Source organism: Mytilus trossulus, chromosome 8 (assembly GCF_036588685.1).
Source record: "Mytilus trossulus isolate FHL-02 chromosome 8, PNRI_Mtr1.1.1.hap1, whole genome shotgun sequence".
Lineage (NCBI taxonomy): Eukaryota > Metazoa > Mollusca > Bivalvia > Mytilida > Mytilidae > Mytilus > Mytilus trossulus.
In genome coordinates this window covers 40109439-40253617 of record NC_086380.1, presented here as the reverse complement: position 1 = coordinate 40253617, position 144179 = coordinate 40109439, and the positions used below count along the sequence as shown (strand labels likewise).

At 32.6% G+C, this 144179-nt stretch overlaps 5 protein-coding genes across 8 annotated transcripts; 3 read left to right on the top strand and 2 right to left on the bottom strand.

The window, feature by feature from the left end:
* The first annotated feature begins 39214 nt into the window (after window positions 1-39214).
* Window positions 39215-44246, top strand: LOC134680944 (uncharacterized). Its single transcript, XM_063540261.1, has 2 exons — window positions 39215-39943; window positions 43801-44246. Exon 1 carries the CDS (start codon window positions 39396-39398, stop codon window positions 39870-39872), a length of 477 nt encoding a protein of 158 aa, XP_063396331.1. The 5' UTR covers window positions 39215-39395; the 3' UTR covers window positions 39873-39943; window positions 43801-44246.
* A 5031-nt stretch (window positions 44247-49277) lies between these two features.
* On the bottom strand, window positions 49278-101236 carry LOC134680943 (myb-binding protein 1A-like). 3 transcript variants are annotated; one of them, XM_063540260.1, is made up of 36 exons: window positions 101019-101236; window positions 100347-100451; window positions 99395-99484; window positions 98703-98774; window positions 98006-98116; window positions 97250-97372; window positions 95120-95212; window positions 94347-94452; window positions 93456-93547; window positions 92641-92742; window positions 91867-92007; window positions 90173-90237; window positions 89709-89886; window positions 88662-88758; window positions 87757-87824; window positions 86470-86526; window positions 85359-85412; window positions 84900-84995; window positions 84055-84124; window positions 83412-83554; window positions 81383-81443; window positions 79134-79327; window positions 78084-78217; window positions 76047-76104; window positions 75670-75771; window positions 75071-75146; window positions 72466-72515; window positions 70513-70575; window positions 66845-66915; window positions 65902-65953; window positions 65234-65305; window positions 60899-60943; window positions 56227-56292; window positions 52492-52587; window positions 51421-51530; window positions 49278-49448 (listed from the first exon to the last, which is right to left on the bottom strand). In XM_063540260.1, the coding sequence occupies exons 1-36, from the start codon at window positions 101169-101171 to the stop codon at window positions 49355-49357; spliced, it is 3360 nt and encodes a 1119-aa protein (XP_063396330.1). In that variant the 5' UTR covers window positions 101172-101236; the 3' UTR covers window positions 49278-49354. The 3 variants fall into 3 exon arrangements, with proteins under 3 accessions (XP_063396330.1, XP_063396329.1, XP_063396327.1); XM_063540259.1 differs by having other exon boundaries at window positions 49279-49448; window positions 78084-78214; window positions 79134-79330; XM_063540257.1 differs by having other exon boundaries at window positions 49280-49448; window positions 79134-79330.
* Window positions 101237-104964: 3728 nt separating this feature from the next.
* Window positions 104965-109488, top strand: LOC134727661 (uncharacterized). The gene is made up of 7 exons (XM_063592042.1): window positions 104965-104970; window positions 105477-105642; window positions 106285-106425; window positions 106724-106930; window positions 107578-107642; window positions 108715-108859; window positions 109372-109488. The coding sequence occupies exons 1-7, from the start codon at window positions 104965-104967 to the stop codon at window positions 109452-109454; spliced, it is 813 nt and encodes a 270-aa protein (XP_063448112.1). The 3' UTR covers window positions 109455-109488.
* Window positions 109489-114681: 5193 nt separating this feature from the next.
* Window positions 114682-122851, top strand: LOC134680942 (centromere protein M-like). Its single transcript, XM_063540256.1, has 6 exons — window positions 114682-114845; window positions 116024-116103; window positions 116949-117047; window positions 118492-118571; window positions 119563-119654; window positions 121642-122851. The coding sequence occupies exons 1-6, from the start codon at window positions 114783-114785 to the stop codon at window positions 121771-121773; spliced, it is 546 nt and encodes a 181-aa protein (XP_063396326.1). The 5' UTR covers window positions 114682-114782; the 3' UTR covers window positions 121774-122851.
* Window positions 122543-137805, bottom strand: LOC134680941 (cytochrome P450 4F4-like). Of its 2 annotated transcripts, none has more exons than XM_063540255.1 (13): window positions 137735-137805; window positions 136042-136217; window positions 134246-134447; window positions 132574-132701; window positions 128728-128852; window positions 127448-127510; window positions 126798-126924; window positions 125791-125920; window positions 125195-125318; window positions 124087-124282; window positions 123594-123676; window positions 123206-123271; window positions 122543-122727 (listed from the first exon to the last, which is right to left on the bottom strand). In XM_063540255.1, exons 2-13 carry the CDS (start codon window positions 136210-136212, stop codon window positions 122613-122615), a joined length of 1530 nt encoding a protein of 509 aa, XP_063396325.1. In that variant the 5' UTR covers window positions 136213-136217; window positions 137735-137805; the 3' UTR covers window positions 122543-122612. The 2 variants fall into 2 exon arrangements, with proteins under 2 accessions (XP_063396325.1, XP_063396324.1); XM_063540254.1 differs by having other exon boundaries at window positions 137718-137787.
* Window positions 137806-144179: the final 6374 nt, after the last annotated feature.

The following is a 144179-nucleotide window of genomic DNA, read 5'->3' as shown; positions in this document are numbered from 1 at the left end:
GGTCAGTTGACCCCTTTAGGAGTTATTGCCCTTTATAGTCAATTTTTAACCATTTTTCATAAATCTAAGTAATCTTTTACAAAAATCTTCTCCTCTGAAACTACTGAGCCAAATTAATCCAAACTTGGCCACAATCATCTTTGGGGTATCTAGTTTAAAAAATGTGTGGCGTGACCCGGTCAACCAACCAAGATGGCCGCCACGGCTAAAAATAGAACATAGGGGTAAAATGCAGTTTTTGGCTTATAACTCAAAAACCAAAGCATTTTGAGGAAATTTGACATGGGATAAAAATGTTTATCAGGTCAATATCTATCTGCCCTGAAATTTTCAGATGAATTGGACAATCGGTTGTTGGCTTGCTGCCCTCCAATTGTTAATTTTTAAAGAAATTTTGCCGTTTTTGGCTATTATCTTGAATACTATTATAGATAGAGATAAACTGTAAACAGCAATAATGTTCAGCAAAGTAAGATCTACAAATTAGTCAATATGACCTAAATGGTCAATTGACCCCTTAAGGAGTTATTGCCCTTTATAGTCAATTTTTAACAATTTTCATTAATTCGGTAAATTTATGTAAATTTTTACCAAATATTTTTCTCTGTTACTAATGGGCAAGGTTCATTATAGATATAATTGTAAGAAGCAAGAACGTTCAGTAAAGTAAGAACTTCAAACACATCACCATCACCAAAATACAATTTTGTCATGAATCCATTTGTGTCCTTTGTTTAATATGCACATAGACCAAGGTGAGCGACACAGGCTCTTTAGAGCCTCTAGTTTATTGATATTGTAGTCCTGTAATATTATGTTGTCATTTCAATGTTAGATTTAACTTGGCCATTAAAGTACGAGGTTTGGCATGCCACAAAACCAGGTTCAACCCACCATTTATATTCCCCTTTAAAATGTACTGTACCAAGTCAGGAAGATGGCCATTCTTCTATTATTGTTCGTTTCTCTGTGTGTTGCATTTTAATGTTGTGTCGTTTGTTTTCTCTTATTTTTGAGATATTAAGATAAGACGTGGCACGGTACTTGTTTATCCAAAATTCATGTATTTGGTTTAGATGTTATATGTGTTATTCTCTTGGGATTTTGTCTGATGCTTGATCCGTTTCTGTGAGTGTTCCGTTTCGGTGTTGTGTCATTGTTCTCTTATATTTAATGCGTTTCCCTCGGATTTAGTTTGTTACCCCGTTTTAGTTTTTGGTTCATGGATTTATAAGTTTTGGACAGCGGTATACTACTGTTGCCTATATTTGTACAGGAACTTTTTAGGAAGAAAGATAAAAAGTTAGCATTATCCTATAACTTTACTTTTCGCTATAAAGATGATGTTCTTTCTCTAAATAGTTAAACATTTGGTGACTATGTCGAACGCATCTATCCCATTGAACTAGAGATAAAGGATACAACATATGCATTTAAGTCTGCCTCATATGTTGACTAACATCTAGAAATTGATAATGAGGGTCGATTGAAAACATAACTTCACGACAAAAGAGATGATTTCAGCTTTCCAATTGTGAACTTTCCATTTCAAGTAGCAACATTCCAGCAGCACCTGCAAACTGTGTATATATCTCCCAATTGATACGATATTCCCGTGCTTTGATTTCCTATCATGATTTTCTTGATAGAGGGTTGTTGCTCACAAGAAAGCTTTTTAACCAAGAGTTGCAAATAGTTAAAATTGAAATCATCTCTCCGTAAATTTTAGGGACGCCATCGCGAGTTGGTCGACCGTTAGGGAATAACCGTTTCCCAAATGATATCAGATATGTTTCTTACGTCGTAACTACAATCCCCTCCCCTTTCATAAATGTGACCTACCGAATTATACTATTTACCTGATTTGTTATCTCTTAAATAACACGACGGGTGCCACATGTGGAGCAGGATCTGTGATTATCCCTAGTTTTTGGTGGGGTTCGTGTTGTTTATTCTTTAGTTGTCTATGTTGTGTCATGTGTTCTTTTGTTTGTCCTTTTCATTTTTAACCATGGCGTTGTCAGTTTATTTATGAGTTTTACACCTCCCTCTTTTATTTTGCATCCCTCTTTGACAAACAGTTATACTCAAATACGACCTTAAAAATTACGGTATCTCAATTCCGTCGAAATATTGAGAATGCAACATATTTTTTTATAATTAATGGAAAATTATAACTCAAAGTTATTTTGTTAATCATTTCACAAACAAATCCCCCAACATTCCAGGTATGTTTTTGGAATTGTAATTAGTTGATTACTGCCCATTTAGATAATTGACGAACACTGGTGCACTTTTAAAGAAAAGATGTCAACTGTCATTTTCCCCGACTTAGTACAGACATATTTTAAATGTAGAAAATGATAAATTGAACCTAGTTTTGTAGCGCTAAACCTCTCACTTGTATAACAGTCGCATAAAATTCCATCATAACTACAACGATGCGTGAACAAGCCAGACATATTAGGTAAAATTGTCAAAACAGGGGTACAGCAGTCATCACTTTGTCGTAATCTCAAGTAAACAAAAACAGACAAATATTTAACAAAGAAATACATAAAGCATCTATCAAATTTAACAACCATATCTTTTTCTAAGAGTGGCGTTTTTGGCGTCAGAATGTAAAAAGTAAAATCACTAAAATACTGAACTTAGAGGGAAAAATGGTTGATTAAACCAGGTTCTATAGCGCTAACCCCCTCACTTTAATGACAGTCTCATCAAATTCCATTACATTTACATTGATTCGTTAAATAAAGACACAATAAATAAAATAGTCAAAATATGGGTGCATCAGTCATCATCGTATAACAATTTTAAAAGGAACAATTTAACAGAACACAAAAACATCTACTATCTACGAAATTGATTCATTTGAGTGTCTGACGTCAGAAAAAGTTGTATACGTCACATAAATTTGTCGTTCAATGTGCATTCAAACAATTTAAAAATTTACATAGGCACTGTTAGCATACAGGGTTAAAAAATCAAAAGTATGTAAGAATAAATTTCAGAAATAGACCCGAGATTTAAACTAGTCCAAAAACTAGTTAAATAATATAGAATTTATAAAAATCTAAAAATAGTTTATTCCACTACGGGATTGAATGATTTTGAAGTTTCTGATTCAACATATATAGTAATTCATAATTGAAATATATCATAATGACATATAATAGAACAATATCATAGTGACGAGATCTTTTAAGGTACAGAGTCATACGAGAAATACAAAAAATCGCATATACAAAACAAACCACTAAAAAATGAAAGCCAATACAAACACATTGACGAGATGTATAAGTACCGAGCCACGTCAAACGGATATCACATAAAACCATTCAACAGTAAAATTAATAATAGAACCAAGACAAATGAATGAATAATTAAACACGTTGTTAAGATGGTAAGCAACATCAGTACGCAGAATCTATAAATCAAGATTATCGTGTATTTGAGTAGTTGTAACGAATATTTATCAACAAGGTCTTGGTACCAGGAGTATATTTTGTATATACGCCAGACTCGCGTTTCGTCTACAAAAAAAATCTCATCAGTGACGCTCGAATCCAAAAAGTAAGAAAAGCCAAATAAAGTACCAAGTTGAAGAGCATTGAGGACCAAATTGAAAATTCTTAAAAGTTTTGCTAAATCCAGCTAAGGTAATCTAGGGGACGACCATTTGATATTCGGGGGGGGGGGGGGGGGGGGGGGGCAGGAGGATTTTGAAAATAAATAACTCGGCCTTGATAATCACAAAAATAAATGGTTTGTTCTGTGGTAGTTTGAAAATAAATAACCTGACTTGCAATGTATTGAAAATAAATAACTCAGGTCTATAGCTTCTTGTGCCTTCAGCCAAATACTTTTCAAAGAGGCTAGGTCAAAGTAGTTCAACTATAATACTATGTATGTATGCAAAACATGTATATGCTTGGGAACATAAATGATTCATTATTTGGCGAAGAAAATTATAAAATACCTAATCTAATTATAAAATTGTCTTTTATAATATTATTATTACTATGTATTTGTGTTTCGTTCGTCCTGTATCGCTATGTATTTGTGTTTCGTTCATCCTGTATCGCTATGTATTGTCTTAAAATGTTTGTATATTATGTTGTCGAATGTCCTCCTGTACACATGCAAGTATGTGTCTGAGGATATCATGGTTATGAATGAAATCTTGAATCTTAAAATTTCTGCAGGGGATAATGATCTTTTCTGATTAAATGGTACATTATGCCATATGACTTGATTATACATGTATTATTCATAACTAACAAATATCTAAAAAAAAAATGAATGTTTTCGAATATCATAAATATTGTTGTGAAAATGAATAATCAGTCCCTTGCTTTAATGAAAAATCTGGCTTCAATAGTGCTTCAATAGTGCAGTCTCTCAGGTTACAAAAATAAATAACCGATCAAAAACAAATCCTCCTGCCCCACCCCCCACCCCGAATATCAAATAGTCGTCCCCCTATTAGAAAAATTCAAAATTTAGTAAACAGTTTATTTATAAATATAACCATATCAATGATAGTTCATGTCAGCACAAACAAAAATTGCTGACTACTGGGCTAAGGTAATCTATGCCTGAGGTAGAAAAGCCTTAGTATTTAAAAAAATCAAAGTGTAGGTAAATGAGCAAACAACCCAACGACATAGAAAACCAAACTACATCTAGGAGCGTTATTCAGTCTACAAACAATATACAAAATAAAGCCAAATGTATTGAAAGTATTGTAATGCGGACTTAATAATGTATTATTTTTGGTTTATTTATATAAATAAGACCGTTAATTTCTGATTAAATGTGTACATTATTCATATCGCGGCCTTTTTATAACCTTAGAGGTATGGGTTTTTATTATTTTGGAAACCGTATGGTTACTTTCTTTACTCATATTTACTTTATTTAAACTCCGGTTGATAGTTCCATTGGAAATCATACCACAGCTCCTTTTTTTTTTGTAATCTCTTTAAAACAATATATATATATATATATGTTGTAGGGTTGTCACTGACTCAGACGTACTTATCAATATAATTATTTTCTGTGACTGTATCTTACATTAGTTTGTAGGATCCTTTACTATAGATAATTTAGCTGATCTGTAACAATAACATCTTCATGCCTTATATATCATGTATTGTAGTACGCCGCTAGATTAAAACTGACGTGGAAAGGTAACACACGCCCACCGAAAGCTATTTTTTTGAGAGCCCAGGTGGTCGTGTGGTTTAGCGGGACGGCTGCAGTGCAGGCGATTTGGTGTCACGATATCACAGTAGCATGGGTTCGAATCCCGGCGAGGGAAGAACCAAAAATTTGCGAAAGCAAATTATCAGATCTAACATTGTTGGGTTGATGTTTAGACGAGTTGTATATGCTCACCAGTATTTTGACTTTGAGTTTTATGCTTAAAAATATATAAAATAAGTCACGAATTTTATTCCTCAGATTTAGGTGATGAGGAGATGAACACTATTAAGAAACAATTTGGGGCTATACTGCAGGCTGAAAATGTCGATACTGTACAGTTGTCTGGGGAGTGGTCTTTGTTGAAGGTCATGATCTATGAAAGGCGAGTTTATCAATTTTATATTATGAAATAACTTCAACTGTTTTAAACAACATTAATCAGACTTTGACATGACATATTGTCATTGTTTTCCATGTGAAATAAGTAGTTTTGTTCTGTTTCTGATTATAAAAAAAATCATGGGGATTACATGTGTTTGAGGCGATGCATACTGTAATTGATCTGCCATTAAATATACCTCATATCATTCTTTATGATCTGAGGTGTATTGAATGAAAGCAGTTCATTTGTCATACCTGCCTTAGATATATTTCTCCAATGTTAATATGATAATTTTATAGGTTTGGATCACACATGAATGATGTGGATTTACACACAGCTTTCAAAAACAATGATGTTTACAATGTGCTGTGTGTCTTTGACTTGTTAAGAAGCCTGCCTTCTTCTTCAGTGAAGAATGAGACTTGCTTTTCCTCCATGAAGTTGACAAAAAAACAAAAGAGGCAGACTCACTAACAACACTTTGGACACATTAATGTCTGTTTAACTGCAGTCACCATCTATTGAGGAATTTAATCCAGATCCTGCCATCAAAGACTGGCTGGATTAGATTCTTAAGTTTTTTACACTTTTTAAGTTGCAGATATCAGTCTTAATTAAAGAAATAGATAAAAAGAAATTTGTTTGGCTTTTAGACTTCAAGCTTTAATATATTTTGTAACTTTTAAAATTGTTTGTGAGCGTCACTGATGAGTCTTATGTAGACGAAACGCGCGTATGGCGTACTAAATTATAATCCTGGTACCTTTGATAACTATTGTTACAAATAATGTTTAAACTATCATTGATTTTCTTACAGATAACCCCTTCTGGTAGAAAAAGAAAGATTTGTTACTCATCTTAAACCAAAGTTCCTGTGACGGAAGACCAGCCTGGTAATAGTCATGATGGAACAACCTGTTCCACAAGTGTTGGGTACACTAGAGCCTGATGAACCAGCTGAAAACCAGTCTACACAAGTGGTAGCTGAGCATGATTTCATCAAACCCAATTCAGAAAATTATGTTCAGGTGAGCCTCTTGTTAAATTATCAATAATGATTTTGTAAGCTAAAAGGATGTTTTCAAAATGATTAAAAATAGTAGTAGTACCCCACAATTATGACCATGCATCCAATTCATACAAAAACAAACACTGATTATGTAGTGCTAACCAGACTAAACTTGGTTACAACAATAAATTAAATCCATGACAGCCTTTTTGACTGTGTCATCATTTTTATGTTTAATATAAATTGATAGTTGAACGGCATTCATAAGATCATAACAAAAATGTGTGCATTTTTACATTAAGCTTCCAGGAAATGAAAAAAATCATTGAGACAGTGATCGATTCACACATTTTCAATTTCTCTTTCAACTCATCTTTTGATTGTTGCTATTGTGAGGTCATGATTCTATATCAAATACAAAGTTTTATTTAAAACAAATAAAATATTAACATGTCAAGTTTGACAAAACTTATTTTTGTTTTTAAGAACTAAGATTTACTGTATTTTATGTATTTTATACTTCAGGCAGCAACTGCAGCTTTGAAAGCAGTGAGGACAGCCAAACAAGCCCTTATTGACAGCTTGCAATCTGGTGGTGATGATGATGATGACTATACTAGTAACAATGATGAATCAGATTGTGACAGTGGAATTCCAGAAAATATTGTGGACAACATGATATTTTCATTAAGCAGAGATTGAAAATTGAAATGAATTAAATAATTTGAAAAACACTGATTTTATTTTCTGACATCCACTAATAAAAAATCCAATTTCTAGTTTAGCAGAAGTAGCTAAGTGCTAAAAAAAATATCCTTTGGCAAAAGAACTGTTCGCCCAATCTCATATAAGTCGTACAATGGGATATATTAAATGCATAAGAAATAAAATCTCAAATGTTTTGAAATATATGGAATTTAGAAATTGTAAAATATCTTGATCAAATCTCAACTATTTTTAAAGATACAAATATCCAAAGACAAGCGCTTTCTGCTAAATTTTTATCATCAGATTCCTCCATAACAACGAAATGACCCTTAAGGATGCATTTTTTTTTTTACGATCATAAAATGCCAAACCAATTTCTGATTTTTAAACTTGTATATGTATAGAACTGGTCTAAATTGATGAAAACGGTTCGCTATGATGTTTATATAAGTGAAATTTATGAGTTTAATGGGTAAATATTTGATTGAATTTGTATTTTAAGATTATGAAGCTGACCTTTTATGTCATTATCTGTACACAATAGGTTCTACAGCACAATATAAGATTATTAACATGTTTAAGTTGGGTTATAAACCTCTATCTGATATAGATATAATTTAATGTTTGCTATGTGTGATAAATATGTTCGTTTTTTGGGGAAACCTGTCATCTGAACGAAACGGGTTACTGGGTGGATTTATAATAGAAAATAAACTCATCATAGATACCAGGACTGAAATTTGTTTTTAAGGCAGAGGCGCGTTTTGTCTACAAAAGACTCATCAGTGACGCTTGAATCCAAAAAAGTTAAAAAGGCCAAAAAAGTACAAGGTTACAGAGCTTCGAGAACCAAAGTTCCTAATATATTTAATGACATGTTGTTTGCAGTATGTCTATGCTTATTTTATACCATATCAATCATTAGGAAATGGTCGTTGTTGTTTGTAATATCGTATTTGGTTTAGAACAGCAGATATTGAGGTTTTGGTTTCACATGTTTTGTAAAAGAAGTCAAGTACTCGCTTCTAATACTTCTTGTCCTTGATGTAGTTAGTAAGCAACCCGATAGCTTTATGTTTATCGGTAAGAAAGTCCGGTTTCGAGCCATATACTATTCAAACCAAGAATCTGACGAACTATATGGCTTTATGAATAAAATTTATTATTAGTTTGATTCAAGTCTAGAAAGATACAATAACATAAATAGTAATGGTCACGTGATTATTAGAGTAAGGAGCATATTGTTGGAACCAATCGTAAGGCCTAAATTCTACTATACTGCTGAAGCTGACATGTTAAAGCTCAGAAGCGGCAAAGTTCGAATTTGGTTAAGCTAGTAATAAAAAGAAGCTGATATACCTGTGCTGTAATTAACAGTATCAACAGAAAAAGGTATGTTTGACTGTGGTCAATAGCTAAGTTAATTTATGAACATGAGAAAAAGGAGGAAAAAGAATGTTTATTTTGTTGTGAGCTTGGGGCTTTTCTCTAGAAGTTGCAGAATATTGGGCCATGTATGTTAATAAAGTTGCAGAGATCTTGCAAATGATATGAAGGTTTAGGGGTATAAACCTTAAATTTTTATCCGTAATTTTTAGCGTGTAACTTGGGGACTTGAAGAATCTTCTTTTTTGTCAGGTTCAGTGTAAATATCTTTAGTTATTGTTGACATTTGTAATATATAACATAAATAATTACTGCTAATGGCTCTGTAGATTGTAGAAATATCTCTAAAAATAATTCAAGAGGAGCGCTCTTGCTATATAAAGTATATGCTATAATAAATGTCGTTCTTCGGAATGACTATGGCTAACTACACGTATGTGTACTATGATAATGAAATAATGCTATACTAGTATATAGACAGTCGAGTCTAGTGGAGGTTTCTCCCATATCACTTAATATGCAGTAGCCATTTTAATATACATGTATAGTAAGAAGTATAACTCAAATAGTCTCTCCTATATCTCATGATTATAACATGTATTCTTGAAGCATCAATAAAATATGAAAACTTCCTTTATAGGTCTTGCTCATCTTCTTTGGTTACATAGTTTCAAATTAGTTACTTTATTTCCAAGTCAAACGAACGTTACAGTAAATACAGACTAAGAATGTAGTAAAGAAATAACCACTAAGCCAGACCGTCACAATTGGTGTCAGAAGAACCCTACAAAAAATGGACAAATTTATACTGAAAGAAACTACTTGAAGAAGGCGTCAATACCGTACTTATTTGAAGATGGACGTGATATCGTGAAGCAGTCACACTCATAATTACAAAAGCATTAGTCTTCTAGGTCAGGCATCCGTACTAAGTCGTTCCCTAAGCCTATAAAGCCAACCGCATCTATCTACACAGCTACTCCTATTCCGATACCCTTAGGTCCGTTGGAGACATCCACAATTATTTCTTCAGCACCATCTATAGACAGTTACAGTAGATTGTTACAATCAAATATGCCTTGACTTAGTATGCCAACTTTCTCTAATTATTCTGTGGCACAGACAGCTTCACCTTATTGTACGCCTGTTGTTTCATCTAGGGAGTCAACGACTGTCACCAAGTTTGTAATTGAGAGTCCTGTTGCGTCGTGTATTTTAAATATGGAAACACCTACAGACCTGGATCAGTTTTAATTTGATCTAGAGGATAATTTAGAATGTGGAAGCTGGAAGTCTCCTGTCTCGATATGATCTCAATTTATTGGAGATGAAGTTGAATGCCCAGATGACATAGGTACAAAAATGACAACAACAGTGATCAAAATAACAATCATATTGATTTAACTACATCTTCTTCATTCCCAGAGGCACAGGTGTTTGTTGTGCAGACTGTTGATCCTGGTTTACAACAGAATTCAGAAGTTAACCTATTATACGGACAGAATTTCGTAGGTGATCTGGAAATGCACAGTTTTCATCAGCTCGTCTGTTAGAATCTATTAATGGGTTAACAAATGCCATGACTGTTCAAACGTCAGCAATTAATGCCATGGAGCGGAGTTTAACTCCAGTCAGCAGAGACCGCTACCGTCCATATGAGGAAACCACTATAATCCTAAAAAGAATAATAAAAACAAAAGATTTAGGGACTAGTTTAAACTGTTTGTGTTATTTGGTGTAGTTTGATAATAATAGTTGGGTTGAGAGGGTGGATCTTTAAATATATTGTGTGGTGTTATATAATTCATTAATAATTATGGTAGGGGGGTGGATTTTATATATGTATATATTATTGTTGAGATAATTTCTTTGATGAGTTATCTTTAGGTTAATATTAAGTGGCATGGGTGGACATTACAAATTTGAATTCATTATGTGGGTCAACTTTATGATAATTAAAAGTTGAATTTCTTGTTTACATCTTTAGCAGTACAGGGTAATGAATAATAAAGAACATTGGACAACAGTTGTTTAATTATGTTATGTATAATTGTTATTAATAGAATGTGTTCATTTATTGATGTTATATATAAAAAAAAATGATATATATTGGATAAATTCAGTATGCAAATTTATTTGTGTTGTTGACTTTGCCTTGGCTGAGATAGATGTACTCGTGTGGACACATCGCTTAAATGGCGGGGTATTGTAATGTTCTCTATGAGTGATAAATATGTTCGTTGATTGTGGAAATCTGTCATCTGAACGAAACGGGTTACTGGGTGGATTTAGAATAGAATATATAATGACATGTTGTTTGGAGAATTAATATGCTTACTTTATACCGTATCAATCATTGGAAAATGGTCGTTGTTGTTTGTAATATCGTATTTGGTTTAGAACAGCAGATATTGAGGTCTTCATGATCAATTTTGGTTTCACATGTTTTGTAAAAGAAGTCAAGTACTCGCTTCTAATACTACTTCTGCTTGATGTAGTTACTAGGCAACCCGATAGCTTTAGGCTTATCGGTAAGAAAGTTCGGTTTCGAGCCATATACACTTCAAACCAAGAATCTGACAAACTATATGGCTTTCTAAATAAAATTTATTATTAGTTTGATTCAATGTTACATAAATAAAAGTCTAGAAAGATACAAAAGCATAAACAGTAATGGTCACGTGATTATTAGAGTAAGGAGAATATTGTTGGAACCAATCGTAAAGCCTAAATTCTCCTATACTGCTGGCGCTGACATATAAAATCTCAGAAGCGTCAAATTTCGTATTTGGTTAAGCTTGAAATAAAAAAGAAACTGCTTCCCCTCAGTTATACCTGTGCTGTAACTACCAGTATTAATAGAAAAAGGTATGTTTGACTGTAATCAATAGCTGAGTAAATTTATGAACATGAGAAAAAGGAGAAAACTTAATGTGTATTTTGTTGTGAGCTTAGGGCTTTTCTCTGGAAGTTACAGAATATTGGGCCATGTATGTTAATAAAGTTGCAGAGATCTTGCAAATGATATGAATATTTAGGGGAATAAACCTTAAATTTTTATCCGTTATTTTTAGCGTGTAACTTGGGGATATGGAATTATCCTAGTGCTACTTTTACAAAAGTGAATTTTAGCTGGGAGAGTAAGTCGCCTGTGCTACGTTTAAGCTCTTTACTAGAATAATATTTTTATTTACATAAAAAGGCGGGTCAGACTTTGAAGAATCTACTTTGTGTCATGTTCAGTGTAAAAAGTTGTAAATATCTCTAGTAATTGGTGAAATTTGTAATATATAACATATAAATAATTACTGCTAATGGCTCTGTAGATTGGAGAAATATCTCTTAAAACAATTCAACAGGAGCGCTCTTGCTATATAAAATATATGCTATAATATAAGTCGTTCTTCGGAATGACTATGGCTGACTACACGTATGTGTACTATGATAAAGAAACTGTCAGAAATAATAGTATACTAGTATATAGACAATACGAAAGCCAGTCGAGCCTAGTGGAGGTTTCTCCCACATCTCTCTATATGCAGTTGCCATTATAATATACATGTATAGTAAGAAGTATAACTCAAATAGTCTCTCCTTTGTCTCATTGTTATAACATATATTCTTGAAGCATCAATAAAATATGAAAACTTCCTTTAGTCTTGCTCTGCTTCTTTGGTTATCTAGTTTCAAATTAGTAACTTTATTTCCAAGTCAAACGAACGTTACTGTAAATACAGACTAATAATGTAGTAAAGAAATAACCACTAAGCCATACCGTCACAATAATATATGCATATTTTAAACATATTTTATTTAAATGATAATCAAGAAGTAATCAATGGTATTGTTACGGAGGGATTCAGTTTAATCAACATTTTTGGGAGTGAAATAATATGACGTCCTTGTTGTTATTATATATGACTTCGTATAAACTTGATGAAGTTCATAAATCTATTTTATGTTTAATGTTTGATAGTATCTACTCATTTATTCATATATCAATTTCTGTTACGGAGGAATCATTTTTAGAACAAATAATTCATGTTAGTCATATATAGTTGCAAGTATAGAAAAGCCACGTTATAAGTTTCATACCAATAAACATGGACAAAAAAATAAATGTGATAATTGAAAAGCAATTTAAATCCACTGATCTGTTACGGAGGAATTTTCATGAAAAGTCTTTCAACTTGGATAACTGTGTCTGGAAAGCACGTCCACTTTTACCTTTAGGTAATGGTTCGTCTACTGTACACAGAATCTGACTTAAAAAAACTCACATAATGCCTGACTTTGTTGTATGCTTGAAACTATATGCTCCCCAAAGTTGTTTTTTTCATGAATGATATGTTGTATATTCTTAATTCTTCATCAATGTCAATATCAATGACTTGCCCAATAGACCAGTCTTTTTGATATACAGCTGAAATCCAATCACCATGTTGGTATTGTACATTTGTTGGTTCTGTTTCGACATTTTGTTCACTGCCACTGGTGCGGACACATACTTGCTTTCATGTTGTTGCCAGCCCCCGCAGACGCTATTTGGGCACAACTTGCCATCTACAAAGCATTCCTCGCAAAAGCAGGACTTTTCCCGTGTAATTATAGTAGATTCGTTATGTCCAAAAACTGCATGCAACAACATTGTTCCTTTTATAGGTTTTAGTTCAGTAGCTTTAATGTCTATATCAGCTTGAGCGGTTGAATCCTTTCCAAACCTACGAGTAATCTCTGATACATTCATTGTGTCTTTATGTGTCGGGATGTTTAAGTACCCGGCCACGTCCACTTGTATGTTTGTCCATCTGATGAGATAAGCCTTTTTCAACTGATTTTTATAGTTCGTTCTTTTGTTGTACTGATATACCACTGTCCCAGGTTAGGGGAGGGTTGGGATCCAGCTAAAATGTTTAACCTTGTCACATTACTTATGTATGTGTCAGGAGCCTGTAAATTCAGTGGTTGCCGTTTGTTTATGTGTTACATATTTGTTTTTCGTTCATTTTTTTCCATAAATAAGCCCGTTAGTTTTATCGTTTAAATTGTTTTACATTGTCTTATTTGGGGCCTTTTTTTTGCTGACTATGCGGTGTGGGCTTTGTTGAAGGCCATACGGTGACCTATAGTTGTTAATGTCTGTGTCATTTTGGTCTTTTGTGGATAGTTGTCTCATTGGCAATCATACCACATCTTCTTTTTTTATATCATGTAATTGTATTTCCTCCGTAACATTGCGCTCTTTTATTTGTATGTTTTCTTCTGCACCCAAAAGTTGTTTATGTACGTTTTGGTAGTTGTTTATACAGTATTGTTATTATGTTTTAGGGTAAAGAATCTTTAAAAATACAAATATACTCTCTTAAAAATTTATTCTCTATGAAATGGCATATTTACCCTTACAGAATTTCCAAAACATTTCCTTTTTCTTCAAAATATATCGTTTTAGGTGGTCAAGAACTTCTTTCATTCAAACTTGTAAAACTTTAAAAACCATGTGATACATGATTAAACGGTGCATGGATAAAAATGTGCTCTGTATAAAATTGTCCCGTTACGGAAGAATCGTTTCGGAAGAATCCAATCAGTTTCTAGCTTCTTTTTTTTTTCAAGAATGCTGCTTAATCAAATTACATCAAAGCTTGTTTCATGGTCGAGATAGTACTATGATTGGTTGAAAGAAAAAGAGAAATTCTTTGTTTCTATACTGTACCAATGGTTTAGCCTACGGTTGCGGAGGAATCATTTGATGAGCATAATTTGTTAAATAAAAAATTGAAGAGAAATTTTCAGAGATAGCTTGTTTTAATGGACAGATTGAGATAAGAATTCAAAATTCAACTCTATTCAACCAATAAACGAACATAATTTAAAAGCACTGAACCTGTAAGTTGCTCATTTTGAAATATACACCGTTATGGAAGAATCATGAAACTAAGGACACGTCTAAATTGTTGATTAACATTTTTTTGTGGTGTTTTGATATTATTTTTACTTTCATATTCAAAATTTCATACAAGGAGCATTTGGATTTAATCAAGAAAGAGCACGAAATTGGTGCACAGGACAGTTTTTTACGGCTGCATATTCCTTGTTCGAAATTGACGACATGGCTTTTTTTACAATTTTATAGAATTTAAGTTCGATATTTTTACATTAATTGAAGTTTATTATAGTTGATATGTTTTTAAAAGTGAATATCATGATATTTATTATCGACCCAGAGGCTCATCAAAAAGTATTATCTTTTCAACAGTGGACCCATTCAAACTCATGAACCATGTTTGCACGACTTATATGAGATTGGGCGTGTTAAAACTGTTTAGTGGAGGAAATGATAATTTTTCATTTGACATGGTGAAAAAACAACATTTTGGGATAAGTTATATTCACTACAAGATACAAAAATGTAACTTCAGAATGCAGAATTTTTCATCTAATTTTCCAAACTTTTCCGGGGGGAGGCCCAAAAAAAAACCTAGAAGATTCGTGTCTGCGCGACCCTCACCGGTGATAATCGGGCCTGTAAAATTTAAGGTGGGCCTGTAAAATTTCAAAACCAAAGTCCCGCCTGACCTATGCCTTCACAATTAGAGTGAAGACTGTCAGACAATCAATTATGAAAGTGAAATAGTAAAATAATAATTCGCTTTTAGCAGCCAAAGTTGTTCAATTTTGTCAAATTAAGCGAAGAAACATTGATATAAATTCAAATTCAAATATTTATTGCCATATAAACTAAAACATTAAGTTTGTGACATATAAAATAATAAACAATATAACTATATTTCACATATATATATATACACAATCATCCATTTACAGTAACTATTCCAGTGTCCCCTGTCCTCAGTTCTAATGACCTTTTGATGTAGGACCCCAATTTATTTACTTGTGATGGTGTTGATGGATTGAGTATAGAAATCAACTTTTCTTCATCAGATAAATCTTTAACAGAAAAATTAAAATCCAAGTTGTTAAAAAATTTATTTCTTAGTTCCATATTTAATTTACAATCTAATATAAAATGTTTTTCGTTTTCTAATGTTTTACATTTAAGGCATAATCTCTGCTCTCTAGGAATATTTGTATGTCTGCCTTTTTTCTATATTTAAATTATGGTCACTTATTCTTAGTTTTGTTATTAATTTTCTATAAGTAAAGTTTGATGTTCTTAAATAGTCTTCAAAACATAAATTTTGTTTAAGATTCTTATATAAATAAAGTTTACTTTTTTCATCTATGTTTTGCATCTTATCATGTATCAAATTTTCAAAGAAGTTTTTAGAGCTTGTTTTTATATAAACTTTAAATGAATTATTTATTTTTTTGTCTGAACTAGTACTTTGTTGAATTTGTGCTATATCTATATTAAGTTCACTTAAAATATTGTTAACATAGGTAAACCAGGAGTATACTCCTTCCGAGTCTTAAGTTTTTACTAAGCATGTAAGCTTCTTTCAAAAAAGGATTTAATTTACAGCATTCAAATCTCTTTAAATATAATAATGTTTGTGTTTTAATATTAAATTCTATAGGAAGTCTCCCCAATTCAGCTCTAGTTGCAAGACTAGATGCATTCTTTCTAGTTCTAGGAAAAATTTACAAAATTGCAAGTGTAATTTTTCAATTGGACTTTTTTTCTGCAAAATTTAAAATATCTACTTCCTTTCCAGAATTTAAAGCTCTGTTTTTTGCTCTAAAAAGAGATATATATGTGTCTAAATATGTAACTTCACAGTTGTATATCATTATTGGTTTAATGAGGGAATCAAAGAGGTGGCATGCAACTTTGACTGGTAAATTTTTCAAAGACTTTGTGTAAGCTTTTAACCCAAATAATGCTTTTTTGGCTTTTTTAACAAGTTCTTTAGTGCTATGAGACATGTTTCCATTGCATTTAATTAATAAGCCTAAAAATGAGTATTCTGATACATTATCAATGTTACTGTTTTTAAAATTCAAAAATGTTTTTTCTAGTTTAGAGCATGTCCTATTAAATATCATAGATTTTGTCTTTTTAATATTCAATTCTATCTGCCATTTATCACAGTATAAAGCTAAATTATTTAGACTATTCTGTAGCCCTGTTTTAGTTTCTGAAAAATTAAGTCATCTGCAAAAAGCAGGCAACTAAGTTTTGAGTCTATAATTTTTAGAGGATAACACAAGTCATTATCAAAGACCTCTGTGATGTCATTAAAGAATATATTAAATAAAGTAGGACTCAGTGAAACACCTTGTTTTACCCCTCTTGTTATATTAAACATATCAGTTACCATGTTTTTGTATTTAATTGAAGACCCAGTGTCATCATATTGATGTTTTATAATGTTAAAAAAATTCTTCCCTACCCCCATATTATAAAGTTTGTACAAAAGAGCATCTCTCCATACAGAGTCAAATGCCTTTCTTAAATCTACAAAACAAGCATAAAATTTCTTTTTGTTTTTATGTAAATACTTATTTATTAGAGATTTTAATATAAAAATGCTATCTGCAGTTCTATGGTTCTCTCTAAAACCAAATTGGCTGTTACTTAATTGTTCATCTAGAATTTTAGTGAGCCTATTGTTTAGAGTTGCATTAAATATTTTTGCAAGACAATTAATCATAGAGACTCCTCTGTAGTTATTGGGATCATTTTTATCTCCAGATTTATGTAAGGGGACTAAAAATGAGTTTCTCCATGTTTGAGGGTATTTCCCTGTTAACAGAATAAGATTAAATATTTTCACATAATTTTTAATCATAAATGGGTTAGAGTATTTTATAACTTCATTTATAATTCTATCAGGGCCAGCAACTTTCCCTAATTTTAGTCCATTTATAACTTTTTTTATTTCTGAGAAACTGAAAGGTTTATCTGTTTCTAAATTTTCTATAATATTATTTTCTATTTCCCTTTGGAAGGTGGTATTAATTTTAGTTTTCCTTGATCTATAAAGTGCTTGATCAGTTTGTCTTCTTCTTTTAATATTTCAGGGATATCATCCGTTTCATCTGTTCTCTTTTTTATAAATGATTTTAGAATATTCCAATATTCTTTTGGACTTTTACCACAATTATCCGAGAGTGAAGCAAATATTTTTTCTTTATATTCTATTTTCTTTAGCTTTACCATCTTTTTAAGATTTTTGCAAAGAAGAAAATATTTTTGTTTTAAATGATTATTAATAGTGTTATTTTTTTATTTTATTACCAATGGAATTAATTTCTCTTTTTGTTTCATAAATTACATTATCTGACCAAGGTTGTCTTTTCTTCTTTTTCTTTTTCCTTCCAAAAAATTTCTTACATGCTATCTCAGAAATATTTTGCAAAATATGAGTAAGCTTTTCAACTGCTGCATCAACACCATCTTGAGTTTTATTAATATCAAGTATTTCCAGACTAATAATTTCTTCTCTGATATAATCAGTGGATAGAGCATTAATCACCAAGTTCTTTGATTGTTCTGTCCATTTATAAGTATTAATACTCTTCCATTTATTATTATCTAATTTAAACTCAGTGTTCTCATTAATAGAACATTTTAAAAATAAATCAATTTTGGCATGATCTGAAAGATATGTAAAGTCATTTGTCTTAAAATATTGAACTGAGGACAGAGAGACTCTCACTCATTAAAGCATAATCAACAGTGCTAAAACCATTTTTAGACATATAAGTATAATAACCTACTCATTCACTTGCAAGTGAATTTGTCGACCTCATTAAATCCGTATTCATTTGAACTTTAATTGAACCCCTAACTAGAGATTGACAACGCATTCATTATACGTGTACATGTTATTTTATTTAAAGAAAAAGAATGTCAACAATGATTTTGAAACTACGGTAAATCATTTGATTACTGATTCGATCTATATGAAATCATTCTTATACGATTAAAACAAAGATAAACATACATTTTAAATCCGTAAGATAAAATCAAACAGACCTATAAAAATCCAATAGACCACTTTCGAGTTCATCCGTCACCGGAAAAAACTCGTCAATTATACGCGCCTTTATCATCGTCATTTGTGCGTTTAGGAGCGTCGTCACTTCCTTCCAATGTTGAGCGAGTGGTTGGAAAACTATAATTCTATATTGTACGAATTATTCGGCAAATTGAATTCTCAAAATTGACAATCAACACTGCTATCATTAGGGAAATGTCAGTAAGTACCTACAGAGCAACCATTATTTCTAGTTTATCCTGCACAAAGACGATCACTAAGACGCTTGATGAACGTAAATAGTGCAGGGATACAGGCGAGCCCCTCTATCTGGTAAATGACGTCATAAAGGCGTGTATAATTGACGAGTTTTTGCCGGTGACGGATGAACTCGAAAGTGGTTTATTGCACGTGTGCAAAAGTATAAATTATTCTAAATTATAAAGATTTTCTGGTAACTAACATAAAACCCTTGCCGTTTTTGGCACAACTTTTTTGAACTATTAGTTCTCTATGCTGTTCAACTTTGTACTTGTTTCGGCTATCAAACTTTTGTATCTGGGCGTCACTAGTAGGTTTTGTGTGGAAAAAATGCACTTCTTGCGTATTAAAATTTTGAACTTGTTGCCTTTTATTGGCTGTTGTTCGTGTGATTCGTTGTTAATTGTGTTCTCCAATTTATGTATATTGTAGTCCTGTGGTGTTGTATTGTCATGTTGATGTGATATTTCACATGGCCATTAAAGTGCGAGGTTCAACCCACCATTTTTCCTTTAAAAATGCCCTGCACCAAGTCAGGAATATGGCCATTGTTATATTATAGTTCGTTTCTGTGTGTATTACATTTTAACTTTGTGTTGTTTGTTTTCTCTTATTTTTAAGTGTAAATTCACATTGCGATAAGACGTGTCACGGTACTTGTCTATCCCAAATTCATGTATTTGGTTTTGATGTTATATTTGTTATTCTCGTGGGATTTTGTCAGATGCTCGGTCCGTTTCTGTGTGTGTTACATTTTAGTGTTATGTCGTTGTTTTCCTCTTATAGTTAAGGCGTTTCCCTCGGTTTTAGTTTGTTTCCCCGTTTTTATTTTTTGTTCATGGATTTATGACATTTGAACAGCGGTATACTACTGTTGCCTTATTTATAAATCAAATATGAGAAATTGAGTCAAATCGGTGACCATGAATTTGACAGCTATTGCCCCTTTTAGTTCTAAGTTTTGGCTGAGATTTTTATCATTTGACATTTGTAAAATAAAACATCTTGCTTAATTTTTCGTTGTTTTTTCTAATACCCGTAACGTCATTGTGTACGTGACGTCATAAAAAGTACTTTTAAAATAAAATTGTATCTGTAAAATTCAACTATGGTAGGACATTCAGTATAATAAATTAAATAACACATAGCTGAGAGTGTAAGAGCAAATTGATACCCCTCGAAAAAACATTGCCAACCTTGGCTTCGCCGCCGCTGACAATGTTTTCTCGGGGTAACAATCTGCTCAATCATCCTCTCAACTAGGTTTATGTGTTATTCATAAAGTGACGTCAGATTTGGACGTCGATTTGAGTCTTACATATGTACCAAAGAAAAACGTAGTCACAGGTACAAAACATACAAACAAAAATGATAGATAATACAAACAACGTTAATACTTTGATGGGATGTATAAATACCGAGCCACGTCAAATGGATATCACTAAAAACAATCCAAACAGTAAAAGTAATATTTATAGTAGAACAAAGACAAATAAAAGAACAATGCAATACGTTATTAAGGCGATAAAGAAAGTCAGTACACTGAATCTATACATCAAGACCAACATGTATTATTTGTGAAGTTAAACAAAATTGTGTTATAATCTTTATCACTGTAAGATAAGCAAATATGTAACATAGAAACACGAAAAAAGGCATGTAGAAAAAGAACATTCAGTGAAAACAAAACGCTAAAAATCTACTATAACTCGTTATGTACTAGTACAGGTCCACGTCAAATGGGTATCATAAAATAAGAAAAAAAACAGACTAAACAGTAAAAGTAGTATTCCTAAAGACAAAACAAAGAATACCGAATGTGCATGGACATATGCAGTTCGGTGGTTGTAGATTCATATTTCATAATTTTCTTGTGCTAATTATTATGTTATGAATTATTAGAATTAGTTACTCAGAATTTAACATTGTAGGTTGTGTTTTGTGTACCATTGTACAAAAAATATTCTTCGAAAAGATAAAACAAAAAAAAACAGTTCCCTCTAACGAATGTGACCTTCCAAATTAGACTTATTACTAGGTTTGTACTAACATGTCGTGTTAGACTTATTACTAGGTTTGTAGTAACATGTCGTGTTTGACTTATTACTAGGTTTGTAGTAATATGTCGTGTTTGACTTATTACTAGGTTTGTAGTAACTTGTGTGTTTGACTTATTACTAGGTTTGTAGTAACATGTCGTGTTTGACTTATTAATAGGTTTGTTGTAACATGTCGTGTTTGACTTATTACTAGGTTTGTAGTAACATGTCGTGTTTGACTTATTACTAGGTTTGTAGTAATATGTCGTGTTTGACTTATTACTAGGTTTGTAGTAACATGTCGTGTTTGACTTATTACTAGGTTTGTAGTAACATGTCGTGTTTGACTTATTACTAGGTTTGTAGTAACATGAGTAACACGACAACTGCCTAATGTGGAGTATGATCTGCTGACACTTTTGGAACACCTGAATTTTTAATAAGGTTCATGTTGCTTAGTTTTTATTTGCTTTATTGTCTTTTGGGGTACTATCATTTGTCTTTTAAGTATTTATCCATGACATTGTCAGTTTATTTTAGATTTATGAGTTTGAACATCCCTCTGGTATCGTTCGCGCCCCTCTTTTGACTACTGGTATTTTCCTCTTTTTTAAAAGCGTTGTCAGTTTATGTTCTAATAATGATTTTGAATGTCTCTCTGGTATCTTTCGTTTTTATCTATTTTAAAAGATAAAATCGCTTTTGTTTTTCCTGAATTTATTATAAGTTATTGAACTTTATTCAATTAAAAAGAGACAAATGTGTCATGCGCGTATGGTGCAACTGTTTATTCATTAAGGCCATTTATAGCGTATTGTTACGGTTCGGGTTTGTAGACCTCAAACTGTTTTATGTAGTTTTAAGTCAACCTTGGTAGTAGGTTACTTTACTGGTATTCAACCATTGGTAGCATGGCTTATAAAGGCACTGGTTTGTAAGTATATAATAAAACACTTTTAAATAATAACAGAGTCAAAATCAAGTCCTACTCAATTTAATACACATATAAAAGAAATATTTCATACTAATATAATAATACCCAGAGAATAAAAACGATGCAGAGACCCCCCGTGGAACATCGAGCGTCAAGCATAATGTTTCGGTTGTAAATTCCGTAGTAGTAGTAAATATCTAGGTCAGAGGCCAGTCTATTGTTAAACGGGGAAACCTACTCAATATTATCTGGTAATGATGTTTATCAGTTGCTGGTGGTAATTTCGTAGGTATAATTTATGGTGTTTAACAATCAAAGGTCCCTGGTATCGTGTTACAACGTTCTAACCAGAGCCCACAGAAGATGCCCTTTTTATACTTAGCGCCCACATCCCCATGGTAGCCGTGGGCAATTCTACGGAACTTCATTGGTTGGTTGCCCACGGGGTTATAGGTCGTGTGTTGTCTTCTTTTCCCACGGCAAGCACATGCGCAATCACGGTAAATAAATGGCGGCCTCCAGTAAACGTAGGAGAAATATAGAACAATATAAGAAAAGGGGACGATGGAAGCTTAGCATTAACAAATGATATGCCCAGTTACAATATATAACCCTTCTAGAAATACACGATAAAGGTGTGAAAGCGTGACAATGACAACCCGGGGAGAAATAAGGCTGGGAACATGTCGGGACCCCCATTTGGACAAACAGTGAGACGAACTCTATATCCTATCATTCCCAATAAATATAACAATAAATACATACAATAATAATATAATTCGGACACGATCCCTGACATAGAATAGTGTTCGTACATATAATCTCAGTCACACAATTATCCAGACTTAAACGGCAGCGACCGCGAACGAAGTAAAACAGAGAAAGTGCAGTCTGGATAATAAGAAAAGAATTATAATAGCTTTACATAAAGCTTTACATAGAGCTTTACATAAATATACTTGTCACCCTTAACCAATACCCCTATTTTGTAACATTACCCCCACCCACGGGAAGAGGAGGAAATACTACTTACAAAATCCTACCTACAAATTATATACCTTTTCCTCAGTGTGATTTGCAGTCCAAGTATCTCTAAGTTCTATAACTGTACCGTCTGGCTGGTAGCATCTCTCCTCTGTCACTATCCGGCTGGTACCAATTCGTATTAGCCTTCTCTGTTACCGAGAGGCACGGGTTTTTCTACATAGGTTTATTTGCTCTTGCAGTGTTTTAGCTAGGGGGTGTTTCATATATGAAGATGGGGCTCCGGCGAAAAACAGTCTTGGGTCGAGTGATACATCATTATAATCTGGAAGATCCACTTTAATTTCTGTAGGTTTCTTCCACTGTACGGTACGGTAAGGTACAATCTATTTCTGCTGGTAGGATGTTTTTGTCTGATTTTTTTGAAAGGTCCAAAGGTGTTTCATCTGACTGTGCAGGTAATGATGAGAATACTGGTACTGGTGATGGTGATGGTACATGTGATGATGATGGTACAGGTGATGGCAATGGTTGTGGAAGTGGTACAGGTGAGGTGGTTGGTAAAAATATTTTACTACTCATCGATAAATCCATTGGTTCCTCATTAGTCGGGTCTACAATAACTGGTGTAACTGATTTGGTTAAATCTATTGGTGTGTTGATAGGTGATGAGGGTATAGGTGTTTCTGATCTGGAAATAAAAGGCTGGTCCGATGGAGAATATGTCATACCTGGAGTATCTTTAAATGGTTCTGGTGATATGGGTTCAAGATATTTTCTGAATAGAATGTCTGATGGTACAAAAAGTGTAAGTGATAGAGTGGGTGTAGTTTCATCATTTCTCAGCCTCTTCATTGGTGAAGGTGTCCTAGGCTCATTCAGAAGCTCGGCAAAATCCGGCATCTGCTCATCCAGCAGTTCAATCTGCTCATCCAGCAGTTCAGTAATTTGCCGAATGGTAGCTTCTGAATGTCTAAGGTAATTATTTTTCATATTATCCAATGAGTTAACACGAGTTAAATACCCGGCAGCTACAAGGTGTCGTATTAGTTTATAAAAGGTAAATATATACATACAGGTGTATACATCATAACACTTGCAATGGTCCAACTCTTATTAGAGTTGATAAATACACGAACTACATGAACTCTTACTGGTAATGTAAAAATATAACACAAATACATTGTAATATACAACAACAGATCATAGAAGATTTTATACACTCCCCTTAATTTAGTTTTGTAACTAACATTTTAACTCTGGTATTCGAAATTAATATTTTGCGACTACTTTAGGCATTGGTATGGTACTCACAAATAATATCACTGGTTATGTGATATAAAATAATATACATATACACTTTATCATGTTTATATATATCTCGATCATATATTCATGTATTAGCACCTGATAACAAATTCACAAATGCAATATGTTTTGAATAACTAAATCAAATCATTGTCTCGCCCTGCTTATACTAAGCAAGCAGAAGACAACACTTACACACTGTTACAGTTGAATTGCAAACAAAATTATATATACACAATAAAATCTTTTTCAATATTTTGTTTCTGTTCATAAAAGACATTATTTCAGATTCAAAATGCCATATGTGTTTATGAGGTCACATTTGAAATATAAAAACACAACATCATATTGATGCTAAACATGGTAATAACACTATAGTAAAAATAATTATTCGTCATGGTCTGTCCGTTATTTATCAGTCCTGTCCTTCATTTGGCCCCTGGTATTTAGGGCAGGTTCTCCCGGGGGTTGGTACCACCTTTTTAATAACCTTTATATGGTTTAAGACGGTTGACATAAATAATTTTTGTCTTAGACTTTGGTCACCCTTGAGTTTGGTATAAAATGTCTGAATTTTTTTTTATTACAGTAAAGGGTCCCTCCCATTTGAACTGAAATTTAGGACTTTGCCCTTTATATTTCTTTGAGTCCCTTAACATTACTCCGTCTCCCACTTTATATTGAGAGTTTTAACTGGTGAGGTCAAATTTGCGTTTCTGCACCAATCTATCTCCTGACTACAGTATGCACTTTGTCCATACGACTGGTCAATTGGTCTATATATTCTGGTCTCGATAATTTACCATCAGGGGATTGAACACCATAAATTAAATCAATGGGCATGTGAACTTCACGACCAAACATCATGTTATTTGGGGATTCTCCTAAGGTTTCATGGGGGGCTGATCTGTAAGCCAGCATTAATAATGGAACATATGTATCCCAGTCTCTTTGGTTTTTGGAGACTACTTTGCTCAGCATGTCTTCAATTGTACCATTTAACCTTTCAACCAACCCAGAACTTTGTGGGTGAAAGGGGCTATTCCTAGTTTTGTCTATATGTAAAAGTTTTCACAATTGTAAAAATAGATCTGAAGTGAACTGGGAACCTTGATCCGTATGGATTTGGATGGGTACTCCGTAACGGCATATAAATTCGGTCACCATTTTATCAGCCACAGTAGAAGCAAATATATTTGGTATTGTATATGCCTCGGCATAACGAGTAAAATAGTCTGTAATGACCATCAAATATCTATTGCCATTGTAAGTTTGTGGTATAGGTCCCAATAAATCAATTGCAACTCTGTCCATGGTCTCTCCCACAACGTAGGTTTTCATTGACGCCCTGGTACCCTTTGATGGTCCCTTACGTTTTTGGCATTCAATGCACCTTTGACAATACTTGTCTACAAAAGTTTGGTAGCCTACCCAATAAAATCTATGGCGCACACGAGCACTAGTTCGTTTAATGTTCATGTGTCCAGCTAAAGGGTCATCATGTAGCAGTTTTAACACTTCACGTCTAAAGGTATTGGGTAGAATATATTGGAGACTTTGTGTATTGGTAATGGTATTGATCCATTTACGATATAAAATTCCATCTACAACTACAAGCCTGTCCCATTGAGCCCAGTATGCCTTATGCATTTTACTAAGGTGAGATAGTTCTTGCCATTGCGGTTTATTATCACTATCGACTTTTCATTGCCTAACAATTTTTATGATATGGTCTTGTATTTGAGACTCCATCAGCTCATTTTGTGATATTTCTTGCATCCAATTGGTAGCAATAGGGTTTGACTCTACTTTGTCTTGGTTTTCAGCACTCATAGCTCTTATTTCCATGAGTTCAAGACTATCATAATTCTCATCAGCCTGTTTTTGGTTTTCCTGTTTTTCACAATGGGTACATGATCTACTGCATGGTCTCCTGGATAACCCGTCAGCATTACCATGTTTAAGTCCTGCTCTTTATTTTATGGTATAATTATAGGTGCCCAAAATTTTCAACCACCTGGATAATTGACCTTTTGGATTCTTAAAATTTGTAATCCATGTCAATGCGCCATGGTCAGTTCTAACACAGAAATGCACACCGTACAAATAATGGTGAAAATGCTTTATTGCATTTATAATTGCCAGTAGTTCCCGTCTATTCACACAATAATTCTTTTCAGGTTTACTAAAAGATTTACTATAATAGGCTACCACATGTTCTTTGCCATCATCACCAATTTGAGAAAGAACTGCTCCACTTCCTGTGCCGCTGGCATCGGTATCCAGAATAAATTCCTTATCTAAAGTAGGATATATCAGTATGGACATAGGAAGATGTGGTGTGAGTGCCAATGATACAACTCTCCATTCAAATAACAATTTAAACAGTAAACCATTATAGGTTAAAGTACGGCCTTCAACACGGAGCCTTGGCTCACACCGAACAACAAGCTATAAAGGGCCCCAAAATTACTAGTGTAAAACCATTCAAACGGGAAAACCAAATGGGGCTAGTAATCAAAACATTTTTCTTAAATTAGAAATGCTTCGGCACATTCAGAAGTCCATTTAAAAAGAACATTTTTCTGGGTCAATCTATGTAATAGACTAGCAATTTTTGAAAAATCTCTTATACATTTCCTATAGTAGGAGCAGGTACCTAAGAAACTTCGGACTTCTTTTATATTAGTAGGCGTTGGCCATTCCTTTACAGCAGCAACCTTTGACGGGTCAGGGGAAATACCTTCACTACTAACAACATGGCCTAAAAAGGTAACTTGTTTCTGAAAAAGATAACACTTTTTGGGAGCTATTTTTAGGCCAGCAGTATAAAGTCTATCAAAAACAGTCTGGAGTCTCGTAACATGCTCGTCAAAAGATTTTGAAAACACAATGATATCGTCAAGGTAAACGATACAGATCTCCCATTGTTATCCTGCCAACACATATTCCATAAGTCTCTCAAAAGTTGCCCCTGCATTACACAGGCCAAAAGGCATCCTTTTGAACTCAAAAAGCCCCTGTGATGTAACAAAAGCAGTTTTCGGAGCATCTTGAGGGTCCATGGCAACTTGGTAATATCCGCTGACCAAATCCAGCGTACTAAACCAAGAGTTACCTCTTAAAGCGTCCAGGGAATTGTCAATTCTCGGCAGAGGGTACGAATCTTTTACACTATTTAAATTTACGCTGCGAAAATCGCAACAGACTCGAATAGAGGAGTCTGCTTTCCTTACTATTACTAGCGGACTGCTGTAAGGTGACTGACTTTGTCGTATTATATCATTATCCAACATTTTTTTAATTTCGACTTCGACTTCCTTCCTTTGGGCGATAGGTAAACGCCTTTGAGCATGCTTTACAGGACAGGCCCCATTGGAATCTATCTTATGCTGAACAATATCAGTAAGATTTTTATCATATTTGGACATGGAAAAAGCTTTTTGGTTTTTGTGAAGAAGATTTTTCAAAGTACTGGTTTGTTCAGGGGTTAAAACATTTTCACACCTATCATAAATCTCCTTAAATTGCGGTATGCCCTCAGATTCAACATGAGTGGTTTCATTCATGATATTCTGTTCTGGTAACAGCTCAGCATTGGCTGCCCAACTGTTTTTGGTTAAGGTTTGTGGACTATCAGACAGATTCATTACCCTTAAGGTAGCTCACTTTGTTCCCCCTTGTACAAAGCTTTGGCAACAAGAATTCCCCTGTCTTGTAATAACTCAGCTGTTGAATCAATCACTAGGTTTGCCTTACCAGTTACACTCTCATTAATGTTGGCTTTAACCATCATTTCATATGGTGACCTTCTGACCTATTGTAATTCTGAATAAACTTGGTATTTGACTTTCTAATTCACAAGCAATGGTCTGATTATTTAATTTTAATGTACAATTGGCAATGTCAATTACACATTTATTTTTCACCATAAAATCATAGCCCAGAACAGCTGGTATTTCTATATCTGCAATAATCATCTCTTGCTGAATAACCTGATCCCCTTATTTGATTGGTAGGGACAGGACACCTAGTGGTACCACATGACTGCAATTTGCCATTCGTAATTTACATCTATATGGCATTTAATGTACTTTTACCTTTTGTGAAAACTTATTATATATAGAAGTGTTTAAAACACTCATTGAGGAGCCAGTATCCATTAAACAATTAACATTATGGTTATGAATAGACAAACTCATAAATAATCCTTCATTTATATCTTGTTTAAGTTGAAATAATACGGGTCTATGGATATTTTCGTCCCCTACGGCTGAAAGTTGACCCTTACTTTCAGCTCCAATTAGTTTTCCGGGTCCTCAAGTGATTGCCTGTGTGAATAGTTTAGGTTTTGAACGTCATTTAAAACATTTTTCTGGTCAAAAAGCCTCTTTCCGCACTTTTTAGCAATATGACCAGGTTTATGGCAGTAATAACAAAGGTTAGATTGGTCATCCTGTTCCTTGGTATAAGAAGTTTTGGACCTTTTGGTATTTGATTTATTGGTCTGATATCTTAGAGAATGCCTCTTTCGGATTAAATGATAGGCTTCATATTTGAGGGTAAGGTGTAGGGCCTCATCAATGGTATCAGTACTAGTTTGAACAATAGCCCATTCAAGCTGTTGGTCATTAAGTGCATTTCGGAATGCTCTGTATGCTAGGTTATCTTGCGGCTGTTGGATTAGCCAGGCGCACAAGTCTCTTTATGTCTTGTGCTAATTCTGGTAAAGACTCTCCTCTTCTCCTAATTCTAGCATCAATTTGGGTCATATACATTTCAGACTGGTTAGGAGGAGAGAACCTTTTATTTAGAGTTTGCATAAGATCATTGTAACTTGGTGGGTTATTAGTATCTATATGTCCTACTGTGGCTAAAGCAGCCCCTTGCATGCAAGAAATACGTTTTAATACTTTTATTTCATCAGGCCAATTGTTAAGTTTTGAAACTGTGTCGAAATGGACCCTATAATCAACCCAATCTGACTTGCCGTCATATGTGAATGGTTTGGTGTAGCCAATATTAACATTTGAGCTATGCTGATGTGGTTTGTTTGAGGCAGCTGGTTTGCTGACAGTGTGTGGTACTTGTTGTGGTATAGTATAAATAGGTACAAAGGCACTATTGTTAACTACACTAGTAGGGTTGTACTGCTGGACTATTTTCAGGGTCACATAAGGTATTAGTTCTTGGTAAATTTTGTTGTGAGATCACAGTGTTGTAATCACCACCGTCTGGTATTATTGTTAAAGAGGTTTGTCTGTTTGTTTCAATTAGACTATTTGTATTTGTCCTAACGGGTGATTTGGGAGCGCTTTCTTGCTCATTTTCTGTGTTAAACGTTTTAGTTAGCATATTTTCAATATTATTAAGTAGGTTATTATTGCTTTCTTAAATGTCTCTTCATTGCTTCTTCATGATTATCAAGCTGTCTTTTCATATTCTGTTCATTACTATGAAGTCTGTTATCAATATGTGTCATCTGGTATTCCAACTTATTGTCAAGACTTCCAATATCTGTTTTCGTTTCGTCCCCGAGGGTATCACCAGCCCAGTAGTCAGCACTTCGGTGTTGACATGAATATCAATTATATGGTCATTTTTATAAATTTACTGTTTATAAAACTTTGAATTTTTCGAAAAACTAAGGATTTTCTTACCCCAGGAGTAGATTACCTTAGCCGTATTTGGCACAACTTTTTGGAATTTTGGGTCCTCAATGCTCTTCAACCTTGTATTTATTTGGCTTTTTTATTTATTTTGATCTGAGCGTCACTGATGAGTCTTATGTAGACGAAACGCGCGTCTGGCGTATAAAATTATAATCCTGGTACTTTTGATAACTATTCAGCATTAGTATGTTTTGGTATTAACATTTACTTGACTGGTTATTTTGTCAACTTGTATTTTAATTTCATTAAACTGAGCTGTCTGGTAAAAGCTATCCCCTTGAAATCTGACTTGTGATGGAGAAAGCATCTCAGGTGTGGTAGCTCTTGAACTTCCACATAAATATACTTGTCACCCTTAACCCTTACCCCTATTTTGTAACAGTATTATGCTGTATGGGCTTTGATGATTTTTGAAAGCCATACGATGACCTTGAATGGTAAATTTCTGTGTCTTTTAGTCTTTTGTGGAGAGTTGTCTCATTGGCAATCATAACACATTTTTTTTTAGTATTTTGCCTATATTCCAGTTATGATCATTTTTCCGATAAAGTCACATAGATTGAACACGTCTCTGCAAATTTTTAAAACAAAAAATGTCGCTTAAAATCAATTGAAAACCCCGATTCCAACACCTATTCTCTTTTTAAATTTCCCTCGGAGTTCAGAATTTTTTAGCTTTTACTTTTTGCAAACAAACTAATCAAAAGATTCCGTTACATCAATGAATGTTCTTGTGACATTCATTAGTTGTGAATTTTACAGAGAACAGTGTCGTTAAAGTTAGTTTGGTTTTTTTTGCAATGTTTAATATATTGCAATCTCTATTAGTTTTATAGCTGATATAACGGTATTGGTTTGGCTCACCTTTGAAGGGTGTAGTACAGTGACTTATATTTTCTTAACCATGTTAAATCCACTTCATTTGGACTTTTAGATAGTAGTCCCGTTGATAGTAATACCCCAACTTTTTTTAAACTGGTAAAGCAGGATAAGTCATGTTAGTCAAAGGTTCTAGTTAAAAATCGGTCATCTGTGTCAATATCGCGATATTAAAAATATTGAACGGATATTCACCTAAAATCCAAGTGTCATTTCTTGCATAAATAACCATGATATTACAAATTGAATTTTAAAGCAATGATATATAACACTTTGGAGTATAAATGTATCAAAAGGGTAGACACCATTGATCTCTACATGATGGTATGGAAATAAACATCAAATGAAACTCGTAATTTATATAATATGAATTAAATAAAGTATGGTTAGTATATTTTGAATATCATAAACAAAAATCTATTTTGTATAAAATCAAGCTTTTTATATCTCTATAAAATAAACTATGCAAACATTCAATTCGGTTAATATCAGACGAATATAGATATTAAAAGTATATCAGATGCACTAGACTGTTAAATGTTCTTTGCAACATAAAAAAATCATGAATTTTAAAGTACGCAGACTATTTTTTTATTTTGCGCAAAGGAGCAATAAAGAATATTGTATTCCTATTCCGGATCATTGAAGTAGGTTGAGGCTTTTGTAACGGAATATTGAAGTTTATGTAAGACCGACAGATTTTGTATAAATACAAACTTTTTAGGTGAGCACTTTTCAGAGATTATTCAAACAAAACTGTGATTGCGTTGGGGCGGGGCATCTTTGAAGAGTTTATTTACCACCACTTGATTGATGTCACTGCTGTGAATTATTACATGAATTAGCATTAATATTGTCATAATTAATTATTAACAAACCAAAAATCTGTAGTACCATATTTCAGTGCTGCTACATGTATATATGGTGAATTTTTTTTTATTAGGTACATTTAACAAGCAAGGAAAATAGCAATATGAAAGATTTTATGAAATTTTGCAGACAAATCAATCCATTATATAGGACGACAATTTAGGTAAAATAAAGTCAGGATAAACTTTTTAAAAAAAGGCAGGACCGAACAGAGTGAAAAATAAAAAGGCAGGAAACAGATTACAGCTAAAAAAAATGACAGGACAAAATTTAAACCTGGTTCTATAGCGCTTACCCTCTCACTTTAATAACAGTATCATTAAATTCCGTTATATTTACATGATGCGTTAAATAAACAGTCACAATTAATAAAGTAGTCAAAATATGGGTAAATCAGTCATCATCGTATAACAATTTTAAAAGGGACAATTTAACAGAACACAAACACATCTATCTACGAACGCATTGATTGATTTGAGTGTCTGACGTCAGAAAATTTGTATACGTCACATAAATTTGTCGTTCAATGTGCATACAAACAGTTTTAAATTTTACATAGGCAATGTAAGCATACAGGGTTAAAAAATCAAAAGTATGTAAGAATAAATTACAGAAATAGACCGAGATTCAAACTAGTCCAAAAGTTATAAAGTTTTATAAGTTTTCTATGTTGTGTCATGTGTACTATTGTTTTTCTGTTTGTCTTTTTCATTTTGAGCCATGGCGTTGTCAGTTTGTTTTAGATTTACGAGTTTGACTGTCCCTTTGGTATCTTTCGTCCCTCTTTTATATGTAGAATTTATGAGAATCCAAAAATAGTTAATTCCACTACGAGATTGAATGATTTTGACGTTTGTGGTTCAACGTATAGAGTAATTCATAATAGAAATATATCATAATGACATATAATAAACCAATATAATACTGACGGGATCTTTTTAAGTACAGAGTCACGTAATAAGAACAAAAGAAATGAAAAGAGTCGCATATACAAAACAAACCACCAAAAAATGAAAGCCAATACAAACACATTGACGAGATGTATAAGTACCGAGAACATCTACACAACATCAGATGTGTCAAATATAACGCCATGAGTATGTTCCATTCATCACATTCTGTTACATTTTGTTTGTTTTGGCCGGATTAAATAATGAACGACATGAATTATGCGGGTAATGGAAACTGAAGACCGCTGCTCCTCCCAGATTTTGATTTGGCTCGTGTTGCTCGGTGAGGTAATTTGCTTTGAATTAGTGTTTCTTTGTTCGTGTTTCTTTCCTCACTTCAATTATCGTTGTAGATTATCACTTAAGTATGTTCTCCTTTTTCCCAAAGAACAAAAGAAACGTGATTTTACTTTTTACTTTAACAATTGGAAGTTATTGCATAAAAAATAACAATATTTGATAAATTTGGACATACATCGCTGAGATCTGAAGTCAGCCAAATGTTTTAAGAATTAATTTCTTCTCGCTTTTAATATAACATTGCAAATACGAAACAAAACAGGCAAAGGCAAAGCACATAACTATCGGCCATGACCTTAATTGTACATATTTGCACATAAAAAATATAGATCGAAAAGATTTTTTATGTCAGTAAGACACTCAGATTATCAGGCTAGAAGTATCATTTGGAACTATCAATAGCCCATAAACAAGGGCTTTGATCCAATGATAGATCAATTGTTATATAACCGAGCGAAAAATTTAAAAATAGATGCATTTATTCTGCAGTCTTTTACCTGCAGATTTTATTGAAAATAATAATTGAATATTTACTTTAATTTCCATCATTTTGCCCTTTAATTACATTTAATTTTAAGTGCCATCTGTGTACAAATATACATCTGAAAAAAGTTTCTATTAACTAAGTCTTCTCATAAAAATAAGGTTATAACGATCATTCTTATCGAAAAATGTCACAATGAAATAAGATGATAATCAATAGTTCCATTTAATTGGACATTACCTTGAAAAATTATCATCGCACTGGATGAAAGACTTTCAAATTACAATGCCAAAATATTTTCAACGTATAAGTGCATACAAGAATTTGTAACCTGCTGTAACGATGCGTAATTTAAACAATAACTATAGATACTGACTAGAATGAATTGTATACAAAATGTTAACATTTACACAGCGCTTACTTTTTTTTAAATTTACTAGTAAATCACGTGAATAAATGCAACAGTAGTATACCGCTGTTCCAAACTCATAAATCGATAGAATAAAGAAATCCGGGTTACAAACTAAAACTGAGGGAAACGCATTGAATATTAAAGAACAACGACACAACATTGAAATGGAACACACACAGAAACGAACTAAGTAGTTATCAAATGTACCAGGATTATAATTTAGTACGCCAGACGTGCGTATCGTCTACATAAGACTCATCAGTGACGTTCATATCAAAATATTTATAAAGCCAAACCAGTGCAAAGTTGAAGAGCATTGAGGATCCAAATTTCCAAAAAGTCGTGCCAAATAGGGCTAAGGTAATTTATGCCTTGGATTACAAACGACACAACATTAAAATGTAACACACACACAGAAACAAACAATAATATAACACATTTAAACTAAATAGCTTACATAAATTCTCCACAACCCATGTTCCGTTAGATCCCCCAACCGGCCATAAGTCCGACACCTTGTACATCTATAGGTACATTTATGTCGGTCCAATTCATGACAATTCCCTTAGTTTCTGACCACAGAGTTATTGTACTTGACACTCCCCAATGAAGTTCAAACAGCCTGTGCTCTTCACAGCTTAATTAATCATAACCATTAAACGCATATTGGTCAGGATAAGTTACATTCTGTCCAAGTTTACGTAGGTATACTGCTGTGTTTTCTGATCCACCGATGCATACCTCAAAAAAGTGGGGAGATTGCAAATCGATTGCAACAGAGAGTAAAACAAAAGCGGCATCACATGTTTTAATTCGAAACCTAAGTGCTTTTCTTTGTTCGGGAAATATCTGAAATGTTGATAAACTGGTGTAATAGTTGAAAACATTTGGAGTCTTAAAATCAACCTCTCCACTGTCTGCTGTCACAATCGACACTTCTTCCAAGATATTCCCTGCAATTACAATATGTTTTTGAATATATTACTTTTGACATTTGACAATTTATGGAGTGCACATACTAGCTAGGTATTCACAATGATAGACGAGACATACCAAAACAAGAATATGTCCAAAGTACACAGATGCCCCTCTCACACTATCATTTTCCATGTTCAGTGGACCGTGAAATTGGGGTCAAAAATCTAATATGGCATTGAAAATGAAAAAGATAATATCATCTACAAAAGACTCATCAGTGACGCTCGAATCAAAACATGTTTAAAAGGCCAAATGAATTACGCAGTTGAAGAGCATTGAGGAGTGAGCGAGTAGAAAATTGACAAATTAAAAAAGTATGTCGGAATTAGGGTTGCAACTCCATCAACAAAGTTGGTAATACCAGAACATGAAGAATTTCGATTTGTTTAGGTTCTGTTTGAAGAGAGGTACAGTATTCGACAATCGATTGAAAAGACAACTTATGGGAAAGGTTATCTATTCTATAGTCTACCCTATGCAATTGTGTAACCTTGTAAGAACAAACATTTTTTTTATTGGGTATTAATTTGCCACCATTTGAATTCATTATATTTATATATTTAATCGATTCTTTATAAATAGTAAAATTGTATTATGATTCAATTATGTAGCCAAAATTTACAAGGAGCACGAGTGTGCCACAGCTGATCGAATGATTAAGATTGTTTTTCATCATGTTCATATAACAAGTATATTTAATGGCAATACTATCATTCTGAATGCACCATATGCACATACACAAAAATACTGAAAACTGATAAAAAAAAATTCATAATGTATCAGAACTACACAGAGAGGAAATACAGTATTAAGCATATTTCTTAGATATCATTATAACATATTGGTATGTGTATTGTAATGTCGGGTCTACTGTACAACAGTACATTGCTGCTAAAACCTTGGGACTACCAGCAAGTCTGTCGACGCTTATGCATAGACACAAATAATGTTATTGTAGTGATGCCGGAGAATGTTAAAAGCCTAATAGAATCGTTTAAGAACTGAAAAATCGAAAGCAATCAATTCCAGAATTTAAATCATTCGTTTGGTTCCCTGAGCATATCTAAAAGCTACTGGTCGATTCGTTTTTATATTCAAATATACCAGATTTCATACTTTAAATGAGAAAGGAAAGAGGGCAATGAAACAAAATCATGGCTAACAGGAAAACGATTAAGATAAACAGCAATCACATTATTAATATACATAAAAAAATGACTGAGGACCACGAAATCTGCCAAAATAACTTATACACAGGTTCTCAGAAAAAACCCACTCCACTTCTAACATTAATAAGTCAAATGATTTCCAAATTTTAAAAGTTATGATACATATTGTAGTACACACATTTCAATGAGGGCTATATCGTCAGTGATCTTGAAAGTCTACTCCTTATTTAGTTTATTCATGGACACAGGCCAACATAAAAGTTTACGACAAACGTGATTAGTTCAACTTTTCCCTCGTCAATTTCTTTGTACTACCATATATTCTAAAGAATCATATAGCAATCATATCCTGATGGAGACATTTTGCCTTTGACTATTCGGTTCAAAGTATTTCATTAACAGGAACATGCTATTGATAAAACAACCTTTTAACAGGATTTAAGGGAAAGAAAACGGGTTAACGGATATAATATTTACAGTCAACGATATTTATTTTAATTTCAAATGGAGTTACAGTTTTAAACATAGAAAGACTACCGTTGTGTATTAGTACACCCAAATTCGTGTTCTGTTTGACAGACTTTTTTATATGTAATTCAACGAACACAACATTATTATTTCAAGTTTTTTCGTAAAAAAAAATAAACAGTAGAATGGCTTGCTCGAGTAATTTCCCGGCAAAGTTTAATGAGCGAAGACAACAAATGCAATGTGCAAATGTATTTGATATGATTTAGTATCAGCGCTTTTATTCGTAAACAGTGACAAGTGGGTTTTAGGGAATGGGATTAGCAAAAGTAGCAAAACAGAAAGAATACCCAAGAAGAAATAACCCAATTAAATTATCGATACAGAAAATTCAAATTTATATACTTACTCCAACACTGACATGATTTATCACAAACTTGTCTAAAAGTGCCCTTTTATTTGATAAATTTGTGATCATTTATAAGTTCGCTTTAAATGGATTTGGCTATTATTTTACATCCTTTTGATTTTACAGTTCCGCAACTGTTTTAGTTCTTAAACATCGTTTGCTTTCAGATATTCATGATGAAGGCAATTCCAAAGGAGCGCTAGAAAATTATAAGGTTAAGCTTTCATATTTTTACATATGAAACCTAAATTAATGGAATTATGCCAGAGAAGTGACATTAGACAATAAAACTGTTTATTCCCAGTTTGAGAAGTTAACCGTATTTGTCCATTACAGTTGTGCAAAATTAAAAATAATATCCATATTAAAACATAAAAGTCATAAAAATTATAAGCAATGCTACTTTACCGAACCCAACTGTTGCCAATACAGCGAACTTGACCAACTCGACTGTAATCATCTTTCCTTAGCTAGTCAAGTTTCTCAAATACGAAGACAGCACATACGAATTTATTTGTTCATGTTATCCTTTTAAATAAACTAATGCGTCAATCAACTAGATTATACAATTAAAATTACAGTGCGAAGCAAATCATCTTAATTATTCATGCAATATACTCAATAACAAGAATCCAAAAATAATTTGATTGATTTCTTTTAGGTTAAACTATGAAAATCTGGAATTTAAAAAGTCAGAAGAGCATGAGAACAATAAACAGCTGTGCCATGAGCGCATGATACGCTTATCATGTTTTCTAAGAATAAAGGTAAATAACTTTTCAATCACATTTCATATTCGGTAAATAATGAAATAAATATAAACAAGGCACCAAAGTTTCATGAGAACTGTTGAAAGAATTGTTGAGTTATTGCCCGAAAACAGGAAAATCCACCTTCTAAATGAAGAAAACCCCGTAACTCTGAAACGTAGAATCTCAAATTTCTAAAAATCAAAAGGAAGCTTATCTGAATAGAAATAAATAATTCAACAAATTTCATGAAACTAATAAAAGCATTTTTGAGTTAATGTCAGAAACTGAAAATTTCAAAATCCCCCTTTTTAATGAGTAAAACCCCATAACTCGGAAACGTAAAATCTGAAATTCATATAAACCAAAAGGGAGACCATGTTGATAGATAAAAACTATTGATTAAAGTTTCTTGCAAATCCAAGAAAGCATTTTTAGTGATTGTCCGACATGTTTACGACGGATGGACGGACAACGGTGAACCATAATACATTCAAAAACGAGCGTATAAAAATTAGACAAAAAAAAAGGTAATCGATCTCCCTTTTGATATCTTTTTTTTTAAATGGCGGGAAGAGGCTGACTCGGACGTTTACTTTGTTATATTTACATTGGTAATGTTGGGGTCTCAATTCGAAAAGAAAGAAAACACAAATTTGCTTAAATTTTGGTAAATAAACTTTTATGGCTTTAAGTCCTGTTTAAAAAGGAAAGTGTAAAGGGGCAAAATATGTTATATCTATATCGTAGGAAAAAACCCAAGCAGTCCAAATATCTGAAAAATTTCAAGAAGTAAAATCACAAAAATACTGAACTCCTAGGAAAATTCAAAACGAAAAGTCTTTAGTGTTATTCGGTATTCTCATCGGATTTTGTCTCATGCTTAGTCCGTTTCTGTGTGTGTTACATTTTAATGTTGTGTCGTTGTTTTCCTGTTATATTAAATGCGTTTCCCTCAGTTTTAGTTTGTTACCCCGATTTTGTTTTTTTCCCAATCGATTTACGAGTTTCGCACAGTGGTATACTGTTGTTGCCTTTATATAATCAAATGGCAAAATCAAACGATAAAGCACATCGAACTGTCATATTCCTGACTTGGTACAGGCATTTTAAAATGTAGAAAAGTGGATTGAACCTGGTTTTATAGCGCTAAACATCTCACTCGTATGACAGTCGAGAGAGGGGATCCCAAGAGGACTATTATAAATCAGTTGTTAAAGAACAAATATGGCAAAAATGTAAACCAACAAAAAGCCCAATTAGAATATGAATGTTTTTTGCTAAACTGCAAATCCAAAGATTAAGTAATACGAACGCAACAAAATACTGGGATTAAATGAAGTGATTCGGAAGGGCAAGCAGATTTGCTCCAATAATGAAATATGTTACACATTGTAATGTTAAATACTGTGGTAAGTCTTGTGTCCTTTATCAAAAACATCTTTTTTAGCTTTTAATAATATTTGTTGGGATACTGACATTTTTCACAATACATTGCAAAATGCATTTTATCTTTTTTTTTTTAAGTAAAAGGGAATAACAATGCAACATCTACAAATAGGAATGTTGTCATTTTTGTTCATGTTATCATATAGTACGACTACCTTTATACAAAGAAGTTAAGAACTTACGGTCAATGATATGCCATGACTATCTATGCCAAAAAGAAGATTTCAATTTTGTAAATATAAATGTAAGTGTGTAATTTTTGATTTTATAAAAATGGATAATTACCACGTGAATCACTGTTTACATTTACTCGGAAGAAATTGTTCCGAGTATTCTTTATTTTGATTGGTTAATTTGTTACCTGGATACAGGACGCTCATATATATTTCTTTGTTTCGGGATTCGCGGTACATTTGAAAATTTTCATTGAAATTATTTACATGAGCAACATTAACCAGGAAATTCGGGCAGTTTTACCCAGGCGTGTGAAGAAGAGTTTTGATTACAGAGTTTTCGATCAACTTGGTATGCAGTCCGAGGCAGTAACCACAGAATCAGAGGTTGGTGACGAGCTTGTGCACGGTGCGACTGGTGGATCTGACAGTATGTCAAAGGTGGATTATGAAGACCTGAAAGAACGTCTTTCTATTTATTTGGATTCGGAGGAGTCGGACACCGATGAGGAAACTAAAGAATTGGTCAGGAAACTCAAGGAAGTTAAACAGAAGGAGAAAGCAATGAAGAACAAGAAGAGAAAGGTGGAATTACGACAGGAAATAGAGAAGAGAATGAAGGAATTGGAGGAGTTGGAGGAGCTCGAGTTAAAAGGGGCCTCTAAGCCGAAGAAGGAGAAATCCGGCAAGAAGGTGGAACAGTCCAAGAAGATCAAAGGTAAAAACAAACAAAGAAACAGATAAAGAGAAAGGTAAAGAAACAGATAAAGGTAAAGATAAAGGCAAAGGCAAAGGGGCAGTGAAAGATAGTAAAGGTGATGAACTTTCTAGTTTAGGTATTAAACATTTGAGAAAAGATGCAAAGACTAAGAAAATTGTAGGGAAACACATGAAGCAAATGATAGCCACAGAGTCTGACTCAGAGTCTGATTCTTCTTTAAGTAGTAGTTTAAGTTCTGATAGTAGCATGAGTAGTACGGGTAATGAGTCGGAGCCAAATTTTGTATCTAGTTCGGACTCTGATAGTCAAACTACACATAAAAAGAAAAATAAGCATAGAAAAAAGAAGGTCAGATCTGGTATTAAGGATAGACCTCATGATAAGGTTAAAATTAAAATGAACTGGCCGCAATCTGAACTCAAATATGAGTTTACAAACAGAAAGGCTGTGGAATTTAGACAGCTAACCATGCGTCAGTTTTGTGCTGGTGAATTAGAAATTATAAGACATTGCAAAATTGGTAAAAAAGAAAGAGAGGGTAGATTATCTTTACTGAACAAAATTTGTTATTATGCTAGTGAATTTGAATGGTCTGTGCTGTTAAATTTTTATGCAGCATGGGTAAAATTACTTGAAAAAGGTGAGAATGTCTGGTCTGATGATACTTCTCTGTTGGAGGTTAGAATGTTAATAGGAAAGAAAGTGTTGAATAAAACTGTTAGTAAATATTCAGATAAATCTTCTGAAAAGAATTTTGATAAAAAAATTTGGTATTGTCCTTTGTATCAGAGAAATAAATGTAACGTTTCGAAGGATGGTCATAATTTGGATATTGCAGGCAAAATTAGATTTGTACAACATGTTTGTGCCACATGTTTACGGGAGGATAAGGCTAAAATGAAACATCCAGAGAGTTCATCAGCTTGTCCTCATATGTCGTGACTAGAATTAGAAAAAGCTGTTAATAGCATTGGGAATTTTAATTCAAAAGTGATAGATACTTTTTATCCTGAATGGTTACTTGTAGATTCAAATAAGGACAAAATGCTGATTGATAAAGGGGAAATCTCTCAGTCAATTGAGGTTTTTAAAAGTGATACTTGTACAGTTAATAATGACAATTATAGAATTTCAAGTAAAAGGGAAGTAAATAAATCTTTACCAATTCAGTCATCTTTGAATTTAAAAATTGATGAATTTTGTCATAAACACAAAAAGTGTTTAATTTGTGATTTGAATGTTAATTCCTTAGATTTACAGTATTTTGTGGATATTCAGAGAGAAATTAAATTATCAGGTTTACCGAATTATTTAGGTTGTAAAATACCAGTTTTTTCAAAGTTAAAAATAGAATTTTTTAGATCTATGTTAGTTGACTATAGTGATCACATTTTGTGTGACTTATTAGAATTTGGTTTTCCCATTGGTTATACAGCAGGTGATATAGTAGATATCAAAAAGCCTCGTAATCATAGCGGTGCTAGAGATTTTCCAGATTTCATTTTGAAGTATTTGAAAAAGGAGTTAGAATATAAAGCTGTTATTGGGCCTTTAAAAGTGAACCCTTTTATATATTCTTCGTTAGTGTTATCTCCTTTAAATTCAGTTCCAAAGAGTACACCAGGTGAAAGAAGGGTAATACTAGATTTTTTGAAAATTGCATTAATGCAGGTATTGATAAAGATATTTATTTGGGTGAATCAGTTAATTTGACTTATCCATCAGTAGATGATTTTGTTAATCTTATTAAGTTAAAAGGCAGAAATTGTGGTATTTTTAAGAGGGACTTGAAACGGGCTTATCGCCAAATTCCAATTGATCCTGGAGATATCAATTTTGTAGGATTTCATTGGAAAAATTACATTTTTGTAGACAGAGTTTTAAGTATGGGACTTAGGTCATCAGCTCATATTTGTCAGAGAGTGACTTCATCGGTAGTTTACATGATGAAGCAGTCTGGACATTTATTATTAAACTATTTAGATGATTTTGCTGGAGCTGAAAAATCAGAAGATGCAAATGTTGTATTTGATTTATTAGGTAGACTTTTAAACAGTTGTGGTATTGAAGAATCAGTGGAGAAGGCTAGCTCTCCAAGTACAGTTATGACATTTTTAGGAGTGAAGTTTGACACTTCGGAACTTACAATTTCAGTAACAACTGAGAGAGTGGAAGAGATTTTATTGTTGGTAAAGACTTGGTTAAATTTACTGGTTGCTACAGTTAGACAGTTACAGTCACTGTTAGGTAAATTACATTTTGTATCGAATTGTGTAAGACCAGGAAGGCTATTTGTATCTAGATTGCTTACTTGGCTTCGTAGTTTACCAGATGACAAATGTGACCATGTTATTCCTTTGTATATAAGGAAAGATTTATTATGGTGGTATCATTTTTTAAAGTCTTATAATGGTGTTTCTATGATGGCTTTAGAAGATTGGTCTCAGCCAGATGAAATATTGGAGACAGATGCAACTTTGAGTGGATGTGGAGGTTGGTTTTTTGAAAAAAGAGAGAGTTTTTTCATGTTGAATTTCCTTCCTTTTTAATGGATTTGAATTTGCATATAAATTAATTTGAATTGGTTGCTTTGATGATTAGTGTTAAAGTATGGAGTGTACATTTTGTAAATAGAAAGATTTTAGTGAGATGTGATAATCAATCTACTGTGATGGTTTTGAATTCTGGTTGTACTAGAGATGCTTATATGCAATGTTGTTTAAGAGAAATTTTATTTTATGCTGCAAAGTATAATTTTGAAATTAAGGCTGTTCATTTTCCTGGAGTTGAAAACAGAACAGCAGATATTTTGTCAAGATGGCATTCTGATTCAAGATTTGAAGACTTATTTTATGAATTGCCTGTGGTAAGACTAGGTAAATGTTTTGAGAAATTTGTCTATTCAGGTCTTTTTCAGTTTACGCATGATTGGTAATTTATTGCAGATTTACAGCTGAATTTGTTGAAAGTGGATCAACAGACATCGTGCAAGTCAGCCTTTGCTCGTGGCACTTTTGAGAACATTAAAGTTCAGTGGAGGACTTTTTTAACATTTTGTATTTATTTCGGTTTTAAATTTTTACCAACATCTTTGAATACTGTGTGTTTGTATGCTCAATTTTTGAGCAGGTCTTTTAAATCAGTGCATTCTATTAAAAATTATATTAATGGAGTAAGATTATTGCATTTATACAATGATTTGGAGTTTCCTTATCTACAAAGTTTTTCATTAAAACTTACTTTGAAAGGTTTACAGAGATTAAATCCTCATTTACCAAGGAAAGCGCTTCCTATAACTCCTTTGATTTTAAAACAGATTTATGAGTTTATGGATTTGAATGATCCCAAAGATAAGACTTTCTGGAGTTTGTTTTTGTTAGCCTTTTTTATGATGAGTAGAAAATCTAATCTTGTTCCTAATTCAGAAAAGGAATTTGATGAAAATAAGCAATTATGTAGAGGGGACATTATTATTGAAAATTATGTTTTAATTATTATTTTGAAATGGTCTAAAACAATTCAGTTTGGACAAAGAAAGTTGAGAATTCCAATTTCTAGTATTCATGGGAGTATTTTATGTCCAGTTAATGCATACAAGAATATGATCGAAGCTATTCCAGCTGTTAAAAAGGATCCTGCCTTTTGTAAAGTTAAAAAGGGACGCATCCTACCCATTATTTATAAAGAGTATCAAAATAAGCTTAGATATTTAATACAAAAAACAGGTCGTAACTCTTTGTTTTACTCTACTCATAGTTTTAGAAGAGGGGGTGCATCTTTAGCTTTTGATGCTGATGTTTCTACTGAACTAATTCAACTTCATGGAGATTGGCATAGTGATGCTTATAAAAATTATTCAGAATTTACTTTGGAACAAAAACTACAAGTTTCACAAATGATGTCAAAGAGTGTTTCCTTGTTAGGTTACTAATTTAAACTGTTTCTTTGCAGAACCAGGAACTTTTCTAATAGTGTCAGACTCAATTGCAAAATATGTGAAGCTTGAGAATGCTGATGTGTTTGCGTTTCGGGGGGCTTCCATAGGAGAAATAACCTATCAGCTTAACAAGAACAAGGGGAGTATTTATGAAGGTTATAAATGTTTAATAATTCATTGTGGTACCAATGATATTCATATTTTATCTATTGATCAGTTTAAGTCTGCTTATTGTAATTTGATTTCAACTGCTAAGTTGTTGTTTCCTTCTATGGTTATTGCTATGTCTGGTATTCTTCCTCGTCCTGTAGATTTTGAGGAAACAGGTCAAAAAATTAAGGCAGTTAATATGGCTTTGTTAAATTTATGTTTGAGTTATAATGTAGAGTTCATTCATTCGTATAGATATTTTTTGAAATGTGGAAAGCCAAAGGTGGAGTTATTTGCATATAAAGATGGTGGTTTGCACCTAAATTGTGAAGGTACAAGGCAGTTAGGGGTATATTTTAAAAGACGGGTTGCTCATTTGATTTAGATATGTTAACTTGTCATTTGAGATGATTTTCTCAGATGGAGTTAAAGGATTAGTAGTGGTTGAATTTTATGTTTCTGCCATACTTCCTTTTGTTTCTTTTAGTTTATGGTTGATATTATTTCTTCCATACTAAAATTTTGATATTTTGTATTTTATTTTCCTTAATATGTAGGGGTTGTATTTGTTTGTTGGGTTATGATGTAGTAATGTTTATTTATATATTATGTACTAATATTTTTTATTTTATATTGCAGGTAAGGGACTCTTTTCAGTGAGTATTGTTCACACTGTGGGGTGATGTTTCTTTTCATATGAGATATGGGTTCTTGTATGGAGAAAAGTTTATGTTCAGGGTTGATATTGTTTCTTCCTTGCTTGCTTTATTTATTTAGTTTGTGCTGGATATTATTTCTTGCATGCTAGATTAACAAGCTTAAATTGTGTATTGTTTATATGTTAGTTTAAATTAATTTGCTTAATTCTTTGTGCAACACAGTTGTTTGTTTATTTTTTGGCGGCCGTTGGCTTGGCGGCTAGCTCATGTGTTTATTCGACTGTTTGGACTAATATATTGAACATTTCTAATGGCTAGACGTTATATTTAACATTAACTTTACTTGTTATATGTGACTGTCAGTGGTATAATCGAGTGTTTGTCCTGTGCTGTGAAATATATTTATTTGTCTTGTGTATATATATAATGTGCCGTAATAAAATTGAGTAACTTTGAGTTCTTTTGTGAGAAGCCTGGTAATTGACCTAAGCATCAATAAAACAACTTGACCTACGTATGAAGTATACACGCCTGGATCATCCTCAAATCTCGACAAAACTACCTCAACAAAGTGGTTAACTGACAAAAGTTTACTTGCACATCATTAAGGTAATTGGCGCAATCAGGGTTTTGTCAAAGATCAGCTCGTTCTTTTTCTCAAATTTTTTATTGGAAAGTATCAAGTTGTTAATATTCACCAACTCATCTCTACATAAATTTTACAGACGCCATCTCAAGTTGGTTGCCTGTATGGAATATCCTTTACACAGATGATAGCAGATATGTTCCTACTGTCACAACTGTCCTCGTGTCCTTTTCACGAAATGTGACCTACCAAATTATATTGTAACCAGGTGTACGAACTTGAGCAACACAACGGGTCCCACATGTGAAGCAGGATCTGCGTACCATCCATGCACCTGAGATCACCCTCATTCTTTTTAGAAGGGATATGTCTTGTTTTGTCTTTCGTTTCCTATGTTGTGTTTTGTATACTGCTCTTTGTCTTTTTGTTTTTTTTTAAGACATGGCGTTTTCAGATTATTTTAAATCTATGAGTTTGAATGTCTATCTGGTATCTCTTGCCCCTCTTTTTCTCAGGAAAAATGGAAATCCGTGTCATTTAACTTGTCTCCCCTTGAGCGGGATTTCTGCTCTTGGCATAAGAAATGACAGGCTAGTTCTTACTTCAAGTAAACAAACTCAAGATCCTTCAGCTACTTCTTCTGTATAATGGAACATAGAATTAATGGTAAATGTAAATGCCTGATACATTTCCTTTTTAAGGAGCTCCATTTGAAAATCTTTCTCAAAAGACTAAAGGATTTAGTGGGGCAAGCACATTGGATTCCCATATATAGGCATGTCAATATTCTAACAAGAGTGCATACACTGAAATGTCTCACCTTCTTTACTAATCATTGATATTATATTTATAGTCTTAAGTATAAAGCTTTATTACAACTGTCACATAAATGTTACATTAACCAAGATAACTAAACAAAGACCAATGAACCATGAAAATGGGGTCAAGGTCAGATGAACCATGCCAGGCTGACATGTACAGCTAACAATGCTTCCATAAAACAAATATAGTTGTCCTAATACTCATAATTTAATAAAAATAGACCAAAACCCAAAAATTTGACAGAGCAATGAACTGTGAAAATGAGGTCAAGGTCAAATAAAACCTGCACGACTAATATACAGATCATAAAATATTTCTATACACTTAATATAGTTGACCTATGGCGTATGGTATTTGATAAAAAGACCAAAACTGAAAAAAATAACTTTGACCACTGAACCATGAAAAGGAGGTCAAGGTCAGATTACATCTGTCTGCTAGACATGTTCACCTTACAATAATTCCATACAACAAATATAGTAGACCTATTGCTTAAAGTATGAGAAAAACAGACCAAAACACAAAAACTTAACTATAACCACTGAACCATGAAAATGAGGTCACGGTCAAATGACACCTGCCAGTTGGACATGTACACCATCCAGTGCTTCCATGCACCAATCTATAATAGCCCTATTGCTTATAGTATCTTAGATATGGACTTGACTACCAAAACTTAACCTTGTTCACTGAGCCATGAAATGAGGTCGAGGTCAAGTGAAAACTGTCTGACAGACATGAGGACCTTGCAAGGTATACACATACCAAATAGAGTTATCCTATTACTTATAAGAGAGATTTCAACATTACAAAAAATCTTAACTTTTTTTCAAGTGGTCACTGAACCATGAAAATGAGGTCAAGGACATTGGACATGTGACTGACGGAAACTTCGTAACATGAGGTATCTATATACAAAGTATGAAACATCCAGGTCTTACACCTTCTAAAATATAAAGCTTTTAAGAAGTGATCTAACACTGCCGCCGCCGCCGGATCACTATCCCTATGTCGAGCTTTCTGCAACAAAAGTTGCAGGCTCGACAAAAATCAAGTCCTGCATGTTCATTTTTGAATTTTAGTTTTTAAACCAAACCAGACAGATGGGTAATGGTAGATTCCAGAAAGATCCAAATCTTTGTGTCCAGCTGGAATCTCAAAGACGAACAAGAGTGCACATTTATGATTTGTTTTTTAGTTTATAGTTTTAATATCTTTTTTTTATAAGTATTCACTGAACCTTGAAATGAGGTCAGGAACAACACATATGCCAGACAGAAACTTCAAACAATATGTATAAAAAGTATAAAGGCATAAAATCTAGTACCTTCTGAAATATAAAGCTTAATACAAAAAGTTCAAAACCACTCTCTGCTGCCTCCCGAGTTATCCTTAAAAGTCTCACATTTGTGACTTTCATTCCAGGCAAGACAATAAAACTATATATACCTGTTATGCCATTGACAACCATGAAAAATAATGTTTGGTCCTTTATCAGTACAGGGATACAAGGTTTATTATGGAAGAAAGATAAGAACTTCAGATCATTGTAGGTAGATGTAGTACGAGTCTTCATAAAACATTTGCCATCATATTATTAACATTAGACACGGATTAAGATGGACAGCAATTGGCCCATTTTCAATAAAATTGAATTCTTAAACAAGTCTTCAGTTGTTAATTTCTATGTTATTTTTGTCTCTTTTGGAGAATTGTCTCAATGGCAATGATACCACATCTTCTTTTTTTAATATATTCAAGTTCATTTTTAAGGGTCACTGATATCAAAAAGACACTGATCATAATGTATAGGTCAATGTTGCTTCATTCATCTTAGGTCTGTGTGTCCGTTCGTCCATCCTTCAGTCCGTCTGTCCTGCTTCGGGTTAAAGTTTTTGGTTAAGGTAGTTTTTGATGAAGTTGAAGTCTAATCGACTTTAAACTTGGTACACCTGTTCCCTAAGATATGATCTTTATAATTTCAATGCCAAATTAGAGTTTTTACCCCAATGTCACGGTCCACTGAACATGGAAAATGATAGTGCGAGTGGGGCATTCGTGTACTGGGGACACATTCGTGTTTAGTTGTAGTTCTATAAAAGATCATTTTTCTTCGAGTATCAAATATAATAATATCATCAAAAATCAAGGAAAATGAGGTCAATGACCGATAAACTAAGACAAGATGAATTAAGGCATCAACCATTTGATTTTCTGGGGGGGCTTTGGATTTTTTTTCTGAACAAACTTTTTTTTTTCAATTTTAGCGTTACATATAGTGGCAGCTGAGAGTGAAACAAACAAAAATTTTCTCAGGGTCCACCCCCCCCCCCCCCCCCCCCCCCCCCGGAAAATCAAATGGTTGCTGCCTAAGACAGGCTGATATGTACACTTTGCAATCATTACACACAGAAAATATAGTTTACCTACGGTTTATTGTATAGGAGAAACAGACCCCACCTGGAAATTCTCTTTGACCAAAGAGGTCAGACTAGTGATAACTGCCAGACAAAATTTAACACTTACAATCATTCCATACACCAAACATAGTTGTCTCTTGCTTTTGTATAAGTAAAACCAACAATGACATAAACACAAAATCTAAATATAACTCTCCTATGACTCATAATAAGTGAAAAATTCACATAACAAAACAATCTTATCCTTTTTTTATCAGCATTCACTGAACCTTGAAAAAAGGTCACAAACAACACACATATGCCAGACAGAAACTTACTAAAATATGTATAAAAAGTATGAAGGCATCAAATCTAGTACCCTCTGAAATATAAAGCTTAATGTACCTGTAATGTCATTGACAACCATGAAAAATAATGTTTGGTCCTTTATCAGTACAGGGACAAGAGGTTTATTATGGAGGAAGGATAAGAACTTGGCAACGTTCAGATCATTGTAGGTAGATGTAGTACGAGTCTCCATAACACATTTGCTATCATATAATTAACATTAGATACAGATTTAAGACGGACAGCAACTGGCCCATTTTCAATAAACTGAATTCTTAAACAAGTCTTCAAGGCCGTATGATGACCTATAGTTGTTAATGTCTATGTTATTTTTGTCTCTTTTGGAGAATTGTCTCATTGGCAATGATACCACATCTTCTTTTTTTTATATTCAAGTTCATTTGTAAGGGTCACTGATATCAAAAAGACACTGATCATAATGTATAGGTCAATGTTGCTTCATTCATCTTAGATCTGGAAAAAGATGATAAACATCCATCCCTATAGATTTATGTCCTGTATAAATAGCTTATACCTGATTTTTCACACAGAAAAAAGAAAAGGATATATGAAATGCAAAATACTATTGTCACATTATATATATTTATTGTTCTTCTATTTTTGTCTTTTTGTCTGTTGATGTCTGTTCTGTGTTTATATCTGTATCTGATTTTCTTTTCTTTTGTTGTGACTGGGCACTGAAAAAACAAATGTATAAGTTATTGCAAGTTATTGTTCAATTATTCATATATTTAAATATGATTTTTATTGCAAGTTATTGTTCAATTATTCATATATTTAAATATGATTTTTATTGCAAGTTATTGTTCAATTATTCATATATTTAAATATGATTTTTATTGCAAGTTATTGTTCAATTATTCATATATTTAAATATGATTTTTATTGCAAGTTATTGTTCAATTATTCATATATTTAAATATGATTTTTATTGCAAGTTATTGTTCAATTATTCATATATTTAAATATGATTTTTATTGCAAGTTATTGTTCAATTATTCATATATTTAAATATGATTTTTATACAAACTGTAAGAAGTTTTATACTTCCCTAAACTACAAACAATGAGAAATACTACACACAGTGAGAAATATTACACACAATGAGAAATACTACACACAATAAGAAATACTACACACAATGAGAAATACTACCTGTACTCAAAATGTATTTTAAAGAAAATGTCATCAATGATCCATGGTTATAATTTGATACATGACAAGGTTATAATTTGATACTAAAGTATTTATCACACATTGTATATATACAACAAATAACCTCAATTGAAACGAGATACAACAATGCTCATACAATTGCATACCAAATATCATTGAAAGACCAACAGATTTTCTCTGAAGTCAACTTAATCCCAAATTTTTACAGTTAAAATAATAAAGTATGCAAGTCAAGAGTTTGATACGAAGATTCTATAGGTCAATGAGTATCAAAATTGAATCCAATATAATATCCATTGTCCAACTCTTTATATATAGTAAACAGACTGTTACTCTGTCTTTCCATTGAATGTAGGTGTCAATCTTAATTACAATGTCTGAGCAAACAACCAAACAAAGCAAGGAAGGCATTTAAACTCTTGGTTTGCAGGCTTTATTATTTTAACTGTAATATTTAAAAGATGCAAAAGTAAATGGACCATGACTGAGTGGACAACCATGTCAATGAGATTTGTCAATATTAATAAAAATGCACACTAAATGTCACTGATTTATCATAATGGTTCCCTAAACTAGTTTAGTCACAAACTTTTTATTGCTATCTAGGCAAAATGTAGCATGTGTAGTAAATTACTGAATCTAAACTGAGGAGGTAGAACCATAAAATATCTATGGAAAACATTTTACAGATGTTAATACAACCGAATATCAATACATTTACTTACAATAAGAGGTTCCCTTAAACTGACCTTACCAAAAATTGTGTGTTTTTAAACTATGCAAAAGTTTCAAAGTTTATGAACCATAACTGAGGGGTGGGGACTGATGAATCTCAATGGCAATGAACTTTTTAGGCTATCTATTATAAATAAAACCTGTTGACAGAAGTGCGCATTGTGAAAGTTAAAACAACAATCAGTTATAATGCACACATAACACCTATATGTGTAAAAAAAAATATATTTCACCCAGTCACTGAACAAATTAATTAAACCCAACTTTCTCCATATCAAGTCAAAATTCAAATATATTAATATAATCATGGACTTGACTGACAATGCAAGCAACATTTTATTCCACTTGATGTAGTGCTTTAATCTTTACATAAATAGTCCTTAAATTGAATTATTAATTTTTAAACAAAAATGTGTCCATAGTACATGGATGCAACATCTGCACTCTCATTTTCTATGTACAGTGGACCGTGAAAGTAGATTCTCTAATTTGGCTTTAAAATTAGAAAGATGGTATCATAGGGAACATGGGACTTCAACTTCATCAAAAACTACCTCGACCACTAAAATCTTTAAACTGAAGCAAGACAGACTGATGGACAAAGGGACTGATGGACGAACAAATGGACACACAGACCAGATATTACATAATGCCCATAAATGGGTAAAAAAAATAAACTATATGAAAGTATTTTATTATATCATATTCCTAAAAATTAGACAAAACTAAATATATTACCTATAAATGTGTGCCTGCTGTTTATTCATTACTGAATTGCACATTTTTCTGACTTTTGGACTGAACTTCTTTTTCTCTGATATCAGCTTTTTAACTATATCTCTAGACAACTGTTAGAAAAAGATAACAAAAAGAAGTATTAGTTATAAAAAGTAAAATCACAAAAATACTGATCTCAGAGGAAAATCAATTTATAAAATAGACAAAATGATATTTAAGGAAAAGCTACATACAAATAATGTAATCAAAATATTGAATGAGCATTTATTTTTGAGAATCTTATCTTGTTGTAATCTGTGCAGTATCAAAAACATCATAAAAAATTTAGTACTGTGGATTTGCTATTATTCGTTGGATACCAATTTTTGTGGGTTTCATGGACACAGGTGAACCACAAATTCAAATATTCACCAAATATCATATTTTCAAAAGGCTTTCTTTACAGAGATTGGCATAACCAAATATTCTTTAATATGCAAGTTTTCAGCGATCAGCGAAAATTGATACCCACAAATATAAATGAATCCACAGTATTGTTATTTACAAAGACTTGAAAACACTTCAGCTCAACAGGATTTTTAAGTATCATATGATCACAGTAGGCACAGAGCAGATAAAAACTTCTACAATCTTTATTGATGTCATGAATAAAATTCCAAGGAGACACATTATATTAATGTCACAAATAAGGCAATATACATTCAGCAGGGTTTCCCCTGCAGTCACCGTTTTTGCATTTTTCCAAAAAAAGACAATTATAGCAATTGAATTTGCAGGAAATTTTTTGTGGATTAAAGAAAACTTTTAAATTTGAATATTTGATTTTGTGGTTTGTATGGTATAGCAAAAGTTTGCATAAAAGGATACAGAACATAAATGAGTCATTGAAGATTTTAATTCATGGTTAACCTGTACCCACAGAATCCACGAAAATTCATAAAACAAATAATAATGTGCATCATTCCACATTTCACAACAAACACAAAGAGTATAGTCAATGGCCACAGAATGACAAATTGTTCATAAATTCAAAAGTAATAAACAGTTGTAGACAAACATGGCAATTCTTACCACAGCTTTCTCGGACATTGCGAACAGCCTGCTCAAAACTATAACTACTTCTTCTATTAATTTACTCTTTTGAAATCTGTCCATATTTCTAACAGCCTGTAAAATAAACTCATCATAGATACCAGTGTTCAAATTTATATTTGTGCCTGACGCTTTCATCTACAAAAGACTCAACAGTGAGGCTCGAGTTAAAAAATGTGAAAGGTCAAATAATGTACGAAGCTTAAAAGCATTAAGGACCAAAAACTCCCAACATTTTGCCAAACACAGCTAAAATCTTATGAGTGAATACTAAATAAAAGCAATTATGTCCAGTATATTTAGAATTCTTTTGTTAGTTTTAAAAAGGTGTCTTAAAATCTTTGTGGTTCTGTTTGGCAAATAGTAGATAAGCTTAATGCATATTATAAAAGTTATTGATGATTGGGTAAACATCACAATAGCACTACTTTGTTTAATAAATAGAAATTAAAATTGTACCTTTGGCATTTTTATTTCTTCATATTTACAAATGTCTCTAGGTATTACAAATTTGATGAGAATGACAAAAAACAATTTTAGATAACAGCAGTTTTGAAGTAACAGGAGTAAATTTAATGCAGATTTAATTGGCTTAAACATTTTACTTTGAATTATCAGGAATTTTGTGATACAACAGTTTGAAATAATTATAGTGTAACTGTTTAAAGTACATGTACTGTAATTTTTTTGGTAGATTATTTTATTGCAGTACATATGATTCTTCTCTTTAGTGTTTTGTACTATTATATTTCAAACACGACTCTGATTTCAGATGAGACAATTTGTATTATTCAATAATAAATTAAATAGGTAGTCACTGCACCGTTCAGTTTTTAAATGTGTTTCTTTCTATAGGGAATAGCATATCATTGAAGTGTACATAATTGCATGTGTTAAATCGTGTAAACGTGATTTCAAGAAAACTAGAACCTTTTAGTGCATGCATATTTTATGTTTGATGAAACAAAAAGCATTAACATAAAATATCTAAGATTTTAATTACTCAATGGGGTATTGATTTCAAATTTCAACAACTGGAGTGTGCTTCCTTATGAATATTGACAAAAGCATGATAACTTTCCTAAAACAATCTTTTAACCTTCAAATTTATAATAATATTTTAAAATTAATTGTTTCAACTTAAGATGTATATAATACCTGATATATTACTGATATATTATATATAGATCTTCTAGATCTTCTGTTAATAAAAATAAAATACCATACTATAGGAATATTGCTTTAATGTTGTTGAAAATTGTCCTTTGCTGTTTTGCTGACTAGTATACCTCAGTACTCTACTACCAAGGATATACTTTCAAGCATATGCAAACTAGTACTTTTAAAAGTCTTGTGGCCAAAGAATGGCAAGAAAACCAAGTTTGCTAATATTGTCAATTTAACATAAAACCAGATGCTCCGCAGGGCGTAGCTTTATACGACCGCAGAGGTTGAACCCTGAACGGTTGGGGCAAGTATGGACACAACATTCAAGCTGGATTCAGCTCTAAATTTGGATTGTGATTAAATAGTTGACACAGCATAGGTTTCTGACACAGAATGAATGTGTTCTAATGAACTTAATTTTTTTGTTTTCTCTTAGAGCAATTCACTATGCTGTTGAATAATAATCCTCTCAAAAAAATATTTGAAGAAATTTTCTTTTTATTTATGAAATTTCAAATGAGAAAAATTGAACCCAATTTTTTTAATCACATTTCCCTTTCCCTTATTCCAAAACTAATCTCAATTAAAATTTCTAATCATTGCTAATGGAGTTTGCAACAATAACTACTCATTTAAATACATCATAAAATATTAAGATGTAAAAAAAACTGCTTGTTATCACTGAATGGTAAAGATTATTTTAATTTATCAGTTGGTAGTAAAAAGTGAACATACATTGTATATTGTATATAACAAAGATTTAAGATGATTCGGGACAAAGAAAGATAAAAAAAATTCTTGCTATTGCACAATATTTTGCAATTAGATATTTCTTGCTTACTATTCTGGACAAAGAAAGATAACTCTAATTTAAAAAAAAATTTTGCTATTTCACAATATTGTGCAATTAGATATTTCTTGCCATTGTGCAATACTTTGCAATTGAAAAGACTTGCTATTGCACAATACTTAATATAATAATTTCAGATCCTGATTTGGACCAACTTGAAAACTGGGCCCATAATCAAAAATCTAAGTTCATGTTTGGATTCAGCATATCAAAGAATCCCATTTATTCAATTTTTGATGAAATCAAACAAAGTTTAATTTTGGACCCCCAACTTGAAAACTGGGCCAATAATCAAGAATGTAAGTACATTTTTAGATTCAGCATATCAAAGAACCCAACAAATTCGTTTTTTGTCAAAATCAAACTATGTTTAATTTTGGACCCTTTGGACCTTAATGTAGACCAATAAGAAAACGGGACCAAAAGTTAAGAATCTACATACACAGTTATATATCAAAGAACCCCCGATTATTCAATTTTGATGAAATCAAACAAAGTTTAATTTTGGACCCTTTGGGCCCCTTTTTCCTAAACTGTTGGGACCAAAACTCCCAAAATCAATACAAACCTTCCTTTTATGGTCATAAACCTTGTGTTTAAATTTCATAGATTTCTATTTACTTTAACTAACGTAATGGTGCAAAAACCAAGAAAAATGCTTATTTGGGTCCCTTTTTGGCCCCTAATTCCTAAACTGTTGGGACCTAATTTGCCAAAATCAATACCAACCTTCCTTTTGTGGTCATAAACATTGTGTTTAAATTTCATTGATTTCTATTCACTTAAACTAAAGTAATTGTGCGAAAACCAAGAATAATGCTTATTTGGGCCCTTTTTTTGCCCCTAATTCCTAAACTTTTGAAACCAAAACTCCCAAAATCGATCCCAACCTTACTTTTGTAGTCATAAACCTTGTGTCAAAATTTCATAGATTTCTATTAACATAAACTAAAGTTATAGTGCGAAAACCAAGAAAATGCTTATTTGGGCCCTTTTTGGCCCCTTATTCCTAAAATGTTGGGACCAAAACTTCCAAAATCAATACCAACCTTCCTTTTGTGGTCATAAACCTTGTGTTAAAATTTCATAGATTTCTATTAACTTTTACTAAAGTTAGAATGCGAAAACTAAAAGTATTCGGATTTCAAATTTTGCGGTCGTATAAAAACAACAAAGAATATATTGTCAAGTAACATTTATTAGTAGAGTACAATGTTATACAATGTACTGCTATCTTAGAATGTTCTACATGGAATATAAAGTTGCTTTTCATTTTAATACAGATGACTGTTAACATCCCAATGACATTGGTTCAAAAAACACAATACTGATAAACTATTTCCTTTCATCTATTGCATCGTTCACAATATTGAACAATCTAAAATAATCTATTGCTCTAAATTTACAAATTATTGCATGTTGTTATTATTGTCATTGCTGATGAAGAATGGGGGAAAAAATGCCAGATCAATTATTGCGATTCCATGAAAAAACGCAAACATATATGGATATGTGTCAAATATTAGAATGTTAGTTCTTATTATTGCAATAAACACCTAGCTGCATTATTCACATTTATTTTAATAAAAACCAAGCAATAATTTCTGAAAATGCAGTACTATCTAGTTTGTTTGCAAACAAGCATTCAATGACTACATTACCTCAGTGATTAGTGATACAAATTGCTAAAAACTTACATATTCAATGGCCTCTAGAGACTCTGTTGTTAACTTGTCCCACTCAGTTTCATCCAAACTGTCTTGCTAAAAATACAATGTTTTATGTTTGATATATAATAACTCTGTTTAAGGACTTAGGGTAAGAAGTTAGGAATATGACAGTTATTATCCATTTGTTTAATGTGTTTGAGTTTTTGATTTTGCCATTTGATTTTGAACTTTCTGTTTTGAATTTTCCTCTGAGTTCAGCATTTTTATAATTTTACCTTAGAATCACAAAAATTTAATAAATGCAAAAGTATCTAAAAACATTTACAGCTTGTCAACACTACTTTTAGTCTACAAATTCAACTAAACTAACATGACACACTTCTTTTGTTTTATAATCAAAGCTTTGTTATCATTTCAGGAAATCATAGGGCACACAGGTATAGCATCAAAATAAAATTGCAACACTGACAAAAGATCAAAAACAACATTTCCTTAATTGCAAAGAAATTCAATAAAACTCGAGATCAATTTACTCTTCATACAACCAGGAATTGTTTTGTTTTTTCTTTAAATTGTGTTTGCTTATGGCTGCCTTAGACAATGTTTGAACAGTTTGCTTCAAAAGAAAATAAAGGGCTGCGCTTTAGCGCATGATACGCCCGTTGCTCTTTTAACTTGTCTTTTATGCTTTAAATGAATTTATATGATCAACTTAAAATAGTGTGAGCCCTGTCAAATACCCTCCCCCCAAATAATAAATAAAAATGCACAAAAAAATTGGCACTATTAAGGACAATAGATATAAACAATTTATCAAAGTTGCATAAAATTTTGTGAAAGTGTTAGTTATTGTCCCAAAATTGGAAATTCCCCCCTTTTTTAAGCATAAAAATTCATAACACGGAAATGTAAAATTTGAAATTTATAAAAACTGAAAGGGAGCTTACATCAATAGATATAAACAATTCACCAGAATTTTATGGACATTGGTGAAAGCCTTTTTGTGTAATTGTCCGAAGTGTTGAAAATCCCCCCTTTTTTATGAATAAAGCCCCATAAATCCAAAACTTAAAAATCTGAAATTAAAAAAAAACGAAAGGGAGCTTACGTCAATAGATATAAACAATTCACCCAAGTTTCATGGAAATTGGTGAAAGTGTTTTTGAGTTATTGTCCAAGTGTGGACGACGGACGGACAGACAGACAATGGTATACCATAATACCATAGTTAAATGGGGATTGAAATCCCCTTTATTTGGCTAATCAATGCATTTGAATTGGAAAGTATGCTGTTTCGAAACCTCCCCTCTTTTATCTAAGGTTGGAACCAACCCTTTAAAAAATGATGGATTTCCCCTGCATGGGTATCAATTCTTTGGATTGAGCAAAAGTTACATGTCCTTGGGTTCTTGAATTTGTGGATATTAGATTCTGAAATTTGAACCCATCAGAAGCAAATATGTCTGAAAATAATCCTGAGGTGATTATTTTCTCTTACATGTTCGTTTTTCATTTCTGACAACATGCAACAAATTTCATAAAATAAGCGCTTTCAGAATTAAGCTGATTTAACTCTGGAATATAATTGTCAGAAGTGTAAAACACTTATTAACCAGAGATGGAATGATTAACAGATCATGTACATCAAAGGTTTTAATTGGGGCATAAACATGCCATTTAAAGATAAGGTTGCAAAAAATATTCACAAATATACTTTGAATTAATACTTGTGAAATAAAAAAGCAATCCAATATGAAATAATTATTTTTATTCGTCTTTCATTTCTGGCAATATCATTAAATTTTTAATAATAAAATAATTGCTTTCAGAAATAAGCTGAATCATCTCTAAATACAAATCGTCCCATTGAAGGAAATTGTAAATTAATTATTCTAATTGTTGCACACCTGTAATCAGATCTTATGACAATAATTAACCTGAGATCAAATTTAAATGATCAACAGATAAACCATTATCAAAGGTGTTCAATAGGTCATAAACAAGCCATTTAAAGAAAATGGTTGCATGAAAATTCCACAAATTAGAACTACCACAGGACAATTCAACAAACGTTTTGTCCTTCTCAGTTTTAAAAATTACAGCAGTTATGAATTCTCTAATTTCCATATATTTTCCAACAATGCAATATTACTATTCATGCTTTATTTATAATAGCTACATTCAATCGAAAAAACAAAATTCAAAAGATGGAAAAACAAGAGGCTCTCAAGAGCCTGAATCGCTCACCTGAATTTTTTGTTTAATCTCTCATCAATGATTATTTTTGGCTTTTCAATTTATTTAAATGTTCTTTGAATCGTCCTATTTTCTTCAAAAGCAAAAAAAAAAATCATTTTCTTCTATGTTCTATTTTAGCCATAGGAGCTATGTTTCTTGACATACAAGGAAATGAAATATAAAATTTATACTAGATACTCTGAAACTCTGAAACTCATTTAGCCTAAGTTTGGCTGAAATTTATACAGCAGTTTCAAAGGAGAAGATTTTTTAAAGTAAGTCAACATAATGAACAAATTGTGAAAAAAGTCTTTAAAGGGCAATAACCCCTTAAGAGGTTAATTGACAATTTTGGTCAAATTGACTTATTTGTAGATCTTACTTACTATTTAACATTTTTGCTATTAACAGTTTAATTGTATCTATAATAATATTCAAGATAATGACCAAAAACTGCAAAATTTCCTTTAAATTACCAATTAAGTGGCAGCAACCCAACAATGGGTTGTTTGATTCATCTGAAAATTTTAGGGGTGATAGATATTGACCTAATGAACATTTTTATCCCATGTCAGATTCGCTCTAAATGCTTTCGTTTTTGAGATATAAGCCAAAAACTGCATTTGACCCATATGTTCTATTTTAAGTAACGGTGGCAATGTTTTTTGACGGATCAAAAATCAAAGCACACACTTTTGAGCAGGATAATCTAAGGAACAATCATGCTAAGTTTCATCCAAATCCATTCAGTAGTTTCAGAGGAGAAGATTTTTTAAAGTTAGCAAATATGATGAACAAATTGTGAAAAATTGTCATTAAAGGACAATAACCCCTTAAGGGGTCAATTGACAATTTTGGTCATATAAATCTTATTTGTAGATCTTACTTTGCTGATCATTTTTGCTGTTTACAGTTTATCTTTATCTATAATAATATTCAAGATAATGACCAAAAACTGCAAAATTTCCTTAAAATTACCAATTAAGTGGCAGCAACCCAACAATTGGTTGTTTGATTCATTTGAAAATTTCAGGGCTGATAGATATTGACGTAATGAACATTTTTACCCCATGTCAGATTTGCTCTAAATGCATTCGTTTTTGAGATATAAGCCAAAAACTGCATTTGACCCCTATATTCTAATTTAAGTAACGGCGGCCATGTTTTTTGAAGGATCAAAAATTGAAGCGCACATTTTGTGCAGGATATACTAAGGAACAATCATATTAAGTTTCATTCAAATCCATTAAGTAATTTCAGAGGAGAAGATTTTTTAAAGTTAGCAAATATGATGAACAAATTGTGAAAAATTGTCATTAAAGGACAATAACCCCTTAAGGGATCAATTGACAATTTTGGTCATATTAACTTATTTGTAGATCTTACTTTGCTGATCATTTTTGCTGTTACAGTTTATCTTTATCTATAATAATATTCAAGATAATGACCAAAAACTGCAAAATTTCCTTAAAATTACCAATTAAGTGGCAGCAACCTAACAATGGTTTGTTTGATTCATCTGAAAATTTCAGGGCTGATAGATCTTGACCTAATGAACATTTTTACCCCATGTCAGATTTGCTCTAAATGCTTTCGTTTTTGAGATATATGCCAAAAACTGCATTTGACCCCTATGTTCTATTTTAAGTAACGGCAGCCATGTTTTTTGACGGATCAAAAATCGAAGCGCACATTTTGTGCAGGATATACTAAGGAACAATCATCTTAAGTTTCATTCAAATCCATTCAGTAGTTTCAGAGGAGAAGATGCTGAAAAATTGTTAACGACGACAGATGACGACGACGACGGACGCCAACTGATGAGAAAAGCTCACATGGCCTTTAAGGCCAGGTGAGCTAATAAACAAAAGTAAGGTTCAGTTTTTCTGTAAACTATCAGACAAGTTAAGTAAATTTAGACAATTAGACTTGGCAAAGAAAGACAAGTTTAGCTTTCTTACAGAATGTTCAGCAACTGTAATTTACCTCTGAACTGTTTGAAAAGTACAGATCTATGTGTTTGAAACATCTAAACAGTTCATAAAGAAGCACCAAAGAAAATATCTTTAACATTAAAATAGACCCAAAATTCTTGTGTTCAATGCAGAGAGGGAGGTACAAGTTTATTTTTGTGCAACATGTTTTGCCATTTTTATTTCACATACAGCCTTGAAAAAGGTTCGTTATTCACTGTGTTTCGTGAAATCGGTAAAAATATCAATGTGGAAGAAATTTTTCTATTGTTCATTGTTCATGAAACATTCTTCTGTGCAGATACCCCATGTACGCCCCTCTGCAGATAATGTGAAAATCAAAATGGCTATCTGATTAAATGCTGTTTTTCATATTGGTAAGTTATAAAGCTACAAACACATCAGTGGTCTATACATTCTTCCTAATATTTTCTTAGAAAGCTTGAATATAATTTGAACTAATTTTGAACTTAACTTAATATACTCACAACGTTTGTATTGATGATCACAGCTAACAGGGAACAAGCCTGGATCTGAAAAATAAAAACAATATCGTGAGATATTTGGGTTTTTTATGCTTGACTTTTATGGTAAAGCCAATCATCATGACTGGTAATCAGCAGAAAGGCTTACTTAGTTTTGAAACTAAATATCCTTAGAATGATTGTGATCAAGTTTGGTTACAAGTGACTAACTAGTTTGTATGGAAGAGATTTTTTAAAGGATATGAGATGATGCATGACAAAAAACACAAATGGTAATGGCCATTATTTTAAGATGAGATTACTGAATTGAAGTATAAACACAGACTCTTTGCTGATACTGAGCAGAGTCTATTCAACCTGTGATTCAAAAACCATTTTAGGTTGCACTTTGTAAATACAGCTGTTTCTCAAACCAAGCCTCTTTTGGGAAGATCTAGAATACTCATAGAAAATTAATTTTGTTTACATACTGGTTCCCAGTTATGCTATCTGCGTTACATCTCACAGAAACATAACTTGGGAATGTTACCAGTATATAAACATGTGCATATTGTTTATTTTGAAATCTATGGTAACCCTTCATTTCGAGGTAGGGGTAGTTAAGAAAATTAGTGTTAGTTTAAACTCTGGGAAGTTCAGGGCATATAAACGTTGAAAATATGCTGCACAGACCTATATCTTTAACTTTGAAAAAAATTGTAGTGTATATATATGATCTATCAATTCTAGGATAAGATTTTTTTCAGAACTTCACAGCAAAAGTGGTACAGTTTTAGCCGTTAAAGGAGTTCCTATGGGAAGTTGCATTGACAATATTTACAGATATGCAACATATAGCCATCAATATCAAACTTTTCAAAAACAGAAACAAATGCCTACAAAAATGTGAACGACAACAATGCTATAACTTGGTATTGCAGTCGCTAGTTTGGACTAAAAATACTTTTTTCCTATTGGTCAGTGTGGAAGTGATCGTAACTGTTTAATTCAATGAAAATTACATCTGCCACAACATGTGAGGAACAATGGTATGAATAGAAACTAGAAATTAGACCAATTGAAATAGTGTCTGAATATGTGTCACTGCATCTAATTGATTCAAGTTTCATCTATACTGAAGCATAACTGACATATCCCAAAATCAGTAAATCTAATAAAACTTTTGACAAAATTTTCATTGTACATAAAGTGTTCAAATTATCAGAAAACAAAAAGTGCAAGATGATCATTATTATGGAACAAACCAAAAATTCAACCATTCCTTTCCAAAAAAGCTGAGAAAGGTTTGACAAAAATCTTCTAACGCAATGAAAATTTGTCCACCCAATATTTTTGGACTAATGAATGAACAAAAAAATAACAGACATGTAGAAAGGATAGACTGACCCACAATCAGAAACTCAGGAACAAAAAATACTGTGGATCATTATTATCCGTTCAATACCAATTTCCATTGGTTTCTTAGGTACAGGTGAACCACAAATTCAAATGTTCAACAAATAACATATTTTCAATAGGATTGTATACTGTGAAAGTACTTTTATTTGTGGGGTACCAATTTTCATGGTTTTCGTGGATGACTTTATCCACGAATTTAAGTGTCCTACAAAATAAAACAACCATTGTCCAAATCAAGACACGGAAAGATCCCCATAGGTAGGTTGGACTACTGATATGATATAGAGAATATAGTGAATAACGCCAAATCTGAGAATACTTTAATAGAAGTCACAGAACTACAACCGCATGCAGGATTATACCCATTTTATCTTTAATAACTAAAACTGTACAACTTTTGATCCTTTAATTCTCATAAAATATATTTTTGAACGATGAAAGTCAGATTTCCGGTAATGATATGCTAGTATGATAAAGTGTTCATTTTATATTCTCATAGTTCTCGTACATATGGAAAATAATAACTTCATGCTGGGCTTGATTTTTATAAGAATTATTTGACAATTCAAGATACGTTTATAGTATTTGTTTATGTTACTATTTTCAATAGGTGACATGTTTATGTTATGGCCTAATTGACACCTGTGGTGGTTTTTAATCTGTTGATCACTTTATCTTGGGTTAATTAGTGATACCACTACGATTTACAAGGTCAATGTTTACTTTTCAATTTCCTTCAATCCAGACTATTTGAAACTTTCTTTTCTAAAGGCTTTAATTTTTCAATTTTTTTTTTAGAAAACTAAAATCCCCAAATTTAAAAACCCACGAACATGTTAATATTGCTCAATCCACGAAAATTGATACCCACGAATTAAAGTACTTTCACAGTACATAGATTGGCAAAAAAACCACGAAATCAAATATCAACAAATATGCAAGATTTCAGCAGTTCTCAAAAACTAAAACCCATCAAAATAAATGAATCCACAGTACTCACACAATCTTTGCAAATTTACCAAGACCTTTTGCAAAATTAAATAAATAAATATAATATGGATATATATTACTGAATTCTGTCCAATCACTTCCTTGGTGCTATATCTCCCTTCAATAATGAAATATGTAGGTATAATCATTTAGTATATCTTCATTAACATCTCCATGCCTTATATACCATGTATTGTAGTAAAACGCTAGATTAAAACTGACGTGGAAAGGTAACACCTGGCCACCGAAAACTTCATTTTTATGAAGCCCAGGTGGTTGTGTGGTCTTGCGGGACAGCTACAGTGCAGGCAATTTTGTGTCATGATATCTCAGTAGAGTAGCATGGGTTCGAATCCCAGCGATGGAAGAACAAAAAAATGTGAAAGCAAATATACAGATATAACACTGTTGGGTTGATGTTTAGATGAGTTGTATATATGTCGTGTACAAGTTGCGATTTTGTACAGGTTATAACGTGTACAAAAATATTGTACATGTTATAACTTGTTTAATGCAAAAATACAAGTTATAACATGTACAAAAGTACCTCGTCCATGTTATAACCTGTACAAAATATTGCTTAAAAATGGTTTTAACTTGTACAAAATCGAAAAAAAAGGATATGTTTCTATTTTCGTAACAGACGTTATTAACCTCAATAATATTTTATTAACTTTTTTATTATTCCTTCATGTTAGTGTGTTTTGTCCTTTTTTGATATAGTTAATGGCCAGGGGTCGGTATTACGAAGCATTCCTAAGACCTGTCATAAAATATATCTTAGGACATATCTTATGATATATCTTAGAACGTGTCTTATGATCCTGTTATGTCTATCTATGGTCATATCTTTATTTAATTAACTATAATTATGAGTGTCCACTTTGAGGGCAATAGTAAAATACTTTTATTCTAGTTGACACTAAAAGACATATATATATAAGAGGATAGCCAGGACAGATGTGTCTACAAATAAAATTGGGAATGCAAATGGGGTATGTGTCTAAAAGATAACAACCCGCCTATGGAGCAGACAACATCCAAAGGCCACAAAAACATGTTTTCAAAGTAGAGGATATATATTTAAAACATCAAAATGACATTCGCCTCATGCAATGATCTTATAGTTTATAAAAAAAAATGAGTTATAAATTTACATAAGTGACATGCTGAAGGCCAAACATGTTTAAGAGTAGTTCCAAAGACATTGATAATGAAGCGTGGTCCAATTAAAACTATTTCAGCTCTCTCTTACTTTTACAGAGTAAGCATATACATGATATAAGACATTGTTTAAGTCTTTGCATGCTATACAGCGAGAGGGAGGAATATTTCCCAAAATTATTAGGCATTGTTCTTAAATTTTTTGGAAGAATTTAGTTACTAGAACTAGTATTTAAAATTGTCATTTAGGAAATGCAAGCTTATAGTAAATAGTGTCAAACTTATTTAAGACATGATGGACTGCATAAAACATACAATTACATGAAAACACATTTTGCCAATATAAGTGATCATGAAACAAATATTCCTGAAACTTTGTGATCATTCTCCTCTACGGAAAAAGACACGTTCTGGCCTTTTTATTGTTGTTCTTTATGCATTGGTGAATTTAAATGTATATTTTACTTCATTAAGATTTATCTTAAATTTTGTACAAGTTAAAACCATTTTTAAGCAATATTTTGGTCAGGTTATAACATGTATGAGGTACTTTTGTACATGTTATAACTTGTATTTTTGCATTATACAAGTTATAACATGTACAACATTTTTGTACATGTTATAACCTGTACAAAATCGCAACTTGTACACGACATATACATAATGTACTCAGCCATGTATCACCATCCAGCATCACTGCTAGTGATCCAATGGATAAATCTGTTGTAGAGTTGTCACCGGCTCAGACGTACTTAAAAATTTAAACAACTTCTCATATATACTTACTTTGAAGAATCCTTTAGGATCATCCCCTTTCAGTATTTTAAATAGTGTTTTAGATAATGGCCAGTATATTGCCTGAAATGTATAAAATAAAAGTATAATATATGCTTTTTCTTTCGAAACCTTACAACTTCAAGGGCAAGTAATCATCTCCAATGCATGAATAAATAAGGTAAATTAAGAAATTATTGAGTTTTTGTTAATGTAAAAAGTGCAAATGTAATTTATGATTATGATTATGGCAACAACAAGAAAATGCATTCAGATATCAGGTCCATATATTTGTATGCCGATTTTCATATCATATTTTTGCCCATTCTTCAAATATGGTATAAATAAGAAATGTTAACAATAATTTCTGAATTAACAGTATTTTAGAAATAAATGCAAAGGGGAAGCACTTTTTATTTACTATTTTTCAATGTTCACTCTGCAATAGACAACAAAATTTACACTTTTTTCAATACAAATACTAGTCTGTAATTGTTAAATGTTTATAATTGATAGATGTTGGGTTGCTGCTGTAATGGAGTACAAAACAAACATCCGTTTCTTGATGTCTAAAACTTAAGCATGAACCATGCAAATTCATACACTAAAACATGTACTATTTCAAACTTGTTTGGAGTGTGTGTATTTTGATATTTCTTAAGTCTAATAAAAGTACTCACTGGATCTTTGGAAACAAGGTTGGTAAAGAATTCCATATTCATTTTACTCTTCCTGAAAATGATAAAAAATATGCATCACTGATTCATTTAGCACATTAACAAATAATTTATTTTTTTTCCCTTTAAGAATGAACTGTTTTAAAAGAGCAATTTTGTATTTGGAGCACACACCTGATAGTATAATAAGAAAATGCATCAAACGAGACATGTAAATGCTGTAATTAGGGCAGGTTTTTTTAACTGCTGAAACTAGGAATCTTTGACATATATATTGTCTAATGTCATAGTTTAATGCTTTTTTCTTATTTTGAAAATTTCATTGATTCTTTATAATTTATTCACATCCATACATGTGAACCTCCCGACGGGAGTACAATAATCCCGTTTTCAGGGGTCTCCTCCCGTCCTCCTGTTTAGGAGAAAAAACTCCCGTGTATGAAATATTTCATGAATGAAAATTTTCGGACGCCATATTTGATCATTTCTTACTACTGTACGGGTGTAATTGACACAAACAAGAAACAGATTCTTCTTAATATTTTATTTCATTCAAATAGAAAAGCAATAAGGGTACTATAAACATATTACAATTTGATGGAAATTTAAAAAAAAAACACAATTTCTACATCATACGGTTACATTAACGACAAAATTTATGTCGATAAAAAACCTCCTGATCTGAGTCCTAATCTCCTGACCAAAATTTCCAAATCTCCTGATCTGAGTTTCACAGTCTATCACATGTTTGCACATCTAATTAAGTTTGGATGATATAACACTGGAGATTGTTTAAACTTCTATATACTGTTAAGACAGAATGTTTTTTCCCTCTAGATGTCTTTTGGTCATTTTTGTTGTTTGGTGGAATTTTTTGCCACATTGAAATTTACTCTGAATACCTTTTTAAATACATAATGGCAGTAAGCATCTACTTTTTTCTTACTTTTTTGTTAAACATATCTCTAATTCTTCAGCCAATATTCTGTTAACTTCTTTATGTAATCTTTCATGTTCCTGTCGAGAAAATCAAAATTATGTAAAACAAATATTGATAAATGATACATACTGAAAACAATATAAACAATATAAACAATATATATATATATATATATAGAAATTGTGTTTTTTTTTTAAATTTCCACCTGATCTATTTTCACACCTTATACATTATGTATCAGTATTGTTAAAACTTGTGACACAAGAAGAAGGCCATTTGTTGAGCCGAAATATTTGTCAACACGATTTTATAACAACATTTTCGTTTAATAACACCTTATATCAGTACCGTTGTGCAAATCTTTAGACTGATATAATTTTTTCCTTATCTGCATAGTATCGCCTATTCTAGACGATCCGGTACATAGTAAATTTGCTGGTTGGTCCTTTTTATAGACTTTTATATATATATATATATATATATAACAAGTCTAAAAGAATACAACATCACCAAAAACACAATAAAACGAACAATATGTTAGATATTTCGGATAACAGATATCCTTCTTCGGTAATTGCACGATGAAAAATGAATCATGTCAATTCAAATTAAGACTCTATCAAAATCTTGATTTATACAATTTAAGCGAACGCTGGAACAATTTTAAAATTTTCAAACACACCGCAAAGACTACAAAAATATGCCAAAACTAAAAAAGTTATTTACGATGTGAACTGGCACAACTCTAAATTCCCAAAGGTGTTGACAGTTGAGATGTTAAACAACTGCGTGGAAATACAGTCCCAATAAACAGTCCTGACCTATCTAAACTGGTATGATATTTAAAATATGACAACGGTAGGGCAGTTGCATCAGAGACTGCGTATTTAAACATCTAAAAAATATAGTAATTTGATGATAAGAAAATTGAGTAATAAATGTTTACTAAGGTTAAGTAATAGAACGTGGCTGCGTACTTACACATCCCTGCCAACTGTAATCAAAACTTATATAATTCAAAAATTCTTGAAAAGTATAAAGGGTCCAGTACGGAAGCCGTAGTAACTGGCCACAAGTGATGACAGGAAATTAGTGATGGTAGGAAAAATGTGTGACTCTTCTATGTTTTTTCATTAATGCCCTCTGGGGAAACTGTCCTCAGCTTTCTTATCCAAAAACTTTCCCGAGCAAGTCTGTCGGCCTTTGACCAATCCTCGTTGTGATCTATGATAGTGATGGCAAGTTTTTTAAGATCAGCTTGGGCGTGCCCATGTGATCTTAAATGACGACTTACGGGGAGGTCGGGCTTGCATGTGTAGTCGCTACGATGACCATTCATGCGTTTGTTGAATGGCTGTTCTGTCTCGCCAACATACTGCATGCCACATCGACACTGAAGAATGTATACAACATTCTGGGTTTTGCAAGTGACATTACAAAATATTGTGTACACAGACCCAGTGGAGTGGCAAGTAAATGTTTGTGTATTCACTATTTGTTGGCAAGTCAGACATCGTTTGTTACCACACGACTTGCACCATCCTGTAGTTGAACAGCTTTTATTAGAGGAGACGGCAGCTTTTACAAATAAGTCTTTTAGACTTGCTGGTCTCCGAAAAGCTAAGACAGGAGGATCGGGAAAGATTTTGGATAATTTTGGGTGATTGGCAATACTTTGCCAATTGGCACGGATCAAACGTGAAAGGTTTGAAAAAGCGGGATTGTATGTTAACACAAATGGAACTATTTTGCTGCGCCTCTTCTTTTTGTACTGTAACAGGTCTTTGCGGCTGTTATTGTTAGCACGCGCAAACCCCTTATCTATGTCCCATTTCTTATAACCTCGTTTGATTAGAAATCCGCGAAGTTCCTGTAACCGCTGAGTGACAGCCTCCTCTGAGGATAAGGATAAGGGGTTTGCGCGTGCTAACAATAACAGCCGCAAAGACCTGTTACAGTACAAAAAGAAGAGGCGCAGCAAAATAGTTCCATTTGTGTTAACATACAATCCCGCTTTTTCAAACCTTTCACGTTTGATCCGTGCCAATTGGCAAAGTATTGCCAATCACCCAAAATTATCCAAAATCTTTCCCGATCCTCCTGTCTTAGCTTTTCGGAGACCAGCAAGTCTAAAAGACTTATTTGTAAAAGCTGCCGTCTCCTCTAATAAAAGCTGTTCAACTACAGGATGGTGCAAGTCGTGTGGTAACAAACGATGTCTGACTTGCCAACAAATAGTGAATACACAAACATTTACTTGCCACTCCACTGGGTCTGTGTACACAATATTTTGTAATGTCACTTGCAAAACCCAGAATGTTGTATACATTCTTCAGTGTCGATGTGGCATGCAGTATGTTGGCGAGACAGAACAGCCATTCAACAAACGCATGAATGGTCATCGTAGCGACTACACATGCAAGCCCGACCTCCCCGTAAGTCGTCATTTAAGATCACATGGGCACGCCCAAGCTGATCTTAAAAAACTTGCCATCACTATCATAGATCACAACGAGGATTGGTCAAAGGCCGACAGACTTGCTCGGGAAAGTTTTTGGATAAGAAAGCTGAGGACAGTTTCCCCAGAGGGCATTAATGAAAAAACATAGAAGAGTCACTCATTTTTCCTACCATCACTAATTTCCTGTCATCACTTGTGGCCAGTTACTACGGCTTCCGTACTGGACCCTTTATACTTTTCAAGAATTTTTGAATTATATAAGTTTTGATTACAGTTGGCAGGGATGTGTAAGTACGCAGCCACGTTCTATTACTTAACCTTAGTAAACATTTATTACTCAATTTTCTTATCATCAAATTACTATATTTTTTAGATGTTTAAATACGCAGTCTCTGATGCAACTGCCCTACCGTTGTCATATTTTAAATATCATACCAGTTTAGATAGGTCAGGACTGTTTATTGGGACTGTATTTCCACGCAGTTGTTTAACATCTCAACTGTCAACACCTTTGGGAATTTAGAGTTGTGCCAGTTCACATCGTAAATAACTTTTTTAGTTTTGGCATATTTTTGTAGTCTTTGCGGTGTGTTTGAAAATTTTAAAATTGTTCCAGCGTTCACTTAAATTGTATAAATCAAGATTTTGATAGAGTCTTAATTTGAATTGACATGATTCATTTTTCATCGTGCAATTACCGAAGAAGGATATCTGTTATCCGAAATATCTAACATATTGTTCGTTTTATTGTGTTTTTGGTGATGTTGTATTCTTTTAGACTTGTTATATATTATATTATGTAGTGTACTGCATCATGTTTATATGATCCATCGCCCCGTAAGATTTATCGTTGACTATTTATTCAGTCATTTTATATATATATATATATATATATATAATACTGATCTCTTAATAATGTGTTAAATATCAAATCAAAATTAACCATGTTAACAGCATCCTAAAATAATCTAATGCTGTACATGTAATATTTCATTTTTGTTCTTTTTTTCTAAACAGGCATGTTTGGGTGTTTTATTTCAACTGATTTTGATAGTTCTTTCTAATGTTGTACTATTATCTCCCATGTTGTAAACACATAATTAAAAGTTGAATTTTGAAATATTTTATATGAATTAAACAGAATTTTTTCTCCAAATCGTAATAATTAAAATCTTATTAATTTCTGAATTTACACTAACCCTAAATAACTTACCTCTGAACTTGGCTTCTTGGGTTTTGTATTGTCACTGGGTTCCACATTTATTAATAGTTTTGTCTACAAAATTAATGAAATTATTCAATGACTTACTAAATCCACTTGAAACCTTTATTCAAATTTTTCTTTGAAAGAAATATGTGTATGAAGGCATGGAGTATTACATCTTTTCTATTGATTTTCACCAAAATAAACTGTTATCAAAGAGATATGTCTTGCTTTTTTGTAATTTTGATTATGCAAATGTTGAAATTAAAACAGCAATACTTTAACATGTTACATGAGTTTGTCACATATTATTAACTTAACCATTCATCTTAAACTGATCTAATCTTCATGGAAATATGCCAATGTTAATACATGTACAACTCCATTGAGCTACCACTAGCTAGTGGTTCCCCAGAAACCAAACTAATCACAAACTCATACATGTAAAGTAATTATAAGCAAAAGTTTAAGTTATAAGACCATGAACAAGAGAGCAGTGCCAAATAATCTCCATGGAAATGAGATATGCCAATGCTTGTACAGCTGCATACCAAATATCATTGCCCTACCACTAGTGGATCCTCATAAACTGACCTAATCTCAAACTAATACATGTAAACTAAGCAAAAGTTTAAGAGTCAATAGCCCATGACTGAAGGGTTAAGGACAATTAATCTACATGGAAATGAGATATGCCAATGCTTATAAAGTGGCATACCAAATATCATTTACCTTCCGCTAGTGGATCCTCATAAACTGACCTAATCACAAACTCATCCATGTAAACTAAGCAAAAGTTTAAGAGTCAATAGCCCATGACTGAGGGGTTAAGGACAATTAATCTACATAGAAATAGGATGTTCCAATGTTAGTACAACTGCATACTAGAAAATATCATTGACCTACCACTAGTGGTTACCCACAAACTAGACCTTGTCACAACCTTATACATTGTTGACAACTTCACTGCTAATGCCAGAAACAGCATACTTATGTCTAGCTTTTTCACACCGTCAAGTGAGACAAAAACTATGTTTTACAAATTTATAAATGTATAGTAGGATACTGTGAAAGCACTTTTATTCAAGGGGTACCAAATTTCGTGGTTTTCGTGGATGACTTTATCCACGAATTTAAGTGTCCAAAGAAATAAAACAACCATTGAGCAAATCAAGAAATGGGAAGATCCCCATCGGTAGGTATGATCCAGAGAATATAATGATTAACGCCAAATCTAAGAATTCTTTAATAGCAGTCATAGAACTACAACCACATGCATAATTATACCCATTTAATCTTTAATACCTAAACTGTACAACTTTTGATCTTTTACTTTCTGATCTCTCAAAAATATTTTTGATCGATGAAAGTCAGATTTCCAGAGAAAACTAAAATCCACAAATTCAAAAATCCACGAACATTTTAATTTTCCACAAACCACGAAAATTGATATCCACGAATTAAAGTACTTTCACACTATGGATTTGGAAATGAAGCAGGCAGGGAAATGAGAAGGCGGTATAATGGCCTATAATGGTTTACTTTTACAAATTGTGACTTGGATGGAGAGTTGTCTCAATGGCACTGTTTCTGCATCTTCTTATATATCCATTACATTAATAACAATAATTTTGCTTCAAGCTTTTAAACATAGTTCTTTGAGGGGAAAGGACCTTTATCGGGACTCCGGGAACGGGTGTTTTCAAGCTCAGGATTTCGGGATTGATCCTTTTGTGATCCGGGAATTCTTTTTTAGAATTTCGGCTTGTCAGATTTAAATTTCTTTAAATTTGGGACCTCTGGATTCCATGTTTTTAAGCCCCCACCTCTTCTTTTGATTCATGAACAACTATAAAATACATTATTTTTAGTTAACCTATAAATTCACTGACTTGCAGTGTCAGGTTTATACTTCCTTTTTTTAATACTCATAAATGTTGGTGCTTAAAATTCAATACTCACTATAAGGAAATAGGCATCTGATACCGACAGCAGCAAGGATCTGTCATTTACTGAAAATAAATCATACCATATATTACTGTGGATTCATTAATATTTGTTGGATACCAATTTTCGTGGATTTCATGGGAAAAGGGGAACCACAAATTTAAATGTTCAATGAAATACAAATTTACCAAAGGAATGCATGCAAACTTTTCCTAAACAACAAATTTAAATATCCTCAAATATGTGAGTTTGTCGCAATCCACGAAAATTGGTACCCACGAAAATAAATGAATCCACAGTACTTATATCACAATTTATTACCAACTCACTGCTGAAGGGTGATGGTAGTTTATGTTCTGATTTTTTTGTGTGGATTTTGTGGGTAAGTGTCCACTACAAATTCAAAAGTTAAAAAAAATGACCAATTTAATTATTGTATTTGTATATATTAGTTTGTATATTTGCTCACTTTCAAAACAACTCACACTTTTTCCATCAGTCATAGTTAAACTTGTCGGCCATTCCATCTATATCTTTGCACCGTAGAAACGCTTGAGCCATTATCACTTTGGCATTTAATGGAGGAGTCTTACAAATTCAACAATTTGCTAATAAAACTGACGAATTATGTTGATAGAAAATTAACCAAATGATAATAGTGTGAAGCCGCAAGTATCTGAATTAACCCCATGGTGGTAGCACAGACAAATGAACAACAAGCGTATTATCATGTTCTTGACAAACTGAGCCAGTGTCTTTCATTCCCTTAACCCTTTCTCCAATGAGTCCCGGTTTACCGGGATTCACGCTTCAGACAGCTGACGATGAGTCCCGTTTTACCGTAATCGGAATACCTCTTTTATGATTCCCGCTTAAAACAGTGAAAACATGAGTTATCTTTCTTTGATGAATACCCGGATGCAAGTGTAAACATGGCGCTTCCGTTTGTTGAAAACCGTGCCAAAATCAGAGGAAATTTACGGAATTTAGGAGAATTTGAAATGAGGGAACATTTTTTTTGAAAGAATATGGAAGAATTAAAGCCAAACTAGTATACTTTTTTTACATAAAAGATTGCATTCATTTGCATGATTTGACAACCCGGCATACCAAGGTATCCACTTCAGGGACTCTACCAAAACGATTTCACAGGCGTTGGTTCACCTCGCGGAATTTAATTTATTATTTAATCGTGAACCCCTGCATCCGAAAGGAACCGCCAAGCTAACAGCGCCGATCTACAGGCCACCAGCATATACATGGACCAAGGAATATTCCATACTTACAACGAAATAACAACTGAATCAAGATGACCAAGATGTCCGATACCACCTATACATCTATAAATGATAGCAGATATAAATGATTGCAGAAGAAACGTACCACGGGCGCCGATCTTAAATGAACTAGGAATTCACAACTATGCCATTATACAGACCAACTACTGCAGACGATCCAAAAATTATATAGTCACCAAATAATTAACAAAGGAACAGTTTTTGACAATTTTATTATCCACAGCGGCGATCATAATCTTCCTATTGTTGCCGACGCGCCGGGAAGTAGTAACCTCCAACTATGGCCAGGTTGGAAGAGAAGCCTTGCGAAGTGGTAGGAACCATGGGAAATTCGTCCTATTAGATGCCAAGCCTTTAGAACAATTTCATGTATCATATAATAGTAAAACGAACTCAAGTTACATTGTATACAAACTTTAATTTTCTATATTAATCTTATCTATTTATAACTCTGTATTGCTACTTTCACTTTTCATTGTTTCTCTCACCATGACGACGTCAAATTCAATGCACCACTTTGGAGTACTTCAGGGGCTCAATTTCTGTATAAAAATTGTCCTGATGAAGCCTGCCTTGCAGGCGAAACATGTAGACATAGATAATAAAATTGCAGATCTTTTGAAGTGTTGTTGTCAATTTTAATTATTATTTTTTTACATAAAATATCGTTTTATGTACAAAACACTTGGAATGGACATCGTTCAAGTGTGAGGAATTTGTACAGCCTCAAAAAAATTTTTTGGGTTAAAAAATTACGATTTGGGGTCAAAGAGCAAAATTTTGAGAATTTCACCAAAATAATGCTGAAAATTAGAAAATTTGAATATTTTATGAAGAAAAAATTATCAAAACATAAACAAAACTCTGAACATGATGTTAGTGAATGAAATAAATACACAAAAAAATACAAACAAGTTTTTATTGGCATTTATTATGAAGATCTCCCACTTGAGTAAAATATAGTAGCCAGGGAAGCCATTGTCTCAGAGTAGCTTCTGTCTGGGCAGCAATCGGTGAAAGGGTTAAAAATTCAGTAGGGTTATAAATGTGTTAATTTCTCTTTGATTTCTATCAGTATAAAACATAATTAACACAACACATGAACCCCTAGTCTCGTCAAATTATTAAATCTAGCAGTCAGAATTCTGACCACAGGATTTAGGCCGTACCTGTTGTCAGTGTAGCAATAAATGATCTCAACAAGGGTCCAGTTTAAAGTCACAGTGAAAGATAAAACAGGAGAACCAAACAAAGGGAGACAAGTTTTGACAAACTCAATCAGATAACAAACAGATAGAGATAACTTTTGGAAATCAACATACCTTTTTTAGACATCTCAATTACAGACTTTAAAGATTCCAAACTGCGTTCTGTATCTGCAATTGCAGTGCTGTTTACCTGAAATTAACAAATCATTTTTTAAGAATTACTTAAGATCTATTTAATTTCCTTACTATAGATTTTTTTGCCATTGTTTTAGTGGTATAAAGTACAGGTTTATCATTTGCTTTTAAGGATGTATTCTGCTAACATTTCATTGTTGAAAACTAATTTTGGACCAGAAAACATAATGTCCCTCTACTATCGTAGGTGGGGTATAAAAAGATTTTTCTGTGACCCTCAAGCTCCAGCAGAATATTTCATCTAATCTCATGTCATCTGCTGAAATTATGTTTTGCTTTTCTAAAAAAAAAATATATACAGTACTATATAATACTTACAATTTTTTTTTTGTAAATTATTTTGAAACAAAGATTGCATGACCATGCAGTATGGTCTGCTCATTGTTGAAGGTCACACAGTGACCTATTTTGTTAATTTCTGTGTCATTTGGTCTCTTGAGGAATGTTGGTTCATTGGCAATCATACCATATCTTCTTTTTTATATACACAATATAAAATGTACAAGTTTTTTTCTCACCTTAGCCCTCTTATACAACTGCTTAAAAACTCCACTGGCCTTATTACTCAGTTCTTCTTTCTCTCCATGTATCATAAGTTCCAACAGTGGAAACAGTAGATCCTTTAATTTGAAAATTGATCATTAAATACATTTATCCTTTATTACATGTATTCAGAGTTAGTGTTAATAGTTAAATCACAAAAATACTTGCCCCATCTAAATTATTCAATAAAAGCTTCATGAAGTATTTTTTTTTTCATATATATATAATTTTATCTCTATCTCTTAGTCTTTTTAGTTCATTTATAATTTGTCAAAGAAATTCCCTGCATTCTTTTACTTCTGTAGCTTAAACCATGCTAGCTAATATTTCCTTTTGCAATCAAATCTCTTACCAAAACAAGATCTCCAGAAAGTGGTGTTCTAACCAGTGTTTCTACTAAATCTAATACTCTGTAAAATATAAATTTAAAAATAAATCAAACTATTTGAAATTTGACCATCATCAACTTCATAGTATATTTGCATTTTTTTCAATACTCTTAATGGTCCAAGACCACTGTTATTTCTTGTGCATTTCTTTTAGACAATAAATTAAAATTAAAGAATCTCACCTGCACTTTCTCAATAATATTTTTACAGTGTGTTGTACTACTTTTGGGACAAATTATAGATGACTTCAGCTCTAACTCAAAATATAAACAATTTTATGTTAAAGGGTCTTGAAATCTTTTGACAGCTTCCAAATATGCTAATTTTAACCTTTTCAGCTGGACCAAATCCCTACTTTACTTTAAATTTCATGAAGCAAATCTTTGTTATAGTGTAATCACATTCTCCTACTCCCTATTTGATGCATAAAACATGAAGAAATAAATTTAGAAGGAGTATAAAAAAAAAATTGCAAGTAATACACTGTCCACACTTGGGACTATATTTGTGGACAATGAAAATCAAACGACAATAACTGTGTTCCCAGACCTAATGATAAGAGCTTGAAATACTATCTATTATTTTTATTTAGCTAAGTTGTAAACAAATTGAAACAAGTAACATGTGGTTCAGTTTAATGTACACATGGGACTATATTTGTGGACAATGAAAATCAAAGGACAATAACTGTGTTCTCGGACCTAATGATAAGAGCTTGAAATACTATCTTTTATTTTTATTTAGCTAAGTTGTTAACAAACTGAAACATGTGGTTCAGTTTAAGGTATGGCATTTAAATCTTTTTGATTGGATATCTAAATGTATACTGGTTCAATTTCATGCAGTACTATAAAATACTACTATTTTGTAAGTATTTTTACTTGTTCAGATCATTGCATTCAAGACCTTGTGATTTCATGTTTTTAACCCAGGATTTCGAGATCAGGACCACTGCTAACCCCTCATTCAAGTGAGATAGAGGTTTTTCCACAAATAAACAATTTTGAAATAATCTGTTTTACAGACTGAAATTGTTCAAGAAGGGTTGCAAACATTAAAGTGCTTTTCTGAGACGGACAATATTCATGGAGGTTAAATAATAATAAACAAGAATGTGTCCACAGAACATGGATGCCCTACTTGCACTATCATTTTCTATGTTTAGTGGACCGTGAAATTGGAATTAATTCTCTAATTTGGCATTAAAATTAGAATGATCTTATCAAATGGAACATGTATACTAAGTTTCAAGTGGATTGGACTTCTACTTCATCAAAAACTACCTTGACCAAAAAATTTAACCTGAAGCGGGACAGACGGACGGACGAACAGACGGACGGATGGTCGGACAAACAGACACACAGACCAGAAAACATAATGCCCTTCTACTATCGTAGGTGTGGCATAAAAAAACTTGTATTAATTTTCTGGATAAATACTAGTTTGTTTATGCTAGTGGCAACTACAATGTGAGACTTTTGTATTATATTGATAAATGTATTATGTTAGGTTAAATTTACAAACTTGAACATAATGAAGACTTAATATGTAGACTTAGGAGATTTATCTGTATTGTATTTAAAGCTCGGACAGCCTCGATTGGGGATTTGATGGTTGCAAATAAAGTTTACTGAAGCTGACAGAAAACAACATTAAAACATGTATTAAGAATTTGTAATATGCTGTCTGCACTTGTGCGTACGTCACATAGCTTGATGCCATGTGAATTATCCAATCAAAATGAATACTACAAACATTGTTGCATTAAAATTTTAGATGTCTTCTTGTTATTTGTGTTATTGAGATGATTTTATAACTAACACTTTCCCCATAGCTTCTTTTATTCAACACCTGTGAAGATGATTAAAAGATATCAGAAAAAATCATAAATGATTCACTAATAAAATCGAGTATAAACAAATTTCATCACAAATACAAAGAAATATTCAGGATAAAGAATACTGGTCCATTGACTGATTTACTGCTTTAGTTAAACCAACCTTAATTTGAAAGAGCCAAGTTGTTTTTGTGTTTCTTTTTTCTCCTTTTTTTTGTTACTCTTGGAGTACTTAAACACCATTGCCAAGGCAGCATCTAACTTAAACATCTCACTGTCACTCATGTCTGCATCCTCCTGTAAGACAAGCACAAAAACTGTAATCTAAAATCTAAAAAAACTGTGTTTGATCTTAGGGCTGTTCCATTATAACATACATCTTGTTCTAGGAAATGACTTGGAAAATAGGGGAACCACCTACAAAACGCAAAATTCCAATCAGCCACTTCAGTTATTTTGGTCATATTGAATAGGGGGCAGATTTTTTGAAAGAGGTGGAAATAGTATTATAGTACAGGAAATCCAATACATGTTTCCAAGCAACTGCTCTGTTTTAATGATGTTTTCCTATGTTTTTCAGACCCTCTTTTATGAAAATCTACCTCCTATCCACTAAGACAAACTAACCCGTAAGGGGATTCTTCTCTTACACTTTTAATTGTACAAAAACACTAGGCCATAGATTTGCTTAATGATATCTAAATACCATGTATAAGCTATTGGCAATACTTTTGATTAATTATCATCAGTGGTGTATCAGTTTTCAATATATTTCATGGATATCTGTGAGCCACAAATGTGAATGATTAATAAGGTTTACTTTCTTCAGAAGCTTGTATGTTGATTTTTTGCAGAACTTCAACTGCAGTTAAATATATTGTTGAATGAAACAAAAAGAAAATCAAAGGTTTGGAAAAAATCAATGGATATGTTGAGAAATTCAAAAGAGGAGCACCTCTTTTACCCAATAGGCCTATTCACGGTTAGTTTAACCATATTGGATAGGGGCAGATTTTCATAATGGAGGTAAAAAAATTGTGTGAAACATAAAGGAAAACATCTTTAAAACAGAGCTTGGAAACATGCATAGGATTTCTTATCCTTTCATACTTTTTTCAACTTTTTCAAGAAAATCTGCCCTTTATCCAATATGGCCAACTAACAAGAATGGGGCCCTTAGAGGCTGATGTTGATCCCTTAGCTATATTTATACCTCCTCCTCGTCATCATCGTCCCCCTCCTCCACAGCAGCAGGGCCTAAAGCTGATTTGATAGCAGTCCTGAACTCTTCATCCACTTCATCCTCCTCTGACTCACTGCTATCTATATCCTCATCAGCATCTGACTCCTCCATTTCTTCTGCCTCTCCATCATCTTCTTCTCCCTCATCATCATCAGATTCCATGTCTTCTGAAGTTAAAAACAATTAAAGCTGAAAATGTAAGCTACTTGATTTCATCAAGCAAATTTTTTTCATAAAATTCATTCAGCACAAATATTTGTCTTTAATCAATACTGTCTACTATAATACATGATTGTCTGTGTGGTTCTAGTTTACTTTGTTATAGATCATCTTTAGGTTAGCCCAATGCACATTTTTTAAAAAGATAAAACTATCAATTATCCAACGCTAAAATTTAAAATTATGTGCTCCTGATGTTATGCAGCCATATAATACACTGGGAAAAATTAACAATAGGTAAAATAATATTCTCTAATTAGGTCTTTCCACTTTTCTGTGGAAAGACCTATTGTATTTCATCTGATTATTTTTTTAATTTTTTTTTTCTGCCACATTTTGTAATTTTTGTTTTGCAATATGTCGCTTAGATATTTCTTATATTGTATAGTACAGTTTATAAGTTTTTAAATTTCACCCTGCTAAGACAAACAATTGAGTTATCTCCCTATTTATTCACTATCTCCTTCTTAATAAAAAAAGATATCAACAAAATTCTTTTTCTAGATTGTTCATTACATTCTCAGGAGTTTTAGGCTAGTTTGGATTGAAGCAATTAGATGAAATCTTATGGGAGTTATATATCTTTACCAAATAAATTTGTTAATATATCATTAACCGTTGACCGCATAACCCTTGAACCTTTTTATTTGAGGTAGCTAGGTCCTAACTTAGAAAATTAGGTCAAGGTCAAAGGTTAAAGTCATGTTCAAAAATGTGACTTTTGCCTGATTTTGCACTTTCTTCGACACTTTGAAAGATACAGATAAAAGAACAAGTGAAAAATGTCCGCTTTATTGTAATGAAGATATGCTACATTTGGTCTGTTACAATTTAATTGCATCTTATAGGAGTTGGTGCCCCTGTAATGTCTTAATATAAGGTTATTTGATTATAACTTCAAATAAGTTCATTATAAAGTCGTTTGACCTTGTACAAAAGTTTGGGCGAGATATGACCTGTAAATATGGCAACCACACGCGACCTTGAGAAAACCTTTTATGCAATTTTTTCATATAAAAGATCTCAGAATCCATATATTTTGTGACATAGATACATAAACTTATAACACAAGACTAGAAATTACTTCCAACAAACAGGAAGTGGCCAATTATCTCTCGTTCTTAATTCCAAAGTACATAGAAACTATATATTTTTGGAATCAGAGTGAAAGAAGCTATCCTATGAGACCAGAAGTTACATTCATTTCACCAGAAGTAGTATATAATCTCCCTTATTTCACTTAAAAGTAAAATGAAACCATTATTTATCAGTATGCAGAAACTTATAATTCTCTTATCAAAATTTCTTTGATGTGGAAAGAACAATTTGTTTTTAATTTTCATGCTATTTTCACATTTCCTCACCGATGTGAGAAAAACATTTTTAATCTCTAGTGAAAAATTTGTTCTCAGCAAATGATTGGTTGAAATTTTATTATAACGTTAAATTTTCTTGGTTTATTCTGAATTTTTCTATTGTGACATCATGAAAGGAGGCAACCGTGCCTGATGACGACACATAAAAAGTACACAACTTTCCTCAAATAATTGAAAAAGAAGGATAAAAATCATTAGAGACAGTTAAATTTTAACTATTTTTAAAAGCTTGACAAAGTTTCGAATGGAAAAATATCATAATACATGAGTTATAGTGGTGGAATCTGTTTCTCTAATGATTATTATCCTTCTTTTACAAAGATTTGAAGAAAGTTGCGTACTTTTTAAAATACATTTAAAATTATAAGAGAAACATATTCCACCACTATAACTAGTGTATTGTGATATTTCTCCACTCTTGACAGTTAAATTTTAACTATTTAAAAGCTGGGCAAAGTCTCGCGCTTTAAATATTAAAATTTAAATGTCTCAAGTGGAGAAATATCATAATCAGTTGTTGCAGTTGTGTTGCAGTTATATTTATAAGATTTTCTACGCAACAATAAGACCATACATCTTAATGAAATAACCGTTACCACAATTCATGCATATTCCAGAACTAACCTTCATCATCCTGTAAGTCAAATAAACTGTCATCTCCATCTGGCTTCTGTACTTTTAATACCTAGAAAAAAAACATAGATTCAGTATCATGATATCTTGAAGACTATATACTGAATGATTGATTGGTATTATAACACCACTTACAACAATATTGTGTTATTTCGTGGAAGTCTGTTTTCATTGGTGGAGGAAGCCAGAGTGCTTGATGCAGTATTGGCTTTGCTCATTGTTGAAGGCCATACGGTTACTTATAGTTGTTAATGTCAGTGTCATTTTGGTCTTTTGTGGATAATTGTCTTATTGGCAATCATACCACATCTTCTATTTTATATTTGGAGAAAACCAATACTTTCGGTAGGAATGAATGCATATAAATTTAAATCTTATTCTTTCCATTTTGAATAATAAATTTTTACTCATCAGACTTGCTGATCTGATCAAATAAAAATACATCATTTAACCTTTTAACAGATTGTATAAAAGATGGAGATGGATTAGCCATGTTCTTAGAAGACCAACAGAGGACTTGACCAGAGTCACTCTTAGATAGATAGACACCTGAAGGGAACAGAATGAAAAACAACATGGAGAAGAACAGTTGAAGCTAAAATGAAAGAACATGGAATCAGCTGGGACAAAATAGAAAAGAAAGAGCAGAAAAGAGACCAGTGGAAATATCTATAGTCGCCGTCAGCTGAAATTCGTAGCGGTTATCAGTAAAAATAATCTAAACTATCAACTACGTTCACTCGAGATATAGTTTTTCACAATCCATTCATAAATCTCGAAAAGAAAAACCACTACTGACCAACCTTTTAAGTGATTGCTGCACTGTGATAATCCTGACCTTCACATTTTCCAAGACTATTTTGAATGGTGGAATCCGCCATTGTTTTTTCCAGAAGTGTTTCCGTGGAGTTCAATTTCATTACATTTGCATAAAGCGCGGGAAACCGTATCACATCAATGAAAAGAACATTTCACGAAACTGCGTAAATGACGAATTTCACATGTAAACAAATGATCCTCATAGAAACGAAGATGGCGGAATTACAATGGAAAACATTCTGGAAAATGTGAAGGTCAGGATTATTACAGTGCGATCACTTAAAAGGTAGGGCAGTAGTGGTTTTTCTTTTCGCGAGAAAAACTATATTTCGAAAGAACGCATTTGATAGTTTAGATTTTTTTTACCGATAACAGCTACGAATTTCAGCTGACAGTGACTATAGTACTTGCCTTATGTGCCTCAGGGCATAATAAGGACTACGTAGGTAGGTAGGACAAAAGTAAAACTGAACTAGTTAATTGCAGGCAAGGTGGTTCATAATTGTTTGATTTATAATGTAATTAAAGAACCTTAGTGAGCACGCTCACATACCCCACGTCCCCACATTGTCATTGGAGAAATTAAATAAGTGTAAGGAAAAAAAATTGTATAAGAAAAAATATTGAATAATAATTTCCTGTCAATATGCACATCTACATGCATAGTATGTCCTTATTATCTACAATATTTCATGAAATTCTGTTGTGTGGTTTCAGAGGAGTTACCATGACAAACTGTTGCAGAAGTACATTAAAGTAAATAAGTTCAAATGGGCGTAACTCCTAGAAAAAAAAATGAATCATAATTTCCTGTCAATATGCACATCTACCTACTATGTCCTTATTATCTACAAAATTTCATGAAATTATGTTGTGTGGTTTCAGAGAAGTTACCATGACAAACTGTTGCAGAAGTACATTAAAGTAAATAAGTTCAAATGGGCGTAACTCCTAGAAAAAAAATTGAATCGCAATTTCCCGTTGATATGCACAACTACATAGTATGTCCTTATTATCTGAAAAGGTTTCATGAAATGCTGTTGTGTGGTTTGAGAGGAGTTGCGATGACAAGAAACAGGACTGACGAACTGACGGACGGACGGACATGTCAAAAACATTATACCCTCCGCAACCCGTTGCATGGGGTATAATAAACATACCTCTGTAATCAAAGACATGGCTTTTAGGGTGATGTACATACCTCTGTTATCAAAGACATGGCTTCTGGGGTGATGTGCTTTGCCATACAAGCACAGACATTATTAGCAACCATTCTGGCAAATGTTGAACCTTGTGACATCATGCTAAGCAGCAGTTCTATTAATACCTCAATCCAAGCATGTTCTGAAAGATACATAATATAATAACATGTACAACATATTTTTAAGTGAAGCTGTTACAGTGTTTCCTGTAGCTCTTTGTCAATTTCAACCATTTGTTAGATATGAATAATTTGTAAGGGCTATTATATATAAACTGTTGAAACATTAACACCTGCGTTAAAACTATGCAAAAGTTTCAAAGTCGATATACCATGATAGAGGGGTGGGATTGAATAATCTCCATGACAATTAAATATGCCAAAGATAATACAACTGCCTACCAAATACTATTTACAAACTTTAATGATTGTTGATGCGGCACATGCCAATGCTGGCAGTAGAAACAGCAAGCATGTCTAGCATCTAAGACTTTGGCAAAACACGAAGATACTTTCGTTAATACCAGTTTTTTTCAACTGAATACTGAAGCGATTATTTTCAGTACTTGTGTATTGATTTTGTCTCTCCCAAATTGCATTTTTCAAATTTTAAGAAAACCATTTACAAATAGTAACACATTACCTTTTTTAGGGGTCTTGCCGACAGATTTTCGTTTTGTTTCTGATGCTTTCTTATAACAGACTATCAAATCCTGAAAGAGAATAATTAAGAAAAAGAGTGATCATATTTTTACAAATGTGAAAATCTAAACACAGATTTTGTTGGCTTTTTAAGTCAACTGTAAAATGAGAAAATGGTACAGTCATGACCATCTACCATTCAAAAAAATTATTTTGTTCATACAAGTGAAATATTTTTAAAATGTTACATCAAAAATGGTTGAAAAACCTGTTCAAGTGTTCACTTATTTTTTTGTAACTAGTCAGTAGCTAGTTTCAACTTCAATGAGGCACTCTTTACACAAAAATCTAATATGAATCCAATATTCATTTGTTGGTTAGTCAAATCAGTTGAGTGCCACCTGAGAAATATTGATTTCAATTTAAGTAAATGTTAAAATAGGTAAAACTAAAATTGAACAGATAAGTTACAAGATAATAATTGGTCATTCAATATTAATAACTATGTCTTATTTAAAATGACATATTCATGATATTTACAAAAAAAAGAGAGAGAGAGAAATTGTATGCAAAGATTTCCATGTGAATAAAATATGAATATTATTTTTAAAATTTGGGAGAAACAAGATGCAAATAAAAGGAGCAATGCATTTTTTTTTAAAAAGTGATATCGATTTCAGATATGTTGATTTTCAACTGAGAAGTGCCACATCATCATATTTATTACCTATAATACTTTTTATCAAGGCAATATGTAAATTTGGTCAAAGGACTATGCTAGAAGTCCTCACATTTATGTAATTTTCAATCCATTATCAGGAATATGGGAAGTATTACTAAACTTACCTCTAAGCCTGAGTTATCTGAACTGCCATCAGTAAATATTTGTATGGCATTAAAGAGGAACAATAATTCAAATGCATGGTTGACTGGTGTGTCTTCCTGTAAAAATATCAAATGCAGAATTCACATTCAGTTTAATGGTATTTACACATTCAAAATACCAGGTAGGCATTCAATTTTATTAAAAACCTCATCCATATATTCACCAAATGGGAATATCTTTATAAAATCTAAAGACGTTATAAACTAGGGCAAACCAAATGTTTTTGTTTTAATATAAATTTTAACCTACACTAAACTTTGCAATTTAAAGAATTTCCGATATTTTAGATAATAAAACTTTAAAAAATTGTCTTCAGTGGTTAATTTATGTCGACATTAAAATCAAAAGTTGGAGAGTAGTCTCATTGGCACTCATACCACATCTTTCTATATCTACAAACGATAAAGCCTTTTACTTACTTTACTATGTATTTCTTTTAAATGCTTGAAAACTGTATCCCAGTCTGCTCTTGCCTGTGAAAACATGTCAGAACAATTTTCAAAGAATGAATAATTTATTTATAGAGTAATTAACCAATCATAATACTCAAACTAATATGCAGTAATTAAGAACTCACGACAATTGAACTAGCATGTCTGTTGATTGTCTAATCCCAATAATACATGGACACAATCATTTCAGAATTTACAATTAAAGAAGGAATGGACTAAAGAGAAGACTCTCTATCACTCTATACCAGTGGCAGATCCAGAAATGTCATTAAGTGGGGCTCCCAGGCTGCCTAGAGAATGCTTGCTCCAGTCATGCTCCAGTGATTCCCTATATAATCAACCAAATTTTTCCAACAAACCGGAGGAGGAGGGGCCAAGGCCCCGTGAAAAACCCTCTAAATCAGCCCCTGTATACCTTGAGCTTCAGGAAAGCAAGGGTTATAGAAATTATTTATTGCTACTTCAAAACAAAAGACATGTGTATTATGAATGAAGTGGACAGCAGCATTAAAACATGTGCACTTTGGATAGGAAAAATGTGTCTACAGAATACAAGGCCACCACAGCTATATTGTGTGCTTTATCTATATGCCTTTTTGTGTTTCTTTGTTTCATATTTGTTCTGGTTTTTTTTATTCTAGATTAAGATTATTACATGATGTTTACTGCTGTGGCCTTATTTTGACATTTTTACTAATTATGTCTGTTTATTTTATGGGACTGTCATACAAGTGATAGGTTTAGCATGCTATAAAACCAGGTTTTATCCACCATTTTCTACATAAAATGTCTGTACCAAGTCAGGAATATGACCGTTCTGTCTTTTTGGGATTCTATTTTTTTGGATATAAATGTATTACAGTAATAATGTGTGATGATCTTGATGAGACAACAATCTAACAACGACATAAAAGCAAACAGACGGTTCAAAGTCAATACTGCCTGCATACTAGGCAGCTCAATTGTCGTTGGAGATTTAATAAAGTCTTTATGGGTACGTTAAGGTTTTTCTATTATAACTACAAAAATAGCACAAAATCTGCTGTTTTGACGTCTAGATATCATCATAATTACGTACCTTAGCTCGCATAGGTTTGACTAGAGCTACTGTATTTGTCTTGTCATCTAATAAAGTCTGAAAAGTAAACAAATTAACATTGTTTTGAATGCCTACCCTATAAAACATGTGGACAGAACACACAAACAATGCCCAAAATTAACTTTCTGTCAGTCAGAAGGTGTTTCACTATATAAGTACACTTTCATTTTGTGAATTGAATAATATTTCTAATCAAGTAATGAATATAAACAAGACAAAAGATTACTTCATTTCTCCATTTTACTAAATCTACTGTCGATTTATTATAATCAGTTGGTTACCAATTTCATGGATTTCATGGTTACAGGAGAACCATGAATTTAAACATTCATGATCAATGAATTCCAAATTTCTATAGGTTCGTATGCTGACTTTGGCAATACCACTAAAATATGGACATTCTTCAATTCATGAAAATAAATGAATCCATAGTATTCTAATTTTATATACACATGTTTTATATTGGAAATAGTGCTTCTGGAACTGTGGCTTCATTATTATTCGTTGGATACCAATTTTTGTGGATTTCGTGGTTACCTTTGAACCACAAATTCAAATGTTCAACGAATAGCATATTTTCAATAGGCTTTGCATAGAAAGATGGACAAAACCACGAAATCAAATGTCCAGGAATATGCAATTTCTCAGCAATCCACGAAAATTGATACCCACAAAAATAAATGAATCCACAGTATTAGAGGTCAAAGTTTGAACCTTTATTTCTCAAGTTTGAAGATTTCTAAATCTCCTTGATTTTTTAGCTACCATAATATAAATGTAAATGTATAGCAGTGATTCTTGAATTGGAGCTCAAAGATAAAACTTTTATTTTTAAAGTTCGAAGATTATACAATATCCTTTTCTTTAGGTTCTTTGCTTTTAGTTGATTGGGAAACAAGTTATTGCAACTTATATTAATCCTTTTCCACTTTGTGGGTGCAAGTGCTGCCTTGAAGCCGCATTCGCCTTCTCTTTTCAAAATCTACATGGGTGTCTTTTAAGTGCAAGATATATGGCTCTCTCTTATTATGGGTCAGCCGTTTATCATCCCTTTATTAGGGCCTATCATTGTTCTCAAGACCATACTCCCAAATGGTATCAAGGGAGAGCCAAAACATTTTTTTCTTTGACTGTGGTAAATAAATGTATAGCAGTGTTTCTTGTATTAGAGCATAAAAGATAAAACCTTTATTTCTTAAATGAGTAAGAAGAGCATTAAATCTTCTGATTTTTTGGGGTGCCATATATTTAATGTCTAGTACTTACCTGAACATATGTGGCCAGAAGATAAATTGTATCTTTGTAGGCATGTACTGATAATGTCTTAGAATTTTCTGAATAAGACAAAAAAATATCATTGCTTAGGTTTTCAAATAGCTTGTATGCAAAAAATCATTATGGGATCAAAACTATTATATGCACTTAATATCATTATTATGAGGTCTTTCTTCAAGTCTTTAGAGCTTTTTAGTTTTCTTTTCACTACAAAATGTTTTTTAAAACCAATGAATGCCATTACAAAATTGAGGCAGCTCATACTTAGATGCCATTTTGAGAAAAAGCAGAGACTGTGCTGAGCGTCGCCAATGACGCATTTTACAATATTTCATTTCATCTGGTGACAGCTGCTGGCTATATTTCTGGCACCAACATATTCCTATGTAAAAATGTTCATTTCTTGACAATATTTATCTTCATGTAAATTGGTACATGTATCAGTCAAAAATAAATTGTGTAAGATTTTACTTGGCGACTAGTTTGATAAAATAAATCAATACTCTTAGGCAGTTAGTTTTCTCGTTTGAATTGTTTTACATTGTCATATCGAGGCTTATTATAGCTGACTTTGCTGTATGGGCTTTGCTCATTGTTGAAGGCCGTACGGTGACCTATAGTTGTTAATGTCTGTGTCATTTTGGTCTTTTGTGGACAGTTGTCTCATTGCCAATTATACCACATCTACTTTTTTATTTCTAGCTAGACTGTTTTCAAAACTGGCAACAAAATATATGAGCTGTCAATTTTTCTGGCTCAAACCTTTTGGGAGCCAGAGCATGCCCCTGAATAGGTATACTTATTTCTTCATGTTTTACAATGTTACCACTTACTCTTGTTTTTTTGTTGTGTGTTTATTTTAATGACATATTTCTATCTTCCATCTATATACTCACCAGTTTTGTAGATAAGAAGTTGTGTAACAGATTTATGTAAACTATCTTGGAACTGTTTTCTTATTTTGTCCTCCATTTCATCACATTTGTGATTACACTATAAAACAAACAAAGACGTAGGATAAACTAAAAGGAGGTAGAAAATGGAAAATATACAAAATGAAGTTTTCAGTGCAGCTTTACCATTATGTTTCTTGATTGAAATTATATACAGTCTTTCAAAACTTTCTTGTATTCACCATCAGACAAAAAGATTCATTTTGTGACTCACAGCTGATATGAGGGGGGATAGGAGGGGTCCTGCTCCCGAAAATCCCGGACTTAAAAAAACGAAATCCTGAGGTCCCGAATTTAAATAAAGTAAATCCTGACGTCCGAAAAAAAAGGATTCCCGGATCCCGAAAGGGTCAATTCCGAAATCCCGAGCTTAAAAACACCCGATCCCGAAGTCCCGATAAAGGTCCTATCCCCCCTCTGATATATAACAGCATCAAAATGCAGATAATCTGATAATTAGTACAACAACTACTGAATATATAGAGAATATCTGTAACCTTCTTATTATTATACCCCATTAGTTTTCTTATTGTAAGTCCTTGTTGAGAGAAAATGACAAAAAAAAGTATCACTTGGCGATAAATGGGTTTAAGGATTCAAACAAATCTGATGTAGTCTAAACTACATCAAAATAAAACTATAAAAGTAGGATTTAATTCTTGGTTAGAACCATTATGAACAGATATCTACAATGTATACTGTAAACCAACTTATTTTCGCGGATACTTTATTTCGCAGTTTACCCTTTCTTGGCCACTTCGCAGCTATTTAATTTCGCGATTTTCGGATTTTCTTGATGGAGTTTAATAAGGAAAGATCCGAGGTTTACATATTAGCAACAATTTATATTCGCGTTATTTTTCTACTCGTGAAAGTCGCCAAAATAAATCACTCACGAAAATAAGTTGGTTTACAGTATATAAAAGAGAAAAAAAGAATGACAGTAACCTGTCATCTCAATATATTAACAACTTTCTAAGGTCAACATACATGTTTGATAGTCTTTGATTCCTTGACAACTTTCCAATATGAATGAAGCATTAAAAATTCCAACAATTCTAACTGCCATTGATGGTCAGCAGCTGTGCTGGATAAACTGACCAGCGTTCTTAGGTGTATAAGCATATGTAATGATGTCATCATACCAATAGGTCGAGGATCTACTGACCTGTAATAAAAATGATGTAATGAATGAAATCAAAAGTTTTTTGCATTTGTATCAAACATGGGTTGGTATACAGTTGTTAGTCTTTTGATCTTTTTTTTTGTCATGGTGCTGTAGGTTTCTTTTTCAACTTATGTGTTTTAAAAAATGTCCCTTTAGTATTTTTCGCTTCTCTATGAAATTCTTTCAAAAGCAAAGACCTCCAGATATGAATTTTATACACAGGCTTGATCATTATTAAATATCAGAATGAACTTTTACTTCAATAGTAAAACTATAGATACATTACCTGATTTGCTGAATCAAGGTCTGCATTAAATAATTCCCATAATCCTTTGCTGCTTCTGCACTCAACTGTCAATGAACATTTGTTTTATAATAATGTTGGCTTGAAAACATAAATTTAGTCTATCATATTTTTCCAAAGCATAAATATTTCTATTTTCTGTGTTGCTCAAGTTTATTTCCAACTCCTAATAAATATATTTTTATTCTACATAGAAAGGTGACGTCATAAATAATTTCAGAGGTATTACAACTGATCATGATGCTTTACAATATGGTATATATTAGTTTTGTCAACGGTTAACCGGTCGAACGACCGAATACCGAATACCAAAAACGATAACCGGTTAACCGGACTTTTTTTTTAATTTTGATAGTTTTGATATAAATTTGCATGGAAATCATTAAATAGCTTTGTTTTATTTAAAAATTGTCGTCGTGGTTATTAATTTGACAGATCACTGATTGTGCAGTATATTGATTGCTATTGTTGATCCTACATACATAAAATTAATTAGAGCTCGGGACAGGACCTTAAAGAAACATGATTGGTAAATATGTTTTTTTAACAATAACTTTAAATCAGAGATGCGATTAAATTTTATTGATTAGTTCATTATTTCGTTTTTGATATAATATTGTGTAAACCAACATCTAAATGTGTAACCTCCGTAGTGCAAAGTTAAGTCTTTCTTTAAACGAAATGCTACCTTAAAAATTGTGAAATGCAAGCTAATGTGAATCTACTCAAAGTATACGTGATGGTACAAGCAAACAAAATAAACAAACAGGTTGAATGTTGAGCTATAGTTATTAATTTCTGTGTCATTTTGGTCTCTTGAGGAGAATTGTTTCATTGGCAATCATACCATATCTTCCTTTTTATAATTAATCATTTCAAATTGAAACACTCCAAATTATTTTCGAAGACAACAAAATTAAACAATGATCGGTTTCAGACAAATTCAATTCTACGAGCTCAAGACGTTTTTTTTATTTTTTTCAATCTGAAGTTGGTACACATGCTATTATAGTTGATACGGTGTATTTGTTTATTAAAAACCAAACTTCTCCATGAATCCTCACAGACAAGCCTTATAATGCCAAAGGACAAACTTCAATTCTTTAATCGTAGTATTATGACTTGGATAAAAGGTTGTCAAATTGACACTCATACCACATCTTATAACTATGTGTACATGTATGGTACTATTGATAAGGCTTTCAAACAACAACTTAAAACTACCGGTTAACCGGTTAATCGGTCGAACGATTATCCGAGTAACTGGTTAGGCAAAAGTGTACGATTTGACAACACTAGTATATATTTTTAACTTTTCTACACATTGATTTGGACAATGAGATCCAGCATTTTCCACTTCATATAAATATATTTCTATCATGCAAAAAGGTGAGATTTTACTACTATGGATTCATTATTTTTTTATTCTTAGCATATTTTGTGGGTTCAGGTCAACCAAAAAGTAAGATATGCAACTAATTACAATTTTTTTTCCATAAACTTGTATACAGAATTTAGCATAACTACGAATTTAAATATATGTGAAAGTGTAAATTTTCATCAATCCTCAGTATATGATATGGGTTGACAGTGGCTTATGTTTATTTTTCATTTGGTCACTGGTGAATAGCTGTCTCATAGACAATCATACCACATCTTATATGTCCATCACGTACCTGAGTAACAAGGTGATCCAATGTTTTGGTTGTTTGATTTCCAGGAAAACCTTGTGTCTGTACAACACTTTTCATGATAGCTATCTGCATATCACTGTCACTGTCCTTATATGATTTCATTATATTAACAATTTCAGTACCCTAAAAAAAAAAAAAAAAATATAATCAAATTTGGAAGTTTGCTAATAAAATTTTCCAAACAACTTAAAGATAAATTCAACTCAATTCTCACTTTAATGAGATGTCTTTTATATCAAAATTTCATGTACATGAACTACAATAACTAAGGCTTAATGAAAGTTTATAAATCATAAGTCAAAAACCAATACACCAATTATTTTTCTAATTAACAGTACAATGAGGTAAGAAATTTTGTGTGAGATAACAACTGGAGGCGTTCAATAGGGAAAATAAGGGTATTCAAATACCCACATAATGACAAAAATATTTGTTCTGCTTAGTATTACTATACATAAAAATTAAATTTTATCTAAAAATTGTTAAATGCTTGAGCTTTTATTAATTCACTAATTTTCAATGAGAAATTATTCATGATAAAAAAAACAGTGGTCAGATTGATTTGATTTCTACACAGTATACCAAAAAAATTGATGCTGATTGTGATTCATGGATTCCAAAATTGAAAAGTGAAGTACGCTAAATTTTTCAACCATCAGCTGTTCAGTAGATGTTTTTCTGGTATTTATATCGTTGATTTTTTTCATACATATTTTGCATTATAGTTTTATATCTATTGTATTTGGTTTTTCTTACCAAAGTTTTAGTTACTGTCAGCAAGGGGTTTAAATCCCTTAATTTTCCGTCAACATTCTTTACCCACATTTTGACTGTCTCTCGAGACAATAGTTGTTTCATCTGAAAAAGAAATGAATTTCTTTTTATTTTGATATTAGATTACCATGGACTGATTCCATTTTATCAAATGTTGCATATGCAGTTTATCAACAAATAATGTGAGTTTGAACCCTGATAATGTCAAGGCTAATTCAATACTGATTCTTTTTGACAAAGATTGACAATTTTCCTGCCAAGGAATATGGTTCTCTCAGGGTATTATTATTATTATCATTATCATACAGTATTCATAACAGCCCATTATATAATATTAAAATTACCCTAAGCGCTATACAATATATATTTCTATATATATATATAAGTATTAACAATAAAATATAAAAGCCCATGTTATTGTGGCTACATCGATTAACACAAACATGCATGCCATAAACAACTAAATTTGGTAAAAAACCTGACACAATATAAATGTAACAACAGGTGAAGAATTTAAATAAAATGTAATCTTTCTGTCCACTTTGTTTTTAAAGATCTACTTTGTAAACTGTAGGAGGAATTGATTCAAATCATAATTGGTTACATCTTTTGTGTATAATACTGAAAAATGTCTACGCTTTAAAGTCTGGAAAATGGAGAAAAAATCGTCAAACAATTCCATATATAATAGTAAGTGCACAAACTTAATATAGGTGTAACCTTATGGTGAAGTATCAGGGATCTGAGTTGAAAACTGTAAAAAGTTGATCATCTATAAATAGATTTTAGTAACTAACCTCATCAGCTGTTTTGACTAAGGGAAGTAAGTCTAACAACATATGGAATCCAAGGTTCAACAGTTTGACCTGTGATTTGCCAAACACAATAGCTGTAATATAAAATTAAGATTTCATTTAAGAACACAAATTTTCTAAATTCATATTATACTAAAAAGTCAAATATAATTTTTTCTGTATACTGTGGATTCATTAATATTAGTTGTGCACCTATTTTTGTGGATTTCGTTAGAACAGGGAAACCACAAATTTAAATGATCAACATATTACAAATTTTCTAATGGAATATATGCATAATGCATACTCTGCCAAAACCACAAAAATTTAATATCCACAAAACTGAAAGTTTTCCTCAATCTACAAAAATTGATACCCACAAAAATAGTTTAATCCACAGTAATTTATTATCATGATTATACATGCAAGTATGAAGATACTAAGCTTTTATTTTTCTTCTTTTTTTTTATATAATTTTTGCATTTTCAATATATAATAGCAATATCACAAACAGAAATATTTGCCCTCAACAGAAATAGCATTTAAATTTTTAGATTTCTATTGTGAATGTCTGTTCAATCTGCTTTGAATGCAATTTCTAATATTTGTTTTTATAAAGAGCAGGTGTATCATGGAATTTACAGAATAATGTTGTCAATCTAATATTATCCAATCAGCAATGGTTTTATTACTGATGTTCGGTTAAACAAACAAAATGGTGACGTCCTGTGAAATGGGATGTTGTTAGATCTCCCATGCAGCGACCAAGCATTAAAAAATGAGTGAGTGACAGATTTAATTTTAATTAGATTAGATTAACATAGTCACTATGCACAAATACTAACAAGATTGAAGACATGGTTGTACATCCCTTTAACCTATAATTAACCTTACCCTGTCCTGCTTGCCAAAACTTTCCTAATGAACATTTATTGTGTACCAGTTCCTGGACAACGACCTTGTTGACATGATGCATCACAGGATCACAAGAAGTTCCTTCCTTAGAGAAAAAGTACACATTCATAGTGTATTAGATTTACCATATAATAAATGTTCTGCAGTTCATCAAAAGAGAATTAAGTTTTCTAATTTTTTGATGCAGCTCTGTACCAACCCTACATTCTCTGATAATTTTATACATAACTTACCTACAATTTTTAGCTAGACATATTTCATAGATAGTGACTTATCTTTATGTTGTTTAGTTAATGTCTAATCTTCTTTAATTTATATAATTCTTCTGACTCCATATACAGCAGTTTCAACAATTATTTTAAGTAAATGTATGATATTGTAAAAAATGCTGGTATTTGAACAGGAGTTTAAAATACCATTAACAAGAAAGTGTCCATAGTACACAGATGCTCCATCCGCACTATCAATCTAAACATATGTTCAGTGGACTGTGAAATTGTGGTAAAATCTCTAATTTGGCATTAAAATAAAAAAGAATATATCATAGGGAACATGTGTACTAAGTTTCAAGTTAATTGGATTTCAACTTCACCAAAACTCCTTCAACAAAAAACATGCATTGGGACAGACAAACGGACCCACAGACTAGAAAACATAATGCCCATAAATGAGGCATAATTAAAATTGTTGAGAAGAATTCATCACTGGCCTTTCAAGGGTTTTAGAATGATTGAGGTGCATTTGATACTTACCATCAAAATATTCCATATTTTAGTGAAATGATCATCTCTGAACAATTTCTTTGTTTTCCAATGCTCTTTAAGAAAGTCTTTGTTTACCAATTCCTAAAACAAAAACAATATATATAAATCACTGTTAACAAACTAATTTCCAGAAGCGATTTATAAATGGGAATATCACAAGTAGAAAGAGGGGGGTCGACCTTTATCAGGGGGTTTTAAGCTTCTGATTTTGAAATTGATCATTTGGGGATCAAGAAATTCTTTTTTTCTAATTTCAGGATGTTGAGATTTAAATTACTTTCAATTCGGGCCCGACCCCCTATAGAAATAGCTAGCAAAAAGACTTACTGAAGAATTGTTACTTTTTACTGTTTTTTATTTTATCAGGCTATGGTCGTATGAAACAGATTATTTGATATCCCAAATATGTACATATATTTCTTAGCAGACTAAAGATCTGTTTTTTTTGCTGTTTGAAAAATTCATACGAACATGAGGCATTAATGAATGTTGAGTGTCAAACAGATAATTATAGTTGACATGTCAACTAAACTAAACTGTCTGTTAAAATAAAATATGCTGTTGTATTTTTAACATATTTAACATGTTCAATAAAAAAAACATTTTTTATTAAAATTCTTCTTATACATGTTATAAAACAACTAGGTTTTTAACCCTTTCAACGCTACACAAAAAAATAGAAAAATGGCTGCTGCTGCTGCATTTTTTTTGTGTTCATTCATTAGAACAGTATTTTCCTTTTCAGACTGCTGTATCTTTTTTATTATATGAGATACAGAGAAAGTTATTGCATGAAAAATGCTCAGAAGAGCATGAACTGTAATGTTAGGCAATTATTTTTGTGAAATTTTTATCAGGTTACCTGCATTTTCAGGTAATTAAGGTAAAAGGTGTAATTTATTACATTTGTGTTGAATTTGAATAAAAACTACCTTTAGTCTTCATTTATTTTGTTGTTTTATCTGCCATATTATTAAGAAGACACCAGTTGCCCGATTCCGTAGCGTATTGTACCATACATAACGTTTTATGTAATCGTGGCACGAATAAATAGCTCCGTCCTAAAAAAAATCAGTCAAACTCCGTTTTCCCCCCTTTTTCTACGTCTCGTTATGATCGATCAAATTATATTTCCCACATGAATTAAATGTAATAAACACATTGGGATAACAAGAAACCTTTTAACTAATCCTCGTTGTTAGTTTCGCCATAGAAATGCTGAAATTTTTCCATATTTACAGCTTCGTTTCCGATTTCCGCCATTTACATTTGTCAAAATATCTGTTTTTATTTTCCATCTATTTTCCTTCTACTGCATGATTTTACTATAAAAATTCCTGGGATTTCAAGCGCAAATGAGACCTTGCATATCCTAGATTCAAACGATGAAAAATTAGAGAGAACCCGAATGAAAACCGAATGGTTTAAGAGTCCCAATGAAAAATCCTTTTTCATCGCGGCATATGCCGCGAATAGCAGTGGGGAACGGCGTACGTCATCGCGGCATATGCCGTGTATAGCGTTGAAAGGGTTAACACAAAATCTAATCTCAAAAGTAATATGTACTACATGCAAATATTGAGGTTGTTCTTTAGACAATTTCAAAATCTAAAATGTCCTCCATTGCTTTAATAATTGCAATGAATATATATAGATGAATTCAAATATTGGGTCTGACAAAATACCTAGATTTATCTGAGTTTTTGACATATTAAAAGGTACTTTAATCCTGCTGCAGTTGTTTGCACAGGTTTTTAGTCAGGAATCTGATGTTATGTGGTTGTCATCTGTTTATGTGGTTCATAAGTGTTTCTCATTTCTCGTTTTTTATATAGATTATACTGTTGGTTTTCTGGTTTGAATGGTTTTACCCAAGTAATTTTTGGGGCCCTTTATAGCTTGCTGTTCGGTGTGAGCCAAAGTTTTGTGTTGAAGGCTGTACCTAAACCTATAGTGGTTTACTTTTATAAAATGTTACTTGGATGAAGAGTTGTCTCATTGGCACTCACACCACCTATATCTATGTATGTGTTGCTTGTTTTTCTTCTTTGTTTGTGCATGTGTGTGCACAAGTGGGGGAATGGTGTGAAATACGATTTAAAAATAACCAATATTTACAGAGTGTTGTTTCCTGCATGTAATCAACAGACTGAATACATCTGCTGAGCAGTCTTCCCATCCTTTCTTCAACTCTCCTTCTATCTCTGGCCAAGCAAACTGCTCAAAATCTTCACTGCTGAGCTACAATAAATTAAAAATTATGAAATGGATCTTTATTGGAGTAAAGATTTCCTGAAAAAACCTTAGTGACCTATAGTTGTTAATGTCTGTGTCATTTTGGTCTTTTGTGGATAGTTGTCTCATTGGCAATCATATCATATCTTCTTTTTTATATTAAATATTTTACAAAATATCCAGAGACGAAAACAGTAAACATATTTTAAGAAATGAAATAAAAGTAAACCAAACATTTGCCAATTTTCACATCACATGTTCTGCTGTTTATAGATGTAGTTAAATATAGTTTCACTGTCATCGCATAGCAAAACGTGAAATGAAAAGTTATCTCATCTTTATGTTCAGGATTAATCACATAAACTAGAGGTTCTTTAGTGCTACATTTTATCTTTCTTGCCAATTCTTAAAATATCTTTCATAGTATTCTTTTTAAAACAACATTTTCATAAAATAGTACAATTATCACAAATTGCATAAAAATCAACTGTGTTTCCAATAAAATGGTGAAAAAAAACATATATAATCCCTTTTATAACAAGATGATTCTATTCATTTTTTTTTAATGTTTTGAATAATATTATGCAAAAATAGAATTTTTAATTTTCTCATCTATATTGCATCAAGGATAATATTTACCTGTTGGACAACAAGACGGATGCCATTATAACAGATCTGTCGAAGGTACACTCTCTTCTCACTGACCCACAGTAATCCTCTGATTACTTTCTTTATAAATTGTCCATCTCCCTGTAATTGTATATGAAATCATATTAGTTGAATTAAATTTAAAAACAAAATATAAGTATGATAATGGTAATATAAAAACACAATGAACAATAATAAAATAACAAGAAATATTTTACATTTGAAAGTCTTTAAACATGTTCAAAAAAAAGTTTAAGTGCACTTCACTTATAGACAAATCCTATTGGTTACCTATCACATAATTTGGTTTTCTATAGCATGACATAACTATTGATACTCTTTCATTAAGTACCCAAAAATAAATATTGTTACTGTGTTCCATATAGAATAAAAAATTAAGTTCATTGGTCTGTGTGCACACTTGGATACATGTCATTTGGTAGATGCCTTGGCATTCTTTATTTTACTTCAATTTTTTTTATTAAATATGATTTAAAGTTTTCTTTTACATTTTCTATTTAGTCTCTTTTAATTTGGCTAATAAGCTTCCCAATATTTTGTTTTCGTGCTATTGATGTTCCAGATTTTTTGGATTGAGCATACATGAGATTTTTACTATTCATTGTTCTTATTTTCTAATAAATAATTAAAACACAGTATCATGTTATTGATCATCACACATACTTACTTGTAGAAGTCTTCCTGATTGTATCAAAGTCAAGTAAGCTAAAGATTCTCCTAAAAAGCTACTCCCTTTCTCCTAAAATCATAAAAACATATCAACTTAAATTTAAATATAGAGAAATCTCTGTTTATCTACAATATAAAATTATAAGATCTTGGGTTTTTTTTAATATTCACTGTTTAAGATATATTTTGAACATTTATCATTTACTTATCCATTATATCTACTGTGCATGTGGACTCTGTTATTGTTGGTACCAATGTTTTAAGAGTAACAATGCTTTGTGGGTAACAATTTTTGTGAATACCATTGTTTGTGGGTACCAATTTTCATGGATTTACATGACTGAAATCATACTTTTCATTGTTTTTGTGGAAATTTGATTTTGTGGACTTGCCAAAGTTTCTATACAAGTCTATATGATTTTTTTCTGCCCTTTTAATTTTTTGGTTTGCTTCTACCAATGAAATTTTATAGAATTGGTATCTAACAAATAATAACATTGAATAATGAATCAACAGCATACATGTATACTTTGACCAATAATTGGTAACTTTTAAAACATTGTGACTTGGATGGAGAGTTGTCTCATTGGGGCTCATACCATATTTTCTATGATAAGGATTTTCAGAGAACAGAACTTATCTAGGAATCTGGCATGCTTCACTATTGATAAATTTCTGGATTAAACTTACTGCTTTAGATTCTTTCTTTGGTAACTTCAAATGTTTAGATATCAAATTTAGAAATTCTTCCACTGTTACTACATCAAACTTTCTTAGAATCTACAAGAAACCAATGCAAGAATCACATGAGTTTATAACTTTGTTATTGCTCAGCTTCTATGTCAGTCAGGGGAACTACTTGTACAAGTAATTCTTATTAACTTGAATAAGTAAAAAAAATATACTTATATAAGTAAATTATAATGTTTGAATAATCTCCCCTTAATTTTCTCAAAATTTTACTTATACAACAATTGTTCCTTTGGGGCTTGTCCAGTGCTCTAAAGATAACAGACAAATGGGATTTTCATTGTGCATGAAATTACAAATAAATGATAAGTAAAGACATCTGCAATGGGCAGACAAATTAATTCGATTAGAGCAAAGAAATCCTTAGAATTTAAGAAATGAAGATAAGATGATTTTTTCACTTATATACATTGTAAGTAAAAAAAACTGAATGTCTAAGGGACATAACTAAGTCAATTTGTCTTTACCTATATACAAGTAAATTAAATTCAATTGATAAGTATCCTAAAAAATTACTTACATTGTACATGTATTTAAGTATATTTTTTTTCACTTCTTCAAGTAAATAACAATTACTTCTACAAGTAGTACTCCTGACTGTGTGTACCATGTGTCAACATCATCATCATGATGGTATAAACATGTTATACATTTTCAGATTGGTAAAATTCTGTTCTGGATCTGGTTTCTTTAACCATATATACATTTCTGATTTAGCAAATTTTCTTTTCTGCATTTTTTGTTTGTTTGATATATTTTTTTTGCATAGTACATTTCATAACACTTTTGTTAGAAACATTTATTTAATTATCAGACAATTATTAAGTTCAATTTGTCAATTTTGGGGTTGTTTTTTTTGTCTAATTAGATGTTATGACTTTATTTTTATTACCTGACAAAGAGCAACAGAAAAGCCTTGTCGTGCAGTTTCTCTACTAGAGGCTAAACCTTTTACCAATCTTTTTACACTGTATTCCAATTCTTGTGATAATTCATTCTGAAACAAAAAAATTAACATTTTATAACAGCCAATGAAAAATCAGATGGTTTTAATGAGGCACAAAATATTGACCTAGGCTATGATCGTTATGACCATTGATGGACTAATTAATGTCTAGTGGTATTATAAATGCAAATTCAGGATGATTACATTATGTAATGAACTGATAGGAACTAGACGCATATCTACATTTCACAATGTTCCATGATGTGTCTTCCCCCCATGATGTGGTGTACAGTCATTACAGTCCAGTGCCACTGCTGTAGATTTATTTTCTTTTTTAACAGCTACATGTAATAACAGATTATGTGGCCCAACCAGGGGGGGGGGGGGGGACTGTGCGAGACCAAGAGTCCCAATAAGTCAAACATAATTGCTAAAGACATAAAGTGATAACTGTACATGCACAGTAGATAAATGGATCCACTCGTTGAAAGCAACATGGTACAACTCCCATGAAAACAACAATTCTATTAAAAATATGGAACTCAAGTTGTGAATCTTTTTTATAGTATTTTTTCAAATATAAATATGTTATGTATTTAGTAAAATTCGGCCTCATACCTCAGTGTTTCGTTTTTGTTTTATCTTCAACAGAACCACCAGCTGGTCTGTTGCCTTGATGATTTCTGCAGAGCTTGATTCGGATAATGTCCAGAATTTATCAAGGATTTGTTTGTCGATTTTTAAGGCTTTTATTTCATTATTTTCTGTCATATTGTTAAAACGTGCGATTTTTTCCACGTGCAATTGCTCTTTCGGGGTTTTGAAAATTACAGTAAAAGTACTCTTATATAAAACGCTTAAATGCATGTCAACAATAAAAATGTAATAGTCAACACAAAATCGGATACTATTTGCCTAAGTTCCTCCCTGGGAGCTGTCCCTAACAGAACTATATATGGTACAATCAAATACACAATACATATTTTTATAACAGCGCACAATAACTCATACACATCTTTGGTTACATCTTCTGACATCAGACTCGGACTTTTCTTGAACTGAATTTTAATGTGCGTATTGTTTTGCGTTTACTTTTCTGCATTGGCTAGAGGTATAGGGGAGGGTTGAGATCTCACAAACATGTTTAACCCCGCCGCATTTTGGCGTCTGTCCCGAGTCAGGAGCCTCTGGCCTTTGTTTGTCAGGCTTGTATTATTTTAACTTTTAATTTCTTGTGTACAATTTGGAAATAAGTATGGCGTTCATTATCACTGCACTAGTATATATATTTGTTTAGGGGCCAGCTGAAAGACGCCTCCGGGTGCGGTAATTTCTCGTTGCATTGAAGACCTGTTGGTGACCTTCTGCTGTTGTCTGCTCTCTGGTCGGGTTGTTGTCTCTTTGGCACATTCCCCATTTCCATTCTCAATTTTACATTGTTTCTAAACTGAAAAAAAACTTTACTTATATACTTTATGTCATATTTATTATGATAAAAAAATAATGAGTTCTGTTACGATTACCATAGACACCATAGAGCAAAGTTCCATAAAGTTAAAATAGATACCAGGATTTTAATTGTTAACGGTAGTTGTACAGACGTGTATTCAAGTCACTGTAAGACTCACCATTGATCCTCGAATAAAAAAAAAGTCAAATTAAGTACGAAGTTGGAAAGCTTGGAAGCATAGAGATCGATAGTTCCAAAAGATTGCAAATTACAACTCGGAACATCTATATTCACCGCTGGGTGGAAAATCATTAGAATTAATTTCGAACAATGCCAAGTTCAATTGTACTTGCTAATTCATAATGAATTACAACTATATCATTGATTATTCATACCAGCACAATGTCTGACTACAGGGCCTGTTATACCGTCGGGGAGGAAACCTATTCGGGCAGTGGTTGTAAAAAAAACGATTATAGATTTATCAGAAACATAATCGGATGTGAAAGTTAGCAACAGCAGGTGAACACCAGTCTTAAAAAAACCTCATTTTAACGGATCTAACTTTAGTGATAAAAGAATGACTAAAGAACCAACCACATAAATTAAAAACATAATTAGCGTGCAACCGATAGTGCCGCGTACTTATGATTCTGAGTTTTCGATGCCTATCCAAAAACAAATGAAAGGTGATCACATTTTTAATCATCTTAAATGAAATCGTGTTGGAAAACCATAAATTAGAAATTTTCCTACTCCAAAACATTTACGGATATTATACACAAATATTGACTCTTTCATGGAAAAGCAATTAGTTATATAAAGGGCGAGTAATAAATACCCAAAAGAGAGATGTTGACTTAACCCTTCCAGTACGAAATTATTTATACTAAATACTTTAAAAAGGGCATTCAGAGTAGTAAACAAAAACATTTGAACAGATTTATATATATGGGAATTTGTTTTATAGTTTTTTTTATTATACAATCATTCAGAGACTTTATATATATAAATATAAACGAGTCTAAATTGAAAACTACGTTCAAACCTATGACTGCGTTGGATAAAAACCGCAGTTTTTATACGTGTGCATGTCAAACAAATTTCGTTGTAGAAGGGTCTAAAAACAACACAAACAACATTTTCCAAATATATATATATACAACTCGTCTAAACATCAACCCAACAATGTTAGATCTGTAAATTTGCTTTCGCAAATTTTTGGTTCTTCCCTCGCCGTGATTCGAACCCATGCTACTGTGATATCGTGACACCAAATCGCCTGCACTGCAGCCGTCCCGCTAGACCACACGACCACCTGGGCTCTCAAAAAAGAGCTTTCGGTGGCCATATGTTACCTTTCCACGTCAGTTTTAATCTAGCGGCGTACTACAGTACATGATATATAAGGCATGAAGATGTTATTGTTACAGATCAGCTTAATTATCTATAGTAAAGGATCCTACAAATTAATGTAAGATACAGTCACAGAAAATAATTATATTCATAAGTACGTCTGAGTCAGTGACAACCCTACAACAGATGTATCCATCGGATCGCCATCAATGATGGTGATACATGGCTGTGTACATAATGTATATACAACTCGTCTAAACATCAACCCAACAATGTTAGATCTGTAAATTTGCTTTCGCAAATTTTTGGTTCTTCCCTCGCCGGGATTCGAACCCATGCTACTGTGATATCGTGACACCAAATCGCCTGCACTGCAGCCGTCCCGCTAGACCACACGACCACCTGGGCTATATATACTCAATCTAAACAATAGATGTTCTAATAAAGTACACTTATAGATGACACATATACAGAGGCGGATTAAGGATGTTTTTATGGATAAACATTTGGTTGATTATATGGGGAATCACTGAAGCATGACTAGAGCGGGTCCCTCTTAGGCAGTCAGCAGTGGCGGATCCAGGAAGTGGGGTTCTTGGGATCGAACCCCCTTTTTTTGGACGATCAATGCATTTGAATGGGAGCATATAGTTGGACACCCCCCTTTTTACTCTGGGTTGGGACCCCCTTTTCAAAAATGGCTGGACTGCCCCTGGTCAGTGGGTCCCTACTTTTGAAAAATTCTGGATCCGCCAATGCACATAATCATATAGGTATGCATACGGTTCTTTTGTGCCAGACATCGTCTATATGAAAATTTTGAAAGAAAGACAGGTTATTAAGCTATCAAGCAACCAGTGGCGGATCCAGGGGGAGGGTTCTCTTTTTTTGGCCGATCAATGCATTTGAATGGGGACATATGGTTGGAACCACCCCTTTTTCTGCAGGGTTGGGACCCCCTTTTTGAAAATTCAAATGGCTGGATCCGCCCGTGTTAATACCAAGGCAGTGCTCCTGTGTAAATGGTACCGACGGGAAATAGCGCTATATAATAAAACATCTGAAGCCGTCGTGGTGATCTTACTTTCCACAGACTCTCTTGCGAAAACACAAAAAACTCACTTACAATCAAGAAATACTAAACAATGGCCAATTATTTTTAAATTAAAAGGGTAACACTCGTCGATTTCTGGCTATAGTATCCTGATTTCCGGTACTGCGTTCCAGGTATTGGCTAATAGCCATACTCTCTCGATATTGGTATAGGTGTAACATACTGAATATTGCGATTGGGAACCGCAGTCTATGGCTATTGCTACACTGCGTCTGAAAATACCGTTGACTGTTTATTATCTTTTTTCAGATCCGTACGTATGTCTGTACACGGATTTGTATCTCACTATACAAATCCTTGGTCTGTACTGGTTTGTCTGTGATTCATATGGAGGATAGAAACTCGAATTTCGTACACCAAGAAAAGTGAATTTGAGTTTTGCAGATTTTGAATTTGATGATTAATTTCCAATGGTTAATTTGGAATGTCGTCTGTCATTTATTTCATATGTTGTGTTGTGCAATTTTGTTTTTACTTTCCGGAAGTACGTTTAGAACAGTACAAAGAACGTCACGATAACACCACTGGCAACGTCTCCGACGTCGTTGTAAAAGATCGTTACAGATTGACAAACGTATCGTTGTACATTGTGATTAATATTTAACAGATTTACAGATTTTTACTGAATACTACAGATAATTGAAATGAAGGTAAGTAATTGAATAAAACTAAACTCTATTTTAAGCTTTGATTGTTGGTTTCTTTACGCCGCATTAGCACAAAAGGCTATATCGCGGCGATTAAGCTATTTAAAGCAGGTATTGTCAAACTTATGAAGTATGGTTTCAGGAGAGGCAGACACTTAACATCATGGAGACAACATTGAAATGCGTTAGCCGCAGTAAAAAAAAATCCAAAATCTAATTTTACATTTATATTTATTTCGAAAGACTCAACTTGAATGGAGATATGTATATATAGATATATAAATATCCCTCTGGTAAATAAAATTGTAGACGAACTGTATAAATTATTAATACATGTAATGTGTCGCATGGAAGAATAAATTATCAACTAATGTTAGATATGTAATCATACCAAACATCTAAAACCAATGTCCATGATTTATTTTAATAATTAATCGTAAGACAAAAAGGCAAGGCATGTTTAGTGTTTTTAAAAAAGAATTTTTGCCTATTTGTCCTTATAATTTCAGATGGTTGACATCAACTTTAACTATTTTACCCACGAGGGGTTAGAACTAGAGAAGAAAAAGCTCATTCTTAAGCTAAAGGAAGAGTCCATTTCTCAAGATGGAAAGGAATTTTGGGCTAAGGCAGAGAAAATACAAGAGCAATATGAAGATCCATATAGAAAATTAGGTTTGTAAATTTGAATGCTAGTACTTAGAATTGACCAGATGGGACATAAGCATTCGGTGTAATCTTCAATTACAGAAAGAACATTGTGAACGAATTTCCAATGATTGACTTTTATTTTGTGATTTGGGAACAGAACGCATAGCCAAATTACCCTGATTTTTTTATAGCTTGTGTAGCTGTATGAAATATGTGCAATTCTCAGAACCTGAAACTGTGTATCTTGAATAAATATATTGATCCTGTAATTGTGAAAGGCTTACATCTTGTCTTTTTTTTTTTTTTTTATATTTTAATACATTTTGTATCTTTTTTCTTCTTCTTTTTTTTTTGTATACATCTATATACATGTAGCTGTGGAACCATAGCTCTTAGGTCTTTAACTTATATTTTTTTATCATTTGCAGACCATATTTAAAAATCCGTAGCTTTATGGTCCGCAAGTAGTCGAAAATATCACAATGGCCGATCAGCTACTAACATTTATACTCACGGTTTATGAAGTAAATTAACCGAATTTTCACCTAAATTCATAAAAAAAAATCAACGCTAACGAAAATTCAAAATATGACTCTACATTAACTTTCATTTAACGGGTTTGGTTAATGGATGAGTAATAAATAGTTCTTTTCTGTCTTCTTGTAGAATATACAAGCAGGAAGCTGTTCGCTTCATTTAAAAAAGAGGCACAGACAGAGTTTGAATTGAAATTCTGGACACAAATAGAAGAAATGAGAGGCGCATATAGGTATCCCGATGATAAAGGCGTCATCTGTGAAGATAAAGGTTTGTTGAAATAACTACTTTTATAATGATGAAAGTGAGTAAACAAATGTGTTACACTGGGGGAAAACAGGAACTAGAAAAAGAAACACGAAAATGCAGTTGAAATTAAGGTATTGAATCAGGACCGTGGATGAAAACGTACAAATACATCCGCTTAAAGTTACGGAATCCTTGGTTAAAATGCATCTGTTATCTTCTTGTTTTGTCACAGCTTGACTATTATTTTTTTTCATTTAGCAAACTCAATTTAATTAGTTTTGTTAACGTGTTATTTTCAAGTATTTTTCAAATATTTTAGATGGAGAAACAGAGAACGAAGACGATACCATTCAAACTAAAACCGATTCTGTACAACAAGAATCCAGCAATGGTCAAGATGAAGCCAGAAACAAGCAATATAATTTTGATCAGAAACAAGATGAAACGGATAATAAAGAAAGTGACAAATATGACAAACTAGCAGAGGCAGCAGCTAAAAACCAGGACATCACACAGACAACCCCTGGTAAGTTTTAAATAGCAGCATACTAACTCCATCAAAATAATGCAAAATGTTTTCAAGTAAAATTGTTATACTTTTATATATTCCTATAGTGGAAACAACGGGAAAGTACAAATCTGATAGGGTCAAATATATAAAAGAAGATGTGGTATGATTGCCAATGAGACAACTATCCACAAAACTGCACTGTTCAAATCCAGTGATCAAGATCCGAGTTCAAATATTCCAAACACCAATGGCCGTACATTGACCTATAATGGTTTACTTTTATATTGTTATTTGGATTGAGAAGTGTCTCATTGGCACTCACACCACATCTTCCTATATTTACCAATAACTAAATGTTATGCGCTGAATGTAAGTAAACATTTGACAGCAGTAGCCATCCGATTCAACAATTATAGTGCCAGTACGATTAGGAAAAAAAAACACATTTCTCTCGGTAATAATACAACATGGCCATTCAAGGATTTTATATTTCAAATTAAAATATCAAAATACCGACACTTTGATACATTCCATATGCATCGGTATGCGTCATGATTTTTATGTTGTTATCGAGGGCAGTTATGAAATGTAGTTTTTTTTGTTTTTTTTTAATTTTATTTGAAAAAAATAAAATAATTATTATCAACGTCAATTATTTGCAGAGCCTCCCTCTCTAGCTCACGTCCACCAAGAGGAAGATCATACATTGATAGATATATCTTTGAAGGTAACATTTTAACTTAAGACATAAATGTATACACACTACGGAAAAAATGGAAAACACATATAAACTCATACCTATCATAATAAAAACAAGGAGGTGTGGTATGATTGTAATGAAAAACAGAATTCACGAGAAACAAAAAAATGATGATGTAAACAACAGTGGCGGATCCAGAGGGGGGGGGGTTCCGGGGGTTCGCACCCCCCCTTTATTTTGGCCGATCAATGCATTTGTATCGGGACATATGTTTTGCACCCCCCCCCCTTTTGCCCTGGGATAGCACCCCCCCCCTTTGGAAAATTCCTGCATCCGCCCCTGAACAAATACCGGTCATTGTACGGTTTTCAACTAAGAAAAGAATTCAAAACCGTATAGTAGCATGGCCAATGGAAAACAACTCACAAAAGGAAATCGACGGCTGTTTCATGCTATACAATTATAAAAGGCAGCAACCAACAATGAAAACATGATAGTAGACTTTTTTCTCCACAAAACGTGTGAGATAGTCTCCCCTTATGACACAACTAAGACTATTGCTATCATTACTGATCAAACCCATGATAAATGAATGATTGTTATGCCCCACCTATGATAGTAGAGGGGAGTTATGTTTTCTGGTCTGTGCGTCCGTTCGTCCGTCTGTCCCGCTTCAGGTTAAAGTTTTTGGTCGAGGTAGTTTTTGATGAAGTTGAAGTCCAATCAACTTCACACTTAGTACACATGTTCCCTATGATATGATCTTTTAAATTTTAATGCCAAATTAGAGGGTTTACTCCAATTTCACGGTCCACTGAACACAGAAAATGATAGTGCGAGTGGGGCATTCGTGTACTGGGGACACATTCTTGTTAGTATATTTTTTACAGTTATATGTCTTATGTAATAAATACATAAATATCTTTACATGAATTTTAATTTAAAAAGCGGGCACTTAAAATAAAATGTATTTTGAAAAATAAAATTAATATAAGGGCATATAAGATAAAATTCATGAAATATAGACTAACTAGATTACAGCATTCCATCACTAGAAGTTTTCTTATAAATAAATATGTGTGTTATATTTTTCCAACAGAACGACATTGAACTGGACATTCCGGACAAAAACGAGAGGAAACTAATGGTAAAGGATGAAAAGAAGAAGGAAAAAAGAATAAACAAGTTATTAATAGCTGACAAAAAAAGAAGGCAGAAGGAATCTAAAAAATTGAAAACAAAAGGTATAACAAAAATATGGACAAATGTCAATAATAGAGGTGAAATGATTTATATATTAGACTGTTCGTTATTATATATAAAAAGGCGGAGAAGTAGTATGATGGCTAATTAGACAACTATATATTAAGATCAACGTATAATTATGTGAACAATTACAAGTCACCATTTGACCTTCAATATTGAGCTAAATCCCATACCCAACTTTAAACTATAAAATGGCACAGGATGACAACATGTGAGATACTTTAAGAAAAAGAACGGACAGTCTGACAATTAAGGCAGACAGCAGCAAACGACAACCACTGGCTAATAGGCTCATGGTTTGTTACAGGAACAATGTGGTTTTAAACATGTATGTGTGCTAGCAACCCTTTCCTACATTTAAATTTTACTCTTGTGCACCAGCACTAACTTCAAGGGGCCATTTTTTTTTAACTTTAGAAAATAGAAATGTATTCCAGAAATGAAGATCGAACACAATTGTATTGTTATAGTTCATTTTGTTTCTTTTCAGAAGGACTTGAAAAGGCCAAAAAATCAACCTTCAGTGATTTCATGAGAACTCTGACGTCATGTTTCCGGAAACAAAAAAAGTAGAAGAAAAATAGATTGGTTATTTGTTTTGTGGTCGTTTAAATTATGTATATATTATATTTTCTAATTAAATTATCATTTTAATATATATCTTTTTTGGTTTTTTTAATTGAATAGTAAAGTATAACGCCATACCAAAACAAGGTAAATGTACTATGAAATTGAGGAGGTCTATGGCAAGTCGTTCTCGTCAAAACTATGTTTAAACCATTTTTCGAAAAATTTACACACTGAGAATTTAAAAAAAAAACACACTGAGATTAAAAAAACTAAAAACACACACTGAGAATAAAAAATTACACACTGAGATTTCATAAAGACGCACTAAGATGAAATAAACTGAAAAGCACACTCTCAAGTAAACAATGGAGCAGTATTTTACACTAATGAAAAAAACTTCGTTCTCACTTTATTCACTTTTCACTCGTTGATTATCGGATTTATCCAATCTCGATAGTTAAATTATAAATTTTAAAGTCCTCGCCGAGGCGGCTCGGACTTTAAAATTGATAATTTAACTATCTCGATTGGATAAGTCCGATAATCCACTGATATCAATGTAAGAATCTCTACATATATATATACAGATCTAACATTGTTGGGTTGATGTTTAGACGAGTTGTATATAGGCGATTTAGTGTCACGATATCACAGTAGCATGGGTTCGAATCCCGGCGAGGGAAGAACCAAAAATTTGCGAAAGCAAATTTACAGATCTAACATTGTTGGGTTGATGTTTAGACGAGTTGTATATACATTATGTACACAGCCATGTATCACCAATATATATAAGTACGTCTGAGTCAGCAGTGGCGTAGCTGGGTAATTTTTACGTGTACGCCCGAACCTTGCCGAGGAATATGAAGGTCCCAACTGCTCAATATTAAAGCACCTGCTGGTAGTTGGTTCGAACGGGAAAGTTATCGAGAATGTACAATAATGATTCCTGTCAGTAAAAAATTCATTGATAGCAACATACTTTTGAATCTATATGGTTTGTTTTTTTGGTTAAATTTTGTAATATGTTAACTTATTCATCGTGTAATGCGGGGTTCACACATTGCCGATTATTGCTCCCGTTTGAGATCAGACTGCGATACGAAACGAAAAGTGAAAAAGTCGGATTACTATCCTCAATTATCTTGAATGTCCTATCATTGTCTGAACGCAGTCGTTTAATTTCGTAACAGATTCCTACGGGTCGGGTAGGGTCCGAGTAGTTCGGCAAAGTACCCGGACAGTTTGCAATTGGTGCGTCCCGTAATATTCAGGGGAACTCAGCCGATTTAGTCTAGTCGGATTACAATCGTGCCTTTTGTCGTGACAAATTCTGCTGTATCGGATCAAAATCCTAACAATAATCTGTGTATTCTGGACGGTGTCCTGTGGAACGGGAATGATCTGGATAAATTTTTCATTGCGTGTTTAACTGCCGATTGAATCAAGATTGCATCCAGATCTTGTGAAGAGTGCGAATCGTTTTTGCCGAAACCGTCCCGGAACAGTCCCGTTATTAATACGAAATTCGTCAATGATACCCACGTCAGAGTCTCGACAATACGACTGAGACCAGACAAGCCGTTCGCAATGCAACAGAGCGGACCTTAGGGAGTTACCATATGATTTTTCTGGGGGGACAAGGATGAAATTTGAAAAAAATAGGCAGGACAGAAGTTTTGAGTAAAAAAAGGCAGGATGAGACACTTGCAAAAAAAAAAGTCAAGACAACAATTTAGGTAGGAGAAATTGGGGTAAAAAAAAAAGGCAGGACAGAGATTACAGCTAAAAAAAAATGCAGGACAACATTTTTCAATCTTGCCCCCCCCCCCCCTAAAAATCAAATGGTAGCTTCCTTATTACGATAACGTTCCGACAGTACCTGCTCATCCCGATTATGTCGACAGTTTTCGAACTTCCGTCAGTGTCGGTTCACTGTCTGGTCACTGTCTGATCTCTGTCGGATTAAATTCGGTAGGATCGGGACGCAGTCGTTACATACTCGGTCGAATTTTACCTGGCGAAAGATACGAATTTGATAAGAAGCGGAGTTAGAACGGGATTATCGGTATAAATTCGCTTGGAAACGGTTGAATATCGACGCTTCCTGAACAATATCTGATTGTTGTCGTGATTAAATTATTTGTTTTATAAATTTTAATTAAAGTTTGAATTTTCATTCAGGATTCACAGGATCTTGATCAGACTTTTGACAAATTGTTATCGGGAATGGTCCTGTCAAGGACGGCAGTAAAAATCGTGAATATGTGACCCCAGCTTTACAAAATGGCAGCTAGCCTAACGATCATTGGTTTTAGAGAAAACGTCCAAACCAATATTACTTTTAAATAAGTTTAAATAACTTTAAATAAAGGGTGCTGTGAGTGAGCATACAATCGACAAAAGCACCTTTTAATGAACACGAAAAAAAAATATTTCTAAGAGGAGCAATATGAAAAGATTCTGAAACACCTAGGATTTCTTCCCACAAAAAGTGAATCAATTTATCATTCCATAAAGGGATTTCAAAAGAAATCTAAAATTCATCTGGAATATTTCACGACAATATATGAAGGTTTTATAAATTGAGTAATCCATGTAAAATAATTAATTGCATAAAGAAGAGTCCAGCTATATCTCAATCAGAAAAGAACCAAAAAATGAAAAAAACAAATGCTTTCACAATTTTAGCTTTAGACATTAATCAGAAAAAGCTTCCTCTGCATTTTTATGAAATTCGATGAAGGTTCGACAAGTAGTTAATGTAATTGAGAAATAACAAAATACGACCACTTGTAATGACTTAGTAATTACAGAAAGAAATTCATGTTGTCCTAAAAATGCGGGAAAATTAAAGATATAATTGCATAACTATATTGCTCAGAATACCCTTTCGATCATAAACAGTTTCTGTGCAACTTTCGTAAAATTTCACGGAGAGACATTCAAAAGACTTTATCCACATTCGGAACCTAAATATTGACGCCGCTTTGTCTCGCTTTTGGGACATAAATAACAGTCTTGACAAAATTACAAACATTATATCGAATCTGAGCAGATAATGAATTGCTTTAAATATTAGAAAAGAACGTAGAATTCATAGTAGATACAGACTATTACAACAGATTAGAACAAATATATTAAATGATCTATTTGAGTAAATTTAGTACCTTTTTATTCATAATTACAATCCATTGAAAAAAGAAGCACAAGGCTGATGTGGTTTTGACCAGGTTTTCTTATTCTATGTCGATTTTTTTTTTTTTCAAAATTCAAGTGTACGCCCGGGCGTTTTGACGTAAACGTAGCTACGCGCATGGTCAGTGACAACTCTACAACAGATGTATCCATCGGATCGCCATCAATGATGGTGATACATGGCTGTGTACATAATGTATATACAACTCGTCTAAACATCAACCCAACAATGTTAGATCTGTAAATTTGCTTTCGCAAATTTTGGTTCTTCCCTCGCAGGGATTCGAACCCATGCTACTGTGATATCGTGACACCAAATCGCCTGCACTGCAGCCGTACCACTAGACCACACGACCACCTGGGCTCTAAATATATACATATATATATTGACCCCCTACGATTACGAATCCATAGAGGCCTTAGCAACATTATTTTCTCTATTTGAGTGGTATTTATTTATTGAATATTTTTTTGCAAAAAAAGAACGGTTGTGTAAAGAACCTGTGGAATCAGCTCGTGAGAAACCAATTGTCAGTACACCAGTTGGGGGGGGGGGGGGGGGGGGGTCAATCGTTTAGATCTAAATCATCTATTAATACTCACGTGATTATCATGTAATTTATGTTCTTATCAAAATAAAATAATTTTCCCTAGTCTTGATGATATATTCAAATAAAATCGTTATCAAATTAATTGCCGTTTATACTCATTAAAGACAGACAGAATATTTTACTATGAGTATAAACGGCAATTAATTTGATATAATTTAATTTTGGAAGTAACGCGTCTTCTGAATGGCTGACGTTATTTTGTTATGAGCCCATAGACATAATTTAGTCATGTGGCAGTGACGTCATCAACGTTTTTTCATGGTTTTCTACGGTTTAAAATGGAATTTAGAATTAAATTATAAGAAATGACTGTAATTTTTTTCAGTCTATTCGAAATAACATTAAAAAAAAATGTGGTGCACACTGTTAAATAACCCGCTACGCGTTTTATTCAGTGTACATTAAATTTTTATGTTATTTCTTCATAGACTGAGAAAAAATATTACACAGTCATTCCTTTTAAATGTTCATAAATATATTATAGGCGATTCAGATACATGCAATATCAAAATTCCGCGACGAAATATAAACAGTATTACTCTAAAAAATATTTGAATACATATTTGATCTAATTGAATAATTCATTGCAAAAAAGTTCTCAATTATTCTCATCGTCAATCATTGTAATTATTCGTAAAATAGTCAAATACATCACATTTATCCTATATCATGTATATGTAGTCCCTATGTTAATCATATATTGCTGCATGGGACCTAGCCTGGGATCCTGGCTAACTTGCAGCTAGATTGGGCCGGATGCCAGCTAGGCTACATAGGACCAGAAAATTTGAGAACAAAGCAGCTCCTTGGCATGTGGTCAACATGGGATCTTGGTGATATGAAAAAATATCGTTTAAAGTAAGACATAAAGTACAAATTGGAAAGTACCCAGAGTAACTGAAAGCTAGCCCAATAACCAATAATAATGTATATAATATGAATACCTCCAAGACTAAGAAAATGTCAATAAGTACACATCCAAAGGACTTTAAGACTTCTATACATATTTTGAAAACTTGTACGATTGACAAAATGTTTAGGCCTGTAAATGAATTTAATAGCTGAACAGCAATAATATTTGTTTATGTTAAACAGAGCGGTGACAAATATCGGGACCTATATAAAATACACATGTGTCTGGTTTTAATTTATTGACAAATTCAATGTTTGCACCAATATAAACAGAAAAAAAAAGAATTGTGAAAAGATCCCGTTTTTTTTTTTTTGTTTTTTTTTAATAAATTTTATTTAACCAATAAAATCAGTTAAATAAAGACTGTATATAGTAAGACTATTTTGACCGATTTCTTCTTATTTTTAGTTACGTTGTTGTGCTGTCTTATAGTTTAATCTTAGTTGGTACTTAGAGTATACTTTTAGACATTCTATGTAAGAACAATGTAACCAGGCTATTAATTTTTAACCGGATATAGAGATAAGGGAGATAAACAAGAAATTAACGCGCTAAAATTTGAGTTTTTTGTAAACAAACACCACAACTGGACAGAACCTTAAAAATGTGAAAATGACAGCAACTGTTCTTAAACCACATAATAAGCTACCAAAGTACAACACAGTTACAGTTTTAGTAAATATTTTGATTATTTAACTTGTCTCTAAATAACAGAATAATGTGTTAAAAATCACGTTTAAAATAAATCTCGTACGTCGTAATCAGAACAGTTTCAAACAAAATAATACAATAGCTGATACTCTATGATACACCACATTTATACATAATATGAGGCAGGCATTACATTTGAAAGGGGATGAAGTCTATGAATTATTTTTTTTGTAACTTAAAAAATCTGTTCCAAGGAGAAACTGAAATACTCATACTGTAACATTTCAGATGTTTGGTCATGTTTTAGGGGTCTCACTAATTAGCGACAACAAGCGTCAACAAGCTACAACAAGCGTCAACAAGCGACAAGAAGCGACAACAAGAATCATTTTAGCGACAACAAGCGACAAGAAGACTATTTAGCGACAAGAAAACATTTTTTTTGTATTAGATATAAAGAAATTTGAATGTAATGTGTTTTTTTTAAATTTACGAGCAGATATGTCTTATTAAAATGTTTAGATAGAAGAAGAAATGAAACATTTGTGAGGAAGAAAGAGATTGTGAAGTTTATATTAGTATATTGGTAGATGAAGAAATTAACATTTGTGAAGAAGAAAGAGATAAGGGGGGATAGGAGGGGTCCTGATCCCGAAATCCCAAACTTAAAATCACGAAATCCCGAAATTCCGAATTTAAATACAGTAAATCCCAAATTATAAGATAAATAATATGTTCTAAAACATATACCATAATACAATAATTAAACGTAATACTGGCTGTTATACATTATAGATGATAAAATAAATATGTAAATAATGTTTCATTTTTTCTATCAATTTTAACTTTCTTGTCGCTAAAATTATTTTCTTTTAATATTTATTGCAATAATTAATTTAAATTAAAAAAAATATGTTTTCTTGTCGCTAAATAGTTTCTTGTCGCTTGTTGTCGCTAAAATAATTTTTGTTGTCGCTTGTTGACGCTTGTTGTCGCTAAAATTCTTGTTGTCGCTAATTAGTGAGACCGTGTTTTAGGGACAACACTGATAATTATCTCAGCCCTACACGCATTAGCTATATATATACATGTATATAGTGAATTAATGTGCTGTATGGCATGTATGGTCAGTTGTTGAATATTTTTCTCTATTTGAATTCTTCAATTAGTAATTTACAGTATCCTGATGTTTCTCTTTGTAGTTAGTAGGAGCTGAAGGTACTGGAAAACATGAATTAGCCAAAGGAATTATTTCTATTGATGAACCTTTCTCTGTTCAAATGTAAGTATGATTACATTGTTGATTTGTATTTCTTGATACTACATAATTATAATAACATGCAGGGGAGTCTTAATAGGGTTTACAGACATGACAGAAAAGAGAATTATTTGCAAAAAAGTGCAGAAGAAAAAGAATACAGAACAATGATGATATCTTGACCAAAATGATAGAGAATAATGGGGTGCTAAATTATGAAAAAAATGGTAAGAAAATTGTTGAACAAACTCCAATCCAGACCCTCATAAAGGATTTATCAGAATTTTAGACAGCACAGCATACAACACTTTTCACCAATACCTAACTTCTCTAAAAATGATTGTACATGTAGCAAAGATCAAATTTTGATTCTGATACAGTACATGCTGTCTGAGTACAGGGCAACATATGTTTGATTTCAACCAGTTTTATGTGGGCAAGAACAATCATCATAACTTATCCATTTGTTGAAGTAAAATACACAATAAAAAAACTAGAGCTACCAGTCTAATGACACAAACATCAACTAGGAAACGGTAATAATATGAAAGTAGGGTCAAACTGGCATATTGCATTATCAGTTTGTTTGTAAAGAAAGTAAGATAATCCTTTTTCAATAACGATGGGTATATGAATCATGTGAATGTTGGGGTATTGAAATAAATGATGTTACTAAGATTGGAAGGAAATAACAATATGTTCAAAAATTTATATTCACATGAATTAAATGAATTATTATTTTACACACACAAATGTTAATTATCATTAAAGTATTATTAGATTTATTTACCACACTATCAAAAACTAAACAAAGACAAGTAGGTAATATGTAAGTTTACTATTTTTATTTTTTGTTTGATCTTTTTTAGTCGTACAGCCACATGTTTACCATTGTCTACTGAAGATGAGGAAAGCAGACCTAGGATTGATTTTATATGCTTTATTGTAGATCTGACCAACAGGGAAAGGTAACAACTTGTTTATTATCGTGAAGTTATATAGTGAGTCTTATTAAAAATTTGATTTGTTATACACATATAATATAACAAATATAATGAAATAGCAACTGACATTCCAATATCCTAAGATTCAGGTTTGAGGAGGTTCCCCCCATAAGGAATTGGACTTATGTTCTGAAGAACAATTTGTTCATGTTTTTCAGCACCTGATTTTATTGTCTCGCCTTTACGGAGTCAAAAAGCAAGACATACAATGTAGGTATGCTGTTTCCGGCGTCGGCGACGGCGTCAACAATGTATTAGTTTGTGATTAGCTCAGTTTTATGGGGAACCACTAGTGGTATGTCAATGATAATTGGTTTGCAGATGTATTACCAATGCTACATCTCATTGCCATGGAGATTATTTGGCTCCGCCCCCTCAGTCATGGTCTATTGACTTTGAATGGTTTGCTTACTTTACATGTATTAGTTTGTGATTAGGTCAGTTTATGAAGATCCACTTGTGGTATGTCAATGATAGTTGGTATGCAGATGTATTACCATTGCCACATCTCATTGCCATGGAGATTTTTTGGCTCCCCCCCTCAGTCATGGTCTATTGACTTTGAATGGTTTGCTTACTTTACATGTATTACTTTGTGATTAGGTCAGTTTATGGAGATCCACTTGTGGTACATCAATGATAATTGGTATGCAGATGTATTAGCATTGTCACATCTCATTGCCATGGAGATTATTTGGCTCTGCCCCCTCAGTCATGGTCTATTGACTTTGATTGGTTTGCTAACATCACATGTATTAGTTTGTGATTAGGTCAATTTATGGGGATCCACTTGTGGTAGGTCATTGATATTTGGTTTGCAATTGTATTAGCATTAATTGGCACAATTCATTGCCAAAATTACAAAAAGGCGAGACATATCTCTGTGATAACAATTTATTATTTTATTTTAAGCCTTTTGAAATTTTCTTTGAATATGAAAAATATGTAAAGAAAACATGATATGCAAAAATTTAAATCAATATAGAATAGAAAACGTCTTCAGTTAATTTTGAATGAAAAAGAGAGGTATCCTTGTAGCTTATAATTTTATTTAAAGTATATAAATTCAAATAAAATTTGAAAATCTGTTTTATGTTTATTCATGTATTTGATGTTTGTTAATACAAACTGTATAGCTGATGTGTTGAAGAGACACAAGGCAACCATAAGGTCTTCAACACAGCAAGAAAATCGTACACCCTGAGACCATACTTTACCTAGTGATATAGTGATATAGAAATCATGGCATTCAATAATGATGTATCAGCTGCTGTACTTCATAAAAGATTTCATCTAGCAATAATACAGAATATTATTTAAATTTTCTGTTAGTTTCAATTATTATTAATTATATATACAGTGCATTAACGTTTTACTTATTGATATTGGAATACTGTTCTTATTTCAGCATGAGAGTGGTAGAGAAATCAGTGAAACATGTAGACCTCAGATATTTTCTAGGAAGATCTTGTTTTGTGGCTTTGAAAGGTAAATTACTGTTAACAGGAGGTTTTTCCTAGTAACATCTTTACAACTTGTTTAATGAAAGTAAAATTACCTGTAAATTTCTTGTTTAGTATCTGTCATAATTGCTAGGTTAAACATCAGAAATTTTCTTGGAAGATCATGTTTTGTAGACTTTTGTAGCTACATGTAATAGCTATACATCTGGTACATGTATTTGCAGTGAATATCATGTTATATAATATGATCATGACATTACAGGTGTTAAGACAGGAATACAGTAGGTATTTCTGCGGAAGATCATTTTTCCATGAAGGGTCCAGATAATTGTGTTGCAATCATTTCTTATTCAAAAGTGTATATTTTCACAAAGATATTTTTTGCTTGTTAGAGGAAACTTCAAAATGCAAATATTAGTTCCTTCTGTATCATTGATGTCTAAAGGCAATGTGTATTTTACGAAATTTTCGTTTGATCTTACTGTCTGATAATTTTCTTTCTCAGCGGAGTCCAGTAATATGAAAATTATTGCTAGACTCAAAGGGAGCATGTGGTGTTGCTAATAAATTGACAATGTCAGCATTTATAAAATAGGGATAAACAGATTATCATTCGTCATCTCAACTTGATTGCTTTTCCCATTGAGGTGATCAACAATATAAGCAGTGGCAGATCCAGAATTTTTCATAAGGGGGGGGGGGGGGGGGGGGGCTCCAGTCAGGCTTCAGTGATTTCCTATATAACCAACGATAATTAATTTCCACAAAAGGGGGGCTGGGCAGGGCTCCCCTGGAAGTACATTTAAAATTCAAGGGTTCACATATATTCAAGACGTCCACGAAAAGTATTTAACCATTAATGATGAAGCTGCAGACCAAATATTAAATCATTCCTTTTCATTAAAACCAAGAATTCACTATAATTAAAGATTTAAGTTAAAAAAAAATATGTAATAAACAGGTCCCACTGTAAATTAATATAATATATGTATGAGGTATGTGATTTTATTTTGTAGTGAAATGTCCTGAGAAGAGAGGAGTAGGTTTGGAGTTAGTTTCTGAGTTTTGTGATCATTATGGTGCTCCTATATTGTATGGAGCACTTGAGGTAATTCTATACAATAATGCATTCTAATATGACATCCTTATTAAGCTTTGTAAATGAAGCAGTGTTCTAACGAGCACAAAATATGTTTGACACATGCGCACAAATTTACTGTTTATATTAAAGTTGTTTTATTTCCACAGTTATCCTATAAAATATATACATTCATGTAGCTTACATAAACTTTTATAATATATGTTATATTGAACAACATATATTTACCCTGCTCATATTTTTAAACTTATCAAACATAAAATGTAATGTACAGACTCCTCAGGGAGGAAACGAGAAAAGCTTAATATTTTTTCGGTATTTTCGTATGCTTGGACCTATAAAAATACTGTATTTGTCCTATGAGAATCGAAATAACTCCTTTATGTCATGCTCTATGCTCATTTTAAAATGGGTAGGCATTATATTTTACCACATTTTACACCTCGCTCAGTGGCGGATCAAGAAATTTTCATAAGTGGGGGCCCACTGACTGACCTAAGAGGGGCCCACTCCAGTCGCGCTTCAATGATTCCCTATTTAAGCACCCAAATTTTTTCTCAAAAAGGGGCCCCCCTAAATCCAGGTGTAACACCACTATTTCAGGCCCGGCCAGAAAGCACATACCAAAAAGTAGTACATATTTAACACAAAATAGTTCATACGCATGAGTGTAACTTTCAAAATATGTAGAATATTTAGGAATTTTTTGTATCAAATAAAAGCTGAAGGACTGGTGATCATTGCAGAACACTTTTGGACTTTTAATTTTGAATATTAAAAAAACTGCACCAAATTTTAAAAAGAGGGTACATTTTGTCTGTTTGTCCGATCTGAAGTACCTGTTTTGGTACATCTGAAGTTCCGGGAACCAGTTCTTTCTTTTATGCAATGTAAGGTATGTTGATTTTTTCAGTACAAGACATCATAAAGTGTTGCTTTGAAATGCAATGATTGCCACTTTATTTGAACTTAAAATAAAAGAGGTGTGCCTGCTTGAAATGGAGGAATTTAACATAGAAAGCAATGGGACCATGAATTAGTGGTGTACTTCCTCCACCTCTTTCGCTAACGCTCAGTGTAAAATATTAACAAATATAATGCCTGCCCATGTTAAAATGAGCATAGAGCATGACATGAAGGAATTATTTCTTAATTAGAGCACTTGAGAAGAAAAGTGAATTTCAAGTGAATGAAAATGTGCATACTGTTATACAATTCTAATTTTACATAGAGACAAATAAAGTTCGAAACTTTTTAATTAAGTTTCTTCACATGACATATTTTTTTGTTGGAATATAACTTGAAATTTATGACACAAAAATGCATTATTTTTAAAGCATGCAAAAATCACTGACTACCCTGAAAACTATGGTTGACCAGCTATGCTACCAGCAAAGTGGTTTTTGCATTAATTTCTCTTCTTTAAAATAGCAAAAATAAACACGAAATATTTTACAAATTTTCATTATTTAGATACATGTATATAGATATAGTAAGATGCGGTATGAGTGCCAATGAGACAACTCTCCATCAAAGTAAAGATTTATAAAAGTAAACCATTATAGGTCAAGGTAGGGCCTACAATAGGGACCCCTGGCTCTCACTGAACACAGGGGCAGATCCAGCCATTTTAAAAAGGGGGGTTTCCCAACCCAGGATAAAGGGGGGTTCCAACTTTCTGTCCCCATTCAAATGCATTGATCGGCCGATATAAAGGGGGGGGGGGGGTCTGAACTAGTGTTAAACCATTGAAACAGGAAAACCAACAGTCCAATCTATATAAAAAAACGAGAAACATTTTGAACCACATAAACAGATGACAACCACTGAACATCAGATTCCTGACTCTGTAGGACAGATAGTCTTAAAATGATACAGAAAGCCATCCACCTGCATATTGACAATTCTGGCTGAAATGTTCTGATAAAGTTAAACAACCATTACAATTAAAATCATAACCAGTCTAAAGAGTGAAAACGTTTGATTTTTTTTCCAGACTGATCAAGAACAGATAACTCTTGCAAAACAGATTCTAAACATGGCAAAAGTTTCAGCAGGATTAGTGAACAATATTTCTCCATTGCTAATAGACTCTACCAGAAGACCATATGATACACAATTATTATGATGATAAACATGAATATGACTAGAAAAATAATGAGGACTTCTCTTCATTGACATAGATTGATATTGAAATTGATTCTGTAGTAACAAAAACATGTATAAAATGTCAATTTTTTTCTTAGTATGGTGAAATATTGTATGTTGCATATCCACACTATGTTAACATTGTCCTCTTTGCATATTAAAAACCCTAGCAACAAATCTTTGAGGGTTGCATAGGTTGCCTGAGGCAAGGCATAATTTCTGTCCATGTATATACCAGGTACCCTCATTTTTCAGTGGCATTAAAAATTTGCCTGATCTTTATCTAGAACAGCCTTCATTGCAGGACCTTAATATCTTATTTATTCTTAATTTGTTCCTGATTCCTGAACATGCATGAAATATTTGCAACTGTAAGTCAAGCAACTAACATTAACAATCAATCATCTCTATGTCAAACTTTCACGTTCTCTGGTGTACTGTAACTTCATAATTTCCAGCACCTAAGGTAAAATAAATTCTACAAGGAACAAAATATATTTTCCCTCATTATTTCTCTTTTTGGGTGCATAAAGAATTTGACAACTTAATCATGTTTATGAGCTCCCAATTGCTCTTAACCTAGGATTTATTTAACAGCAGAATATATGACCCCATTCAATTTATTTTGATTTCAATCTAAAATGCTTTTGATTCAGTAGATTGGCGATGGTGAATGATGTAACAAAATATATTTTATTGAACCAACTACATACAGATGTACACACATGTTTTGTTTGTAATAACACTAGCTCTGTCATATATAGATTACATCAATCATCATACACATACTTTTCCTCCCACTTTTAAAAATTTAACAATTTATTTCTGATTTTTCACTCGACTTTCAAGTATTACTTTAATGCCATGTTTTGCTCTCATTACTAGTTCAGGATTTATATCATAGTTGTGTCCTTCGACCAGCTTTACTTTGTATCTGAAAACATAATGTACAACTTTTGTCATTCCACGAAAAAGAGAATAAGTAACCAAATTGTTGTTCAAATACGCATGATTAAGCTCTGTATGTATACTTGCATCAATAAATACTGTGACAGTAATTTTGTATAATTTTTGCCTTCACAATTTTTTTTTTCAAGAAACCCACATATTTGTTGCGATATGATGTGGTTCTGAATAACATATCAATATATACTGTGCAACAGTGTTTTAGATAACCTTTTCCTTTTCACAATTTTAAAAAGTTTCAAAAACAAACAAAAAAAATCAGTGAAGTACTTAATTTGATTGGTTTTGCGTATGTTATAATCTAAATAAAGAAATTGAAACTCACACAATATTTGCCGCTGGATGTAAAGTAGTTGTTATAACAAAAAATATGAAGGTTTTCTAACAACATAGCAGAAATTATCTATCAAATATTATATTAGTTTACTTTGGTATTTCATACTAACCTATGAACCAACCTGCCAATGACTACTTTTATTTCATTCATAGCAAAATTCTGTCCAATGCAATTTCTGTAATTAGAAAATTTTAAAATATTTAAAAGTTTTGTTGTGAATGCACGTAAATTTTGTAATTGACTGACACTTAAAATTGTTTTAATAGCCATACTATAAATGTTTTTTCATAGTTGATGAAATGTTTTAAAACCAGCATACTCATTTATGAGGCCCCTCGTGGGGTGTCCAAGTAATCACATTTTTGTTTTTTTGAAGATAACCAAATGATAAAAATAAAGTCCTTATCAAATAATCAAATACTTGGTCTGGAAATCAGATAGTCACCTTAAAAATGGCCAACTAATCAAAAAATTAAAAACCTTAGAAGGAACCTCACCTTGGACCAGCAGCAAAAGGAACAAAACTGTAAGGATGTCTTTCTGTTGCATCATTTTGAAGAAATCTTTCTGGTTTAAACACCTGCAATTGATATTATATGTATAAGTTAACATGAATTGCAACTAAAATCTAAGAGGAAAGTATTTGGAGCTTAGATATGGTACAATTTGTTTATTTCTATGTAATTCCATGGCTAAAGGTCCACCACATTTTGGAGGCCTCTCATTTGGGTGTTCAAGTAATCATATAGTCATAATTTCACCTCTAATATATCACACAATCTTTAATAACTTTTTTGAACAAGATAATCAAATTATCAAAAATAAGTCCTTGATTATCAATTATGAAATATTTTTTCTGGTAGTAATATAATCACAATAAAAATGGCAAAGTAATTACATAATCACAAAAAAAAACAGCCAAGAAATCACATAATCAATCATAAACCCCATGATGAGGCTCATTTTCAGTTGTCTATAATACCCCTGTACCTCATGTTCGTGCCAAACATCCGGGTGATGGTGAATCATGTGTTGATTGACATCTACGTTTACACCAGCAGGTATTACTACGTCACCTATCGTCATTGGTGACGTCAGCTGACGTGCCCCCATTGGAACAGGCGTGAACATTCTCATTGATTCTTTAACAAAAGCTGTTAGTTGTGGCATTTCTTGAAGATTTTCCCTATCAAAATATTTTAATTATATATATTGCAACATGGGCAAATCTGTGACCTTGGGGTCTGATGTCTCATTTAGTTAAAACGGCATATGCCATAGAAGCAGGAGATTTGGCTAGCCACTTAACCAGGTCAAACTAACTAACTTTTCTTGAAATGTTCTGTATCAAGTCAGGAAAATGGAAGATGTTATCTTATTGTTCGTTTCTGTGTGTGTTGCATTGTCGTTTGCTTTTTGTTCACCTCGGTGTTTCTGTCCTTTCGTTAATTGTTTTCCTCTTATAGTTGATGTGTTTCCCTCAATTTTAGTTTGTAACCCTGATTTGTTTTCTTTCAATCGATTTATGACTTTCGAACAGCGGTATACTACTGTTGCCTTTATTGAACACCAGTTTACAGTTTCAGAAAAAAATCCATACTTTAATGACTTTATAATAATGTTTTTAACGACCTTCACTGGCTATAAAGCCCTCGCACGGCCGGTTAACATTTTCCTTAAAAATGATGTGAGGCATTTTTTTAACGTGAACTCGCGACCTTATCATACCGGCGCCCACATGTATAGACCACTCTGACACATTCAAACCATACAGAATCAATTGATATAAAAAAAAAAAACTGCTTTCAACTCTGGTAGTACAAGTAAATGTTTTTGTCATTCGTCAGATGATACTAACGGTCGATAAATTGGGGGCGATCAGAGGAAAATATGATGATTCTATGATGGACATTATTTGTAATGTTTTTCATTCAGACTATTGCTACTCTTTAATTTACCGTCACCACCAATGAATTTAAGTCAATCTTAAAAAAAAACGCTGCTTATTTATAAGCAACGACTTGTGTGAGGTTTTTCTATAATTGTTATTTTCTTTGTATTCTATTTCGTTGATAGCATTAATTCTTATCTTACTTACCAACTGATTTCTGTGTTGTATTTTAATAAGTTTGACATTTCTTTATAGACTATATCTTGTTCTTTTGGATTTTTCCCAAGCGAGTATATTGCCCAACTTATTGCTGATGCTGTAGTATCATGACCTAAAAATTTATGAAATAAAGAGAATATTTAATAAAACAAAGTTGCCACCATCATATAGTACCCCAAAATAAAAATTAACACGGCATCTGATAACAGGCAAAGCTGTACGCAATGTGTGATGATCCAGCCTAAGAATTAAAAGTTTGCTATATAAATGGTCACAACCACTAACAAGAAAAATTACAAACTTTGACACCAATCAAATTTTATATGTAATTGACTAGGATTGAAAGTTTTCCTACCGAAGGTCAGTGGTTCTCTATCATACTACCAAATTATAATCTTTCTCGTCATCGAATACGCCCCTACATAATCATCTCACCGAATTCTCTTAAAAAATATTCGTAAGAGATACTATGTTGCATTATAAGATAGAACAAACCAACTCATTACTGAGATCTAGAATATAACATACTGTGTTATACAATAAGGAATTTTGTGATTCCTTTTTTTTTTTTTTTTTTATCTTACCTTCAAACATAAAAGTATCAACTTCGGCACGAATATCTTCATCTGAAAGTCCTGTTCCATTATCGTCTTTGGCAGTTAGTAAAATGTCCAAAAAATCTAGATGGCGCTTTGTAGGTGGACCTTCTTCAATCTGTTAATTTCAAACATATTTACAGTTAATAATACACATATATACATTGGTTAACGTTTCATTTTATTTTTACTAAGTTAAACATCATTCTTTACACAACACGTTTTATAAGCGCAATGGGTACCATCAAATGGCACATTAACTGCTACTTCCAGGAGTACAGAAATGCATGCCCTTGATTTTTATTTCGAGGGACCAATCTTTTGTTTGTGAATATTATATCGGTGTTTGAGTTGTCCAAATTCTAAATATGATTGAAATGAAATTTATTTTCTAATTTAATGATCTAGGTTCAGCAACATCATTGGCGGATCCAGGGGTGTTCCGGGGGTTGAAATCCACCATTTTTTAGCCGTTCAATCGATTAAATGGGAGCATATAGCTGGACACCCCCCTTTACTCTGGGTTGGGAACCCCCTTTTTTAAAATGGCTGGATCCGCCCCTGAACATTAACCCCTTCAAAACTGGGGGTGATCTTATGTGCTCTGGATGGGCTGGTAGATATCCTGCTCAACATGTGTCGCCCGTCGTGATTCTCAGATATGGACTAACTCGGTTAGAAGTCTTATTCGGTAGGTCACATTCGGGAGAAAGGGGACTGGATTGCAGTATTGCATATATCAAACTTAGTGTTCATATTAGATAGAATGTAAAACTTATAACTCAAATTATGGCATTGTACAAATATTCTATAAGCTTTCGGAGTAGTATATATTCGTTTTAATGCATTGCCAGTAGCGTATCTAGAAACTTGCATAGGTGGGGTCCACTGCCTGTCTAAGAGGGGCCCCGCTCCAGTCATGCTTCAGTGATTCCCTATATAAACAACAAAATTTTTCCCTATAAACCTGCCTCTGATTGTTAATTGTATCATACCAGAATTTTCTTTCTCTTTTGTATAATTCCATTTGAGAACTCATGTGCATAATCACAACACTTTTTATATTCTCTCCCTTCGCTGCTCAAGTTATAATAGACGAAATCGTGCATTAACCATGGTTTTCTAAAAAACAAAATTAGTTATTAATTCATTATCAGGTAAGACCTGTACTGATGTTTGTTTTCTAAAATGCAAAATCGACTTCTCTATTTCTAGCATTCTACCATTTTCATATAATGGGCGAAATTCTATATGCTACTTTATTTTCAGTTCGGAAACTCAATTGAAAAAAATTTGTTCATAGATATCTCAACCTTTTGCCAAAAATAATGAAAAATAATCATAGAATTTCTATACTATAGCAAATATTATTAACTGCATGACATTGACCACATGTAAATATAAAATAACATTGTGTCTGAATATAAATAAGATAAGAATAGGAAAATGGAAATTTTACTTCAAATAAATACTACATGTACATGTAGTAGTATAAGCTTATATACCATATATAATAATCAATCAATTGTACTTGCGCTTATTAATAATTATTCCGTCTCTTTGGTCAATATTATTTGTTTCTTTATATGTTTCTACGAATCTATTTCGAGTGTCCATGTCATGTCGATTCTTGAGGTATACTTACAGTAATCGGCTTACTAGAAGAGATGACAGCTTGTTTACCGCATGCACATATGGGTGCTTAGATCTAAATAGATAAATAGTTATAAGTTTTATCAATGCAGACATACATGGCAGGTTTGATCTTAAAAAAATCAAATATAGCCGACAGCAACCAAAGGCGTTCACTGAACTACATGCAGGCTTCGTCTGACTTGGGAAAGGGAAATGAGAAATGTAGCGGACTTGAAATATTTTCTTAGAGCCCAAGTAGTCCATTTCTGGGACAAATAGATGTAACAGCACAACATAAGATTTTTTTTTTTTTTTTTTTTTTTTTTTTTTTTTTTTTTAAAGTTTTCCCAACTTCGTCTTGAGTAGAATAGGTGTATAGGTTTAGTTGAATGCTGTCAATTCGTTAAAAATAAACTCATGATTATAAAAAAGGATGTGGTATGATTGCCAATGAGACAACTCTACGAGAGACCAAATGAAACAGAAATTAACTACTATAGGTCACCATACGGTCTTCAACAATTAGCAAAGCCATACCGCATAGTCAACCATAAGTGGCCCCGAATTATCAATTTAAAACAATTCAAACGATTAAAAAAACTAACTGCCTTATTTATATACACAAAACGAACGAGAAGCAAATATGTAACACAAACAAACGACGATCACTGAATTACAGGCTCCTGACTGGGGCCAGGTACATACATACATAATGCGGCAGGGTTAAACATGTTAGCGGGATCTCAACCCTTTCCTAACCTGGGACAGTGGTATAACAGTACAATATATTAACGAACTATAAAAATCAGTTGAAAAAGGCTTACCTCATCAGACTGATAAAAATACAAATGAACGTGGCCTGGTACTTGTACATCCCGACAACATGTACAGATCTTAGAGTACTCGCAATTTCTGATAGCTAGTTCAAATTCCTTACAACTAATAAAAAAATCATGCATCTAAGACTAAACTCTCAATGTTGTGACATATCGAGACAACAATGGCCTAGTACGACGGAAATGATCTCCATGTACAAATCAAATAACTTACTAATTTAGTATCTTATTTTCTGTGACATCAGATTAGAAGTTACTGATTTAAAACAAAATTGTACACATCACCTTTTGGAAGTGTGGAAATATTTTAAAGAAATATTTTACTGATAAAATTCAGCCTGCACATGTACAGCTTTGTTGTCTAGCGCCACAGTTATACAATTCCTTACGGGTTCGGATTAAACATGTTAACTGCAGTATAAGTATTATGCATCTACAAATTATATTTCCTTACCCTTGGCCTTGAATGTTCCCTTCGTATGAAAATGCACATCTAAGAATTGTATCCAAAGTCGTTAAAGTAACATAGGGAAATATGTCAACAGCCTCGCCACTTTCGGCATTGGGTTTGACCTGCTCCTGTGAAAGTAAACGACCAAACAAATTTCTTTACTTAGAATCTCATTCTCTAAAAATATAGATAACAGAAGTACGTAAAAGTTGAGAGGATACTGATAAAATTCATGCAGCGTGAAATTGTTCTTTAAAATATTTTCACACTTCCAAATAGGCGAGCGCCAAAACAAGGATTCGGAGGTTTTTAATGCACCTATCTAACACACGGCTATATGATATATAATTTGAAAGGTCTTTTATGGTACATTCAGAATTGCCTGGTCGTCAAATTGGGAAATGGTCACATTTTTCAAAAAACGGCAAAAAAGGGGGAAAAAATATAAGTCATAATTTGACGATATTGTTCGAAAAATACAGTTTAAGAACAAATTCATCTGCAATCTAATATGAAATATATCATTTGACAAACTATAGTCTATCTTATTTTTGTTTCTGAAATATTTTTTTTTTAAAAAGTGTTTAAAATGAAAAAAATCTCGTATTTTTGTGAAAATCATAATTTTTACGGATATTGAAACAAAACGCTCGGTAATATTTAATTTTGCATCTTAACACACACAAATTCTATTGGTTTTATATTTGTAACATACATAACTAGTTTTTAAAGTTCTAATGTCTCGCCTAGATTGTTTTTATACCTACCAAATATTGATAAAACTATATTAAAACATATCGTAAAACTGCTTTAAAGCGTATATTTACCATGTTTACAGCACAGTTGCAAATATATGTTATGTTGGTCTCCTGTTAGTTCGACAGATATAAATACAATATGATTTAATTGTCTTAAGCTTGCCAACCACGTCAAGGTCGAAAATCACTAGCAAGTTGTTTTTTTTTTTTTGTTTTTGTTTTGTTTTGTTTAGATCACTAGCAAGGTGTGGTTTCTTTTTAGGTTACGCATACGGAACTTAAGTACACAACCATTTGGTACAGTTATAACAAAACACAAAATTAATAAAAATATACATATTTACATTGAATAACAGTGAGGCAACTTAAACTTTATGTTGGCCCTTTTCTCAAATGCTCTTTCGCTATTAGTCGACGCTATCGTTTTCATCTTCATCATCGTCATTCATTTGATCTTTTTTAGAGGTTGATGTCCTCTTTAGGATAAATATTTTGGCAAGTATAACTGCCATGACATGGACAAAGCTCAGTGCAAGAAATTTGCTGCTCTCGGCAAATTCATTTCTTGCTACATATGTATTCCTTCTTGCAAGAACATATTAAATCTTGCAGGAAATCGGACGTCATCATGCCTAAAAGAGGGACCAAAGATACCAAAGGGACAGTCAAACTAATAAATCTAAAACAAACTGACAACGCCATGGTTAAAAATAAAAAAGACAAACAGAAAAACAATAGTACACATGACACAACATAGAAAACTAAAGAATAAACAACACGAACCCCACCAAAAACTAGGGGTGATCTCAGGTGCTCCGGAAGGGTAAGCAGATCCTGCTCCACATGCGGCACGCGTCGTGTTGCTTATGTGATTACAAATCCGGTAAAAAGTCTAATTCGGTAGGTCAAATTCATGAAAGGGGAGGGGATTGTAGTTACGACGTAAGGAACATATCCGATATCATTTGTAAAACGGTTATTCCATAACGGTCAACCAACTCGTGATGGCATCCGTAAAATTTACGAAGGGATGATTTCAACTTCACCATTTGAAACTCTTGGTTTAAAAGCTTCCTTGTGAGCAGTAACCCTCTATCAAGAAAATCATGATAGGAAATGCAAGCACGGGAATATCGTATCAATTGGGAGATAAATACCCCGTATGCAGGTGCTGCTGGAATGTTGCTACTTTGAAATGGAAAGTTCACAATTGGAAAGCTGAAATCATCTCTTTTGTCGTAAAGTTTTGTCTTCAACCGACCCTCATTGTCAATTTCTAGATGTAAGTCAAGATATGAAGCCGACTTAACTGTATCTGTAGTATCCTTTATCTCCAATTCGATGGGATAGATGCGATCCACATAGTCACCAAATTTTGAATTGTTTAGTGAAAGAACGTCATCTATATAGCGGAAAGCAGAGTTAAAGGATATTGCTAACTTCTTATCTTTCTTCCTAAGGAGTTCCTGCATGAAGTCAGCCTCATAGACTAGATCTGGGCCATGTGATATCTTTTTCCATCCTTTTTCATGAGGAGACAAAGAATTTGGATGATTGAGATGTGAGGACATCCAAATTTTCGTTTGTAGAAATGACTACAAAATGAAACAGCATTTATTAAGGTTGTGAAAACTCTATTAGTTGTCATACTGAGAGTCTCTTGTATGATATTTTGACATATTATACAGCATTGCTAATTTATGGACACGCGACCGCGCTTCATTGGAAGTGGCGCACATTTCACAGGACTTGGACACTCATCAATGATGAGTAATTATGATAATATTCAAGAATATGCTATTCTACAAAAAGCAGTCTGCTGCTTACATATCACATGCCAATATCTTTAGTAATGGTTAAAGTGGTATTTTGGTAACACATACACGAATATTTATCTAGTAATATGATAAAACACGACTTGTGTTTTGGAAACTCAAGTGTTACCTTTGCATATTAGATACTAGACCTATATAAATTTTTAGCGTCTGGGATAAACACGATACAGATCCGGAATACCGTTTAATAATGCAGATTTTAGAAAAGTCGTAAAACATTTATTATCCATCATTAAGCTTCGATGTGTGTCGCAATCTTTTCAGGGTATATGGAATTTATAAAAACAAAACATATAAGAGTTTTAATAAGTCATTGACACTGAAAATCTAAAAAAATGTTGTATTTTTTTTTTACATTTTAAGGTTGGTCTTACAGATGCCTCAGAATCAACTAATTTTTCATAAAATCTTCTTTTTTTTGGCTTCCATGTCTTTTTAGAATGTATTCAAAGCTATCTTAGATAAAAACGAATAATATGTCTACAATAATGCCGATATATGCAATGTCAAATGTCACCGTATAATCCAAAGTAATTCGACATGTCTGTGTTCTCGTGAGATTTGCAAGAAACGTGACCATAGGGAACTTTGACGACCACCCAAATCGTATGCTCTAGAATTTTTTCTTTCGATTGATACCAAAATTAGCTGTGTGTTCGATAGGTGCATTAAAAACCTTAACGAGAGGCTTTTTGTCAAATCGGCGCTCGCCTAAAAAGGTGACAGTACAATTTTGTTTTTAAATCAGTAACTTCTAATATGATGTCACAGAAAATAAGATACTGAATTAGTATGTCATTTGATTTGCATATTTTAAGTTACATGCTTTGAGAAAAAATATACGAGTGCTATTATATTTCCTTTGATAAAGCATTAACGCATTTGAAACTACAATTCATGGACTTAAAATAACCATGCAGCGTCAGATAAGAACGATAAGAGATTCTTTGAGTTTAAGAATCTGGATTGTTTGTTTAATAATTAGCAGATGGTTTAATTGTAAGCACGCCGTTTTCGTACAATAGAAGAAAAGTGGTTTAAATTATAGACGGTTTAATGTCCACATGACGATGGAAGAAACATTAATTTCGTACTTAATTTGGGTGTTTTAACTTATTTTTATTCGAGCGTCTCTTGTAGACGAAACGCGCGTCTGGCGTAAATAAATAGCTCAATCCTGGTATCTATAAAGAGTTTTTTCTACTGGAAAATACTCAAATATTCTTAAATAAATGATACATAAAGTTCCTACTCACAAGGAATATATCTGTAACCGTGTTATACACTTTAACATATGGCTTCAGTATTTCAAAATGGAAGGCTGGTGTCAGCAGTCTTCTGTTTCTCTCCCATTTCTTTCCACTAGATACCAGCAATCCATCACCTAGTTAACAAACGTAATCAACAGCAAATTAAAGAACAAGCTAACACTGCAAATAATAATAACAAAATGCAATAAAACAACAAAGAAAACTCTTGTTATCACTTTGTTAAGCTATACACACGTTTGCGTACACGACACATACAATCTAATTTTCGTATTTGATAACAACAATTTGCATGATTAAAGTATTTTCAAAATATGAAGATGTGGTATGATTGCCAATGAGACACCACAAGTGACCAAAATGACACAGAAATTAAGAACTATAGGCCACCGTATGGCCTTCAACAATGAACAAAGTCTATACCGCATAGTCAGACATAAAGACCCCGAAACGAAAAAATAATATAAAACAATTCAAACGAGATTACATCATTCTAGTTATTGATGCAATATAAAAAACAACAGATTTTCGTTTCTTCAAATATAAATCTCCGAAATATTTGCCCCGTCCTTTATGAATATGCTTCTCTTAGTTCTACATAACCGCGTATCGACCAAATACAAAGGCTATAATTGTATAAAACATTTTATAGTTTTATGGAATATGGCAATTGTTATCTTACAGTTCGTTATGATGTTATCAATTTACGACCTTCGAACAGCGGTAAAAGTCCCACTGAAAAAGTCCACCTTTCATTCTGTAAACATATACTTGGGGTATGAAAATCCTCTTCAAATATAGCAACACGAACAGAGCTTGGTCGTCTCCCTATTGAAGAGTATATACTCTCTCAAACTTTGCTATATTTTTCCCGTCTGGAAACCCAAAATGCACTCAGAAGGAATATATACATGGTATACTTACCTTACTGATATTTTAACAGAATTAGATATTAATCCAGAAATAATAAAAACTGTACAAAATACAGGTATAGCAATAAATAACATAAAAAAGCAAATTAAATCTTATTGCAATTTCTTTCAATAATCTATTGGGAAAAAAGATAGAGGACTTAAATGAAAATAATAAAATTTTCCTATACAAAAATATTAAGATTAACTTGAAACAAGAATTTTACCTAAAACATAACCATTCTGACTCCAGAAAACTATTAACAAAATTCAAAATTAGCGAACACACTCTTTTAATAGAAAAGGGTAGACATCTTAAGATCCCTAGAGATCAGAGATATTGCAAATTTTGTAATGAGATAGAGGACGAAAAACGCTTCTTTCTCAAATGCCCTAAATATAAATTTTATAGAGACAATTATTTTAACTTAATAAAAACCAATTCAGAGTGGAAAGATAATGTTAAAGATGACATGCTTAAACTTAAAATAATACTAAACCCCACATCTCACAGTCAAATTAAAAATACAGTTTCCTTTATAAACAGTCATTAGAACTGAGGATGGGAGACCCAAACAAGTAATTTGATCTAATACATTTTATATTCTACTATTGTATTGTGTATTTTTGTATTTTTGTATATATGTTATGTTTGTCACAGATCATGTTTTTGATTTATATGGCAATAACATTATTTGATTTGATTTGATTTGGTATAATACTGTTGTTTACTAGGTATCTTTATTTACCTATCCAGTCTTTGATATATTTATAACTTCCTGCTGTAGAGATAGCCTTTGGTTCGGAGGATTTATACAAGATCTGTGCACTGTCTGGGTGACATATTCCAAAGTTAGGAAAGAAAAACATTACCCATGCGCAGTAAACCTTAGGTCTCTCATTATCAATAATTGATCCAAGCAGTTTAAAATATGAATTTAGATCAGTGAACTGCAAGAAGAAAAATATAACATTTATTTCAAAGGTAAGACAATGTGATAATTTTTATCATAAATGTCTATAATGTAAAAAAAAAAACCGCTGTCTTGTCGGATTAACCACCCACTGAGTGTAATAATATGTTTATGCCTGCTTTTAGTTATTTGTCTATGAGAAAATGCTGAAATTTTTATTTGCTGAATATTATAATATCTAATGTTCGTGCATGTTGTTGTCGAGCCTGCAACTTTTGTTACAGAAAGCTCGACATAGGGATAGTGATGCGGCGGCGGCGGCGTTAGCTCACTTCTTAAAAGCTTTATATTTTAGAAAGTGGAAGACTTGGATGCTTCATACTTTGTATATAGATGCTTCATGTTACGAAGTTTCCGTCAGTCACATGTCCAGGCAATGTCCTTGACCTCATTTTCATGGTTCAGTGACCACTTGAAAAAAAAGTTCAGATTTTTTGTAATGTTGAATTCTCTAGTAATAGGATAACTATATTTGATATGTGCGTACCTTGCAAGGTCCTCATGTCTGTCAGACAGTTTTCACTTGACCTCGACCTCATTTCATGTATCAGTGAACAAGGTTAAGTTTTGGTGGTCAAGTCCATATCTCAGATACTTTAAGCAATAGGGTTTGTATATTTGGTGTATGGAAAGACTGTAAGGTGTACATGTCCAACTGGCAGGTGTCATCTGACCTTGACCTCATTTTCATGGTTCAGTGGTCAAAGTTAAGTTTTTGAGTTTTGGTCTTTTTATCTAATACTAGATGCCATAGGTCAACTATATTTGGTGTATGGAAATATTTTATGATATTTATGTCAGTCGCGTAGGTTTTATTTGACCGTGACCTCATTTTCACGGTTCATTGCACAGTGTTAAGTTTTTGTGTTTTGGTCTATTTTTCTTCAACTATAAGTAATAGGTCAACTATATATGTTGTATAGAAGCATTGTTAGCTAAACATTTCTGCGTGGCATGGTTCATCTGACCTTGATCTCATTTTCAAGGTTCATTGGTCTTTGTTTAGTTATCTTGATTAATGTTAAGTTTATGTGACAGTTGTAATAAAGCTTTATACCTAGGACTACCAACATAATATCAATGATTAGTACAGAAGGCGAGACATTTCAGTGTGTGCACTCTTGTAGGCCCCCGTATGAAAATTTCTGGATCCACTGCCTGGTACCCAACACTATAGTTTCATGTCTTCATTATTACGTTATGTGTCTTTCAGCATTTCCGTATATAAAAAAAGAAGATGTGGTATGATTACCAATGAGACAACTGTACACAAGAGACTAAAACGACACAGACATTTAAAAAAAAAACATTTATAGGTCACTGTATGCCTATCTTTGTTTGTGTTTACATTTAATCATTTAGTATTCATGCAATCTTCTAATGGAATTTGCTTTAATTTTATGCTTTCAAATTACATATTAACACTGATTGTTGATTATACTTACCAAATAAAGAATATGTTTGTCTTTTTGTTTGTGTTGTCCATTTGTTTCTTCATTGCATTCTATCTTCCATTGAAACAGCTGAATTTTAACATAGTTTTGAATACATAAATTATTGATTGTACTTACCAAGTGAAGAGAGCCCCATATTGGATGAATGGGACCTACAATAGCTATGTGTTGTTTAAACGATGCTGCTCTCCATTTTTTGTATTTCCTCACGAAAATGGATATGTGCCATAACAGATATGTAGAAATGGCTAAAAGTATGGCCGAAATTAAGTAACTGCCTACAACCATGGCGACTAAATAAAAGAAAAGATAAATGTATATTAAATGCGAATTGATACGTCCTATAACACTATTCTATATCAAAATATACAAATACAAAATATACTGTGTTGATGTGTAAAAAAGTAAGGGGTACCAAAGAACCGAATAGAATAAGGTAAAGGTTCCGCTCTGAAATATACACAATAGCAACTTATATATTTTGTGGTAAAATGTGGAACTCTTGTAAAATTTCGTAAGAAAAATAATAAGAAGAAGGTGTCAGAAGATAAATAAAAAAACGCCTCAAGCTTGCTTACGTGAAAATACTTATTGAGAGCAGTTGATGTCAATATCTTCTATTGTTCTAGACATAGATATTTTTGTAGTGCATTTTATTTTTATATTTTAACTGTTGTGAATGAGAGTCATATAACTGTTCATTATGCAAATTTAGTAAGAGTGCGAAAACGAAAAAATAGGCTTTTTTGAAGTTATAAAGGGTCATAGCTTTAGAATGATAAGTGACTAGCTGCCCCAAATCAAACTATGTCTGCGAATTTTGGTTCTTAGCATTGTATAGAGTAACATAACAATGGATGAGGAAATTCGGAAATGAAAATGGGAAGGACGGCCAAGCGGCGGGAAAAACAGTACATGATTTATTTATAGACTAAAATACTAGAATGGTCCGTGGAACTCATTGACTAACCAAAAAGTTACTAATATATTTTACTGTAAATCATCTACTTTTTTTTAGTTTTAAATTGATTTTTCTCAATATCTAATATTAAGTAGAACTAATTGACTGTTGTTTACCTTAAGTCCAGGGACAAATATTTCATGCATGTTCAGGACGGAACAAAATTAACAATAAGCCAATAATTAAAGTACTAGGTACTACAAAGCGTTTTGACTGAGATGTTTGGAGGGAAATTTTAAATGCCACTGAAATTTTCAGTTTTCTTAGTAAGATAAATTAAATTGGATAGCCGTACAACAAACCACTTGTAGTTCACTCGAAGACAATCAAAAAAAAAAATACAGATCATGACTTTGTATCCATGCTTTTCTTACAAGGATTCTGGCTTTGAAGGATTTATTTATTTATTTATTAATATAATGCACATTTATACACTAAGGGTTGAAAGGATATATTATAAAATTAATATATACCTCAAAATTTTGACTGCTTAAATTTCACTAGCTGATGTAATGATTAACAGAACAGGAAGATAAACGGATTATTGTAAGATCGATATCCTGACCTTGTTATAAGAAAATCTGGATTTTCATCAGATTTTTAAATAAGTATTAATGTTTTGTATTCTAGATACGTCAAAAAAATTGTTTTACACATGTAAAAGGTCATGCACATGTAATTATTGATGTGTATTAACCTGATATATAAACATCATGTTAAACATGTTATACATGTAGTCACTAACATGATTTTGTTCAATTATTTGTATTTCAATATCATATAGCACGTTAAAAAAAGTACCCATGTGCATCTTCTTAATTTTATTACTGACGATCTTATCTAACTGACCTTGATTATATACTTCCACTGGACAGGTATCTCTTCCTTTTATCAATTACATTGTCTACTATATATATACATAAATTTTACACACATGCTCTGGTATGTACTCAGATATTGAACTTTTAAGAAGTTTAAATACCGTATTTGTAAATATTGGCCTTTCAGGGCAAACTCGACATTATCTTGGTTAACTTTTAAGTAGAAAGCTTATCCTAATTAAATATGTGTGACATGCAGTATGACCGCAGTCGATGTATGGATGTTATCTTGACCACTGGAAGATCTAGTAAAACGATGACAACAAACTAATTAAGACAACACATAACATATATTTATTATATAAATATAAGTTGTTTCAATCATATGTCTGCCTCCTTCAAAATAAAGTCGAAAAAGTAATAAATAACAGGCTGTATTCCTAGTATACGTTTCACATTATACATTTGCAACACATGAGACCATTAATTAGCGATCATTGTAGTTATTCAGATGAGGATCCATGGTCCCAGGAAAAGGGGCGAAATAACAGTAGGTGATTTTTTCAGTATTCAAATCCCACATTTTTTGCAGGTTTATAATCAGTTTCATGGAATAAAAACCCCTTTCAAAAATTCAGGATTTCGTGTCTTCATTTTAACATTCAATCATAAATTTATCAAGTAGATTTTGTCATATTTGAGCCTTTTATATTAATTTATAAGGGTTGTGAACCTCAGTTTTCTCATTGTTGAAGGCGATAAGATAACAGACAAATGATCAAATTCATTTTGACCCTATTGGATAATTGTCTCGTTGGCAATCATAGTATTACCACTGATATTGATTTATACAATCTGTAATCGAGGCTCTCCCCAGTTTCGTGCCCAATGTTATGAAAATGTTAACCTCTATTTCAAATGAATGTAACATTCATTATAATGAAACGAGCTTCTACTATAACGTCCACAGGTTAAAAAACGAAAAGGTTTAATAGAAACTGTGTTTTCAGTTTCTTTGCAAAAAATGTAATTTTAAGTATTGAATGCTTCTTTTGGTAGTTTTAAATGGTTGTTATCGCGTTGACCGTTCGCTCATTTTCAGAATGAAGAGTTTCTGCACTTCATACAACAAGTATTTCGGTCAACGTCTTTACAACCCGGCCCTATGAATTTACAAATGAAGTAATCTAAATAAAACAGTGATCAAAATATATCTAAAACAAATAACATATAAACAGTAATTGACAAATGATTTTTTATAGCCTCTAGCGGCGACTGTGGTTTATGTATAATCGGTTTTGGGATACCCGATCAGTACCCCTTCTTTCGTAACTATTTTATAATCTTTTTTTTTTTTTAGACAATTTAATTTCAGTCATCAATGACTTTGATGATCTGTTCCCACAAACTTTCGCCCGACGATTTACGCCGAGCGGGCAATAACTCCTAACTTTCATAGTGATGAAATTGTGTGTAAGTATTATATATTTAGATTAGCTCTAAAAGGTATGATACAATTTAACAATTTGCAATTATTAAAAAATAAGGACATTATCAAATCAATATATCTGTAATTATCTTATTTAATATGTTTTATTTGTATTTTAATTATGTATTATTCAGAAAACAAAATCATACAATAAGTTTAATTAGAATACTCATTTTTAGGGGAAGTAACTCTACATTACTTTAATTTTATGTTTTTGAACTGTTTTGAATGACGAGAAAGCCAAGTACATGAAACGAACAAAAAGCAGTACGTAAATGGGTAAACAAGTTAGTAATTTTCTTTTATCGAGCAATTTACCCTCATATGAAGGTATAAACATTGAAAGGAAATTTTGTGCACTTTTCTTAACACTGCTTAAGCAAACATTATGATAGATTGATTGCCTAATTGACTATTTGAAATGTATTAAATTTATTGATTGATAATTGCACCCTTTTTTATTTGGATTATTTTCTTGGTCCATTTTTCATACTAAAAATAAGTGATCCATATTTCGAGTTAGAAATTATAGACTTAATTATACACATTTTTATTAGAACACTACACTATAAGAGGGTCTGGGTGGGTGGGTGGTGGTGTCTGTTATTCTGTAAACATATAAATTTCATCCCTTTTTTCTCTAATCTATTAAAAATTAACCCCTTTTTTTTCTCTAATCTTCATTTTTTTGGCCCGTTATAATCTATTCTTCATTTTTTAAGGGCATCATTCTTTAAACATTTAACCCCATCCAAACCCTCCTAGCTGTAAACATTTGTTTTGAATAGAGCAGGACTGGTGCGATTTGTTTTAATTTCCGTTTTTTTGCCTAAAAGAAATGCACTACGAAACAACTGTTTTCTCAGTTCATCTGTTAACTTGATTCTCACTTTCACTGCAGACTGATTATCTAGAGTGTTGGTAATATTTGTTATACCTCACCAAAAATCGTGGGGTTAGCGGATACTTTCAAAGCCGGGGGAATATGGACTAGGAATGGGAACTTTCATAGTTTTTTCAACAGTAAAGTTTTAATCAATCTAGACAAGTTATCCAATTATGAAGTTGTGATCATTGACCTGGATTCTTGATTCCCGCTTCTTTTCATTCAACTCTTAATTTCCTAATCATAACCTTAATTCCCTCCGTACTTCTACATTTGTTCTAGACGAAAATCGAGTAAAATTCTTAGAAAATTTGCTATTTACTTCCTTCTCCCCCAGTTTCCGCCCGCTTCCCTCTTTGTTGAAGGTCACACGGTTACCTATAGTTGGTTACATTCACATCGTGTTGGTCCCAAAATATGATTGAAGGTCATGTAATTGGCAATCATAAAGCACATTTCCTTCTTTCTATTGAAGTGTAAAGCTTCGGTCACACCTTACCGGATAGCTCGAACGGACGCCTAACGGATAGAAAAAAAGTTATCCGTTGACAAAATTTTTATCCGTAAGGAGTCCGTTGGTGTACTAACGGACATGTAACGATCGCGAATGCCTAACGGACACACAACGGACATCGAACGTACGTGAAACGGATACATACCGGACAGAACGGACGTCGAACGTACATCCAACGGACGAGTACCGGATACAACGGACACCTAACGGAAGCGTAACGGATAAAACGGATGAACAAAATAATCTGAAAATTAAAGGCAATAAACTATCTTAAAATTAAAGGCAAGAAACCATCTGAAAATTAAAAGAAATAAACCATCTGAAAATTAAAGGCGCGTCAATGGACATGGTATCTAGTATATATGTTATAATATATGCTTCTGGGGAAGTCTGGTCAGTAGGACAGTTATCAAGGTCACACGTACCAAACAAATTGAACAATTTATCCGTTTTTGTTACGTTTCTTCACACGAGGGTCACTTTTTGAGTTAACTGGTTTAGTTGATTTTATTTTGTATTGCGTTTTGTTTAGCATGATATGTGTGAAATATAGAGCTCCTCTGATTAAAAAAAATCAAGGTAGAAGCAGTGTGGTAATTCAGTCTTATAGAGTTTAAGTTGATTTTCTGAATTTGTTTATATTATGTACCTCTGGTATGAAAACGGATGTGGTGTTATGCGGAACTCTGCATCCGTACTGCATGCTACGATATTTTGCTCCAGAAGCAAGGTGTCTAAGTGTAATTGCTAACTTGAGTCCTGGTTCCAGCGGATTTCTGTAAAAGGTATTCTGCTTGGCTTTGCGAGGGCCAACCAGCTGCAATATCTCGTCGAACATCTCTGTGGGGATTCGAAGGAAGTGTACAAAGGAATGCCGATCCTCCCGCCTAAGTTCGGTCATGAGTTGGTCACATAGACCAAAATTGCGTCGTCTTTCAGGACTAAGCCTTGGTCGTGTCCACCATCTCCTTTGTCTTCTCATTTCGACAGCTATAAGGTTTATATTTTCTACATTTAAGTTGAGTCTGGCCTGAATAAGAGCTGCTTGGTAGCGAAGACGTGCCCTTACTCCAAGATCAATCACGAATAATAAATAGTCATGACACTCAAGAAAATCTAACATACCATATATTGGCATTTCTGACGCGAAATTTCAATTGGCATTTGTCCGTTTTACATCTAGTATTTTTGAATTTTATGCATTTCTAATGCATATTTTGTTTTTTATGTATATTATTTTTCAACTTCTCTGTAACCTTTGTACTTGGATGGTTTTATGAGAATAAACTATCAGTAGGCATCCGTTTTATCCGTTATCCTTCCGTTAATGTCCGTTTCACATCCGTTTTATCCGTTAGGCGTCCGTTAGGCGTCCGATAGACGTTCGTTGGTGAATTGGTCTACCGGATCTCCAACGGATGCATAACGGACACGTAACGGATACAAAACGGACGAGTACCGTACAAAACGGACGCCTAACGGACGTTCAACGGACATTTTATCCGTTGGATTCGTCCGTTCGAGCTATCCGGTAAGGTGTGACCGAGCCTTACGAATTTAAGGCAAACATAAGGGAATGTAATATGATTAGAATTATTGTGATATTGTCCGATATGTAAGCAAATAGAACTGCTTGACATGACATATTGTTTTTTTTTATATTCAAATTCAAATTCAAATTCAAAGTTTAATTGCCATATAAACTTTACAGTTTGTGACATATAACAACAACAAAAACAAATTAAAAACCAATTCTTCAGTGAAGAATTGAAGGTTTTTCCACCTCGATAATTTGAATGAAATTTAGAAAAAGATGTTAGAAAGGGTCACTCCTTGTTGATGTAATTTGGTACCTCAACTGATATAGAAAAATAAGATTAATAGGTATATGCAGTAGACTTGACTGTTTTATAATGAACAAAAACAAATTTAAAGCAAAGGTCAAAATCTAGAACGTCAAGTTGACCTTTGACCTTGACCTCAATTTCAAGGTCATAGGTCAGTGATCTCAAATCAAAAGACCCCAGGTCAATCACTTAAATGGTTGAAGAGAAATATCGATTTCAAATACAAAAGGGGAGAAAACTTCTAAAAGGGTTGATCAAAACACTTCGACTTAAATAGGTTGAAGTTGCCCCTTGTTGTTAACAGTAATTTGGCAAACACATCGTATCATTAACCTATACAGTTTCTTTTGAATAACGATAACAAGCAAAATTCAAAATTTATAACATGACCTTGACCTTTGACCTTGACCTCAATTTCAAGGTCATGGGTCAGTGAACTCAAATTAGAAGGTCCGAGGTCAATCACTTGTATGGTTGTGGAGAAATAATGATCTCAAATACATAAGGGGAGAAAACTCCTATAAGGGTTAACCAAAACACTTCGACTGAATAATTTGAAGTTGCGCCTTATTGTAAACAGTGATTTTGCAAACATATCATATCAATAACTGTTACAGTTTCTTTTGAATAACGATAACAAGCAAAATTCAAAATTTATAACATGACCTTGACCTTTGACCTTGAACTCAATTGCCTTAATATGGACCAAGGACTTCATATCAAAAGACTGTTGGCCTCTACAACTTATCCTGTATGAATTAACCCAACATATCGTTTATTTTAAATTTTCAAAAGGAAATAACTCCCTTAAGATGTCTTCTGATCACCTCAGTCAAAGTATAACAAATCATTCTTAAGAGTAGACGACCAATTTGGTGAAAACAGTTTGTAAAAATCTTATACGGTTTTAGAGATATAGCGATAACAAGAAAAAGGGGACGCGGGGAGATAACTCTTATAAGAATGTGTGTTTGGTCACACAGGGTGAGTTTTGAAACCTCCATTCCTGAACAACATCATTGGCCAAACATCCATTCGATATGTTTTAAAACAAAAAAGCATCTCAGACGGCAGAAGAAAAAAAAAATAATCAGAAGAAAAACAAAAGGTCTTTCCACGAAAAGTGGAAAGACCTAATAAAGACAATAACTAAGTAACTCAAAATATATACACAAATTCAGGTAATTATTAAAGGGTCCCCTGTACTCAGTTCCATAAATAATTCGTTCTGTATTCGAATGATATCAAGCGCGATCTATTGATTTTATATTGGTATGAAGCACCACAACGATATACACCGAGGAATGGAATATAACTATATATAGGTATAGGAAGATGTGGTATAAGTGCCAATGAGACAACTTTCCATCCAAATAACAACTTATATAAAAGTTAACAATTATAGGTCAAGGTATATAGCACTATGTATAGATAATAATGGCAATGGCAACCAACAGAAAAACAAAAACAAACAGTTTCATCTTTTATTCAATATTCTCAAGGCACTCAAAAAATCATTATAACAATGTAGAATTAATGTTGGATATATTGAGATTCATTGTTTGATCTGAGAGAAGTTTCCAATTTGGATTCGTGTTTCTGTTGTTTTCCTTTTATATTTGATGTGTTTCCCTTGGTTTTGGTTTGTAACCTGGATTTGTTTTCTCCTAATCGATTTATAACTTTCGAACAGCGTTGCCTTTATTCCGTACTAGACCGACCCATAGAGACTATTCA

Excerpts from the sequence above, each read along its gene's own strand:
- LOC134680944 (XM_063540261.1), top strand. The coding sequence starts at position 39,396 with ATGAGCAACATTAACCAGGAAATTCGGGCAGTTTTACCCAGGCGTGTG.
- LOC134680943 (XM_063540257.1), bottom strand. The coding sequence starts at position 101,171 with ATGACAGAAAATAATGAAATAAAAGCCTTAAAAATCGACAAACAAATC. Across the intron at positions 84,996-85,358 it reads TAAAAGAAATACATAGTAAA|GAAGACACACCAGTCAACCA; the intron begins GTAAGTAAAAGG and ends ATATTTTTACAG. Across the intron at positions 56,293-60,898 it reads TGATCATCAATACAAACGTT|CAAGACAGTTTGGATGAAAC; the intron begins GTGAGTATATTA and ends TTGTATTTTTAG.
- LOC134727661 (XM_063592042.1), top strand. Across the intron at positions 106,426-106,723 it reads CGTCATCTGTGAAGATAAAG|ATGGAGAAACAGAGAACGAA; the intron begins GTTTGTTGAAAT and ends CAAATATTTTAG. Across the intron at positions 107,643-108,714 it reads TGATAGATATATCTTTGAAG|AACGACATTGAACTGGACAT; the intron begins GTAACATTTTAA and ends TTTTTCCAACAG.
- LOC134680942 (XM_063540256.1), top strand. The coding sequence starts at position 114,783 with ATGACAGCAACTGTTCTTAAACCACATAATAAGCTACCAAAGTACAAC. Across the intron at positions 114,846-116,023 it reads ACAACACAGTTACAGTTTTA|TTAGTAGGAGCTGAAGGTAC; the intron begins GTAAATATTTTG and ends TTCTCTTTGTAG. Across the intron at positions 118,572-119,562 it reads TTGTTTTGTGGCTTTGAAAG|TGAAATGTCCTGAGAAGAGA; the intron begins GTAAATTACTGT and ends TTTATTTTGTAG.
- LOC134680941 (XM_063540255.1), bottom strand. The coding sequence starts at position 136,212 with ATGGTTGTAGGCAGTTACTTAATTTCGGCCATACTTTTAGCCATTTCT. Across the intron at positions 124,283-125,194 it reads TACAACACAGAAATCAGTTG|GGAAAATCTTCAAGAAATGC; the intron begins GTAAGTAAGATA and ends ATATTTTGATAG. Across the intron at positions 122,728-123,205 it reads ATTGGCAGGTTGGTTCATAG|ATACAAAGTAAAGCTGGTCG; the intron begins GTTAGTATGAAA and ends TTATGTTTTCAG.